Source organism: Pelobates fuscus, chromosome 4 (genome assembly GCF_036172605.1).
Source record: "Pelobates fuscus isolate aPelFus1 chromosome 4, aPelFus1.pri, whole genome shotgun sequence".
Taxonomy (NCBI): domain Eukaryota; kingdom Metazoa; phylum Chordata; class Amphibia; order Anura; family Pelobatidae; genus Pelobates; species Pelobates fuscus.
In genome coordinates this window covers 22,066,859-22,188,754 of record NC_086320.1, presented here as the reverse complement: position 1 = coordinate 22,188,754, position 121,896 = coordinate 22,066,859, and the positions used below count along the sequence as shown (strand labels likewise).

The 121,896-nt window shown below is 42.1% G+C and overlaps 1 protein-coding gene and 1 long non-coding RNA gene across 4 annotated transcripts; both read right to left on the bottom strand.

Annotated features, from left to right (window-relative positions):
- Positions 1–430: 430 nt before the first annotated feature.
- On the bottom strand, positions 431–1,950 carry LOC134608304 (uncharacterized). The gene is made up of 2 exons (XR_010090733.1): positions 1,701–1,950; positions 431–1,662 (listed from the first exon to the last, which is right to left on the bottom strand). It is a non-coding gene; the product is annotated as an uncharacterized LOC134608304 (long non-coding RNA).
- A 277-nt stretch (positions 1,951–2,227) lies between these two features.
- Positions 2,228–100,877, bottom strand: PTP4A3 (protein tyrosine phosphatase 4A3). Of its 3 annotated transcripts, none has more exons than XM_063451009.1 (6): positions 100,795–100,877; positions 20,223–20,932; positions 15,790–15,882; positions 5,900–6,030; positions 4,730–4,804; positions 2,228–3,940 (listed from the first exon to the last, which is right to left on the bottom strand). In XM_063451009.1, exons 2-6 carry the CDS (start codon positions 20,325–20,327, stop codon positions 3,823–3,825), a joined length of 522 nt encoding a protein of 173 aa, XP_063307079.1. In that variant the 5' UTR covers positions 20,328–20,932; positions 100,795–100,877; the 3' UTR covers positions 2,228–3,822. The 3 variants fall into 3 exon arrangements, with proteins under 3 accessions (XP_063307079.1, XP_063307078.1, XP_063307080.1); XM_063451008.1 differs by lacking the exon at positions 100,795–100,877 and adding an exon at positions 28,239–28,502; XM_063451010.1 differs by lacking the exon at positions 100,795–100,877 and adding an exon at positions 26,583–26,690.
- Between the last annotated feature and the right edge of the window lie 21,019 nt (positions 100,878–121,896).

Genomic DNA, 121,896 nt, shown 5'->3' with positions numbered 1-121,896 from the left:
TAAAATAAAATTCTCAACTCTCTCAATTTTTAGAAGACACAATTTAGCTTTTTTGGATGATAGATATACATTCTTTAACAGGAGATGAAGTGTCCTCCCTGAGACTGTGGCAACCAGGACGAGGTGACATTTGCTATTTAGCGGATCCTATTTAATGTACACCTCAATATTCCTCATTTTTTGTGTCACAAGTTGGCAACTAGTTGCCACGTTTGGAGAGTAGAAAATTAAAACAAAAAAAACGGTTCTTAATCCTTTACTGCAAGCATCCAAGTATTTTGCGTAGCAGTAAATCTTCTATTACACTCATACTATGTCTGTCGGACGTATAACCAACTAAATGCCAACCATAGAAATGTTAAACAGGGAAATATTTTAAATGAGCGGCAAAAAAAAATAAATTAAAAAAAATAAAGACTGCCACAAACAGTAGGTTTTCTGGAACTCAGGTGTCACAACTCAAATTTTATTCCACATAAATGTCATTTTATTAAAAGGGGAAATACAAATATGGCTCCCAAAAGGCACGCTCTGGAAACATTTCCCTCCAGAAAATTGAAAAATACCAGTTCACTGGGATAGTGTACACACGGTTACAATTTAAAAGTAATTAAAGGAGACATCGGTGTAACACAACATCAAAGAATTACATTGTAAAGATAAATGTCACATATACATTTTAGCAATATGCACAATGAAATGTTAGCCTCTTTAAGAACCTGTCACAAGTGACCTTTAAAAGGCTCACTTTCACTTTGATTCAACAGGCATGTTAGACAAATAGAATGGAGGAGACTTGATCGATTTATTAGTTTCTCAACAGTCCTGAAGACTTCAAAGAAAAAAAAAAAAAAGGTTCATGAAATCTGCTGCTATGGCAACAAGGAACGGACAATGCTGCCCTCTTGTGGTATCCAATGTCTACAGGTTAAATTTTACACTGAGAAAAAATATATCAGGAACACAACTGGACACCGTTAAGTGTCCTCCTGTGTTGGTTTAGGGTGTTTATAGTTACGGAGATGTTCCTGAAGTCATGTTCGGTTACAAAACGTGCGTTTTCTTAAACTAGGCATCACTGCAACTTTAAGAACACCTTTGTTTTGTAAAATCTCTCATCTTGAAGTGTGTTCCATAGGGCTTTAAAAATATTACACCGAATTAAGAGACATCTATGTTTTACTGTAAAGTTTGTGTAAAAAAATGGGCCACATTGTAAAACGACACACACCTAATATAAATGTTGAAGAAAACTCATTTTAACTTTACAAAATGTAAATTGAATTGCTCTACAAATGAAAGGACACAAGTATCAGTATTTTACATTTGTGAATAGCTATTTTAATGCATTAAAACTGTCCTATATTCATCTAGATTATATTTTGTTCATAGCTCTGCAGGCTGAGGGCAGGTAAGTGGCCCTCCGCAGAGAGAAAGAGGTAGATTGAATCTGTTCGGCAGGGCTATGCAATAAATACTTTCTCTAAATGTTATTGCAATTCTTGAACTACAACTCCCACAATGCTGTAGGTGAACATTGATTAAGTGATGAGGTGTGCTGTAGCAGTCCTGGTGTATAGACAGACATGGAATAAAGTTATTGCAAATTTATAACTAAAGAACAATCCTTAATCTATGGGGTGGATTAGGAAATAAACTCTCCTCTTCCCCCGCCCCCCCCCCCCCCCAAAAAAAAAAACCCCAGGTTTTTCTATGGATTTCTCATTGAGTTGAGATCGTCAGTCAATGAGTACCTTTTAGAGAATGATCAGGAAATTGCAGACAACTTTGTGGAAAGCCAGGCGGGTGTTAGTTATAGACACAATTTGAGCCCACGTGTGGTCAGTTGGATTCATCACCATTTTGGGAAAAATGTTTAGAAATTACTAATCTGCTGTACAAGACCAAAACACAATCTTATCCCTTTTTCTTAAGAAATTATATATATTTTTTAAAACAAGCAAAAACAAAAACACCCTTGTGGACTTTGCAAAAAATGTTGTACATGTGCCACTGTGAGTCTTAGAAAGGACATGCAAATGCATCTTACATGTCCTTTCATCCAGGAATATAAGGGGATAAATCTGAAGTAGTGAGAGGTTTGTACCTGCCTACTGAACCCATGCTTCTTCATTCAAATCAAGAGTCATTACAAGGCCTGCAGCTGAATTCAGGGTAGGAAAAAAAAAAAAAAAAAAAAAAGGAATGGAAATAAAAAAAAAAAAAATTAAATACCAATTTATAGTAATCCAGAGATCAATTTCTTTTACACGTACAGGGAAAACAGGAAGCATTTCAAGTGCAATTCAAGATTATTATTTTTTTTGTTTGTTTTTTTAACCTGTTTCTGATAGATCCCAGCTTTAACATTTTTCTGATACTGTAACATACTGTGTGTATTCATGAAGTACAATGCCGAAATCCAACAATAAATATTGAGTTGGGTTTATGCATGTTTAGGACACAAACCATTTAATACACATAGCAGGTTCTACCTGCAGCTCAGTCCAGCACTGAAACAGTTAAACCAGGAATACCAAAACAGCGGAATGAAAACTCCCATTGTGCTTAGCCATCCAAGGGCTAACACCTTGCAAACTGCTCTATTAAGAACTTTATGTTAGTGCGCATGTTTTTAGGCTTTAACAACTTCTTAATTCCCATTGACCATTTCAATGCTAGATTGAGGGAACTATGGGGCAACAGAAAAATAATAATCAAGTGCACCTGTTCAAATCCAGCAAAGCTACAGATGAGGTGCCGATATTATCCACAAAGGCACAAGATGATATGCAGTGTAATCATAAATGATTGAGCTAAAAAATCCAGAAAGACAAAATCCTCTGTCATTGGGTGGAGTGGGTTTGGGGGGTGAGAATATGAGAAATCTAGCCCACAAGTTAGCCATCACTATTTTATACTGGGTCATCTAAAAAGGTAAGGGGCACATCTAGGGACAGCTTCATTACACAGAGTACTATTTGGCCGACCTCTCACAGGACTTGGTATAAAAAAGAAGAAAAATAAATAAATAACAAAACCGCTTGGTGATAACTATAGCAAGTCAGATTGAACGAAACGGCAGTTTCCAAGGCAACGATAACCCCGCATCTTGTAGTCAAGGACACCCTTTTCATTGACCAATTAAGGACTGAATTTCTCAAACGAATCCCACAATTCACAGCTATCTATCACGTCTGGCCTTACCTGCACAGGGTCCAATACATCGAGCTGTACAGTGAGCAAGCGTAAAAACCACACCACACACAAGCTACAACGTCTCCAACGGTGATTCCAAAGTAAAACGCTAATTAAAATAATATTACTAGACTCATTACAGGACTGTTACAGATAACTTCCCTGAAAACCACACACATTTTTATTTATTTATTTTTATAGATAATCATTTTATTCACAAGGCCTGGCTCAACTGCAAACAGTAAAAAAAAAAAAAAAACTAACAAAAAAAAAAACAAAATGTAAAATTTCCCTCCCCCCCATGAGAGAAAAAAAAAAATACCGTAATAAATGTTTTAGGGTTAGATTTGATGATCCCACTGACCGAGATCAAAACTGTGCACAGTACAAATCACACGTGAATATATATAGTCTCTTTGCAAAACCTGGCTGATGTAACAAAAACATTCTCGAATAGACAATACAATCTTTTCATTTATATTTTTTGCAGTATTGGTGCAAAGGAGCCTTCATGTGAAAAACATCATTAAGTCATTGATTTTGAAACAGTCCACTGACGTCATTGTAAAACCCTGTTTTGAGGAGTGTCTCGTGTCCAAGTGCTTTGGCAAATCGTCACGACCGTTACATAATGCAGCATTTGTTCTTATGATTGTGGGGGTCCTTAAATCTTAGTCTCTGCTTTGGCCTGTATTTTTCCAAGTACGTCAGTTGCTTGCTGTTGATTGCACCTCTGCGTTTCCTGGAAAAGGAGCGAGAATTGAGTTAATACATTCTGAAGAACTGAGAAATGAAGTAACTTTTTTAAGGGGAACTAGAAAAAAATTCTAGTTGTGGCTAAAATTTGCATTTATGTCCTCAATTCTTAAGAACTTTTGGTTTAAGCAAATGAAAAAACAAAACAAAACAAAAAAAACAACACAAAACTCTTTCTTGAATGGAGAAACAATAACTTAGAATTTTCATATAATCTTGGACAATTTTATAAATACACCGTATTATCTGAAAGATTACAAATGCAAATGTCAAGCCGCTTTCCTGTAATCCGGTTTAAGCAACCTTTGGATGCTATATATCAATACGTAGTCTAGTTTCTCCTGAGTGCTGATCATTGGGATCCATCAATCCAGTGATCGCTAAACTTGGCATCCAAGAAATGACCTACGATCATACCAAGCATCATGGGAAATGCGGTTTGGAAATATAGGGTGTGCTAAGGTCGCCTATCGCTGCCCTAAAGATAGTGGTTAAAGAAGGAGTTATTAAAGTTAAATGTAGGTGAAAAAGGAGGCGTGTCATTGGAATTCGTGATAATAAAACGGTGGTTGCGGTGGGAATTATTAGGATTTTTTGTCCTATTGAGTTATCTAATGTTTTGTTCATGGGTACCAACCACAACCAGTATACTTCGTTTAAAATCCTTCTGACTACATGGCTTCACCTTTACAGAAGCTGCTTTCCTCCTCTACAGTGATTTAATTTATATAAAGGCCAAACAGAATGCGCAGCCTGCACGCAACCTGATACTTACTGTCTGATGAATTGAATGGCGTCCTCGTACTTCATTCCACTCTCAATGAGAGCAAGCGCTACCAGGACGGGAGCCCTACACAAACACAAAATGACCAATTAGCACAAAAAAAACCCCACACCTATTAAATTGCACAATTTAAAGTATGCACAGCGAGAGAGAAAGGGGCAGTAGTGGCACGGCAAGAGAGAAGGTGGCAGAAGGGGCGCAGCGAGAGAGCGAGCGAGGCGGATGGGGCGCAGCGAGAGAGAGAGCGAGGCAGATGGGGCGCAGCGAGCGAGCGAGGCAGATGGGGCACAGCGAGAGAGCGAGCGAGCGAGGCAGATGGGGCACAGCGAGAGAGCGAGCGAGCGAGGCAGATGGGGCACAGCGAGAGAGCGAGCGAGGCAGATGGGGCACAGCGAGAGAGCGAGCGAGGCAGATGGGGCACAGCGAGCGAGCGAGCGAGGCAGATGGGGCACAGCGAGCGAGCGAGCGAGGCAGATGGGGCACAGCGAGCGAGCGAGGCAGATGGGGCACAGCGAGCGAGCGAGCGAGGCAGATGGGGCACAGCGAGCGAGCGAGCGAGGCAGATGGGGCACAGCGAGCGAGCGAGGCAGATGGGGCACAGCGAGCGAGCGAGGCAGATGGGGCACAGCGAGCGAGCGAGGCAGATGGGGCACAGCGAGCGAGCGAGGCAGATGGGGCACAGCGAGCGAGCGAGGCAGATGGGGCACAGCGAGCGAGCGAGGCAGATGGGGCACAGCGAGCGAGCGAGGCAGATGGGGCACAGCGAGCGAGCGAGGCAGATGGGGCACAGCGAGCGAGCGAGGCAGATGGGGCACAGCGAGCGAGCGAGGCAGATGGGGCACAGCGAGCGAGCGAGGCAGATGGGGCACAGCGAGCGAGCGAGGCAGATGGGCACAGCGAGCGAGAGAGCGCGAGGCAGATGGGGCACAGCGAGAGAGAGAGCGTGAGGCAGATGGGGCACAGTGAGAGAGAGAGCGCGAGGCAGATGGGGCACAGTGAGAGAGAGAGCGCGAGGCAGATGGGGCACAGCGAGAGAGAGAGCGAGGCAGATGGGGCACAGCGAGAGAGAGGGAGGGGACAAGAAAACATATCACCTCTCAGTACAAACCATTACAGAGTTCTGTGAACGCATTCAGGACAGCAATACTAGCGCCCACATACCTCCCCAATCCAGCCACGCAGTGAACAGCTACACAGCAGCCAGGGTCTTCACAGAACTTCGCTTTCAGCAAATTTAGCCAGTCTTCCACAATTTTGTTGGGAGGTGGTGCTCCGTCGTCAAATGGCCAGTCCTTAAACAAGGATAAAACACGAACGAAAATTTTAAAACATTATTTCAATTACAAAGCAAAAAGCACATCTGACAATACGTGAAATACATATCACCAAGCTGCACAGATTACTGACTGTTCCTTTAAAAATAATATTACATTATTACAACAGCTGTTTTAAAGAACGTGATTTACAAACCTGCTCTATTTTTTTTTTTAACATAACAAAAACAAAAAACTAAACTATCTGTAACAAGTGAAATCGGATTCAATTTCAAACACTTGTACGCAGCATTACTCCTATGTGACAGGTAAAATAAGAGGGTTTGTTCCCTACTCAATGAGTAGTGTTGCGCTGATGATAATGTTGTGAATTATAGGAAAAATATTTTGTATATATTATATATTTTGGCAACAAAAAAAAAATGTCCAACTGTGTTGTCAATGTATCAGACGTCACTAGCTGCAAACCCTCCGCAATGTAAGTCAGCCTGTCTGATTTTGCAGACTTTTCAGCACTAGAAGAAGTCCAGAAGATGGACATGGGATGTAATATGCTGCTAGGTGGCTTGCCCTTCCATGATGGGGCTTATGTTCACTGTACATCCAAATATAATGGAGCAAGTCTAGATATAAGGGTGCAATAAGATAACTAATGGTTGTTAAAGAGCAGGAGGCTTCATGGATGCCAGCATGATCGTGCCAAGTCCTCTAATCGCCCATTGCTTTCCACACACACACACTTTTTTTTTTCTCTCTTCTCAATGCAAATATCTCCCTCTGAGTATCTTTCACCCATTTATTTGACCCTCACGACCAAATCTGTCAACTCTACTCTCCAAAGTCCTGGATAGGGGTCCCAAAGTCCTGGATAGGGGTCCCAAAGTCCTGGATAGGGGTCCCAAAGTCCTGGATAGGGGTCCCAAAGTCCTGGATAGGGGTCCCAAAGTCCTGGATAGGGGTCCCAAAGTCCTGGATAGATTGCTAACAAGGAACAAGCCGTCACAGTCTATTTGACTGAAATTTTCAGTATACAATTTCAAGCTGCTACGGCGATCTTCCATTAGAAGTGGCTGCTAATATAGATTAGATTAAAGAGATATTTAATAAGAAGTGTTACTATTAAGAGTGTCCCAAGAATCCCAAGCGGAGCTGATCAATGTCAGACAGCTGTGTCTGTATTACGGGCACCATCTTGGACATGTTCAGTCTCTTCTGTGCATGAATGGAGAATTACATTCTGTTTGTGCCGGCTTGACAGTTTTGCCAGATATGCAGGATTTCAAATACATTTTACTAACAAAACCGTAAAAAGCAGCAGGCGTCTGAACCCACTGCCATGGTCATCAGAAGGGACACATTGGGCTATAGGGAGTAGTGGCTGGACTTCTATCCCATAATGTTATTATACAGACTTGGTTACACTATTGCAGGACATTGGTAAGACTAACCAGAAAACGTTATCATGCCTGGGGCAAAATATTCAGAATATACTATTAAAAGTAACACTATAGGGTCAGGAACCCAAACATGTATTTCTGAGCCTATAGTGTTAAAACCACCATCTAGCACCCCTAACTATAGTAAAATATTACAGTTATTCCAGTCTGCTGCTGGCTCTGCCCCTGATCTGTCTCCTTGGCTGACATCAGAATTGTTGATCTGAGCCAATCATAATTGGATTGGCTGAGCTGGTCAATTCTGATGATCTCACCCGAGAAGGCGGGCCAGAGGAGGAGCCCAACACCACCCTGGCCAATCACACTGAGCAGCACTGCCCCAAGAAGCACCTCTAGTAGCCATCTGAGGAGTGGCCACTGGACTCATCAATAGGCTGTAATGTAAACACTGCTGTTTCTCTGGGGAAAAAACAAACAAAAATAAAACAGTGTTTACTGCAAAAAGCCTGAAAGAACTGACTCTACACACCAGAACAAATAACTTAAGCTGTATACTGTACAGTAAGCTGTAGTTGTTCTGGTGACTATAATGTCCCTTTAAATCTTAGGCTCAGTCTAAATTATAGAGCTCTATTAGAATAATTAATACAATGACAGATTTACATAATGTGTTTTTATATTATTTAGTTTTTTTTTACAATCTGCATGTGTTTATCTGCAAGAAAAGCCATTGAAACCCAATTTGATGGTTTTTCAATTAACATTTAATCCACAATCTCTGGAATCTTTGCAAAACATTTCATCACATTTAAAATTTCTTCTTCTTCCTCTTTTTTAATGCATGCGTACTACTTCCTTACAAATAAACTTATATCTCTAAGCCATTATAAAAAATACACCACTGGGACAATGCAGGTAAATTAAATTTGAGAAAAAAAAAAACAAACAAAAAAACATTATGTGGCTTGCTTTTTATGGATTGACAGGTGCAGAATTATCTCCCCCACACCACCGATAGAACTGGAAGGAGAAAAGTAAAATTTTACAGCACCAAAATTATTTGGCGCAGACATTGTACTACATAATGGGAACATCGAAACGCTCAAAAATGTGATTCTGCCTGTTCTATACATAAACAGTGAGTCTTTGTCAAACCTCCCCCAGAAATACTGACCGCTGTAAACCCGCTGCAGAATCAAAAACCATAAAATAAAATGTCCTCTAGCAGACTAAAATACCTAAAGCTAAATTAGAAACTAATTATACAGAGAGTTAATCAGAATGAAATCTGCCATATACATGTTGTTTTAAAAAACCTCATGAAATGATTAAGATTTTATTTTTAGAGCACCAGCTATCTGCAAGGATATATTAAAATCTAAGAAGAAAGAACTTCATACTCCTGGCAAATCAATGCATTGAGTAACATAAATTTACCCAATTTCCATACCGCCCAAGTGTCCCTATTTTGGGCCCAAGTCCCCATTTTAAAATCCCTCTGTCCCGCTTTTCTTTCCTAAAGCATCTTGTTTCTAGGAGATTTATATTGTTGGAGTGTCTGAGTGTATAACAGAGCTCCAGAGCAATAATACTCCCAGTAATGAGTCTGAGTGTATAGCTCCACAGCAATAATACTCCCAGTAATGAGTCTGAGTGTATAACTCCACAGCAATAATACTCCCAGTAATGAGTCTGAGTGTATAGCTCCACATCAATAATACTCCCAGTAATGAGTCTGAGTGTATAACTCCACAGCAATAATACTCCCAGTAATGTGACTAAATGTATAACAGAGCTCCACAGTAATAATACTCCCAGTAATGTGACTAAGTGTATAACATAGCTCCACAGTAATAATACTCCCAGTAATGTGTCTGACTGTATAACAGAGCTCCACAGCAATAATACTCCCAGTAATGTGTATAACAGAGCTCCACAGCAATAATACTCCCAGTAATGTGTCTGAGTGTATAACAGAGCTCCACAGCAATAATACTCCCAGTAATGTGTCTGAGTGTATAACAGAGCTCCACAGCAATAATACTCCCAGTAATGTGTCTGAGGGTATAACAGAGCCCCACAGCAATAATACTCCCAGTAATTTGTCTGAGGGTATAACAGAGCTCCACAGTAATAATACTCCCAGTAATGTGTCTGAGGGTATAACAGAGCTCCACAGTAATAATACTCCCAGTAATGTGTCTGACTGTATAACAGAGCTTCACAGCAATAATACTCCCAGTAATGTGTCTGAGTGTATAACAGAGCTCCACAGCAATAATACTCCCAGTAATGTGTATAACAGAGCTCCACAGTAATAATACTCCCAGTAATGTGTCTGAGTGTATAACAGAGCTCCACAGCAATAATACTCCCAGTAATGTGTCTGAGGGTATAACAGAGCTCCACAGTAATAATACTCCCAGTAATGTGTCTGAGGGTATAACAGAGCTCCACAGCAATAATACTCCCAGTAATGTGTCTGAGTGTATAACAGAGCTCCACAGCAATAATACTCCCAGTAATGCGTCTGAGTGTATAACAGAGCTCCACAGCAATAATACTCCCAGTAATGTGCCTGAGTGTATAACAGAGCTCCACAGTAATAATACTCCCAGTAATGTGTCTGAGTGTATAACAGAGCTCCACAGCAATAATACTCCCAGTAATGTGCCTGAGTGTATAACAGAGCTCCACAGTAATAATACTCCCAGTAATGTGTCTGAGTGTATAACAGAGCTCCACAGCAATAATACTCCCAGTAATGTGCCTGAGTGTATAACAGAGCTCCACAGTAATAATACTCCCAGTAATGTGTCTGAGTGTATAACAGAGCTCCACAGCAATAATACTCCCAGTAATGTGCCTGAGTGTATAACAGAGCTCCACAGTAATAATACTCCCAGTAATGTGTCTGAGTGTATAACAGAGCTCCACAGCAATAATACTCCCAGTAATGTGTCTGAGTGTATAACAGAGCTCCACAGCAATAATACTCCCAGTAATGTGTCTGAGCGTATAACAGAGCTCCACAGCAATAATACTCCCAGTAATGTGTCTGAGTGTATAACAGAGCTCCACAGCAATAATACTCCCAGTAATGTGTCTGAGTGTATAACAGAGCTCCACAGCAATAATACTCCCAGTAATGTGTCTGAGTGTATAACAGAGCTCCACAGCAATAATACTCCCAGTAATGTGTCTGAGTGTATAACAGAGCTCCACAGCAATAATACTCCCAGTAATGTGTCTGAGTGTATAACAGAGCTCCACAGAAATAATACTCCCAGTAATGTGTCTGAGTGTATAACAGAGCTCCACAGTAATAATACTCCCAGTAATGTGTCTGAGTGTATAACAGAGCTCCACAGCAATAATACTCCCAGTAATGTGTCTGAGTGTATAACAGAGCTCCACAGCAATAATACTCCCAGTAATGTGTCTGAGTGTATAACAGAGCTCCACAGCAATAATACTCCCAGTAATGTGTCTGAGTGTATAACAGAGCTCCACAGAAATAATACTCCCAGTAATGTGTCTGAGTGTATAACAGAGCTCCACAGTAATAATACTCCCAGTAATGTGTCTGAGTGTATAACAGAGCTCCACAGCAATAATACTCCCAGTAATGTGTCTGAGTGTATAACAGAGCTCCACAGAAATAATACTCCCAGTAATGTGTCTGAGTGTATAACAGAGCTCCACAGTAATAATACTCCCAGTAATGTGTCTGAGTGTATAACAGAGCTCCACAGTAATAATACTCCCAGTAATGTGTCTGAGTGTATAACAGAGCTCCACAGCAATACTACTCCCAGTAATGTGTCTGAGTGTATAACAGAGCTCCACAGCAATAATACTCCCAGTAATGTGTCTGTGTATAACAGAGCTCCACAGCAATAATACTCCCAGTAATGTGTCTGTGTATAACAGAGCTCCACAGCAATAATACTCCCAGTAATGTGTTTTTAAACTACAATAAATGTGTTTAAAAATCAGTCTTTGGAAATAAGAGACAGTGTTCTTGTTCTACATCACAGTTTAATGGCATAAATTGATATTTGTAAGTCACCTAAAATTTCTCAGTGGGTCACACCACATAAAATTTTATTTCCCCCCATTCGAAATGTTTGGAGGTTGCGTCCCCTCTATTAACAGAATTAAAAGATACTTTGGGTATACAGAAATTTACATGGAATAGTGAAACCGTTCTAGACTTCCAAGTAGGGAAAATGTATCTCATATTAATGCTTTAATTTACTGCCCATATAGATAGGGCATATACAGAGTAAGTAGACTGATCCCACGAGCTGGCAGAATCAGAGTTCCTGGAAAGCTGAATTAGACCATATAATGCACACTCACATTTACCATACCCTGTCAGTGCTTTCCCCTGTCATAAAAAGAGTTAAGCATATCCCACACAGACAGTGGCGTACTAAGGGGGGGGCGGGGGGGGCGGTCCGCCCCGGGTGCCATCAGGCAGGGGGGTGCCACCAGGGCTGGCCAGGCTTGCTATTCTGTGAGCTGTGTGGCTGCACCGAGTGCCATAGCAGCAGGGTGCCGGGCAGCCGACACAGCTCACACGCAGGGGCTGGAAGCAGGAGCTGGAGATCTGGCTGCACTGCGAGTTGGGGGCGGAGCTAAAACGGCCGTGGGGGCGGAGCCAAGCCGGATGCGGGGGCGGAGCTACATTCAGCCTCTTTCTGCTGCACACAGAGGGGAAGCAGGAAGGAGTCCCTGCTTCCCCAACTACAGCACAGGAGCCAGAGGGACTGAATCCACTCCTCCTCCAGCCAAAGCTTACAGTAAGTGAGAGAGTGTGTGCTGTGTGTAACTGTGATTGTGACTGTCTTTGACTGTGTGTGTGATTGCCTGTGTGTGTGTGACTGTCTGCCTGTGATTGTCTGTGTGACTGTGTGTGTGACTGTCTTTGACTGTGTGTGTGCTGTGTGTGACTGTCTGTGACTCTGTGTGTGACTGTCTGCCTGTGATTGTCTGTGTGACTGTGTGACTGTGTGTGTGACTGTCTTTGACTGTGTGTGTGGCTGTCTGTGACTGTGTGTGTGGCTGTCTGTGACTGTGTGAGTGACTGTCTGTGACTGTGTGAGTGACTGTCTGCCTGTGATTGTCTGTGTGACTGTGTGACTGTGTGTGTGACTGTCTTTGACTGTGTGTGTGCTGTGTGTGACTGTCTGTGACTGTGTGTGTGACTGTCTGCCTGTGATTGTCTGTGTGACTGTGTGTGTGACTGTCTTTGACTGTGTGTGTGGCTGTCTGTGACTGTGTGAGTGACTGTCTGTGACTGTGTGAGTGACTGTCTGTGACTGTGTGAGTGACTGTCTGCCTGTGATTGTCTGAGTGACTCTGCGTGTGTGTGTGTGTGAGACTGTCTGTGACTGTGTGTGTATCTGTGACTGTCTGCCTATGATTGTGTTTGTGTATATCCATGATTATGTGTGTGATTGTGTGTATCTCTGTGTATGTGTTTAGTAGATAGCTCCCTTATTTGGTGACTGTCTGTGACTGTGTGTGCGACTGTCTGCCTGTGTGTGTGTTTGTGTAAGAGACCGTCTGCCTGTGATGGTGTGTGTGTATGTGACTGTCTGTGACTGTGTGTGTATGTGTGATTGTCTGCCTGTGTGTGTGTGTGTGTGTGAGAGACCGTCTGCCTGTGATTGTGTGTGTGTGACTGTCTGTGACTGTGTCTGTATGTACGTGTGATTGTCTGCCTGTGTGTGTGTGTGTGACCGTCTGCCTGTGATGGTGTGTGTGTGTGACCGTCTGCCTGTGATGGTGTGTGTGTGACTGTCTGCCTGTGATGGTGTGTGTGTGTGACTGTCTGCCTGTGATGGTGTGTGACTGTCTGTGACTGTGTGTATGTGTGACTGTCTGCCTGGGATTGTGTGTGTGTATGTGTGACTACCTGTGATTGCGTGCGTGTGTGTGACTGTCTGCCTGTGACTGTGTGTTTGACTGTCTGCCTGTGACTGTGTGTTTGACTGTCTGCCTGTGACTGTGTGTGAGTGACTGTGTGTGGGACTGTGTGCATCTGACTGTGTGCATCTGACTGTGTCTAACGGTCTTCGCCCTGCAGTGAGACGGCAGCCGGGATATGGTGTCATCGCGGCTTTGGCGTCATTACAGGGCGATCCCAGCAGCAACCACTGACCACCAGGGACTGAGGATCCACTCCAGCCCTTCTAGAGCAAGGTAGGGAGGCTGGGTGGACCTCTTATTTATTAAATGTGTGTATGTATATAATGTTTGTGTGTGTATGTGATTGTGTGTCTGTGATTGTATGTGTGTGGGTCTGTGATTGTGTTTGTGTATATCTGTGATTGTGTGTATCTCTGTATATATGTTTAGTGGATAGCTCCCTTATTCGGTGTCCATAAATATTGCAATCTAATATATGGATAACAAATAAGGGATTTATCTACTAAACAACTGAAAATAAGAAAAGGGCGTTTTTAATTTTGATCCTTTAGCTGTTTAGTAGATAATTCCCTGAATTGGTGCCCGTATGCAAGATTTCCATATTTAAAGATACCAAATGAGGGTGCTGTTTAGCAGATAGTTCCCTTATTTGGTGTCCTTAAATATGGCAAGCTCACATAAGGATAGCAAATAGGGAAGTTATCTGCTAAACAATGATCGAAGTTAAGAGGTGTCAGCCAGCCCACAACAAGAAATCTGGGTGGCTAATGTGAATTATATGCAAATGTGTTGTCAGATGCCAGCATGCAGAGCACAGTGTTTCTGCGTGTGTGTATATATGTATCTGAATGTGTGTATGTCCGTGTATGTGTATATGTGCAGACATCTCAAAATCTCGCCAATACTACACACCAATACACTCATGCATTTCAACGTCAACACTACATACAAACCACACCATTATATATAACCACATCACTGCATTCAAATACCACACAACACACAAATGCATGCTTGCATTCAAACACCAACACTACATACAAACACACACACCCCTACATTCACTCACTCATACTCCATACAAAAACACGCATACATTCACACACAAACAATGCTCAGTGCTAAATACATTAAAAAAAAATTGGTTGTTTTTTACATTTAAAGTTGGGGGGGGGGTGCCAAAAATAGGACCCGCCCCGGGTGCCAAATGCTCTAGGTACGCCCCTGCACACAGAGTTAATGAAGGTCTAAAACAACCGTGTAATCGACATTTAGCCGAGGACCTTGAGAACCTGTACAGGAGTGTGCGTGTATTGTATGCGAGTGACAGGTGGGATTTAGATTATGTGACAGTATCCCTTTATGAAGTCAATCACACCAGTAGTTGCCCACCCACTCTCCGAGCTGCTGAGGCTTCTATTAGAGGGACAAATATAGCGCAGCTATCAAAACCTCCGTGCCAAGGTCTGGCATTTATAATGCAATGTAAACACTGCACGGGGGAAGCCAGAAGGACAACAAATTCTCATCTCAAAACCATGTCAGATGCAGAAACAATATCTTTCAGTGTTGCCCATTAAATTGGATAACACGATGACTTGTTCAAATCGCATTTATATAAAGAAACACAAACTGTTACAGAACAAACCTTTGCATTAATAAGCAACCCATGTTAGAGGAATTGTCACCAACTCGAAGAAAGGATTGGGCAGGCTTCCTCAAACTCCGGCCCTCCAGATGTTGCTGAACTACAACTCCCATGATTCAATGAATGAAATAGATAGGCTGAGAATCATGGGAGTTGTAGTTCAGCAACATCTGGAGGGCCGGAGTTTGGGGAAGCCTGCACTAAAGCATTATGTGCAGGTTTAAATACACATAATACACATACGGTAGTTCCTTTGACCGTACATCCAGGTACTAGTTCTGACATCTTGTCATAATGTACTACACTCGCGCCCCCCCCTTCCAAACATAGGCATCCTGTTAAGCAGAATGCCGTTGGGCGGGTTACTGCTACAATTACTGCCGAGAAAGTAGGCAGGCGCCAGGCAGTCTGCAAATAAAGCAACATGGCACACAACGGGCACCGTTTCAGTGCTCTCTGCAGGGTCTTATTGCCATGAACGTAGTATAACCACGTCTAATGATGTGCCAGCACTACACATTTTGGGAGCAGGTCCCTAAAATCTGGATAGTCAAGCCAAAATCGTAAATTTTGAGAGGCATGCATAATGACGCACGTGCATGCAAACATACAAATGCCGACTTCTAGCCAAGAATTTCTGCATGAGGATATTTATAATATAGGTAATGGCTTTGCCTCATTGGCCATTTGTGCTCTGTAATCGTTAGGGGGCTGTTTGGTGACCGTCCCTATTTAACCTGGTTACTAACCCTAATTTATCCTGCCACAGGCATAACCAGATTGTCAACTTACCATCACAGTAATGCCATCTTTTTCCAGAGGGGTCTTATCATACGTAATTTCGCACACTCTGACCACAGTTGTGGCGCCATACTTCTTCAGATCCTGTAATCAACGGCACACAAAGTGTGAATTCAAAAGAGTATAAAATAAATTACACCATAGGATGCACAAGTTATAACATAGGAAGTGTTTTCACAACAAGCCAACATTAAAAATTAAACATCAATCTTAAGCAATATACACTTATAGCGTATGACAGCTAATGGCCTTTCAGAGACTCACCACTGTAGTTTCTCACCATTGTTGGTGGACAACCAAGCGAGACTCATGTGATGGATGAGAACATGCCTCTTCTGGCACATCAGCAGGGCCAGCGCTTCCTATAGGTGAGATAGGCTGTCGCCTAGTGCACATTGGAAAATGGGTCGCCCGGTGACCGCCTACCACCTCTGCTGTAACCTCTGCGCTGCCTCTTGTCCCACATGCTGCAGCCACCTGAGCTCAGAGGCAGGGGGCACAGCAGAAGTCGGGGGGAGTGGGAGCTGCGCTGAGGTATTGGCCGGGGTGCCTCTGCCAGCAGAGCTCTTTGGGGCTTGAGGGCCTGCACGCTTGGGGCCACCCGATGGGCATCTGAACGTGGTCATGGTCGGGCGGCGCTGCCCTCAAGCAGGCAGCGCAACCGGGTCCCTGTTATATCATCGACATGGGATGAAGTGAGTCACGTCACTTCCTCCAAGATGCAGATAGAGCGCCGCGCGGGACACAGAAGGTGGAGGGACGAGACCCAGCCCAGCCAGCTCCACACTCATATCAGCCTCAGCCAGCAGGACCCTGGGAAACCTGCACATAAAAGGTATGTTAGTAGAAGGGTGGCTGAAAATTTAACACTTATGACATGTGTGTGTGTGTGTGTGTGCGCATGTGTATCTGTGTATGTATTTGCCAGTGTGTATCTGTTCATATCTGAGTTTGTGTATGTGTCAGTTCTGAGTAAGAATAGGTCAGTGTATGAGTGTGTATGTCTCTGTGTGTAGCTGTGCATGTCTGTATACATCATTGTGTATCTGCGCTCCTACTGCCCACCCCGTGCATAGAGACGTGTGAGAGGGCGGAGTCAGACATGCTGCATTCAAGAAAGAAGTCTGAATGGCCAGTGGGCAGCAGCAGTGCCTGCTGGGTTTCTGGGACAGCCAAGGAGAAGGAGCCAAATTAGGCTACTTCTTGTTCCTCCAGGGTGTTGGCTTTGGTGAGCAGCTGCAAGCAGCCTCCAAAGAGCCTGTTCTACACCAAAGCGAGGAGCCAGACTGCAGCCAAAGATCATTATCATCTTGCACTCATCTGGTGGTAGGTAGACAATCTAGTATAGTATTAGTACCACTAAGATCTAATTTACCTCACATTAAAGAGACACCATAGTCACCAGAACCACTACAGATTAATGTAGTTGTCCTGGTGAATATAGCCTGTCCCTGCAGGCTTTTCAGTGTAAACACTGCTGCCTGGGGACACCTCCAGTGACGGTCACTCAGACGGCCACTAGAGGTACTTCCTGGGTCAGTGCTGCACAATGTGGAGCACTGGCATTATGCGTCTCCAAGGAGCTAAACGTTCACCTTAGAGATGCACTGATTCAATTCATCGCTATCTGTAGATGCTGATTGGTGCAGTGTTTTACTGTGCATGCGCAAGAGCCTCCTAATGCTTTTCTATAGGAAAGCATTGGATTGTCTGAGATGATCAATATGGAGAGGGGGCCATACACCTAAATCGTACGGTTTAACTACTTACATTGGGGGGGGGGGGGGGAGGGGGGAAATGTCTCTTTAGTGAAATGTACAATTTGAGCTATGTTTTAACAGGTTTATTCAGAAAAGTGTGCATTTTTGTGAACTATTGTGAATTTCACAATATCCAAACGGGGGAAAACACCCCAATTCAACCAATTGCAAGTTTGGCTATTTGGCCCTAATGGGAGACCATATGCACCAGAACCACTGTAGCTTGTTTATTTAGCAATGGCAAGTTATTATCTACTATTCCAGATAGGTTTAATTGCAACCTAGAACACGTTTAAATAATGTAAATGTCGAAATAAAAGGGTGGGACATATGTGATGTCATGATGGGCAGATCATATGGGTGGGATATGTGATGTCACATCGTGGGCAGATCGTATGGGTGGGCTATGTGAGGTCACATCGTGGGCAGATCGTATGGGTGGGCTATGTGAGGTCACATCGTGGGCAGATCGTATGGGTGGGCTGTGAGGTCACATCGTGGGCAGATCGTATGGGTGGGCTATGTGATGTCACATCGTGGGCAGATCGTATGGGTGGGATATGTGATGTCACATCGTGGGCAGATCGTATGGGTGGGCTATGTGAGGTCACATCGTGGGCAGATCGTATGGGTGGGCTATGTGAGGTCACATCGTGGGCAGATCGTATGGGTGGGCTATGTGAGGTCACATCGTGGGCAGATCGTATGGGTGGGCTATGTGATGTCACATCGTGGGCAGATCGTATGGGTGGGCTATGTGAGGTCACATCGTGGGCAGATCGTATGGGTGGGATATGTGATGTCACATCGTGGGCAGATCGTATGGGTGGGATATGTGATGTCACATAGTGGGCAGAGCATATGAGGGCAAACCTAGGGCAGCAAAAATCCTTGCACCAGCCCTGCACATCAGCTGGCACAGCGATTCCAAGCCAGTCATATTGCTAGTAAACCAACTGAGAACAGCTTCACTTCCATATTATTTCACAAACATGGACTTTAGCTGATAAATCATGAGGAACAGGAGAGGACCCATTCCCATGCTGCCCTACCTAACTTTAAACAGATCATGTTTTATGATGAACTCACCGATTTAAAAACCAAAAATTGGCCAAGAAAGTAAACCGGAAAATCCCATAAAATATAAAATAAAACAGGCAAACTGATGATTTGATATCAAATTGCTTAGCAATCACTGCCACTACCCAGGATATCTGAAAGCTAGCCATTACCTAGTTTTAGAATTTAGTTTTTGGAAGAGGGACAAGTTTTGTTGATTAAGCTGCATGGATATAGGTACAATAACCACCTCTCATATTTTACTAGACGCACAGGGGAATCTATATTACAGGGCTGCATAAAAATTACAAACAAAAGAATGTGATGCATCTGTTTAGAAGCTTCTCTTTCAAGCAGGTGAATAGAATGAGTTACTTACCAAGATTTGGACATCGGCTATTGAAACAAATGATAAAGGTGTGTTTGTGCCAATGTATGTGAAACCAATTAAAATAATGTTTTGTGACAAAGATCTTGCATATCCACCATAACCATACTGTGTTACTGTAAATACCAAATCCAATTCCTCTATTTGAACCTGCTTCCCTAATCACAAAGACGTCATACAATCAGGCTTGTTAATTGGGGGCAAGGGGGACCCAAACAGGACACTGATCACCTAAATAACTTTTGTTGAATACATTTATTAGCATTTTGCAGAGGCAATGCAAATTCTTTTATAACTTTAACTACAGTTTATCTTTAAACCGATCAGTAATGTTGCCATGGCAAAATAGTTTATTACTCTAAACATGCTTTCCAAACGCAATTTATTTTTAGTTTTTTGCTCAGTTTAAAGTTCCCAAACATCCAATAAAGTAAAGATCAGTAGTTGGACGGCTTCCACTTTCTGCAAAAACTGCAAGGGGAGGGGTGGGGGGCTGAAAATAGCTTAGTTGTGTCCCTTGCAGTGGCAAGTCATTTTAGGAGTGATCTTGGCAGCAGTAAGAGAATCGTATGTGAATGTTTGGAGATGGGGCTAAAATGTATCTATCGCATAACAGGTAATATATTCTGACTTTGCAATACCGCTGATGGGCTTCCAAACTCTGGGACTTTACACTTAAGGCTTTTTTTTCCCCTTTTGACTTCAAAGAAAACTAAACGGGATTAGAATCAATGTGACTGCTTAAAATAAACTTATTTCCCCAAAGGATATTTGCCTTTTGGTCAACTGGATATTGCATGAACCCATCAAATATTGCTAGCGTTTTAATATGCCGCAGTGAAAAAAAGCCACACTAAACCAAACAGATTATATATTTTAAGCATACTTTTTCCATGCAGAAGCATATTAAATAATTCAACTACATTTAATTAACTACCCAAATACAAAATAAACAAATTTACTGTTTAGCAGATACACCCCCAATTAAAACTTGCAAGCATATAATTATGCAATTTCATTGGGGGTATATTTAAAAACAGCTTGCAAAACCTGCAGATCTCTTGTCTCCTGCCTTTGCAAGCCCTCCCCTTCTAGCCCCACCCAGACTTTCTGTGGCTGTCCAATCACAGACCTCCCAATGCAGTTCAATGAAAATGCTTTGCAACTCAGAAGCTCTGAGCCATGCTTGATGCTCAAGTCTAGCAGTCATTGCTTACCTCGATGAAAGTATTAAGGGTTGCGTTTGTTGGGTTATGGGTGATCAGGAAACGCATGTTTTTGTAACAGACCTCCACTGGAGCAGGACGATTTATACGAGCCATTGCGACACAGCAAAGATTCAGTTGAGAAAATAAAAAAACAAAAATTACAGACAAACACAAATATTGTGCAAAATGTCCCAAGGGCTGTACAGTATTATTCTCTTTCCGAACACCGTAAAAAAGCAGCAAAGAGATGGCAATCCACCATATGTTGGGGGAGCGAAAAACGTCAAGGCAGCATTCACTTTCCTTTGTGACGAAGTTCTGCAGCTGAAAAAGATTTTCTTCTTTTAAATGTCCTTAGATTTGTGTGTGGGGAAAAAAAATAATATATATATATATATAAATATATAGATATTTATACGTTAATCCTGATAGTTCAGATGCAAATCTGTATCGCTGATGCCTCAATCACGTTACCCCATCTGGATATACTGTGTGTGATCCACCAAGGACCGAGTAAGGACGGGACGCACTTAGGTGGGGGCACAGGAGTCTGTGTTTGGGGGTGACCCGTTTGCAGAAAGCTCTAATGGTTGTATCCACGTGCAAAAAGCACCGTGTGACGTGTGTGACCAGGCACGACGTTCATGCGTACATGCAGTGCTGTGCGTGGCAATATTCAAAGATTTTCTTCAACTGCTCCATATATGTGCAAATTTCAGCTGTGGAGCAAAGAGAAAAGACATTAATTCTACATCTATACAACGCCTTTACATATAAACAGTATTTGAAATGTCTTCGTTAAGTGTATAGAAACAAACACTTCACTTTTTAAGGAAAGCTGACATTTTTTTGTGACCATTGCCATTTCACTCACCACAGCAAACCATAGCACAAAATATCGCGGAGTGGAATATAAAACTGATGCAGAAACAACATTAAAAACTAAACAAAAACAGTTGGAGACGCACTGAATAATGAGCGATTGCATCAAACCTCTCTCTGCTGAAAGGATACTGCAATGACTGTTTATGCTGCTGAAATTAAGTTTTTACTTCTGCCTCTTCGTTAGTGTATAGTGCACTAATTAAAAAAAGGAACTGTCCATCACAAACGTATTACTGCACCTGTACAAATAACAGCACAAACACTGGCTATAGCGATTCACAGAGAGAGTATGGTACTTCGAGCTTCACAACCCACTCGAAGCACCATAACTACTACAGATGTTTTAGTTTTTTTTTTCTACAGCTTATTGCAGAGATCAATGAGCATCGAGTCATTTGGGGAACTCCCTTCGTGATTGCGAGTAACATTCCCAATAGTGATTTACAAGAAATTGAGCTCACAAATATCTGGAGTGCTAAGGTTAGTTGCAATGTTTGCAAAATGACACAAAAACATAGATAAGATAAGACTCTATGTAAAGGAAGAATTGTTCTAAAGAAACAAAATGAGTACAAACCTATACCGTGCAGCTCCACAACTCCAGATTAATAAACATAAAGAAGGGAACAGTCCCAGCTGCCACCCGCCCCCCATGTGTATGGTTTCCTATGATCTCTAAATTTAGCTGAGTATTGATCACACGCAGTGGCTGCTTGCGCTAATCAAATGACTGGCTGGTGACGGAACAAATGGCCATTTCAGAACAATTGGAGGATACTACCCAAGGTTAGGTCATAGAGGAAGGAAAATCCCAAATGTCAGTCTATTTATAGAGCGATGATACAATGACCTGCTACCAAAACATTACATCAGAGGGAGGACGCAGGTCTGGTCTGTAATATACAGCGGGCACTCCGCATACAGAATAAACTGTCTAATTCAGTTCAGACGGAAGGAGGACGAGCGATGACGTAAGCAGGTGTCATATACAGCGGGCACTCTGGGATACACAAACTGTCTAATCGCTGACTGCCCGGAGGATGCAGGTCTGGTCTAACATTACAGCGGGTGCTCTGGATACACAAAAAATGGTCTAATTACTGACTGCTCTGAGGACACAGGACTGGTCTGTAATATACAGCGGGCACTCTGGATACACAATCAACTGTCTAATTACTGACTGCTCGGAGGACACAGGTCTGGTCTGTAATATACAGCGGGCACTCTGGATACACAATAAACTGTTGAATTGCTGGCTGCCCTGTTGTACACATTAAGAGGCACTGAAAGTAAATTTGTATTGTAAGTCCCATAGTAACGATGTATGCATATTAAAAAAATATATAAAGTCATATAAAATGTATGTTAGACCTAAATTCAGCAAATTCGGATTTTGATTCATCACCATTTACTGAATAAACCTTCATTATTTAACATGCTCTGTTTTGGGGGTGTCCATAGGGTAGATCCACAGATGTTTTAAAACTACAACTCCCATGATGCTTTGCATGCAACGGAAGATGCTTTTTTAAATAACTGGGCATCTACCTTTTGGGCACCCCTGATGGATTTTGTCAGAAGGTGAATTGCATCACTTACCTACCAGCCTATTACCAACCTCAAATTTTTTAAAGGACAAGTGTCAAATTTTTACTTTTTAAAAGGTTTATTCAATTTAATGAAATAATGATATATTCTGTAAATGTATTTATATAGATTTTTTTTTTTGTCTGGCAGAGCAACCATCTGACCAACTGCTGCTCAACCGAACGTGCCGGCTGCTCTGTGTGAAAACAACAAACATGTTAGGTTGAGGAGCAGTTGGTTAGATACCAGTACACTGGACCACCAATGGACTTTTGGGATTATCCCTATTGAAAAGGACTAAAGGGTGGGAGATGTTGGGCTTTATTTTATGGCGTTGTTATTGTTTTAACCTCGCGGTCCCTGAGGAAATCCCATAATCGTGATGAAATGCATAGGACCATATTGTATTACTCCTATTTTTAACTATTTTATTAAAAGCTGTTCAAGTTACCTACTACTCGGAGTCCTGGTTGGTTCCAGACTAACAATGAAGACAACAGAGAAGGGGATTACAGTTCGGGGAAGGCCCCCTTGGAGTGCTTTCAATTTCATACGCTTGCGAGTGCAATCTATCGCAGTGGTTGTATTTATATCAATATTGTATTACACTATGTTCTGTTTATTTCTTTCCTGATGACCGTACAGTCTGACCCACCATAGATGCTCAAACTCATAAAAAAAAGAGTAAAGTTTTAAGTCTGAAAAATAATCAAATTACATAATTTAAAAAATAAATAAAAATAATTTTCATTAAATGTAATAAACTGTCAAAATATGAAAAGTTAACATTTTATGACAGCTGTCATTTAAGGGACATTTCGCTGCTTGAAATTCAATGTTGAAGTAAGATGTTTTAACATTTTATTTTTGCATACCCCATACAGTTACAGATATAGAGGTTTATACTGAACTCAAGGAGAATTAACCAGAATGGCCCAATATGAGTAACAATCTCCATTTATAAGGTTGTCATGCAGTAATACATACACGGCATGTCGTTAATGCGGTTAGAGCTGGCTAACGTGCCATCAGCTTTACATGGTAAACGCTGACTCCCCATGAGACCGGCTCGAAGCAGTAAACAGCCAGAGCATCTCACAGGGCACTGGGAAACCTCTGGGCTCAATGATATACAGAGAAACCTCAAGCCATTAGCAGACTCATCACCGATTTAATTTTAAAGATTAAACTCAATGTCAAGTTACTTTGTTTTAATGTTAAAACCGTGAATGTGAGTTTATTAGAAAATATAAAGTGAAATGTATAAATACATAAAATGTGTACTATTAAAAATAGTGCCATTAAGTGGTTCTGTACCTTTAATAAGTCACAAGATAAAGGGTCCAGAGGTTAATGGTGTATCCAGAACTCTGAAATGGCATTACTTCCCCCAAGTGCATGTTTCAGTATTAAAAAGGATCTTATTAGGGATAGGGCTCCTTTAATATTTGGGCTGCATTGTCCCAAAAATACACTCGTGGGCAGCAGCAGTTTTTATTTTGGGGGGTGGGAGGGGGATTTTGGTCCTTAAGTCATCCCCTCTCCTTATAATGAATGGCCCCAGGAGGAGTTAAAGAGGAGGAATCATTCTCCCAACATATCAATTTCTGGAGAAGGACTGAATTAATGGTGGCAGGTGCAAATAGAAGCTCCCGACAGGGGTTGTAACTCAAATTCCGGACGTGTACCAGTACCAATCTGAGGTTAGAACCTATATAGTGCACAGGGTCAGAGGCACCAGGCAATACACGTTTTATTTAGGTCACTGACCCCCAGTGTCTGAAACCATCTGCAACCTACCTGTTCAAATATTACAGATACTGTATATATTGGTATCAAATGTTTACTTTTACCACTTGGATAAAGCAAAAAAAAAAACCCAAAGGCCCTATATTTAATAATTTTACAAGATGTTTTAGGATTGACTTCCAAACGTACATTTCCCAAATGTTCCCATTTATTCCCAGGCAAGGTTGGTGATACACTGCCGATTCATGAAAGGGTCTGGGTTCATTCACAAAGCAATATTTTAACTTTATCCGTCTGGATGTGGAAAATAAACGCTTGGAAAGTGCATCTTAATTTTGTATAACCTGTGAGATAGCACAGTAGGTTAAAAGGACCTCTGAAGTCACCCAGCCGACTCCAACTCAATGCCATGGTCTAAGTGCAGTGGTGCTGTCATTTTGTATACCGTTTAGTAGAAACTGCAATGTTTGCATTGCAGGGTTAAATACACGTCTAGTGATGGTCTTCCTGACAGACACTAGAGGCGCTTCTTCCTCCAGAACTTGGAGATATGCGGCATTTGGCTGCGCATGCGTACCTCCTTTCCATTGCTTCTCTGTGAGTAGCTATGTATCGGAGGAGAACGCTGGTGATGTAAGCTTTGATGCGGACCTTGCCAGGGGAGGAGCTGGAGACTGCAACGGAGAATCTGGGCGCTCGAAATGAGTCGAGTAAACTTTATTTAGGGTAATTTTACAGAGCAAAAAGGGATCGACAGTGATCACAAAGTGTGTCTTTAAACTTGTAAACTCCATAGTATCCTGTGACCTGTACCAAGCTGTTTATCCTTCTAATCTCAACAAAAAGTACCAATCCAATGAGGCGTACTGATTGGATTGGTACTTTTTATGCCACAACAAGGTGCGAAACACACATTCGCAGTCAAGATTATAAATGGATTACAGATCTCTTTCCTACTCATGTATACTAAAAAATACTATACACACACACACACACACACACACACAACCTAAAAGCAGTACAGGTTGATCTTATTTTATGAAACTACTATCTGTGCGTGTGCGTTATACCAACAAGATAATACTGAGAAAACAAACATTACAAAAACAGACACAAAGTTAAACAGTAAAAACACTAAAGCAGAACTAGAAAAAGCAGCCAATTAAAAAAGGAACCAGATCGTTTATATATCTGGCTAATTTTATGGCTTTAAAAAAATAGAATAATTTAGGCTTCGATTTGTATTAATCCGCTAGCTGCACGTACAGTACGCAAGTTATCCATAATGCCAGCAATTATGGACACTGAATAATGAAATTTTAACATTCACACACCAAAATAGCTGAAGAATAAAAAATAAAATAAAAAATCCACCTATTTTTTTTCCAATATAATGAATTTGGGCTACAATTTTCAATCCCCTTGTTAATTCCTGCAAGTTCTTAGCTCCACGTATCCACTACCCTTCTACAAATAAAGAAAAATGAAAAACACAAAATGCAGAAATAATCCTTAAAGGGACAATAAAAATGTTGGCATTACAAACACTGATCCAAGTTTGTGTTCACGTTCTATGTTTTGCTAGAAGTCGAAACGTCAACACACTGTAGTTTACCGCACAAATTTTAAATAAATACTTTGCTTAAATGGCAATCTAAACAATACCCAACAGAAAATGAATCTTTGGATCTTATGAGTATCTGGAAATTATGGGGGTGGAGGGGAAGCATGTACTGGCTGTGCGTAACCCTGTACTAAGAGACAGTCACTGGTTATAAATCACAACTTAGCAAGTCTCATGCATCCAAAATAAATAAATACAAATCGAAGATAAAAAGCCATAAAAAAAACACACATTTTCTTAAAGCATTTGGTTATTCCCAGAGCTCAACCCTTAGCACTTTCTTTTTTACTAGACTGCAGATTAACACCATCAGGTATTCCACCAGCTTTAGAAGCACGCCAGACAGGACTTGGTTTAAGTTCATGGTTTCCATGGAGAACTGCAGATAAGGCTTTGGAGGAATCCCCTTTTCCTTCCTATTAAACTCGTTCAGGCACACCCAAATATTACATCGAGTTCAGGTTCACGAAGAAAGGGACAAAACAAAAAAAAAAATGTAATCATAATAAAGTAATTGTACAAACCTGTCCTTCGGAAATCAGAGCCTGTGAACTATGCAAACAAACCGTAACTCCAAACACAACATTGTGAAAGAGCGTATCGAAGTATCTACGAAGATGCCTCTGGATGAACTTGTACCAAACGTCTCAACCCTCAATGAACCTACATTTCACCAGTGCAAACCGAGAAAGGAAATAGACAGAAAAAAAAAAAAAGCCGACAGACACTAATCGTCTGCTCATCCCGATTATAAAAAATAAAAAAAAATCCCAAAAAACACTGCTTAATTGAAAATTCTTCTAGTCTTTTTCAAATGCCCCTTCAACATTTCCTTACCGCTCCCCAATATTGTCTTGAAGTCAACAGCATGCATCTGCAAGAACCTTTTTATTACTCCCTTTAAAAACAAGTGACACCCCTTGTCATCGCGCACGTGGCCAAAGGCAAGTCGCCCCAATATCGATATTTAATAATCTGCTTATTTGTTCACAGTAGCTCTATAGAGCCCTTCTTTCTGGAATGACAAACCTAGCCAGCATACTATAGAGTACAGATAGTACCGTCAAATCAACAAGATTTATAAGATTGATGATATACTGGCTGTTTCAATGTTTTCCTTTGTATGTAATGTTTGTAACAGATACATCCACAATGGCCCCTCTTTCAGCAAACAAACATCAGGATTAAAAAAAATAAATTAAACGGTTTCTCAAAACGTAGCAAAGTTGATTGCTGTGCGTTAGAACTTATACAGCATCAGATTCCACCATGGTAAATCCAACACTTTGCAAGCACTGCAGGATTTAGAGATAAAGAGATAAAGCAGTAGCAATGAGGTGTAGGGTTCTATCTCCGGAACAATAAGATTCTTTGTAAAACCTGATCAAATTCAAACTTTAACCCCTTAAGGAACAAACTTCTGGAATAAAAGGGAATCATGACATGTCACACATGTCATGTGTCCTTAAGGGGTTAAATCTTCACAATAAAGGATGTTTAACCTCAACGAATAAAGAGGATATCAGGTGGCCTTGCAAATATCCTACCGGCTAGTTCCAGTGACTCAATGCAAACACTGCATGTATACACCATTATATACCCAGGGGATCCATGTTGTATACTTGGATTTCAATAGTTTGAGATAACTTCCAAATGTAAACATATTGGCAGAAAACCAAAAAAACACCCACTCTGCACACTGTACCACAGAACCTCAGAATGTCGGCTCAAAAATTATTATGTAAGGCAACAGCCACAGCAGATACACACGCCAGCTTACGCATAAATGGACCCTTAGCAATCGATGGAGACATTGAAAGTACACCAATAATAAAGGCAAAACATTCTAAGATTGCAAAGAATTCTACACACACTCTAAAAGGCTTCAAAATTGTAAAAGTATATTGCATAATATTCTATTTTAATTTTTCCTAGATATTAGGGGCCTATGTCGTGAGTTAAAATTCAACAACTGATGTTTGTATTTATAACACACACAATGAAACACAAATATACAAAATCACAAAACACACAAAGAGACTACAATGTCACACGCCATATGTACACAATACAATTCTGCTACTAAGATAAAGCTAAACTCCAAGAATGAAGTGAAAAGTGAGCTGTGACAGCATAGAAGGCCACGGCTGGAAGGAGAGGCTGCCTTTTCAGACACTTACCTTAAAATGCCTGGAAGGAGAGGAGATGACCGGCTGCTGGCACTGTTTGGGAGAGCAGACCGAAGGCAGAGTGTTACTAAAGTGAATTATACCCACTGCCTGGAACCAGTCACAGCTGCTTCTCATAGCCACACGATAGGGACAATGCTGAGCAGCTAATGTCACAAAGAAATGCTATGCCAATACTCTTACAGTAACTAAGTCCAACACAAATAAGCTGCTCTTCCTCCTCCTCCTTTCCCAGGCTGCCCGAGAGCCAGGTTTCTCACTAGGCTGTGCTACACACAGTATTGGTTTCTGGAGCCTCCGCCTCGTCACACAGAGCACTCATGCAGCACATTAAGGAGGAATGTGCTCTGCTCATTGTGTTCTGACATTCGAAATCAAACTGCGGAGCAAACCGGGTCTTAGATAGAAGAGAAGCAGATAACATAGTAACAAAACACACACACACAAAAAACCACACAAAACATCACAATAAACAAATGTCCCGATTTCTGTGATAGTGTATTACATTGTAGCTACATACAGACAAATAAGCTCCAACATGTTCTGTAGCTCTGTACAATAGACAAGTAATTGGGGCACAGTGTGCGTTTATCACCAACCTACATACAGTAGGTATACAGTGTATGTATATTTTATTTATACAGCGCTAACAGGTGTACTCAGCACTTTACAGGTTACATTACAGTAGAGGGAGGTATAGTTAGTGCAGTAGGTATACAGTGTATGTATATTTTATTTATATAGCGCTAACAGGTGTACTCAGCGCTTTACAGTTTACATTACAGTAGAGGGAGGTACAGTAAGTGCAGTAGGTATACAGTGTATGTATATTTTATTTATATAGCGCTAACAGGTGTACTCAGCACTTTACATGTTGCATTACAGTAGAGGGGGTACAGTAAGTGCAGTAGGTATACAGTGTATGTATATTTTATTTATACAGCGCTAACAGGTGTACTCCGCACTTTACAGGTTACATTACAGTAGAGGGAGGTATAGTTAGTGCAGTAGGTATACAGTGTATGTATATTTTATTTATACAGCGCTAACAGGTGTACTCAGCACTTTACAGGTTACATTACAGTAGAGGGAGGTATAGTTAGTGCAGTAGGTATACAGTGTATGTATATTTTATTTATATAGCGCTAACAGGTGTACTCAGCGCTTTACAGTTTACATTACAGTAGAGGGAGGTACAGTAAGTGCAGTAGGTATACAGTGTATGTATATTTTTATTTATATAGCGCTAACAGGTGTACTCAGCACTTTACAGGTTACATAGCAGTAAACTGAGGTACAGAGTTAGATATAAGCCTGGTCCAGCAACCATAACAGTTACTGTTCATAATTCTTTAACACCATTCTGATGAGACATTACAACAGTGGCCAGACCGCTTGACCATGTCTGAACGCTTAAAGGAACATTATAGCATTATTAATTCATATTTGTACTTCTAACGCTATAGTGACAGAGTCACCGTTTAGGTGGTCTTCTTGATGTAGCTGAACCTCTTTGGCTGAGATCATGGAGATCAGTGATATCAGCGAATCCAATGCTTTCCATTAGGCATTGGGAGGCTAGGGTGCATTGCTGCACCATTCAGCTGGTCTCTCTGAGAGAATCTGATTAAAATAGAGAGCTTTACTCTGCTATTGTTACGGTTCTCACCGTGCCATACAGACGGCCCGACATGGTCGTCCCACAAGTGCCAAACAGGGAGTCTGAACCGGGTCCTTTGCTGTCCTGGGCCTGCTATCTGCCTATGAGCAACTGCAGTTCCGATTCTTTCCAGCTGTTCTAACCCTATTGTTCCTGGCTATGTCTGCAGCACTGGGGGCTGGAGTAATTCTATGGTCATTGCTGTGCTTCACCTGAGACTGATCATTCATCTGCCGGGTATAATAACTGCCCCTCTTGGAGAACATTATCAAGTCTTTAATCCTGGTGTAGGTGTTCAGTTCCTGTTTTCTATTCATCTGAACTTGTATTCCATATTGACCATGGTTTCTCACTTTGGCTACACTTCTGTCATCCTGACCTCTGCCTTCCTTTGACTTTGGCTATCCCTCGACTATCCTGCTGTTTGTGACCTGGTCGGTGCTGCTTTGGAACACCTTTCCTGCACAGCCCCCGTGCACGAATTCACAGTCCAGGTGGCTTCTTACCCGGTCACCTTGGAAAGTGTCTATCTGCAAGGGTGAGCAAACATATCTGCGCTCCAGACTCCCACCTCAGGTAAGACCCTGACAGCTATTTTATGGAAGCACCCCAGGTGGCTGTCATACTGAGAACTACTAGAGGCAGGTTAACCTAGCAAAGAAATTTTTTTTTTTGCAGAACATGCAAAGTTTTCATCTGCAGGGTTAAAACGGATGGGCACGAGGCACCCAGACCATCATTGAGATAATGTGGTTTGGGTGCCTATAGTGTTCCTTTAAATATTTGTAAATGGACATAGCGCAGTGGGCATTTGTGTACTTAATACAGCTGACATAAATCTATACTTGCAGAACATGCCAGATCAACTAGAATTGTACATGTTGCTCTATAATATTTCATAAGTAGTTTGTAGAAGTTGAACTGCATTGCTGACACCACAAGGGAAGGTATCAGCCACCACCACCATGTCAACAGCCCGGGTTTCCATGCCACCAGTAACCATGTTTTGCTTAGTTAAGTTTAGTTTCTACCAGTGTCAACGCTTGCAGCATAAGCCAGTTTAGTTGGTGTCATGTTCTAGAACTTAAAAGGAATCTCAAATGTCCATGCGTACGACGAACTATTTCAGCGTTGCAGTCACATGACAAGAGCACGTGTTGTACGAGCATGCTTGTTCTCAATTATTCAGCTGACCGCACTGTAAGAAAAACAAAATCTTAGCCATTTCCTGACCTCAAAAGCCAATCCTGGAGATTTGCAGCAAATGATGGACATTTAGGAGAACACCTATTTCGTCTTAAAATTATTTTGTTATTTTATTTTCTGGTTAAAACGAGGTCTCTACCCTGGAAGAGTCCTTTAAATGTGACGTCCGTTAGAGATCCCTCATGAAATGATGGAATAGGATTTGCAAACTTCGTCACAGGCAGACTATAATTTGATTAATTCATTCATTATTTGGAATAAGCAAAGCATGTTATCCTGACAGATCACTTGTCATCAATCATGTCATTTTTAACCTGCAGTACATGCATACAATACACGTCTGTCTATGGCTAGATGCATATTTTAATCTCTATATAGATTCCTTTAATGAAGACTAAAAGCATTATACATCAAAGAAGACAGATTATCTTTGGATAGTCTGTATAATATTTGAGCCAGAGTTCTTCGCGCAGCTCCTGAGCTAAATCTTCCCTGCTGGTTCAATAGTCATCCTAAGATCAAATCCAACATGTCTCAAAATAAATTAATATAATTTCGATCACCTGTTTTATTCGCTCGATTCCTGGGAGCAAACAAAGTGTACTGCTCATCAGTACTCAACGTGCTTGCACAAATAAATGCTATATTGCACAAGGTGTGTAACCCGAAGACAAAAATAACAAAACACGGGAAAATAAAGTATTTTTAGGCCACATACAAAAACAGACACAATCTTTTATAGTAATCCTGAAGTAATAACCTCAGTTTATATAAAATACATAGATTGCATGGACACACATATACATACAGTTTCAAGTCATGTAAAACTACATAAAATCTAAGCACTACCACAATAACCCCAATATTGGTGGACCCTACTTTTAATATGTGAGACAAGCATGGAGCCACTTTGTTAAATTAGATTAGGACCCACCAATATTGATCAATTATATTAGGACCCACCGATATTAATCAATTATATTAGGATCTGCCAATATTCATCAATTATATTAGAATCCACCGATACTGATCGATTAGGATCCACCAATATTGTCGCACCTTGGTGTACTGGTTTACCCAAATCCTTATATCTTTGACTAGATTAGACTAGATGGGCCGAATGGTTCGTATTTGCCGTCACATTCCATGTTTCTATGATACAGTTTCCAGGGATTTGCAAAGGTTTGATTTTTTGTATGAGCACGGAGACTATTTTTATTTTTTTATTTTTTTTAAATACACCGACATGAGACTGTTGCAAATGTTCCTGTTGTGATTTTTTTTTTTAGCAACTGAATCTATGTTAATAACTATGGACACATTACTTTTAACTGACACATGGCACCGTGCCCAGAACATTGTTTGAACTGAAGGCTTAGTTGATAGCATCCTGTAAATAATTTAAGGTAGCGCTGACAGGTTGTGTACTATGGAAATCAAAATGTATAGATCAAAGGAAGACATGGGAATTTAAATACATGTGCCAAGTACCATAACCACCTCCATGCATAAGCTGCGATGGAAGGAGCTTCCTGTACCTGCTGTCCCTCAGTTGCTGTATCACAGCTGCAGTAATTTGCAAAAATCTCCGCAGGTACACGACCATCTCTCCATTCTGTGACATTACCAAAAATAGCTTGGCTTCTCGCTGCCAGTACACGACTCTGCTCGCTATTTATATATCGACGTGACTTGTAAGAGGTTCTGCACAACAAGTATTTTGTTTATGAATTAAAGCCATTTTTCCATGTCCAATTGTGGCTGTAGCTCCTCCGTTCAGATCCCATAAAACCTTGTTAAACATAGATATATACATGCGATCACTGAAAGTAAAAAAAAAAAAAAAAAAAAAAAAAAAGGACCATTTAAATAAAAAAACAAAAACAAACCACAAACACACAGACACTTCCTATCCTCTGCAACAACAAAAAACCATGTTGGTTTGCAGTAAAGAAGGGAAATTGAAGAGTGTGTATAACAATAGTAGTGGGGATAAGAGTTCAATTTATACATTGTCTTAGATTTCCTTAGTTTCCCAGTACACACATGAATTAAATATTATACTGGCATGAGTTTCGATATATACTTAAATTGATGTACACCCACAAAATTCAAGGGCGACAAGATATCTATAGAATGACTGAGTTGCTAGTCTGTATTGTGGCACCTGACAGACAGATACACACACACACACACACACACACACTCTGACACTGTAGCCGACATATTCATGTCAATGGCATTAGCAGATCAGATAAAATAAGAACGTCCAACTTTCGCCTGACAGCGATTTGGCAGCACAATGTGTATTTAAAACTATATACTTCATTAAGAGCCAATGTATTTGCATGACTGGTACAATTTAAAATGAATGAATGCTGCCAATGTTTAGGGCATTATACGACAATGCAAAATAACGCATTTGCATAGTGGTTTTTCCCATTTCATGCGATTCTGCTAGGAGCCCAGCAGTTTATGTATTACATTCATACAATAAATTCGGTGTAGGAGGAAATTAATTAACTAGTTCTGGTTTGAATAAAATTCTCTCCATTCCAGAAAAAAAAAAAATCGTTCCTGGTACCCAGGACAAGTTTATGATAGAGCTGGTTTATCCAACCATCTCAGTACCCATTTGCATATTTGCCTATTTTCCAGTGGCTACAAGGGGTTGTGTACAGGACGTAATCTGTGATAGCTGACACTATACAATATTTTCTTGGTAAATAACAGGCGTTCAAGCAGTAAGCAGAGAATTGTGTTGAATTAAAAACAGCAACATTTAAACCAAGAACTAGTAAAATTCTAAATCTCTTCAAAAGTCAGTTTACCATATGTGACAGATCCATCTGCATAGACTTATTTTGCTGGTTCGTCTGTTTGCCTTAATTTCGCTGGATTTCCAGTCCGTATGCCCCTGTTCGTGTGTTTCTCCAAATACCGATTGAAACTACTGAACGGAAGGCCAGCCAGGAGAGGAGTGTTGGTTAACCTATTGGCCCCAATTAGAACGTTGCGGTTAACCGCAGACACCTCTCCATTCCATTTGTACGGGTGGTCGTCGTTTATATGCTGACCACGAGGCGGCGCCCATTTTGGGACACGAGGAGAATCAGCGGTGTTCGGTGCAAATCTTATGGAACTAAAAACGGACACTTTATCTACCGAACACCGCTGGAAGTTGCCGCCAGCCTTCTATTTCGTCGAGGCGTACGAACACCGGTCAGTTCGGGAGTTCTTACATTCGTATGGACTTTACCCAGATTGCCATCCCATGGAGTCATTCGTATACCGAAAGACTTGTGAAAGACTTTGACTCCATGGCGATTGAACTAGGTACATCGGATCTGAGCGCTCTTCGGTAGAAATATGTACTTAGATCCAGGCTATCTGGGGATACGTTACACAAACCATATGCATTCGGTTTTTCTTCAGTTATGTATTTTATTGTATTTTTCCTTTTGTATTTTAAAATGGTGATTGTCTCTATCCTGGGAGACAATTAGGTTTCTTCCTAATTATCTCCGGGATAGAGAAAAAGGATTTATGGGTAAGATGGGAAGGGCTTATATTGAAGCCACTGCGATTGCCTACTGTCCAATATGTTTTACAGTCTTCCACAAGGTCCCCTAAGGGAGTGTCCACCTTGTGGAGACCCGCATAAATACCGGGCAGGTAGCCCCCATTAACCCCTTAAGGACCAAACTTCTGGAATAAAAGGGAATCATGACGTCAGACATGTCATGTGTCCTTAAGGGGTTAAACACATTCCTGGTTGACCTTCAAGACTGAGCTTGGTCTCGTTTGTGGAGGGATTTATTATTGGGACAGTAATTTCGTTATTTCTAGCTGTGGACGGAGTTCGACTGAATTGCTGATCGGGAGTTGCCGCGTTCGTATGCTCCGTTCGGGAGTTTGACGATCGGCTGGATTAAAACTGCATTTCTGGAGAAGGGGATTATTCACTAAACGGCGGCTTTATCTACCTGGCGGTGAGTGTCGTAACACCGTAACTATTAGTTTAGAGATTTTAGCCAGAGCTTTGCAATTCTGCTTTCTATTCATTGTTCAGTAAATAAACACCTTGTATCCCTGGGTTTCCCTGAGTGCGTCAATACACGTATTTGTTCAGAGAAATGTACATTGTATGTAGATGTTCTTACTCCCTAATTAGCCCAGTATCTGTCGGAATGCATTGGTTTTTGGTACAGGGAGCAGTTTCTGCGAAAGGGCTGAGCAAAAACTGTAAAATAAATAAATAAATAAAAGAAGACAGCCACTAGAGGTAGGTTTAATCCTGAAATGTTAACATTACCATTTCTACAAAACTGCATAGTTTTACATTGCAGGGTGGAAACTACAGGGCCTCCTCACCCAGACCACTTTGTTGCGATAAAGTGTTCTGGGTGCATTTAGTGGTCCTTTTTGGAGGGTCCTGTTCAAATTAGATTTTTGCTAATATAGACTTGGTATATAAATGCTTCTTCCGCACTGCACATTGTGTCCCAAGGTTATCCTTTGTGTTTAATAAAGGATGTCTTACCAGACACTATTAAATTCCGTAATTTTGTCCCTCATGTGGACCTGGTGCTGTGGAAGTATTTAAGTGGGAGAAGAACCCACACAACAGGACTCTTATGGAACAAGATTTGTCTATACCTCGCCTATGCTTCTTTACACTGGTCTACTACATTATAGGTTTTAGAATCCAAAATAGAGTTATAGACCCAGATATCCTGACCTATTACATGGTTTTTTCCCCCAAGGAAATGCTGGATTCTCAGTCCCCATGGCATGAGTAGTGCCAAATTCCACCCCGCCTCCATAATTTCAAAAATATTGTATTCTCAGGCAAGTGAAAAAAGCACTTTATATGAGTAGGATAAAGCTGGGTACGATTTGAGAAGATGGGAGCAAGCAAGCCACCAGTCCTGTGACACATACATCCTATTGTGCTGTTCTTGTTCCCTCTGGGAATTCCAGACACCTTATGTATGCTGCAGCCGAGTACCTGGAATCTGCAATGATCAAACCTGTCCAGACAGGGCTCTGCGCATCAGAAGCCAATTGTTGTGAAACAGGGGAGTCTCCCAGACACCGTTCTGATTATAAAAATCACATGAGGGGTGTATAAAATTTACAGCTGATAACCAAAGCTATCCAAAGGAAGATAAATTCCCAACAATATTATTTTGTAGTTCTGTGCTCTCTATAATGAAGTTGTATGTGTGGTGTGTGTTAACTAGTTGGAATGAGAAGTAGAATTACACACAACTCAAATAATAAATAAAAAAAATCTTGAGTTTCCTCTTAAGTAAATGGGGGTGAAGGTGCAGCTAAAACACAAGAGCAAGATGTGTCTCAATTTTTGAATGTAACCTATGGTAGAACCATTAGGAATAAATATATATATATATATAAAAAAACAATTTGGAAAAGCAATAAAGAGTACTGAAAATGCAGATCATTTTTTTGGGGTACATTACAGAAAAGATGGAAAAAAATGTCCCCAATGTATAAAGGTGGAGTAATCATTTAATACATAAGAATCGCACAATGTTTAAACATAATCCTCTTAGTTACACAGCTAATGGCACTAAACATTCTGCATGTCAGGAGAATCGGCAAACCATTCAAAATGTGACAATGACACCGATCTCTAAAACTACACTCAGGTTACCAGGAAGCTTACATTTTATTGTTCCCATAAAAAAAGTGTACATTAAAATAACAAAAACCTTACTTGTCATGGTCCTACAGATATTGGGGACAAGAGACGCACACAACCCTACATTCAGATGCATGAGATACTCTAACCGCTGTGATCCCCATTCCGTGTTGTCTATTTCGAGGACACATGGAAACCTCTCTTCCTGGGTACAGTGCAACAAGTTAGTGTTAGTTTTGAACATCCTCATATTTATTTAGAGAACTTGGTGGATAAACTAAGTTGCCAAAACTAACCGGCAATTTGCAGTTTGCGCACCTCAATACACTTCGACGTTCCCAAACAATCAGATAAAATGACAGGTCCTCTAGGAAACAAAACATCTGTTCTACAGTTTCTGATCAGGAAAAGCAATGAGCTGCCAATTTGTACGCCTGAATAATTAATACTTTCTCTTACTGTGATGTACACACAGCGTGAAAAATGCTGGCTAATGCAACCATTAAATCCACAGGATCTGTTTTAGTGTCTCATCGATACACAGTCAAGGTTATTTACGAATGTGAGAATGTTCAGTGAATTCAAATTGAATTCCAAATTTAAGGTAAAAAAAGCCAAACTGGAGAAATTCTCTAAGCCAGCTGGGCTTTTATTTTGGCCATCGTGGCCTTAAATTTGATATTCAGTTTGAATTCTCTCTTAAGTATATAGCCATGAATGATTGCATCTGTGAGCTGTGCCCCGTGAAACGTGGTAGAGACCATCTTGAAAATGAATAACAGAAGGAGTTGGTTTACAAGGGTACGGCATTATCATTAAGGTTACAGTTCGAACAGGTCTTTAATAGGACATCTTTACTAAGGAAGTACATAGCTACTGACTGGCTCTCAGATTACACACCACATCTATAGGGCGGTATTCTCAACTGTTGACAAGGTTCCGATTTTGGTTATAGTAATTCAGGTTGGAGGCTGAACCTCCTTGAATCTTGGTAACAAAGTTTAAAGGAACACTATAGTCACCTAAATTACTTTAGCTAAATAAAGCAGTTTTAGTGTATATATCATTCCCCTGCAATTTCACTGCTCAATTCACTGTAATTTAGGAGTTAAATCACTTTGTTTCTGTTTATGCAGCCCTAGCCACACCTCCCCTGGCTATGATTGACAGAGCCTGAATAAAAAAAACAAAAACTGGTTTCACTTTCAAACAGATGTAATTTACCTTAAATAATTGTATCTCAATCTCTAAATTGAACTTTAAATCACATACAAAAGGCTCTTGCAGGGTCTAGCAAGCTATTAACATAGCAGGGGATAAGAAAATCTTAATTAAACAGAACTTGCAATAAAGAAAGCCTAAATAGGGCTCTCTATACAGGAAGTGTTTATGGAAGGCTGTGCAAGTCACATGCAGGGAGGTGTGACTAGGGTTAATAAACAAAGGGATTTAACTCCTAAATGGCAGAGGATTGAGCAGTGAGGCTGCAGGGGCATGTTCTATACACCAAAACTGCTTCATTAAGCTAAAGTTGTTCGGGTGACTATAGTGTCCCTTTAAATAGAGCCAAATTCGCTTGAATTGTGCTCTTCGAACATGGAATAATGCAGTCACACAAGAGACTCTGCTGTGATCAAAGTCAATGTGAAATTGTGGTCTTACTGTGTTATAGGAGAGAGCTATAGCCATTAGGTTCCTCCCTTTGGATCACTGAACTTTACAAACAGAATTATTTAACAGTGTTTCAATCAGAAAATCAACTCCCCACTCTTGTGTTACCTGATATTGGATGCAAAATTATTTTGACTCACGACATTAACCCCATCCTTCACCCCCCAAATAAATTAATGGAATGAAAGCCTATTAACAGGTTAATGGTCTCATCCACTAAAGGATGGAGTCAGGTATTATGCGGTGATTATTTCAGAAACTCTGTGTAGTTTGCTAAATAATGCAAGAACATATCATTAGGTGATGATCTGCACAAAAACAAATCTCAATTGATTGCGGTTTGCAATAAATAAAATGGCTGAATCTATTGTGACTAAATCTGACATTCGCCAACTGCCCCATGCCATGAACTTGGGACCATGTACAGCACACCGGGAGGTGTGTCTTAGCAGTATTATGGAGGCGAGGCAACAAAGGCAGCAAATTTTGGGATGACGCCAGTGCGATAACCCAGAAATCCTGCACAAGAAAGTAAAGTAAATACCTCCCTAACATTTACTGGGGTAAACCATCAGCAACTTACACAGCACAGTCAATCTTTAAAGGATACATGTAATTAAGTTACAGTCCCCCCCCAATTTTGTTAAAAAAAGTTTTTACAAATTAACCATGCACAATTTCAAGATTTTTTTTTCCTAATTTTATTTTTTTTAAGAGAACAAAAAAAATGTAAAAAATAAAATTAGTTCACAAATTCAGACACTTTCTCAGAAAAAGAAGGCTCACTCTTGCACCTCTTTTTTTTGTACATCAACAGCACAAAATGAAGGAAAATATTGACCAAAAAAAACACCTTTGTAGTGAAATAACCAGTTCCACTGTTTATGTATACCTTTCATTGAATGTAGTTTAAAGCGTCTTCCAGGTATATCCTGGTTCTTTCACCATGAGATTCAACACTTCATAGTTTATTATTTATTTTTCTCTTTTATCTAGGGCTCCATTTGATATTTGACATGGAGAGAGAAGGGCTGTATGTAGTACGTTCTATAACGTAATCCAACATATTTCACACTCATTGCCCTCGATAGGATGAATGACTGGTTGGCTCCCCTTGAATCAGGGCCTGTGGGCTTCGAGTTATGAACACAACAACCTGTCTCCTGCAAGTCCATTAAGCCAGTGAGACATCTCACCAGATGTATACATGTAATTCATTAGGAGAGGGGTTTACAAAGAGCTCAGCCCATCACAAAAATAGAATTCACATAAAAAAAAAATCTGCTTCATTTTCCTATTTTAAAACATTATCTCTCAGATCGAGCAATTTGATATCAAGCCAGAACACCCTGGCACACATGATGCTTAGGTTCGGGTATGTTCTACACGTATTAATCAAGGAACAGCATACATCCCAGAACAGGCAGTGATGGATGGTACCTGTCATTCGGAGAAGAGTTCGTGGAAATGACAGATGTTGCAAATCACGGATACAACCTTTGGCTCATTAAGCTCGTTCAGCAACCGACTAGTTGCAAGAGCAAAATTTCCAGCCTCGTTTGGAAGGGAAATTCACTAAAAAGACATATAATGTGCTCTTTAAGCTCTCAGCTCCATTCTATCTGTAAATATCTATACTCTATATTATCAAATGGAAAGTTATTCTGATGAGAAAAGATTGCTATAGCAATCAGAGATACATCTTGATCTATAGGCAACCTTTGGCACCCCAGTGGTTGTGCTCTTACATCTATAATGATACTTACATCTTGATACTTTGCCATCATTATAGATGTAAGAGCATTGTGGGAGATGTCGTCCAAAAGATCTGGAGTGCCGAAGGTTGCCCACCCCTGATCTAGAAGTTGTAGCACAAATTAGCTTTTCAATTCCGCAAACATACTTGCTTCAACAGACACATGAAAACCATGCACCAAAAGAACCCGAGTGCCCAAACTGTGACTCAAAAGAAACGTGTCACTCTGCAATTAAGTATGAAAATGGAGGTCAGGCTGTGCGTATTGTGTGTATTTGGTGGGCGTTTATTTTAATTTAGTGCCATAAAAAAAATAAAAATAAACACTTAGAAAAATGCTTTGCTCTCTCTAGCCATTGGTGCTCTGTGCCTTTGATTCCCAATCACTGGTTTAGAGGTAATGTTTAAAGAAGATAAAAAATATATATCTATATGTAAGCAATTTACCTAAACTATTGTCTCCGTTAAATTGAAGTAATTAAGGCTGTATCAAGTATATTTGAGATTTCACAGGTATGTTACTAAGCACGTAAGTGACAAGACCAGCTCTTTACTGTAACTACACTCTGGCAAGAAACCATGATTGGTTTGAAGCTTAGAACCAACTGAAAACCTGAAGAATGAGGGCCAAGCTGGGTACTTATGACAGGACCACGTGTACATCAACACATTGGCCAAAAAGCCACAAAACTAATTTTCCTTTTCAAAATGAATAGTTTTTATTGATTTTGTGCAAATACAAAAGAAAACATGGGAACAGAAGGAAAAGAGAAGTAGGTTAAGCGGGGTACAACAATACCATAATGATAGACTTGACATCGCAGAAGAGATTAAATCCTCTCACATTGACCGCAATGTGAACTCATCTGAGTACATGCAATCATTGTGTTTGGGAATCTGTCTGCCGGAATCCTGTATGGAGACAAAACCCATGGTATATGCTCAGTCAGTCATGGGATCATATGTGGGGAAGGGCAATAGCCCGGTAGGAAGCGTAGTACTATGCATCTTCTGTGTAAACAGTAGGAGTGTGAATCTACTGTTCTAGCGTCATTGTGATGGTATCTTGCATCCAGTATGGACAAGCATCACTGATGGACATAATGGATGTCCTAAGGAGAAAAAAGGGACTAAGGATTTGGACTAAAAATTACAACAAAATATAATTGGGTTTGGAGAGTATGTTAAGCCAAATGATACCTTTGCCAAGCAGAGTTGCCGGCTATGTATGTACGAGGTTGACATTGCAAGCATGCCAGTAGAGGTCCGGAAAAGTACATGGACACTGAAGCCGAGTAAACCTGACGGGTCATGTAGTAAGAGCCAGATACTAGCATGAGGCAGTAGTGCCGCAACCAGCGACTACCTGACCATATTCCCTCTCCTTTGCCCTCCTGGCATCATTAAACATTTGTGTTTTCCTGCTGGAAGGGAGCGCCATTTGCTCATATATGTGAAATTGTTGTAACTTCTCAAGTAACTTTGATAGGGAAGGGCAGTTTGGAGATTTCCATTGGGTTGCAATAAGGTTACGTTGCACCAGTAGGACAAGAGCAGTCAATAGTTTCTGACCATAGGACAGAGAGAGGGAGCAGCAGTAGCAGGCAAGTGGACGCTTTTAATGTGAAGTTGGGTATGTCTAGGTTATCTAGGACAGAGCACACTACATTCCAAAGCAGTCGGATGCCGCCACATGACCACCATATATGTATAAGTGTGTCGCTGTCGGAGGCCATCTCCAGCACACAGGGGATGAGCTGGGGAGCATATGTTGAAGCCAGTGGGGGAGGGGGGTCATGTACCAATGATATAGTTTCCTATGCGCCTCTATATGAGAGAACCATTTTGTCCACTGGGATAAGTCATTGAGGGTGTGAAGCCAGGCTATGTCTGTTAGTCACACCACAGTCTAATTCCTGTTGTGTCTTGTTGGGGCTTGGGCGGTAAGAGTTCCTGCCAGGATCTATAACAGAGAGTAAGTGCCTTCGGTTTAGTAGGAGAGGACCAACACCTCTCTACGAGTAACTGTGGGGGAACATAACTGGGATTTGGTAAAGGGTGCAATAGCGTGGCATGGGTACTCAAAATGCTCTTTAATCGTACGAAAAGAAAGCATGATAAGGTACCTGCCATTGCTTTTGCAAAACTGGGAATGGTTTAATCGTGTTATCCTCTATAAGCTGGGAGATCTGTGTGACCCTTGCCTCAATATTTGAGAAGTATATCTGGTGATATGGCCTTAAGGGCTGATATAGGGGATTTGATGTGGAACTTAGCTTTAAAGCCTATGGCCAAGAGAAATTCATCCCAGACTGCCACGGTTGTCAGTGGTCGGGAACAAGTCAGGCCTTTTTTTCCTGAGATGTTTCAGCGTCCACATTTTCTTTTCTTTTTAAACCTTTGATTCTGTAATGTAATTCAAATCAGCTCTTAAGTGATAAAACAAGACCTGCATTTCAAGATACATGCAATTTTAGCTCTTACAAAGAGGAGCCACGTTCTTCATTGAAGTAGAATTAGTTTTTATATGGAAGATAGAGCGGTCCCCATCACTGATTTTAATGTAAAAGCAAACAACAACAAAAAATCTCATTGTGGCAGCAGGGAGACAACGGAAAACCAGAGGCAGCAGGTTACCAAACTCAGGGCTCATTTCTAATTTTGTTGGTAAATAGCTGTCCATAAGCCGTCACTATTAATTAACAGTTGGCAGCTTGTAGCAGCTACTAATTACCAACAGGTTTTCATCCAGATTATGTTTGCTGTAATGGCTCACACAGAGATTAACGGTTGAGGTTAACCACTGCCTAGAGACAGGTACTAGGTAGTGGCAGCGAGTAACTCCATGTAGCTCTCCAATAGTGAATTTGGCAGTCTGTAAATAGCTGCTGTTCACTAACCATAGTGAGAAGCACTTTATATAAAATCCACTTTCCTCTACTGAAAGTGGTATACAAAATCTGTATTTTTAGTGGCTACATACAATCTAAAGGTGGAAAATGGATAGAAGAGCATTATCATGCTGCACCATGTAGCAGTGTTATAGAAACAGTCATTAAAGGCGCTTCCTCCTCCGGAATGGAGTAAAACTCCTGCAATCAAATATTTCTCATAGCATACTTGATTGAAGGAGCACGGCTTTTGGCCACACATCAGCAAGCATGCCAAGGAAGATGGACGAAGAGTGGGTGGTTGCAGCAAACAAGACAAGTAAAATAGATGATTTTCAATTTAACATAAGGAAAGGAAAGAGTGAAGGGTGGTGGACAGATGTCAGAACAAAGGAAGGGAACGTATAGTGCCGAAAAAAATAAATATTTTTTTCTATTCTATAGGTTGCCTTTAAAAGATGCTAAGGAGAGGCTACAAAAGTACGTAAAAGGCCTTGGCTCATTGTCTCCAGTCTAGTTTGGACTTGCAAGTAAAAGTCATATACAGGTATGACAGGCTGAGTCCTACGGAGCCTCCAATCCTATATAACTCCAGTATGAGTTTGTTATCATCCAATTCCCTGCCAACGTCACTGTCCCGATCTGGTCTCGCACAATTGTCCAGTGGGCAGCAACAGGGATCCTTTGGCCACGGTTGGCCCACAGGCTTCACATTAGGTTGAAGACTGCATTTAAATTGGAGACTCTACTGGATGGTCAATTTCTGACGGAGGAATGCTTTAAACTTCTCCATATCTTCTTCACTAGTAGTAGATGGAAGCTTTCCGGATCTGACTTAAAGATAATGTATATGAAACAGGTGTAATTACGGAAATTCAAACAATCGTACATTCCAACAACAATAAAACCAAATTAGAATAAGTAACTGGATTGATCAAAACACAAAAAATATAAAAAGGAGAAGTTGAGAAAAATCTTTGCAAATTATAATACCCTTCTACCCTTAGTTTTGAGCTTAGTTACACTTTGAAACAAAGCTCAAAACTGTACAAATATTGTTTTGTTTATGGGAGACATGCAAGATTACAACAGTGAAAGAAAAACAAGCTGTATACCTGGGGAGTTTGTCATAGCACATGATCTCAGAATGCCAGTGACAGGGGCATTCATTAGTGGGTGAAGATTCCAGCACTTGACATACCGTACCCACGGGGAAACCCTCACATCAGTATTCCCTCACCGCAAATCTATACTCTCAGCAGTAAACAGCCTGTGCTAATCTCCGACGTCACCGCCAAAGCCCCAGACTCACGCAATGCACAGAAAGGCAAACGGAATTTGTAACAAGTTGGTTAACCTGCCTCGGATAAATATCTTTTCATGGTAAAACAACAAACAAAAAAAACAAATAGGAAATTTTTGTGTGTGTGTGTTTGTGTGTGTGTGTGAAAAGTGCATAAGATGGCTTCACCTGAATGATTACACAATAAAAACTATAAAATGTTGCCGCTATTACATTGTGCATAACATCTTAACAATGGACTTTAGCCAAATTTTGACCAACAGTGAAGTTGCCAACAAAGTGACTGATTTCCAAGAGTTTCATTAACAGAAAAGGGAGACTAAACTCTGAGCCAGTCCGATTCCGCAAATCAACTCTCAAGGATTGCTACAGGACAATGAAGTTGTAAGCTATAAAAGTATTACTTCTAACGCTCCAACTAAAGGCCAGGCACTACTTGTTTTAAGGTCAGACATTTTAGGAACACACACGAGTTGAGCTCCTATAGCATTAAAAAGCAGAATAGCAGCGTGAAGATCGGAATAACGAAATATAGAACTTAGCGCTTCAACAAGGTCATTCAAGGGCAGAAAGGTGGAAGATTAAATGAAAGCAGAAACTGCTCCAGGTTACATATATCTGATGAGATAATGTCTCCAGGTCAACGAATAATGCCAAAAGCTTTGGGCGCTCTTGAAACATACATATTTTTTTAAATTTTGTATCTCCATAAACACACCGTGCTTTTTCATGCCTTGTCCAGTAATTTCTAACTTTCAGTCACACAAATAGTGAACCAATGAGGCACAAACCCAACAAGCTAGAAGGAACTGTCTATCTAGCGAGGGATGCAGATAAATAGCCAGTTCAAGGATAATTACAGCCTTTTTTTGAGCCAAGAACACAGAGAGCTGATTTTGTTTGCTTTTCTGGACTGATTTAAGGCATCATATACCTCATATAGCAAACTACCAATTTATTAGACCTTATTGGAAAACCCACATGGCACAAACTGCATGTTGGCCCAAGGAAGGAGAGCAAGGAAGTTCTGCCTAGACTGTGCGTTTTGTAACTGTATGTTGACCTTATGGAAATTGTTAGTTATGCCAGAGATGTTTAACTCTGCATTTAAGTGCAACTAGACTTTACCAACAAACTGTGGCCAAAATATTACCCTGAAATTTTCAGTAAGAGATCGCCACATACAAGTGCAACGAATCCAAGGACTTTGGCGCCCACAAAAATACCTAGTGCTATAGATAGTATGTGGACTCATGGTCTGAGTGCATGGCTCGCACTAAATTATTTACAACGCGACACCTGGTCACACCAACATCATTCCTCATTGGCGTTCAATGTTTAATTAAATGCAACATTTATAACCAACAATTACTAATTTTATGTGCGGAAAATAATCCCTCCTAAAAAATAAAAACCAAACAGAAAAAAACAAAAAAACACCTTTATCCTTTTTATTTAGGGGTGTCATCATAGATAACTGGGAACCCCTGCACTACAGCAATTAAACAGTATGGTTTTTAAGTTTGTTGAAAACTCTTCTTTATGTAGTTTATTGTTGGGGTGCAGTTCAAAGTGCTGGGACAGTACACAAAACACTCCCTTTACACGGGTTATATTCCTGGTTTAGAACGAAGCCCATCCTCCCTCCCAAGACCGTTTCAGAACGACCCTAGAGTGGCGTTTTTCTCTTAGTAATCTTGTCTTCTATGCCACGCTGATGGCTCATAAAAGTCAAAAGATTTTGCTTAATCTAAGAACAATTTTTAATTGCCACATCGGTCTGATAACCCAGACTGCTCTACTAAGGAACAGCCAGCGACGCAGTCATCTAAGGACAAAAATAAAAGGCAAATTATGATGAGGTTTCCTTACTGCCTGCGCAATCAGGATCAGAACGAGTTTACCAGGATCAAACAGATCATCAGATTTTTTTGAACTTCATGCCAAAGGGCTAGTCAGGACCTCTCATTTAGGAGCTAAGTGAGCTAATGCCACAGAGTTTGATTAGCTGGAAGGATCCACGCCTAGAAGATTTATATTATTATTATTAATAACTGGAATGTGACCTTCTCTTGGAAGTCACTTCCAGGAAGACACGGGAGGGGTTTGGAATGCTGTGAATGACCCCCCCCTCCCCAGTTTGGCTTATATCCCCAACCACTTTTCAGAGACCCCAAGCCAATTATCTGCACCCGCCATCTGAGCTGAACCGAATAGGAAAAGGGTTAAGAAAACAATAAAAGATTAGACAATCCCATAACTTCACTGTGGGAATACACTATAATATGTATAGTTTATTTTTATATAATTTAAAGCTATAACCTATTGTGTGCCAGAGTTATAGAAGAGTATCCTGTTCTACATCCATGCAACCACATATGCAAAACACATACACACAAATATACAGAAACACCCATTCATCTATCTCCAGAGAGACACGGTGACACAGAGATATATAGTAAAATCAGACTGTATTAGCTGCACATGGTCAGATTTCCAGAAGGCCCCCAAGTGCCTGTCTTGCCATGACTGAACATCACAGATCTGCATTTTTAAAGTTGCAAAACTCACTTCAAGTAAAAGTTAAAAACTCACGGTTTGCATCACAAGGTTTCTTCCATAACACATTCATAAATAAATAAAAAAAAAAAATGAACTGTGAGATATGAAATGTATTTTGGTGAATAGTCAACACCTGGAACGTACCCTAGTCTTTACAGATTGTACTGTTTAGCAATTCTCTCTCTCTTAGGTTAACATGAAAACTCATTTAATCGGATCTTGCAAATTTATAAAAACTATAGTGAGCCGAGTTAACTTGGAATTACACCTTCACTGTAAGTCCTAAGACAAAGTAATCACTAGAATACATAACAGTGAAATGTGTATTCTGAAAAAAATAAATAAAACAAAATAAAAGCCACCTCTCCCAGCGCTTTTTCAGTGTTTCTTTCTCTGACTCTGCCTCTCCCCCCACCCCAACCATTCTCTGTTGGCGTCCCCCAAGGTTCAGTCCTTGGTCCCCTACTGTTCTCTATCTATACTGCCTCCCTTGGTAAACTCATCAGCTCCTGTGGCTTCCAATATCATTTCTATGCAGAGGACACACAAATCTACCTGTCCTCTCCTGATCTCTCTCTGCCGATATTGACTGATGTGTCCGACTGCCTCTCTGCGATTTCCAACTGGATGGCTGCTCACTTCCTCAAACTCAACCTGTCCAAAACAGAACTTCTGGTCTTTCCTCCCTCAAGTGTTGCTACTCCCGTGTCTCCCTCCCTCCAAGTCAACTGCGCTACTATCACCTCTACCTCGCAGGCTCACTGCCTAGGTGTTCTCTTTGACTGACCGCTCCTTCACGCCTCATGTCCAATCAATCGCCAAATCCTGTCGCTTCCATCTCAAAAACATAGCGCGCATCCGCCCCTATTTAACGCCAGACGTGGCTAAGGTGCTGGTCCATGCTGTTGTTCTCTCTCGCCTTGACTACTGCAACACCCTCGTCAGTGGTCTTACGTGTTCCAAGATTGCACTGCTGCAATCTATAATGAATGCGGCGACGAGGCTCATTTTCCGGTCCACACGCAGCTTCCATGCCTCCACGCTCTGTCAATCCCTACATTGGCTTCCAGTTAGATATAGGGCACAATTTAACATTCTGGTGCTTGCTTACAAGTCTCTACATAATGCTGCTCCAACCTACCAATTCTCCCTAATACACAAGTATGTCCCGTCAAGGCCCCCTACGCTCTGCCAAAGACCTACGTATATCCACTATACGTACTCCCACCTCTAATGCTCATCTTCAAGATTTCTCCAGGGCTGAACCTCTTCTGTGGAACTCCCTTCCTATCTCCGTAAGACTTTCACCCAGTCTCCAGTCATTCAAAAAGTAATTGAAAACTCATTTTTCAAGAAAGCATATCAATTAAACTGTTAGCAGGGTTTTATCCCCCACCCCCAATGACTCCTTTCCTGCAACTGTCAAACTTACCTTCTAAGCCCTTAGTGAATACTTTTCGACCAACCTTCTTCGTACCCCTACTTTTACCCTTTGTGTCACTATACCCCCACTCCCTCTAGAATGCAAGCTCATTGAGCAGGGCCCTCCTCACCCTGTACATCCAGTTGTCTGGTTAAAAGTACATATCTGTTAGTCTACCCATTGTACAGCGCTATGGAATCGGATGATGCTATATAAATAAAATAATAATAATAATAATAATGCTGACTGTGTTGGAATGTCAGTGAATTTAATTGAAATTACAAAACAATTCAAAATATTCCATAAGACTTAAGTAGAGACCAATTTGCTCTATGATGAAGGCATAGGCTGACCATTTTAAAAGAGGCAGAGCTCAACTTTTGTCTTCTGTCAGCATCCGTCACCTATGGAGGAGCTGCGGTCTCGCAGGACCCTCCATAGACTTCCATGTTGTGTACCCTTGAACATGCGCAAAAGTACAACTGACAAACAACTCCTGGCAAACAAAGCAACAGGAACCGAAGAAGAAATCAGGTTAGAAGACAGTGGTAGCCGCGAGGGAAAAGTAAACCTATCTTCCAGTGCACCTCGTGGTCACCAAAATATGCAAAACGTCTTCGGAACCAGACAAATCCACTTTAATATTAGGGCAGGAATCTGATCAGATCACGTCACCTGCCATGTAATTACAGTTTCAAAACAAATGTGAAAACCTAGAGAAGGCACTCACTAAAAAAATTAAATATATTTACAATATTCAGAGGATTACTGCACTACAAATATAAAATGTTTCATATTACAAAGGATTAACAGAAAATACCTTTAGTCACATACGTCAATGAAAATCATATAATGATATAGTTACCAAGTGGGCTGCAGTCTGCTGACATGCCTTATTTTTTTTGTCAAGTTGTGCAAACTTGCAGATTTAAGGTTTAAGTAGGTACCCTGCTGAGGCAGCAAATGGGGGTCTTGTACAGAATTCGTCAAAAATGTAGTGTCACTGCAGGTTTCAATGTACCTGCATTGGTGAGTCGTACTTCTCAGTCTAGAGATAACCGACCAGATCTGGGTTTTACTCCTCCCCTGGGCCACATGGGTGTACAATCTACAGTAACTCATTGTTCAGTAATTTGCCTTTTAGACCAGATCCTGGACGAGAACTCCAAGCAAACGGTCTGGATCATTACGTGTCCAGTACGCTGTGTTTCTGGCTATCAGAATGTTTGGTTCTTGTCCAGAAGCAGCAAGATAGCGACCTCCCAGTAAAATATACAGCAGTCTGCTTGGGAATACTATGTGAACATCTGTTTGGGAAAACTTTTCAGATACAGTGACCAGTCCCATCCAACCTCTGCCTTTAAAATGACCTTTAACCTTGAGACAAAGATTTCAAAGATTTTTCAACCACTTGTTTAATAAAATATTTAAATAGAAACAAACGGTTATTAACGGAGATGTGTAGAAACAGAATATATTAAAAGAAACAATAGTACAGTACTAGGTTTTACACATTTATCCTAAAGCGGCTCGGTCACCATCTGTTTTTTTATATTTTGAAAAGACGCCTCAATGGTGCTTGGGGTACAGTGGTCAGGGGGTGCAGCTATGGTCGAGATATTCTTACCTGATGCGGTACTCTGTGGGTGCAACCATCTTATTTCTTCAACATCAACATCAGTGCTGTACTTATAACACCAAGGAACAAGGAGGATCCCGAGAGACCTTTCATAGATATTGTCTTGCAATGAGCGAGATAATGCCTTGTTCCCGCAGCCACCATTGCAGCTGCAATTCTTGCCAAAAAAAGCTGTACTGGTTATGGAGTGTCTGAGCAGTCACCACCTTGCCCTTCATGTAGGATTTAATTGACTCAACAGAAGCAGATTTTACTCTCTTTAACTCTCTCTCCTTCTTCTGGTATTCTTATTTTAAAAATACAAGTATAAAATAAATAAAAAAAAATAATAAATAGAGCCTTATTTCCCACTCTACATTGCAACAAGCATTTAAGAAAAGCCCTCTTGATCAAGTTTAAAGCATTTCCCAGCAGTGCTAAAAAAAACAAAAAAAAAAAAAGTATAGAAAATCATATATCAGATGTAGAAATTTATAAAATGGATACATGGTAAAATAAAGACATTAAACACAGAAATACTCTCTTTCGGTTCTAGATGTGGTCAGTCATTTCTCATCATTTGTCATGCAGAGTTTTTAGGATTAGAAGAATTGTACGCTACTCACGGGCTCTGTAGTGTATGTGGCTGTATCCTTGCCGCTCGAAAATGAACTGTATCAGCCCAACTCCAGTGGAAGCTTTTGCCTTTTTTTTGGTGTGTGTGTGTGTGTGTGTGTGTGTGTGTGTGTTTTGTTTACTGGTTGATGTTTTAATGGGATTTCCCTCCTATCAGCAGCTGGGAAATTTCAAAGGTTTCACAAACGTCAAAGGTTTTCCTGAGTTGGATACAGAGTAGAAAAATATGTAATTCTTGCCGGGCAAGACAAATAAATAAGCACGGCTGTGAGAAATCTAAACACAAAACATTACACTCAGAGAGAGTACAGCGTTCTGCTCCAAGACAGGATTCTCATCATCCACCGCTGCGTCCCTAAGGACGACCAAACCCCCCCCCCCCTCCAAAAAAAACCCAAAAACCCGCAGAAATATCCTGGTCTAATCAGAACCAGAACGGTCACCATGAAACACAGAATCATAGGTAACATCTCAGCTACACAAACAGCTTGGCTGTTTCAGTCTACATCTGATAATTCAATTCCAACTTGCCCCTTGGGTTGGACAGCAAAAAAAAAAAAAAGTCAACTGGTCCATCCAGTGAGTCCATTCCCCATTACCAGCAATATTGTTTCAATCTACCGGAGACGTTTCAGCACACACTAACCCTGAAGGACTTATCTGCGGTTTGGCATCATTATAAAAATAAATATTCATCAATAAAAGGGTTAATTAGAGTCTGAGCAAGTTTCTTTAATTTATTTTTCACTGTTTATGTAAATACGGGATCCGTCACAATTTCCTAAGTGACCATCAAATGTTTTGCGTCTGGAACACAGATGTTACTTGCTCTTTGATTGGAAGCGGCACTATCAACAAGATGATAATTCGCCAGTCTTTAAGCACGCACTACGAAGATATCAGCAATCGTCGACTATCCGCTGGACACACATCTGCAGCAATATTTCCAGCTAGCTGCAATAATTACTTTTCCAGTGATTTAGAAAGCACCAACATGTTCTGCAGCGCTGTACAATTTTAACAAGACAAACATTACATTCTAACAAAATATGTATGACGTACGGGAACAGTATTCGAAGAGGGCCCTGCCTAAAAGTTATAAGCACCGCAGCGACTTGCACCAAAATCTTTGCACTAGGCTGTTATGGTACTAGGAGTAGAGCTTTAAGCGGGACCATATCAAGAGAAATTCTGACAAATCTTTTGCTAAAATCTTCTTTCAAGAAAGACGCCAAGTGTTTGGAAGCAAGTGACGGAATTGAGGCATTTCCTGCTGCTCCTTAGAGTGATGTCTGTGTTTAATTAGTAATTCTCAATGCCAGCTCTAAAGGCAAGAGAATACGTCCACAGGGAATACGTTTGTAAAGCGAGTGGACAGCTGGGCTCTGTGCACAAATATCAACAATTAGACAATTGGCGTACACACTCAAGCGTCGTAATAATATAAAAAAAAAAATGTAAAGCCATTGCAGGGATGGCCTTCCTTGGAACAAACAGTAATAATCTGTAACCTTGTATCTTGGTCAAGCTTCGCAAAGTATCCAATAGATATACACACTGTGTACACACAGATTACTTAGTTGAAACGTTTGATAAAAAGGCTAACTGCTCTGATTCAATCCCTGTAGGATCCTAGTCAGCCAGAACCTCTGTAGGAATCAAGATTGCATCTTAACACTTTTAACCGTATAATAAAAAAGGTAGATAAGATACACTCTCTGCCTTTACTGCTCCTGTTCAAGTAAACACACACACACATACACACACACACACACACACACTGGTAGTTCGCGTAGAAGACGAGAGTCCAGGTCCCGAGATTCTTTCAATTCACATGCCTCGATTACAATCTAGCAATGAAAAGCAAGGTAGAGGTTGGGAACTAAGTTACCGATGGTCAACCGTGGCACAGCCGCTGTGCAGCATAAAAAAAAAAATGGCAACAGAAAGTTTTGTTTGCCTATCCCTATGTTATTGATTTTATTTTGCATGATCCGCTACTGCACCATGGGAAATGTAGTTTAGGATCATCCATTCTGCCAGGGTTAGCGATCACTGCGTTTAAGAGATAATTGGGATAGATATATATATATATATATATCAATCAGTCATACAAAATCCAGCGCACTTACTCCTTCACTAAACCGCGATTTTAAGTCTCACAGAATGTAATAGTTTTATTTAAAAACACCTCACCTAGGAAACAATTATGGGGTTTAGCTACAGTATATGATCATGTATTGCATAAGCCTTTCACAGCATCAATGTACCCCATTTTTGGCAGGTCCTACTCTAACAGCCTAATGCTGGTTCTTGACTCCTAGACTCAATGCTTCCTGACTCCTAGACTCAATGAGGAGACTGGGTGCGGGCAGGGAGAGCAGAGCCAGAAAAGGACAAAGATTTGGAGCTATAAGGCCCCAGATTCTGGGCTTAAGTCCGCTTGGCGAAGCCCCTGCAAGATATCAGGCCCAGAGGAGGCGGGCAGAAAGCTAGCCGGATAGGAGGCATGTGTGGGTGTGGTGGGTGTAGGTGTCACTTAGGTTAGAGGTAGGGTGGGGTCATATAAATAACAGTCATTTTGTCCCCTTACCTCAGCCATCTTCGAAATAACGGCGTGGTATAAACTTCTCCTTGCTGCCAGTTGCCACTGCTTTTCTCACGGCCAAGGGCATGGATATGGATTCCATACTCGCTGCCCTCCAAGATGGTGGCCGGCACCTGCAGTCCCAGCTGGTACTGCTGCAGGGTGCTGCTGTTGTGGCCGCTTTCTCTAATAGTGGCCACGGTACCCAGTGTCGTCGTGCGCGGGCCCCTACCCGGTGTAGCCCCTCACGGGAGGGGAGGGTGAGGGAGAGGAGTAGGAGCCCTGTTGCCAGCCCGCGCGCGCCAGGTCCCCCTCGACCAGCTTCCAGCACCTCCTCCCCGAGTGGGTCTCGAGGAGGCCGCACGTCGGGGTAGTGCTGGCCACGCTGCTCCAGAACTCCCAGCCCCTCCGATCTCGCGGGCTATGAGGAGAGCGGCCGCGAGACCTCAGCACAGCAGCTCGTCGCGGGCGGTGCAACGGGCACCAACTACCCGATCTGCCCTTGCTGGATCTCCGGCGGTACGGGGGCAGGTAACACCCTCTTCTGGACGGGTGAGTAGGCCGCAGGTCGGCAGGGCTGTCTCCAGAAGGCTTGTGGTTGGCCATCATGACCGCCCGGCCTCGCATCAAGGGGGCCTCTCGTCCTTTCTTGGGGGGGGGGGGGCGGTGCGGGGTCCTCACCCACAGCGTTGGCCAGTCAGAGTAGAACGGGCTGTTGGCAGTATAACGACGGCCAATGTAAATTTGGTTCGGGTTGTCGTTTCAAACATGAATGCTCCGGGTGCGGCGGGTCACACCCAGCTTCCAGATGCTTTAAACGGGGCAGTACTGGCGACAAAGGGGATGCAATGGGCGCTAAGGGCGAAGACGCCAGTGGACGTTGACTCGATGCAACCGTGGCTAAAGCATTCTAGGAATAGAAAGGCGGCTGCCTTGCTACTGGAAGGTTTTAGGCATGGGTTTCGGATTCCCCACCGGGCTCGGCTGGCTTCCGGGACATGCCGGAACCCGTGTTCGGTCGACGACCACCTGGGGGTGGTCAGGGAAAAAATGGCTAAGGAAGTGGCATTGGGCCGTATGGCGGGCCCTTTCCGGGACCCGCCTCTCCCTGATCTCAGGGTCTCACAGTTAGGCGTCGTACCCAAGAGAGAGCCGGGGAAATTTTGGCTAATTCATCATCATCATCATCATCATCTATCGCACCCCCAAGGGGATTCCGTAAATGATGATATTGCGCCGGAACTGTGCCGGGTTTCATACACTTCATTCGATGCGGCGGTGTGCATGGTCAGGGCCGCGGGCCCCGGGGCACTCATGGCTAAAACCGACAGAGTCGGCTTTTCGCCGACTATCGGTTCACCCGGAGTGTCATCATCTCCTAGGTTGTTCTTTTGAGGGGCATTATTACATGGATATGTGCCTCCCGATGGGTTGTGCAATATCCTGTTTTTATTTTGAATGTTTTAGCCCCTTCCTGGAATGGGTAGTGAGAGCTGAGTCTGGTTACGACTCCCTACTTCACTACTTTTCTGTGTGTTGGTCCCGCACATTCCCCGATATGCGCACACATTTTGCAATCAGTGGCGGACGTGCTTTCTTGGGATCGAGATCAATTCGGTTATCGGGGAATATTGGCTCCCGGCGGTCAAATTAGTTGATCCAAGGGGGGTGGTGCAGGAGGCGGGCTACCTGCAGAAGATTACATTACAACGACTTCAATCCCTCTTGGGCAAGTTGAACTTTGCCTGTCGGATCATGCCTATGGGCAGAGTGTTCAACTGGCGCCTGGCGGCCGCCATGGCAGGGATCTCAAAATCGTTTTATTTCATCCGCTTAACCAAGGCGCTCAGGGAGGATTTGGCAGTTTGGGTGATTTTCCAAGATGGGTACAATGGTAGGTCCTACTGGCAGCAGCCAGAGGTTTTGAATGCGGTGCTGCGGGTTTCATCTGGATTTGGGGCTATCCTGGGGACACAATGGTGCGCGGAACCTTGGCCTAAGGCTTGGGTTGACTTGGGTTGAGTATGAGCTCAAGGACCGGCGAGTCGTGTTCCACTGTGATAACTTGGGGGTGGTGCAGGCCCTTAATAATTTAACGGTCTCCTCCCCTCCGGTGGTCAGGCTCTTGCGACGACGGTTTTACGGTGCTTGTCTCTGAACGTGACATGCCGCACTGTGCACATTCCAGGTGTTGTGAATACCACGGCTGACGCTCTCTCGTTTTCAATGACAGGTGTTTCGGCCGCTCCGGGAGCAGATATGGAAGGCCTCTCCTGTCCCAGAGAACTATGGTCCCTTGGCCTGAGCGAATAAGGGAATGGATAAGGTCTTCGGTGTCAGAGGCGACATGGGTCCGGTATGGTAAGGCATGGGGGGATTGGGTCGCGCTGGAACAGGATCACAGAGGGTACGCCTCCTCTGCCGAAAGGGTCCAGGGTCTGTTACGTTTGCTCTGGTTCTGGGAGGCTAGCAGATGTTCCCCGGCTACTGTGTCGGGGAAGCTATCAGGCCTTCGTTTTTGGTTCAACCTAACTCAAGTACCGGATGTTACAAAAGATTGCGATGCGCGGTTGGCGTAGGGGCCCACGAGTGCGGGATTCTCGGAGGCCGGTTTCAGGTGCGCTGCTGCTGGGGATCGTATCGGTCCTACCCCAGGTCTGTTTTTCCGCTCCGGAAGCTCCATTGTTTTTGGTAGCGTTTACTTTCGCCTTTTTTGGGGCCTTGCGGATCGGTGAACTCGTGAGCCCTAGCAGGGGGATCCCAGGGGGTTTGTTGTTCCACGATGTGTTCAGGAGTGGTGCAGTGCATTTTTTTTTGTTGCAACAGTCCAAGACTGACGTTTTTGGCAAGGGAGTATGGGTTACCCTCCACGCCATCCCTGATTTGGCAGTTTGCCCCGTCTTAGCATGCCAGTCCTACTGTTCTAGACGTCCGGGTGTCGCGGGCCCGCTGTTAATTCATGAGGATGGTGCCTACCTATCTAGTTTTCAAATCCTCAGGGTACTTCGGTTGGCGCTTGACCGGCTGGGAATCCAGAACGAGGACTTTGGGGGTCATTCCTTCCGGATTGGGGCATCAACGGAAGCCTCTCGGCTAGATTTCTCTGATCAAGCTATTCAGAGGATTGGCAGGTGGGAATCTGGGAGGTTTCGGTCTTATGTACAGCCTACGCGTCTAATCGGTACCCCCCTTGTGTTTTCTCCACAGGGCCCGGCCGACGGATCTAGCTGATCGGGCATTCATATATCTACTGGGCCCACCTGCAGGCAGGGGTACGCCCGGGTGGGACACGTCTTGGAATACCTTGGGAGCTGGCGGAGGTCCGATGGTTCGGGTTCCAGGGCATGAGATGGGGCCAGCTCTTGACGGAAGTTGTGCAGTTGGCTACTTTCTTAGGGGCCCGGGATGTATTGGTGGTATATCTGGGGGAAATTTCGCACTGCCTGCGTGGGGTCTGGGAGAACTGATTAAACGGGACTTGGCGCGCTTGCGAGTCCTGTTCCCGCAGCTTTGCTTAGTTTGGTCGGGGATAGTGTCCAGGAACTATTGGAGGCGCGCACGCGATCAGGGGGCTATTGAGCGCTGCAGGGTAAAAATGAATAAGAGGGTATCCAAATTTGTGCTCTGAGTTGGAGGCGTTACAGTGCGACACCAGATATTCGAACGAGAGGCTGCAATTTATTTTCGCCCGGACGGGGTCCATCTGACCGACATGGGGTTGGACTTATTTAACTTAGCGCTGCAGGATGCGCTGGAGCAGGCCAAGGCATTGGTTGGGAGTTGCGCCCGCTGATTTAGGTTTAAATACAGCAGGTGCTAGTGGCGGATATGGTCCTTGCCGAACTAGTTGGGAAAAGGAGTACACTGGAAGAATGAATGCTGGGTCTGGTCCCTCCCCTAACCTCGGGAAATGTTTTGGTATTTGGGCGTGCCCTCCGTGCCAGGAAAGGCGGCCAGGGGTTGGCATGGGGAATTGGAACTCTGGAGGGGGGTACTCCAGAGTTATTATGGTCCGGTTGGCAAGGACGAGTTTGAGTTATATCATGCTCATATTAAAAAGGATAGTTAGAATTGGTTCATATTTATGCTTGTTATCTATAAATAAAGCTGTGGCCTGTGTTAAGACACCTTTTGTCTTAATAAGTAAATCACCGTTTAGTCCACCTTCCCCTCTCACCGTATCAAGTCCTTGTTCGTATACTGTATAATCCACGAACCATAACCAGGGGCAGCAGTAATTTCTCGAATAACGATATCCACAAAACGGCATAAGTTTCCCAATAATAGTCCTTAAGCGTAAATAAGAATCCCCCCAATAACAAGACTGAAGCTCCGTGTTGAGGGTCAAAACAAGATCTGAGGACTGGAACATCCAGCCTGCTTTTTATTAGGAAAAGGCACACACAGGGCACTCCCAGGGGGAGGATGAAAATAACCAATTATACACAGGGTAACACCCCCACCTCTCCTCCCCTCAGATAACCACATAACACAATTATACTGTACAATATTTTACCCCAGTTCTGGATGTACCCCAAAACCAGGGGGTACACCTTTAAGTCCAGCACCGCTTGAAAGGTCTTGGTTAGGGGAACACTCTGTCCAAATCCCAGCCCATTCGGTTAAGGGGTTCGGGAGTTATGGATGATTGAAGTTTTGACCGACTGCACGGATCTTCTAGCCGAAAAGAGTTCCACAAGTTTTGGCCCTGCAGTCGGTCTCCGTTCGCCGGTTAGAATCATACGAAATCCTCATCATCCACAACTATCTCCGAGTTCGCTGGATTCCCCATAGCTGATTACAGGTAACTACCGAATGGCTCGTCGTTCGGTAGTTCCAACACTAATTTCTGGGTGTATGGAGGTCTCAGCGGTGTTCGCCTGTTTGGGTATCCGTTTTTAGTTCCACGCGTTCACAGGCAAACACCGCTGTTCGCACGCAAGATGGCCGCGAACACGTGCAAAAGTCCCGAAATGGCGGCCACCCATATGTTAGACATGGAGTTCGTGCGAAATGAGGTGAACGGCTGGAAAACAGGCTGGAACGGTAAAACATGCTTCCTAACACAACGAATCAGTCATTTAGACGGATGGCACAAAATAGCCGAATCCACCAAAGCACTAGACAGACGGATGGTTCTGTCACAGCCTGTTTATACCACTTTTATGTTTCTTGGTCTTAATTGGCGGAAAGGGGGAGCGGGTTGGTGGATATAATGGGTCGCACCACACAATAACCACTACCTGCACACAAGTTATAGTAGTTATAGTTACAGAACATTAGAGTATCTGAGATAAAGCTACAATGAAAATCTACAAAATTTCCTTTCCCTCTGGCTTGCAAGACTTCAGAAAGAGTACATTAATACAAAGGCTCTCCACAGAGACTCATTGTTAGAATGTGTAGAAGGCAGCTTTTAATCACCAGACCAGCCTGCATTAATTGCTCTGGCCAAGGACTAGTCATTCGAGCAGATGATAATCCTTCAGTACACTTAAATATTACAGACCCAGTTCCTTTTAGTAAATGCTTACACATGACCAAAGGGCAATGCCCTCGTTTTCACTGATTGGCACAATTCAGAACAGCAGAGCTTTTGGTTGGAATCGTAGAAATCTTAAAAAACAGGAAATATATTTTAATACCGATATAGGGTAGCCAGGTTTAAAACACAGCCTATAAATACCTTCAGGATTTGCGAAAAACATTGTTCAGGATATGCAACTGGTTAATATTGTGACATGTGCTTGGTCAAGGGCTACAGACTATCCAGGCTGGAGGGGACCATCCCCAGATTTTTAATCTACTATAATAGAGAGATATCCAAAATTCAGAAATAAAATTAGATACTCTCCTTTTAGTCACAGTAAGAGCCCCAAAACAGGAAGCAAATTAAAACGGTGCCTGCTAATCATGTATCTGTATTGCTAGTGTCAGACCCTGCCGTTAACATTCATAAAAACCATGAATGAAGGTATTTTGCACATGATAGCTGATGAATGACTAATTCCAAAAAGATAGGTGTATAGCCTACAGCAGACCTAGCCACATTTAGTTACATAAAAAAATAAAAATAAAATGAACTAAGCAATTTCTTTTAAAGAGGTACATGGATAGCGGCATCATTTTCTCTGTGCCTCTGTTCTCATTTACTAGAAGAAGCTCCTAAGTAAAGTGAGAATTCAAAGGAAATTTCAAATGTAAAGCCAACGCAGCCAAAGTGAAAGCATAATGGACTTTGAGAATGTTTCCAGTTCTGAGATTCTGACCTTAAATTTGAAATTCACTTTCAATTCCCCTGCAATTCTCACTTTGGTGAACAACCCTGTTAAGTCTCGGATGTGATTTAAAGTTTTGGAGATTTCCAAGCAAGCTTTGAAACGTGATAGACATTATTCAAAAATCTTACAACATTGAAATGGCAGAGGCTAAACGGAAACTTAAGTGGTTAAGACTGCATGCGCCCCCTTGTCCCAATTCATAAAATTACCAATTTGCTAGAGAAATCTGCACATTGTTGAATAGATTTGGGATCATCCCCTTAGCAGACAAGCTGATAGGTAGGCTTCCTGGGTGACTCCACTGAGTGATGGGCTTCCATAGGACATTATGGAACTATGAGAAGTATTTTATTATTTATCATTAATTTGGCACGTTCTTGGCTGCTGTCACACATTTGCCAATTTTCACCAGGCAGGATGGAGAGACTGTCCTCAATGATATTCTCCAAAAGATGTGATGACGCTGGCAAGAGGGAAATGTCGTTGAAGGCTTCACTGGATAAAAAAATGTGAGAAAACTACAGTACTTTGTGTTTTGGGGGAGGGGGGATGGGGACAGACACTGACAGGGTTAAATGATACTCCAAACAGAGTGTTCATTTAAATATATAAAAGGTTTATTATGGTTATGTATGTGAAATTCATTTTTGGACTTTTTTGATCTGTTGCAGAAGTTTCAACACACCCAAAAGGTCTCTCATTTACATCATTCAAGGTCGGGTTTATGTACAGGTCATGGGATAAAAGCAAGCGTTCGTGGGGCTAAGAAAAGCTGCACTCCCCTTTACCCGAAAGTTAAGAGGTTGCTTAGCCAACGCGCAACATGTCCAGGCAAACAAGATAAACTAAAACATACAGATCAGCAAAAACATATTTACTGTGTTGTGGCACAAATTAGGGATAGGGAAAATTAAATAAAAAATATATATATATAATATATATGTATTTGCTTACAAGAAAATAATTACAGGAAAAAACATCTAAATAGGAGCAAAAAAAAAAAAAAAAAAAATAACCTTTAATGTTCAAATATAACTTGGCAGTGTCCTATATATTTTTACATTATAATGTATATTATTTAAAAATTAGGGCTTGGACATAGATGCGCAGGACTGAGTTTTTGTTTCATGGTATGACTTTAGCCCCTATGCAGAAAATGATTTTAAAATGTGATCTTCCTGTTACAGAAATAACAGGCACATTAAAGGAATACTATAATGCTAGGAATAAGGAATACAGCTTTGTAGAACGTCCTTCTGATAGTTGAAGGGGGAAACGTTGACAAAACTTAACTGCAGAGCTCAGCCTTTTGTCAATCCTACTTTGTCTTGTGGTATCTTTCGATCACTCAGGATTAGTATCACAGCAAGATTATATCTTTATAAAATACTGAAAACTGATAGAGCCACTTTAGAACAGCTAAGGAAATCTGCAGAAATGCACAACGAAGTCTCCCCTTGTCTCGCTAAATATAGTAAAATCTTACTTTAATTCAAGTCTGCAGCTGCTGGCTCTGCCCCTGATCTGCCTGCTTCGCTGACATCATCAGAAGTGATTCTGTGAGCCAATCACAATGCTTCCCCATAGGATTGGCAGGGACTGTCAAGGAGGCAGATAAGGGGCAGAGCCAGCACAATCCAAACACAGCCTTGACCAATCAGCATCTCCTCATAGAGATGAGTTGAATCAATGCATCTCTATAAGGAAAGTTCAGAGTCTCCATGCAGAGGGTGGAGATACTGAATGGCAGTCACACTGTGCAGCAATGCCCCAGGAAGCATCACTAGTAGCTATCTGAGGAGGTATCCCTAGGCTGTAACGTAAACACTGCATTTTCACTGAAAAAAAACTAAACAGTGTTTACTGCAAAAAGCCTGAATGTAAGGATTCTACGCACCAGAACAAATACAATAAGCTGTAGCTGTTCTGGTGACTATAATGCCCCACTAAAAAAAAAAAAAAAAAAATTGGGTGAAATTCAGCTCTTAAGTGATATTCACAGAGTTCAGTTAATTCGTCTTTTCATGGAAAACAAACACAAGTCCGGTAGCCTTGCATAAATAAAAGCATGTTTCAGGAAGATTAGATATTATCCGCTGTCATATATCCACTATTCATCTTTAACACTACAATGTCAAGACCTGAGAATTTCTCCGGGTGCCAGAAATACCACTTCATCTCAGCGAAAGGTGTGAGTATTTTCAAACTGTGCAGCTCAGCAAAGTAACAAGTGGTAATCTCGACACTCAGCATCGGTTTGGTCTAAAGGAAGAAATGTCTCTGGTTTCAAACGCTGGCCTCTGTTTTTAACTTACAAAGTAGCCAGAGTATTCCTAACAGAAAGCACAATAAAAAGGCAATACAAAAATATTCTCTTTCAAAAAAACAGACCATCAGAGGATTCATTAAACTTAGTGTTAATGGTCAGGAATGGAATGTGAAGATCACATTTTAAACTAAAATAAATTAAACCGATACATTGAACATCAAATACAGCATAGGCCTCAACCCCCTTAGCCAGATCATCATAGGGAGTAAATACAGATACATGAGCTACCATCAGTCACCTATGCTACATAGAGGACATCAAGCTGGTGGATCAGTGAGTCAAAGTCCCACTCACTCATGGCCTAACAGGGATATACAGCAAGGACGGTAGAATGTCACAGACTAGATAAATGTGGGCAGATGAGAGCAAAAAGAGGGAAGGGGATCAGGACAAAGAAATTCAGATACCAGAAGGCCAAATAGGAGATATAGAGAACAGATACAAGTACCTGGGGTACCGCAAACACATGGCGGCAAGGAGGATAGCAACATTCAAATAGCTCCAGAGAGTTAGACAGGGACTAAAGTGCCAGCTCAATGGCAAGAATAATCCATTAAAAAAACATATGCCCTACCAGTCATCAGGTACCTAGCTTGAAAAGTCACCTGACCAAGAGAAAAGAGAGTCACCATGAATGTCAAAACCCAGAAAACTACTCATTATGAATGGAGGAGTCCGCCCAAATCCCAGCACCAGAGACTGGACACCAGCTGGAAGGAAGGAGGTCAGGGCCACAGACCTGAATGAAACACCAACCATGCACAAGTACATCATGAAGATGGCTCCTAAAGATAAACTTCTAAGGGAATGTCTAAGACAACAACAAATATAGGTTACATAAAAGGACAAGCTTCCATGACAAGACAAACCTCTCCATTGGGTGTACCACCAGCACATAGTGGATGTGGCTCACATGACAAGTTCCTACCAATGGTTGGAAAATGCAGACCTGAAAGACAGTATTGAGGCGCTAATCCTAGCAGCACAGGAACAGGCACTGAGCACCAGATCAATAGAAGTGGGGGTCTATCACACCAGGCAAGAGAGACCTCAGACAATCAAGCTTTCAATAACTGGTTGAAAGATGTTAGCAGGGGCAGCATACACTGAGAGGCCCAACCAGGTTGCTGGGATTGAATACTGAAATATCTGCACAAAATGTGAGCTGGGAGATGTCGCAAAGGGTAATTAAGACTGACAGGGTTTAGAAACCGTGGAACTTTCAGTACCAGGCAGACAAGCAAGTAGTGGCAAGGAACAGAAAGCTGCATAGGTGGTGTATGTGGCACTACCCAGTGAACACAAAATCAGGAAGAAGGAACATGAGAAGGTGGACTAAATAGGAGCTAGAAGGATGTGGAAAGTGAAGGCAGCATTAGTCCCAATTGTGATAGGAGCACTCTGGGCTGTGGCTACCAAGTTGGGGAAGAGGCTTCAATAAATTCCAGGTGGGACATTGAGTTCACTGTCCAGAAGAGTCCAGTTCTAGAAATAGCCAAGACACTCGCAGAACCCACATACTCCAAGGTATTTGGTAGATTACCCGAGAATGAGGAATACACAAAAAAATAGAAAACAAATAAGACACATGCCACCTAGAGGGATGAGAATGTTTTTCTTCTATTTTTATTTAAATTAAAAGGAATAAGAAAAAGGTGCTACAGGAGAGCTGTGCAACCTTTTGCTACATTAAGTATTTTTTTGTTTTTTTTAAACTAAAGATTATCTCAAAACTCTAGCTTTAGCATCTAAATCTTTCATTGGAGACAGACAGGTTACCCTACACTGTTTATGCGGACTGAAAAAGAAGAAAAATTTAAAAATCTACATACAGTTGATAAAAAAAAAGGTTCTAAAACGAGTCACACTATATACAAACAAAGCAACTTTGTAAGTATTGCGTGTTAGTATTAGGTGTTCGTAACAATCCCAGAATGCCATGCACCAAACGTGCCTATCAGCACACACAACATTGCTTTTTGCGCGTATTCCCATTGGAACCTTCAGCAATAGCCAGTTCTTTTACAGGAGAGGCGTTATAACGAAATTAAAGGCTACAGGCAAGCTGATAGACATACATAACTTAAGACATGTCACCGTGGAGGTGCCAATATATTACTTGTATTTGTTGACAATATTAAAGTTATGGAACTGGAAATAGAATGGATTATATGCCAGTTTTAAAAGTGGCATCACATTGATAAATATTTTCCACTGCTTTCCGAAACTTCTACTCTACAACATACAACTAAAGTCCTCATCTTATGAAATTACTAGGATTTTGATCCGGCAAGAGAACCTATTAAAAATGCTACTTTGTAACAAAAATTTAAAACACTCAAAAAAAAAAAAAAATTATATTTACTTACAGCATTAATTTTTTTTTTTCACATGGTTGCTTTATTTTTATATAATTTAAAGGGACACTATAGTCACCAGAACAACTACAGCTTAATGTAGTTGTTCTGGTGAGCATAATCGCTTTTCAGAAAAAAAGGCAGTGTTTACCACTGGAGGGGATTCCTGGCTCAGGGCTGCACAGTAAGTAGCCCTGCCGTTCAGCGTCCCCACGCCCCCTTGCCAATTTTAGCCAACCCCATGCTTTCCCCATAGGAAAGCATTGGATTGGCATAAAAAAATAGCAATTTTGAAGATGTCGCCAAGGTGGCGGGGACAGCGCTGGCAGGCCCGTGGAGAGCTGAAAATAAGGTGAGTTTTAACCCATTCTGAGGGGGAGAAGGGGGGAGGGTCCTGACCCCGTTTTCACTAACAGGGTCAGGAATACATGTTTGTGTTCCTGACCCTATAGTGATCCTTTAAGAATTTATACAGTATTTGCTACTGGGAATAATTTAAGGTTGGTCTCCTTGCAGCTTTGTGATTGGCTGTCCAATTGTATTTTTATTTTATTTTTTTTTTAAGATGGTGTAACTAGTTTAAAAAAACAAAACAAAAAAAAAACAAGATTTAAGTAAGTATGATTAATGATAATAGGAGAATAAAAAAACAAGGTGGGGTTCATTTAGTTGCAAACTCCAAGCATCATCGCCACTACATTACATTGTAGTGGTTATAGTGCAAGTAGCACCTTGGCTCCCACCAATGTAAGTAGTCAAGTCATTTTTGAACAGTTTGATTTCTTACCTGGGGATGGCTGGGCATTGCACCCCTCCTCTGGAACGTCAGAAAGAGCTTCCAGAAGTGGAGCTCTATGCTATTCGAATTGGGAGTTTTAGTGGAAAGCAGGTGGGTAATTATCAAATTCATGCACATTTTGGAGTTACACTAGAAGATATTTGGGGAAAACATGCACTCCAGTTGGAAGGGGGCAGGACCCCTCTATCCCACGCCAGACAGTGCACTTGGTACCCAAAACAAGTCAAGGATCCTCAAGGGCAAAACTAGGACATTGTCCCATGATGCTTTGAAACCGAAAAAAGCCAAGTTTCCCACTGACTCTAAAGCAATGAACATTCCACAGGCCACATATTGTTCTGATAATGTTAATGGCGTCTCATCATTTGAGAACTATTTATTAATCTAGACATTTCATGTCATTAATTTGATTTAAAAGTTTTCAGTTTTTCTATACATCGTTTGTTCCCGAAGGCTGTTCAAGAGTATATAGAGAGAGTCTAAGAGATCACATAAAATATAGGTTTATATTTACAAGTCCTAAAGCGTTTTTCAAATTCCCATATGTCAACAGTTTCAAAAATAAAAAATAGAAAATATATGAACATATTTCCCCTCCCCTAAATTAGAAGCAATATTACCAAATTGCAAGAACTGATCATTTTTCACATCCATTTTAAATGTTGCTGAAGTGCTTTAGGGGGTATTTTTTCTTTCTGTATTCCTAACGCTTTAGTGTCCCTGTCACTAGTTTTAGAGCCACCCGTCCTAGAAATTTAAATAAAAATTAAATAATTTTACACATTCCATTTTCCAGCGATGAGGCTCTTGGCCCAGCTTACCTCTCCATCCCCCGCTACATCACGGAGGAGACATGGCCTCGTCCACGATGGTCCAATCCAATGATCCTCATAGAGTGGACCTGGTGCGTATTTGCGGTGAGTGGCGTGCACATATCCAAGTACGAATCAGAGTTCTTTGGGGGCTTACACGTCACGTGACCAAGTTCCACAGAAGTGCTTCTACGAGCTGTAAGGAAGACCGCCACTAAAGGTATTTTTAACCTTTTAAGGCAAACACTGCAGTTTCTAAAAAGCCGCAGTGTTTTACATTGCAAGGTAAAAAAAGACCGGGTCAATGCACCCAGACGGTTCATTTTAACATTGCACTCTCCCAGCTATCAGATAGCCAGGACCAAGGTCTCTCTACCTTACCCCCTTTAGAGGATGTGAGTCTTTTTATAGAGAAGCATCGGTTACGAGAAGCACCTCTGCTGCATCACATGCTCCCTGCTTCCCGATGCAAAACATGAAACATTGGACTGTCTGGGAGACCATCACTACTGAGGATCTTCTTGGGGTGGATGGTGCTGGCATGCTCCATTAAAAAGAGTCTTGCAAAATACCAGCTGCAATGTATGCATGGCAAAGGCAAACAAAGATAGAACACCGGCTTCAGAGTTTAGTTAAACAGTTCTTTTATAGGAACAATCCAGGCACATAAACAGTAGGTGCAACTCATTTGTTAGGTTATACTAGTTTTGCAATTTTTTAATGAAATGTTGTATTACTGCTTAAGCACATCCCACCTGTCTCTTTTGGATTTTCTACAGCAGAAATCTGATAACTGCCCGAGAAATACCGTTGTTGTGTTCATACAGCATTGCTTATTGAATAGGACATACCAGCTTAATTACAGCTTTTTCTGAACCATGCCGTGAAGCTACATAGCCTGGGAATTTACAACAAATGTACAGAAACTTCAAATGTATTCTTTTAGCCAATGCCAGACAGGATTGTCCCTATATGATTTCAACACAATTGATGGATTCTTCTCTCTCATTGCTGATAAAATGTCACTTAATGAAAAAGAATATAAAGGGAATGTTTATTAACTAAATGTAAGAATTCAAGTTGAGAAAGAAATTTACCATTGGCCGAGAGTCTATCATTTACTCAGAGAACCATTATCGGTAATGTAATTTGAAATCTAAACTTAAACAAGCTCCGTCATCGTGTTTCAGAACTGAAACAAAGGACCTCATGTTAAAGCTACTTTGCATATCAACTTAACATTTTATCATTTTTTGGGAATCCCCAAGATTTCCCATAAGAAGTCAGACACAGCTGCTGAATATTTAATTTAAAAAAAAAACAAAAAAAAAAACGACATTCTTGGAGGTGAAAAGTGTCAATTGTTGAAATCTTGAGACTGGAAAATGTATTTCTAGAACATGACTAAAAGCTGTATTTAGTGGTATATATCGTGTGCAGTCTCTGATTATAAGGACTCTTTGCCCCGGTGGTATATAGAGTGTGCAGTCTGAATATTATAACTCCCTGCCCTGGTGGTATAAATAAGAGTGTATAGTCTTTGGTTTTTAGAACTCCACAAGTCCAATAAGTGCAAAATAAACAAAGGAAAAACAAAACCCACAGTTTCCATTTTTGTGGTTTATAGTTTAAATCTTCACCCCGTGACTGTAGGGGTCCGTAAGAAGGGCAGTATAACAAGTGGACACTTAAAGCAGTTCTGTCACCAGAAAATGTATTTGAGCATTTCATAAAATATAATCTTTATTAAAACGCTTGTAAAGACTGAATTGGTCAAAAGATGCAAGACAAAATAGGGACTTTAGGAATGAGGGGAGATGGTAGTAAGGCTCAGTCTCACTCATCATGAGATAATATCTTGTCTTGTGGGGTCCTCCATTGACATCAGTGTTGTACTCTCACACGTGCATAAGAGTATAGCACCATGCCGGGCTCCTGACCGATAATGTGCCAACTGAAGAACTGAAGTAGATGGCAGCACCTAAAGGGCACAACGTCAAGCAAGTATAAATACAATTAAAAAAAATATCAACTTAAAAGAGCTGCACCACCAGGTTACCGCACCCCTAGCTGTGATGTCACCATCGGGGGTCTTTGCTGAATATGCAGACACCCCAGAAGGGGACAGGGCCGCTTTAATAGTGAAAGGTTTCATTTTGTGTACCCAGAAGCCACCTTCCTAGCCAGACAAAGACAGCAATAATTTTACTGCCAGTCTCCAATTAGTGGAATCTGGTGCTGTCTGCCATGCCACTGGAATAGGGACATGAGAACACGCTAATATTTAATCAAACAGACTTCTAAATCAATAAAACCTGTAATGTTTTTGAACAGACATAATTACAGTGCTATTAATTACAAAGTGAACATTATTTAGCATTAGCAGCAATAAATCATACTATTCCTGGATTTACCATCCAGAGTATAAAGCATTGGTCGGCACTTTACATCTTACTGCCATCACTAGTTCAAAATATGAACTGTCCGTCACAGTAAAAGGTTAGAACTGGCATATAGCAAGGCCGAGGTATGCCCAACATACCAATCGTTCACTTTTCCCAGTATATCATCAGCAGGAACAAACACACACCCGTTCGTACTGGTTGTCCATATTGCACAGAAGCCATGTGTGCAGTCTGTCTAGGACTCGTCACGTAGAAGGTGGACCTATGTAAAAGATTATATTAGGGAAAAAAAGCAAATGTGTATCCATTTTTTTTATTTAAATAAATAGATCTGGATCAAAGGCTTCTCTTGCTTAATTGAGGACGCCATAGAAACAAACAATGTATTGACAGTTACTTTGTTTACTGATGCTACAGGGTATGTTTAAAAAAAATAAAAAATAAAAATAATAATAATAAATTGGGATCCATCACTTCTTCAAATTTTACCACGGAAATAAACAGTGAAAATCACCTATAATTTCTATAAACTTTTGCTATGTGATGCCTTTTTGTTTTTGAAAGGATTTTAACCCCTTAAGGACAGAGCTTCGGAAGCTTGTCTTTCACTTAATGACAACGGCATTTTTTGCTGTTTGCGTTCAACTGCAATTTGCATTTGACTAATTTATTGCACCGACGCATATTATATACCGTTTTTTAAAGGACAGAAAGGGCTTTAATTTGATGTTACACACATTATATATATATATATATATATATATATATATATATATATATATATACACACACACATACATATACACACACACACACACACACACACACTATAAAAAAAATACAGAAAAATTCAAAAAAATGAAAAATTTTGTGTGTTTTATTACAGTTTTTGCAATAATAATAATGTGTGCACAATTAGTGCAGGTTAAGGAAAGTAATTAAAAATAAATTCATTTAGTTGTTCTGATTTACAGAATATATAATGTGTCTGGGATTTTAAGTTTTTTTTGGTAGTTACAGGTCACAAAGCACAAGGAGTAAAATAAACTTTTAATGTGGTGCGATTTTAGAATTTGTTGTTTGTCTTGTAAGCTTAATAGCCATAAAAGAAAACAAAATTGCCACACAAAAGTATATATTTATATAAAGTAGACAAAATTACACCCCCATTGTATGTCTTTGGCACTATTTTGTGAAGCTACAGTGCCATATAGGAGACCTGTCCTTTTCAGTATTCACAGTCGAATTTTGAGAAACGGATTTAATGAGCCTATGCTTCCATTTGGGGTATTATAGCAGTTTGACTGTTCAAAAAAAAACAAAAAAACAAAACAAAAACAAAAAAAACACAAAGGCCTACCATTTGTAAAAGTAGACACTCCAGGGTATCTCATAAGGTGCATATTGTGCCGTAACATGCCCCCATTTATTTACCAATATATGCCAAAGTATGTGGTAAAAAAAAATAATTTTGTGCATTTTTTTTTTTTTTTTTTTTTACGTACGGATTGCATTTTTGCAGGGCATTTTGTATATTTCATATGTGCCACTAAGTTCAAACCCCCCAAATTATGCTCAGCTAAGTCTTCTGAGTAAAAAGGACATCCCCAATGAATGTCTTTGGCACTATTTTGTGAAGCTACAGTGCCATATAGGAGACCAAGCCATATCAGTTTTTACAGAACTTTGAATTTTGACGCTGGGCCTATGTGCAATTTCCAAGCATCTTCGCAGGTTTTAAATTCAAACTACCCCACAAAGGCCTACCATTTCTTAAAGTAGACACCCCAGGGTATTTCAAAAGGCATATTTTGAACCTTAGCGTGGGATCATTTTTCCGATAGCTTGTACCAAGTGTACTGCCTTTTTGACACACAAAGTGAGTTTGCACAGTACATTTTGCAAACCTTATGTGTACTACCACTGTATAATACTTCATATGTTGCTCAGCTATGTCAGCTGAATACAAAAATACCCCCGTATGTACCTTTGCAAGGTATATGTGGACATCGGAGGGGCACATTTGGGACATAGCCATTCCAGTTTTTTTCAAACTTTAAATTTTTACGCTGTGCCCATGTCCCATTTTAGAGTATTTTACCAGGCTATATAATTCAACCTACCTCATAAAGGCATACCATTTCTTAAAGAAGACATCCCAGGGTATTTCAAAAGGCATATTTTGAACCTTAGCGTGGGATCATTTTTCCGCTAGCTTGTACCAGGTGTAGTGGTAATAAGCATTTTTTCTGCCTTTTTGACACACAAAGTGAGTTTGCACAGTATATTTTGCAAACCTTATGTGTGCTACGACTGTATAATACTTCATATGTTGCTCAGCTATGTGGTCTGAGTACAGCAATACCCCCGTATGTACCTTTGCCAGGTATATGTGGATGTTGAAGGGGCACATTTGAGACGCAGCCATTCAGTTTTTTTCTAACTTTGAAGTTTTACGCTGTGTCCATGTTCCAATTTGGAGTAGTTTAGATGGTTGGTTATTGAAACTTCCCCACAAACACATACTATTTATTAAAGAATACACCCTGGGGTAATTCAAAAGGCATATTTTGAACCTTGGGATCATTTTCTCTCTAGTTTGTTCTAGGTGTAGTGGTAATGAGCGTTTGTAAATGTATTTTTTAACTTTTTTTACTTTTTAAAACTATTTTTTAAACTTTTGTTTTGCTTTTTAATTTTTTTTAAAGTTTCCTAAACTTTCGTAAAACTTTTTTTTACAGATTTAAAATTTTTCTAAGCTTTTTTTTTTACAGTTAACCCCTAACTAGCAGTAAGCAGCACTAACCGTAAATTCCCCATTTTCCCATAACTCCCACCCACCCCAGCTAGAAAAAAAAATATTTAATTATACAATATTTAAATTAGTTAATTAAATAAATTGAACCCCTGAGGATTAAATAAATAAAAGTTAATCGTCAGGGGTTAAAAAAAAATGAGATCACAGTATAATACTGTGATCTGTGTTTTGATCACTGTAGGCAGTGATCGACTGGCAGGGAAGGGGTTAATTTTTATTTGGACTGGGTAAAGGGTTTTTTTTTTTACTTAAACGTTATTAAAACTTTTTTTAACTTAATTTTTAACTTTTTAAAGCTTATTTTAAAACTTTAACGTTAACCCCTAGTTAGCCTAACACCAAATCCCCCAATTCCCCACTAACTTCCACCCTCCCCAGCTAGCTAAATATAGAATTTTAAAATACTTAAATTAATAAAATAAATTTAACCCATGAGGGTTAAAAAAAAAAAAATCAATCATCAGATTATAGTAAAATGCAATCCCTGCCAATTGATCACTGTAGTCAGCGATCAATTGGCAGGGAAGGGGTTAATTTTTTATTAAAATGGTAAAGGGGGGTGGGATTTTATTTTTTTTACACAGGGAAGCAGATCAGCACTGATCCGTCTCCCTGCGGCAACCTGGGGTTAGTTTTACCGCGTGACGGACAAGGTCCGTCACTCGTCGTTAAGGGTTTCCCATGAGTGACGGACCTCGTCCGTCACTCGTCATTAAGGGGTTAAAGGAGCACTATAGTGCCAGGAAAACAAACTCGTTTTCATCGCACTATAGGGTCATTATGTCCCCTCCTACCCTCAGGGCCCCCTTCAGTCACTTACCTTTATCCAGCGCCATGCTCCCTCGGCACTGGTGACCTCTCCGACGTCAGCTCCCGAATGGAGCCGAATGCGCATGTGCAGCCAGTGCCGTGCGCGCATTTACACCGCCCATAGGAAAGCATTATTCAATGCTTTCCTATGGATGTCCAGTGTCTTCTCACTGATTTTCACAGTAAGAATCGCAGAAGCGGCTCTAGCGCCTGTCAGTAAGACAGCCACTAAAGGCTGGATTAACCCTCAGTGAAACATAACAGTTTCTCTAAAACAGCTATGTTTTCAGCTGCAGGGTTAAAACTAGAGGGACCTGGCACCAGGGCCGGTGCTAGGATTTTTAGTTACACAGGCGAAGATGCATTTTGGCGCCACCAACCCTCATTAAAAAAAATGCATCTTCACCTGTGTGTCTTTCCTCCCAAGCCACAGGCATCATTTTTCAGTCACACAGTCAAAGTCATACAGGTACACTGTCATACAAAGACAGAAATAATCATACAGAGACATACAGAGACATACAGTCAGAGACATACAAGCAGAGATATACATGCATACAGAGACATGCAGGCATATAAAGACATACATGCATACAGAGGCATACCGTCATACAGACACATACATACAGACAGGCATACAGAAACATACATACAAAGACATTCAGGCACATACATACAGACATAAAGAAACATACATACAGAGACATACAGGCATGCAGACACATACATACATACAGAGGCATACCGTCATACAGACACATACAGAGGCATACCGTCATACAGACACATACATACATACAGAAACATGCATACAAAGACATACAGGCATACAGAGACACACACATACGTACATACAGAGACATAAAGGCATACAGTTACATACATGCATACAGAGACATATATATACAGACATTCAGAGACAAACATACATCCAGTTACATACATGCATACAGAAACATACGTACAAGACATACAGACACATACATACATACAGAGGCATACCGTCATACAGATACATACATACAGACACATACTCGAACACACACACTGACAGACACACACACACACACACACTGACAGACACACACACACACACACTGACAGACACACACACACACACACTGACAGACACACACAAACTCAGACACATACTCGAACACACACACACTGACATACACACTCACACACACACACAGTAATTAATTATCTAAATTAAATTTAAATTTCCCACCCAGCCTCCCTACCTGGAGTGCTGGCGTGGGTCTTTCATTGGTGGTCCAGTGGGGCTGCTGGGAGGCGTGCGGCTGAAGTTGATTAGGAGGCGGCGAGGAAGCTCTCTGATCTCTCTGACCGGCTTCCTCGCAGGCTGTTTTCTGATGCCGCGGGAGCCGGAATATGACGTCATATTCCGGCTCCCGCGGCATCAGCAAAAGGCGCGCGAGGGAGCCGGTCAGGGGGATCAGAGAGCTCCCTCGCCGCCTCCTAATCAACTTCAGCCGCACGCCTCCCAGCAGCTCCGGGGATCCAGGAGGTGACCAGGCAGGAGGGAGCACTTCCCTCCTGCCGGTCACTGGAATTTTGCGCCCCCAGAGCCGGTGCGCCCTAAGGCGGCCGCCTGTGCCGCCTTATGGACGCGCCGGCCCTGCCTGGCACCTAGACCACTTTGTTGTGCTGAAGTGGTCTGGGTGCCTATAGTGGTCCTTTAAAGACTCAGCAACTGACCCAATCTAGTTTGATCGAGGCACAGCCAGGGCACACATTGAAGGAAGAGAAACACTCATTGCTTCCTCTATAGTGACTACCAGGTGACTAGCAATAATTGATAAATGGGGGAACAAACATACAGGTAACCCAGGATACGGTTAAACACAGCATGGTGGGACTCAAATTTTCCTCTCCCCACACACATAGTTGTTAAATATAGGGGGTAAACAGAATATTAAAATCCTAGGAAAATGACAGTTAAAAAAAAAAAACACATAGAAAGCACTCTGGTAAAATAGAAGTAATATTATAATCACCGAGATCGGTAAAGTTCTCTGCGAAATGTTAAGCAAAAAGTAATTTTTTAAAAATTTTTTGTAAATAATCACCAATGCCAAAAACATTACCCAACAAATGAACAAATGTATCCACAAAGGAAGAAAAGGGGTACCTAAACATTTTTTTTTTAAATTATGAAAGTACATAAAAAAATAATAAAAAAAAAAGAATAAAAAACAAAAGTTTAACCATCTCCCCGATATTCTGTTCAATGTATTTTTTGGCTTTTATCCTTCAGAGACTAGCCAGTGTTAAATATAGAGCTGTAAAGCAGGAAGATCTTGTAAGCAAAGTTTTGGCTTTCTTTCCAAATCAACAGTTTTATTACCAGTCACCAATAAAATGACATACTGCCTCCTGCACTGAGAACCCAGATGGTGCGTTCTACAGCGAACTGGATTCGCGTCAGCACAGCTATAGATACCAAGCATCTTGCTGGATGGGCAGATTTATTTTAGTTTCAAAATAAATTGTAGAAAACTCTTGGCTCTCACTTTGCTTTGGAGACTCTGAGTTTATGGAAACCTAGAAAGTTTTAAGATCTTTTTAAATACACAACTCAGTTCATCAACAGGCCAATTCTGAAAGTGCCTGACCTTGGGTCCAAAACACAGGACTGCCGAGGCATCTTTAGAAGTTCCTGTGTGAAACCATAAAAATGTTCAGCTGCCAAAAAAACTGGTAGAGAAAATAAAAATAAAAAATGGATTATGTAAAAGAAAGTTCCCAGGGTTAAAGTAACTTTTAAACATTAAAATATCTAGAAAGAAAAACAAAATAAAACAGAAATATGCAAAAGACCAAAACTTCAAAAAACAAAACCACAACAATGAACTTATGCAGCAAATTCTTTATACAAGATATATTATTATACATCATACGTTAGTGACCCTACAATAAAGGGACGCTGAAGGCACCCAGACCACTTCAGCTCATTGAGGTGGTCTGAGGTGCATTGTCCCATGTCTCTTAACCCTACCATGGTAATTAGTAGGACCTTTGATCCATTATTGAACGCTGGACGTCCTCACGCTCTGCATGAGAACCTCCAGTGTCCGATTTTTCCCCATTGGAAAGCATTGAATGCGCATTAGGTCCCCCCACGCTGGCTGACATCGGTAGGGGGGAGGAGCGTGGGCGGTGCCTGACCCAGCACCGAGGGAAATCATCGCTGGTTTCAGGTAAGTAACTGAAAGGGTTTTAACCCCTTCAGCACCACGGGACAGGGGGTGGGAGGGAGGGGGGCACTGCAGGAGCCTATTGTGCCAGGAAAACGGGTTTGTGGGATAATGTTACCCACTATTAAGCCATTGCAATTTATGAATTCCAACTTTTCCTTGTGTATTATGAGATAACAGTTTAATTTTGAACAAGAGGCTTATTATGCGTCAACTTTCTTTACTCTAACAGCAGAAAAGAAAAAGTTAAAAATGGTGGGGGGAGAGGGGGAGGAAGAAAATTTAAAAAGGAGTTGTACACGAACAACTCCTTAGGTTTCTGTAGAAAGTAGTTTTCAGTTTTACATTTTGCAACACAAAGTTTTGTTTCTTAATGGAAACATGAATAAAATATATTTGTCAATGCCTTGTTGGTTTGCATTAATTTTATTTTATTTTTTAGGGAAATCTGGCATCACAAAAGTTAGCTTAAAAAGTATTTTTTATTTTATTTTTTTCCATTACTAGAATTGTATACTTTTGTGAGAGCGGTTTGTAAATGGTAACAAAGTTGTAAATGAAAACTAAAAGCAATACATTGATGTATTTAGTTCTATTGGACCACCAACATGCATGTGTTCTGTATATTTCACACTTTAGAAGGATCAGATTGCCTTTGGCTGCTGGTGGTTGCTTGTTACAGTTGGCAAAACATTTGTGAATCATCCTGACCGAATATCTATTGGTTAATATTACAAAGATACGAACATGACGAAACAAAACACAGACCAGAATCTTTATGGAATAAGTTGGAATACTTAAAAACCTTTGAACGTAATGAAGGGAAGCAATTACAGGAAAGTAGTACTAGCCGTAAAAAGGGAAGTGATCTAATGGGGTCAGCCTTAGGGGAAATGTGACCATTTGCTACTTGGCAGATGGAAAGTAGACTTGTGTAATGCCATACATTTTTTTTTTATCAAAATCAATTGAATACTGTAAATAAAAATGTGACTTCATAGTTTCAGACAGTTTGAAAAGCCAAGAGATATACATTAAAGATCTCTGGCATTTGAATATTACAGCGTCAACAAGCCTTGTAAAATGGAACGCTGGAACAATTAATCCACTACTGGAGAAGAGGAAAGGATGAGTGGGTGCACACTGGCCCTCCATACAGGTAAAGGCTTGTTAGGTGTCCCTATTACCCTATAAAATACCAGCCTGTTGCTTGGTTGTTTGACAGCTTGCCGTGTCTCATGGTGCTACCTGAGACTGTCCCTGATGTCCTATTCCTATCCCATCCCCACGGTTGTCTCTCTTGGTTTACGGACTTCATTTTATTCCTAACTTAGCTACTTCACTGCCAGACCTGACCTATGAACCTCCTGACTATGCCTTTGTCTCACCCCTTGTTGTATACACCACTATATAAAGCCCTTGTTTCACAGAGGACCTATCATGAACCTGCTTCCATCTCCAAGCCTCTCCTGAAAGTTCTGTTTGTAAGGGTGTAATGTGTCCTGCATCCGAGTTCCATCACTCCAAGTAGACCCGGATGGCTCTCTATGCAAATACAAACCTACAATGAAATCCATACCTACACACAAACACACATATTTGGATTCACACACACTCTTTCCATGCAAACACATATTTGGATTCACACATATATAATCCCACTGACTGGCCATCAAAAAAAACCAAAACACACACACACACACACACACGCGCGCCAAGGGAAAGGGAATATTGAGATCATACAAGTTCATGATCGGGCGTATTATGCCTGGCTAATGGAATTCTTGAAATGCTGAATCCTCATGTGTGAGATTAGAAAACTAGCAGACATGTTCATGATGGATTGGAAAATGGATAAGCTTATATTTTTAATTTATTTTACAGACATTTATTGATTAATCATGGATGACAACACAACACAAGACTTATTCAAATTGACAGTTCAAATTTATTTTAATACTACATACATAAATATGGGACAAGGAACACAATGTTCCACACTCAGCATCTTGTCATCTTGTTCAAACTGAAAGATAATCCATAATAAATGCAAACGTGCAGGAACAGGTCCTAAATGGGAGACCAGCAGAAACAATATCTCCATCATTAGGACATTATGGGGCACCAACATATGGACTGTCAGAAAATTTTCAGTAACCGGATTGGGATATTACATAGTTACATAGTTACATAGCTGAAAAGAGACTTGCGTCCATCAAGTTCAGCCTTCCTCACATATGCTTTTGCTGTTGATCCAAAAGAAGGCAAAAACCTAGTCTGAAGCGCTTCCAATTTTGCAACAAACTAGGAAAAAATTCCTTCTTGACCCCAAAATAGCAGTCAGATGTCTCCTTGGATCAAGCAGCTATTACCCCACTAATTAGAAATTGTATCCCTGTATGTTATGTTTTTGCAAGTATTTATCCAATTGGAGTTTAAACATCTGTATGGACTCTGACAAAACCACCTCTTCCGGCAATGAATTCCATATCCTTATTGCTCTTACTGTAAAAAAAACCTTTTCTTTGCCTTAGATGAAATCTCCTTTCTTCAAGCCTAAATGTGTGACCTCGTGTCCTATGTATAGCCCTGTTTATGAATAGATTTCCAGATAATGGTTTGTACTGGCCCCGAATATATTTGTATAATGTTAGCATATCCCCTCTAAGGCGCCGTTTTTCCAAACATGAAGAAAGGTTAAAAAATTTAAATCTCTTCAAACTAAAATGCTCCATTCCTTTTATCAATTTTGTAGCTCGTCTCTGCACTTTTTCTAGTGCCATGATATCCTTCTTTAGAACAGGTGCCCAAAATTGCACAGCATATTCAAGGTGTGGTCTTACCAGCAATTTATAAAGAGGCAAAATTATATTTTCATCTTGAGAATTTATGCCCCTATTTATACATGACAAAATCTTACTGGCCTTAGCAACAGCAGATTGACATTGCATATTGCTACCTAATTTGTTGTCTATAACAATTCCCAAATCCTTCTCGTGTGTGGCATATTAATGACGAGGAGAAAACAGTTTGTGAATAGAGCAGAGTCAAATTTAACTTTGCTGCAAATGAGGTTTGAGAGGTTGTAGCTTTACGAATTGTACAGGGAATTTCAGTTATTGGGGTGAAGGTAAAGTTGGGATCACCAGCAGCTAATATTTTGAGATATTAAGCAGCAAAAGTCAGAGTTATGTCCAAAAGAAATTCTGACTAGAGTGAGTACCAAGGTTGAGAAAAGAGACAGATTGCCATTAGTTTCCAGAATTACCCTTCCTCTTTGTAAGGAGACATAATTATTCACCTGGGGTTCGCTCCCCACTTCCTATGAGAGCCAGATGAGCTTCTGTGAAGTACTCAGAGCTAAGCTGGAAAGTGCATGGCTAGCTCATTGGCTGTGAGCGTTAGGTCATCGCTCTCAGCCAATGAGCTTAGCCCTGCACAGCTTAGATAGCAAGCTTCCGGCTTTCCATCCGAAGCAGTGGAGGCGAGGAGCGACGCACAGTGACCACAACTAAGAAGTCAAACTATTCTAAAGACTGTGTGCCTCCTTATAATAAGAGGGCACCAGGATGTTCTTGGCACCATAACCATTAAAGTTGTAGTGGTTTTGGTGCTTTAAGTATTCCTTTAGGATTGTGGTCATCATAGGTCTTCTTCTGACACAACCCACAAGACACTTAAAGCTAATCTACTTAACGTAATTTCCATCCTGTCTCGAAGGCAAACTCCCAAACTAACGTACAACTTCCCAGTTTGAGCTCTTTTCAAAGTGTGATCAACTTGAAGAATCTGCATGGCTTCCAGAAAATCTAAAAGAAAGAATAAGTTTGATTCGCATTAAATGACATGCCCATCTGGCAATCAAACAGTTAAGGTAATCCTAAAAATCCCAGAAGAGGTTGGAGAGCCTCCATATCAAACTGAGCACCATTTGTATCTCACCATAGAAAATGTAACACTAAATTGTAAAGACTATGGTATGACTCAAGCTATTCATCTTCGTGTGAGAACCTGAATGGGGGACAGACATCAAAGCATTCCAGACATCTGGGACAGTCTTTGTCCCACCTAGGAGGGTGGTGGAGGGATTTGTGTTTTTTTTTTTTTTAAAAACACATTTGATTAACCTAGCACACAAACAGGTCCCTTGGAGTGTATGCTTGAGGGTGAGAGCCACTGAAATGTAGTGAATTGAAAACCAAACAGCAGAATTTAATCTGAATTAGCCAAACTGTAACTATGGTGGATTTTTAGTCTATAGTCGATCCTGTACTAATCACCGGAATGCCAATTCATCAAAGAATGAAAGTCCTGTAGGTCTAGCACAGTTATGCCCCTGCCATGCTGGACAAGTCATGAAAATAAAATATCTAAGTTACAAACATAGAGAATTAGAGATAATTGTTTGAGGACTGGTTAAAAAGAATCTTCCATGCACCATAACATCTTAATTGGAGTGAAGTGGTTTTCAATTGGAATTAAGTTGTTATGGTGCCAGGAGGCCCCCAGCACCAACTTACCTTTGAGTTAAACCATTCAATGATTTAACCACTAAAGTCCAGCATACCGGATAGCTCTGCCCCCTGTCCTTCCGCTGCTCAAAATCATGAAAGGGGAATCCTCAGCCAGGGATGCCGCAGTCTGACAGAGAGAGTCAGCTGATGTCTAAGTCAACCAGTAGCTGTCCTTTACAAAATAGTGTGAGAAAAAGAAGTATGTTTCTCTACTCTTCTCTACTACTGAGCAGAGAAGGAGCTTAACCTTTTTACTTGAGATTAAACAGAAAGATTTTATTGCAGATAGGGTTTGTTTAGTTGTGGTAACAACTTTGCATAACTGCAAAGGAAATGGTGCAGAAAGCACCCGGAGTCTACCAAGCTCAGAGACAAAAAAAAAAAAAAAAATTGCTGCAACTCTAAGTAAGCCCTCAGAGCTGACAATCAGGTGGAATGAGCTCTCAGTGTCATCCAAAAACACACAATTTGGGCTGAGCTCTCCAGCCCTGAGTGAGAAGAGCCGTGAACTGCGCATGCACAGCTGGGGATCTGCCAACTAGTGAGCATGGCCTAGTTAACTAAACCGGCAAATGTGTTCTGCACCAACGTTTGGCCAGGACCCTTCTGACTAATATCTATTATGTAATAAATTAGGTCAGTTTGACAAGAACCATTCCCTCTTATGCCTCCAACATGTGCTAGCAGCTTCTGTTTGCTGTCCATAGCCTGTTTGCAATTTTAATCTCTAACCCGCTGATACATGGGGAATAAAAAAATTATACACCACATAAAAAAAAAGGAACAATTTTTTATACAGGTGTTTAGTAGATTTAACTCCTCTGTACACATGTATCTTTGACTTCTATTTTGTAAATGGAATATTTTTTTTTTTAATTTGTATCACAAAGGATGATGATATAGTTATAATAGTTTCATTAAAGTGAATGTGACTTGAATGCGGCTTAGCAGAGCACCGGATTTTACACCGGGCATTGCTTTATGGAAATATTGTTATTTTGGTGGGTGCATGTCGGTATTGATATACGCAATTGTATGACGTGACTCATGCTTGAAATAAGACTACTTCTAGGAACGAAATACTGCAGTAATTTACTCAGGAGACAAAAGTTCATACAAGGTTTAGATTATTGTAGGCGTTTTTTCTGCTAATGAAGATCCACCATTCGTTTTGCCCATCACTACTTTGTTAGTGCTAGGCATTGCTCAATCAAATGCTTCTCAAATAGAAGGAGTGATGAGAGGTCGCCAGTCCAAAGTATTTCACAGAAATCGCTGGTTTTATTCAGATTGAAGAGATACATAAAACAAAAACCATACTTCAAGTCTAGTAGAATATTGCTTGCTATATGAAGCAATTGTAGGATAAATGTTCTATCAAGTTTAGCCAACCATTGGATGATAGATTATTATGTATTTATATAGTGCCAACATATTGTACAATACATGAAATACAGACAAATTATGAACATGTACAAATAGCAAAGGAACAGGAGACCATTCCCATAAATGGATTTAATGTTTTATTCCCCATGTATCAGCGATTAAAGATTAAAATTGCAATCAGGCTACGGACAAACAGAAGCGGCTAGCACTTGTTGGAGGCATAAGAGGGAATGGTTCTTGTCAAACTGCTCAATGGGGACTGCACCCAATATGACCTTGCTCCATAAACCCTGTAATAATCTCACAATACAATAAGCTGTAGTTATGGTTTTTAGAGGGTTCCTAGAAGAATGAACATAATTTTATGGAAATTAAACATTTCCATAAAACATTAAATACACAGAATCCATGGTCAATTCTCCTTGATAACTGGAAAATGAACAGATTGTAACTGGCAAGGTACATTTTTCCCCAAATGATGTATATGCCATTATTCAAGTGACTTATTCAGGAGGGACCTTTACTGTATTATAAACCTGATCCAACTAAAGAAACTTGAAGTTCCTCACCCTGGATCGAAGAACACTAGCATACAGCATAACCATTACATGAGCGGCGGGTGGGAGCCCCAAGTGATCGTGTTTTAGAGACACAATAAACACATTTTGAAGACAGTTACGTGCATCATTCTTCTGCTTAAAGATCTCATTGACTGCAATGTCTGGAGGAAACCAAAGTCCTCCAACATTACGTAGAAATCCGTATTCAAACCATTTGGCTAGGTCGTTAGAGACAACCAGTCACTATGGATAATCTGTGCAGATAAAGAAATAGACTTGTTTTTCAAACTCTTTATATACACGAGCGTTCATTCCTATAAATGGAGAGGTTTCTACAGAGCAACATGCAAGGTCAGGTATGTTCCCAACTGAGGAAATTCATTCGGTGTAGACAAACTGTCACTAAAGCTTCTAATTCTATTTAAACTCATGTCCAGCAGTGACCGGGCAGTCCAGGTAAAGAGCAGAGAGACTTTGTGTGCTTTCCATACCAAGACTATAAAAAAAATATTTGGCAGATACCCAGGAGAGAGCAAGACTTCGAATGACACAGACAGCTGGATACGTACTGATTACCCATCGTCACTCAAGAACCGTTCTATCGGCACATACAAGTCATTCTTAAAAGGAATCCTCAGAGCAACAAAGTCGCAGCCAAGGTTATAGAGTGAGCAAATCCATTAAAAATACAAGAAGGACTTGATTTTTTTTTTAATTTTGTTCTTATGGGAAAAAACAAAAACACACACACAAAACAATCATACTGCGAGAATATGCTAAATAAGCTTAGTAAACATAAATAAAAAAACGTTTAAAAAAAAATAAGCATGGGAGATGCTTACAATTTCAGCAATTTTATTCATGTCACCATCAGGATACATCTAAGAAGCACAGTGACTTGAGGAGTCTATTTTTACGCAAAGATCCATCCTAGGTTACATGTCCACTACATGGTGGAAATGCGATAAGGGGAAGCTCTGCTTTTTGTCATTGTCCCCCACATATACACTAGATTTTATGTGTTTTATTTTCAATGCAGGAAAATTAGGAAGCAATATACTAGAACCAGTGATTCGCAAAGACTCAAGTAGAAAGCACCACTCTACACCAATGAAACGCATTCATCGATTCACTTACTGGGTTAGCGGTTTCGCTAGGAGAAGGTTCTATGAAGAAATTACGATTTCTAAGAAGTAGAACTTCACAAATAAGGGTGTAGACCAACTTGGTGTATGGTGACTTTTGAGCTATATTTGGGTTAGCACCCATTTGTGCTTCTAGGTAGCCCCCTACCTCGTAGTGAAGGTTGGAATACTAAGCTACTATAGAAAAACAGAGAACACCGTCCTAAGGAGAGCATTGAAAAGGAATAAGCATATTAAAACAACCAGTGCAATATAGCTAGTGTTCACCATATACTCTACTCTGGCTGAGATATTTTATTCTAACTTATTTGTACAAATGCTACAGTCATTTCTGAACATTAAACAGGGTTTCTCTTCTTCCTAGGTTAAAAAGGCAAAAAAAAAAAAAGCCATATTTAATTCCAGGTTCAAGAATTCAAAGCTGTAGGCATTAAACATGCAGATACAAACATGTGAAATGTTGACCATAGGGATCTCTCGCTATGTATAGCATGCCTTACAGGAATTTAAGAAGTTTGCAATTCGAGAGAAATAAACTCCACCATTTAAAAGGGACACTCTACTACCAAAATAAAAATCTGTTTAGTAGATAGATCTCTTGCCTGCAGCCTTTCCAAACCCTTTCAGTGGCTGTCCAATCACAGACTTCCCAATGTAGCTCAATGAGAAATCTTTGCAAGGCAGGTGCTCTGGGAAATTGCTGCCTCTTAAGCTAACCAAACCAGGAAGTAACAGAACTGGCTGTCTGATTGACAGCTAGGGAGGTGTAAAAAGATTTATAAAAAGTACCCATTTTTATTGAAATAGTCAATGCACAGGCTTATGGGACATGTACTATTCTCATTTATCTTTCTCAGATATCTGCTGCAATTTTTTTTTTTTTTTTTTTTTTTTAAAGGATGCAGTACACACTACAGAGACACACACACACACACACACACACACACACACAAACACACAATGCAGCAGGATTGGCTGCGATTTCCCAGCCACATTACAGTCCTTGCAGCTTGAACTCTTACACCAAATAATCATTATAGAGGAGCATACTTTGGGCTTAAATGTAACAAATTTTCCCATTTTAATTTTTGTACAATCCTGAAAATATAAAAATGGGGGCAGCGCTTTTAGGAATAAAAAAAAAAAAAAAAAAAAAAAAAGGAAAATGTTTCTCAGATTTTTCATTGCATTCACGTAGGAGATGCCATTCCAACATTGTCTGGGGATTCATTAAAACGCTGGACACATACAGTTATTAAATTGGGCATGGGAATGAACGTTTAAAATTGCTGAGAAATTGGAGCAGAGCTGAGACGCACAGTTAAATGGAATAGAATCAATATACTCTGAATGAACATGGGTTTGCAGAGATTATAGTAACGGGTGTCAAACCAAAATCGCTCCACAGGTTAAATGTGTGCCAAGTAGTCAGAGCTACTGCTTCATGGTTTTTAGATTATGAAACTCCAGGTAGCCATATTGACTAATAAAAGGTCTACAAACCAGATGCTTATTTGTAAAGGTGGATAGGAGTTATAAGAGTGAAAGGTATACACTGAAAACTAGTCTATTCCCATAATGCAGAGTGCATGGTAATGTTCCACGTCATTGACACGTAGGTCGAATCACTTGAGGATGCATGTGTTGTAATCCATTCTAGAACACCTTTGTTTTTTTAACTTAAACCTGCTGCACATCTAAGCCCAAACCAAGTTTAAAACTACACATTATCCATTTTTAATAGTTCAATGTTCTGACAGATCTATGACTGCTTCTATGTGGTATGACACAATGTAATGCTAAGACACCAATGTGAATATGATACTATGTAATGCAACGATACTAACTTTGCTTCGTTTTAATATTTTTGGATAACATTTTCAAATATTATATCCACACAAGCCAATATTAAAATCTAGGGGATTATTATTTTAACAGATTGTGATTGTTTGAAAAGTATATATATATATATATATATATATATATATATATATAAAAAAAATAGAGAATGTAGGATGCACACTCAGGACTTTGTGAAAAAAAATCTGTAATTTTATTTAATCCAGGTACAAACCAAAAACCGAAGTTTCGACCTCTGCAGGTCTTTATATATATTTTAAAATGGTTGCATAAACCTTTACTTTTTTATATTAAAATATATATCATATATAAAAAGAATTTGCAAAAAAAAAAAAAAAAAAAAAAAAAAACATTTTAAAATTAAATCAAAAATATTAAAATCATTTGAAAAGCTTATGTAAAATATAAACATCAAGGCCATATTAAGATATTGATGTAATGTCAATATACTAAAGTAGCACATGTATGTAATGCTAGGATACCAGTGTAGCATTATGATATTAAAAGGGACATTATAGGCGCCCAGACCACTTTAACCGTGCAAATCAAAACATTGTTTAAATGCCTCTAGTGTCAGTCAGTCACTCATACAGCCACTAAAGGCGCAGATGATCCCACAGGCATTTTCCCTCCCATGTCCCCTAGCCTCCCAATGCTTTCCCATGGTAAAGCATTGGATAGGCTGAGATCTTGATGAGATGGCAGTTCAGAGGCCGGGCTGCAAGGGAGAAAGGTGTGCTTTTTTTCCATCCCTACGGGGTGGGCTGGAGGAACGGTCACCAGGGTACTATGGTGTAGGGAACATCTGCATTGAGTAATGTCATGCTTTAACTGCGCTAATGAAAATTAAGAACAACACGACCCTATTTAAATCAGCACTGTGTGCGGTGTGTAATATTTCCCCATGTTCAGCTCTACCCTGTTAATGGAGATTGATTGATTGGATGAATCAGATTTACTTACCTGTGAATTACTATGTTATAGGTGTGTAGGGGGCGGAGGAGGGGGAGTCACAGATGCATAGGGAAAATGGATACTGAGAGCCAACTAGATGTCATGGAGACAGTAGTCAAAGAACCAAATGGAATGCAAATTAAATGCAAAGAGCAAACTAACCCTATGAGTGCATGACTTGCTCGCCTGCCAAGACCAGTCAACTAAACAATAGCTATGAGGTTTTATTAGATTATTATGATTTGTTTCATTATATCTTATCTGTTTCTCCCCCCTCCCCCCCGGCATGTCTGGACCTTTCCCTTTTCTAGACTAGTACAGGACCTCTCGTAGCAAAACAACAAAACAAAAAAAAAAAAAAACAATTAATGATGCTATAACTCCCACGTAAAATGTGTGTCCATATCAGTGCTTTGAAATATAGTGTTCTCTACTTAGTTTACATCGTGGCCAGGAATCAGCGACAATCTCAGGGATATGCTCAGGTGGATTTGCTTTCCAAATATTTCCAATAGGTGACAACATTTTCTGTGATTTAATAAGTCACCAATGAGGGACACCAAACATGATAAAACCAGTGATTTCACAAAAGACATAAACATGTATTATCAATCCAAGTCAAAGATAGCGCCAACAAGAAGATAAAACGATTTGCAACCATAAAAATACCAAAGCAACTCCTGGTTTCCGATGAGCTCGCACGACAAAGCTTGTTCAGACTGATAAATTAATGTAGGGTTTTTATAACGTGCACTTATACTAATTAACAGATGCAGGACGAGAGCAAAACAACACATTTAAAAGATATAATTATGCAATCTTGTTCTTTTAATTATACCAAACAGCGTTCGACAGACGCCGCTCTCTAAAATGCACAGTCCACAATCAGGCCCAAAAAAAGAATATGGGGACATTTTTATTTTTATTTTTTTGTTATTTATTTTTTTATATATTTTTTTTAAAAACCCACCATACAAAACAAACCTTAAAAAAAAAAAAAAAAAAAAAAAAAAACACACTTTAGAATCTAAACTGATCATCCACAACATTAAAACCACCTGCCTAATATCATGCAAATCCCCCTTGTGTGGCCAAAACAGCTCTGATGAGTAGACGCTTGGACTCCAAAAGACCTCTGAAAGTGTCCAGCAGTATCTGGCACCAAGACATTAGCAGTAGATGATTTTAGTCCTGCAAGTTGTGAGGTCTGGCCTACATTGATTTGTTGTATCAGCACATCCCAGAGATTCTCAATCTGACAGATCTAACAAATTTGGAGGCCAAGGCAACACTGTGAATTCATTGTCATGTTTGGGAGGTCTAGTATAAGTGCGGTCTAGGATTACGGAGTTTAGACTTAGAGGTAGGTTAAATGTAGTATTGGGGTACATGAGGTGTTCAGTTTTTAAAAAGGACCTAAACATAGGATTAGGACAGCCTCACACACACAAAACTGACAGCGCTGAGTTTTACACCCTCTATTCATAAATCGCAAGCAAATTCCATAGTGCTGTACAATGGGTATCTCTAACTGCTCCTGCAGCTTTGCTATTAAAAGGGACAGTCCAGACACCAAAACAACTTCATCCAAATGGAGACGCTAAAATGTTCTCATAGAGATGCATCTCTAGGAGGAGGTGCTCATAGGCCAAAACGATGTTTGGCACCGCCCCCCTGGCTGATTTCAGCCAATTCAATGCTTACCCTAAAAAAAAAAAAAAAAAAAAAAATAAACACATTCTCTAAGTCAGCTAAGCGTCCAAAACATCTTTGGCCTTAAATTTGAAATCACACTTTTGTGTCTAATCGTGGAAGAGTTTGAAAGTAAATAAAACAAATTAAAAATAAAGTCTAATTGAGATTTGACATTTGAATTGCCTTATTTGCTTACAAAAACCAAGATAAAAAAAAAATAATGGTGCATTCCAACAGTGCTTGCAGTTTTTAAACCAACAATTAAAAGCCCTTCCAGTCATGATGTAAAGAGCAGACAGGTCACTAGAGAGACAAGCAGGTTACTGACTCTGATAGGGCTTCAGGAAAAAATACCTAAAATATATCTTGATCTACAGACAATGGATGGTTAGACAGGTTTACTCTGATTGACAGGTACCATTTAACGTAAATAGGCTTGCCAAACCTTATGAACGCAAATATATACTCTTATTTCCCATTGTCCTGGATGTGATAAGCTCCGGCATGAATTCTACAGAAAACGCATGACATCAGTACTGATAAACTGCGACACCTTTTCTGTACTGAGAGAATTGGAAATAGAATGTGACGGCAGAGAAGAACCATTTAGACATCTAGTCTGCCCAATATTTCTAAATACTTTTAATTAGTCGCTGGCCTTATCTTAAATCTAGGAAAGCCTTATGCCTATCCCACACATGCTTAAACTCCCTCACTGTGTTAACCTCTACCACTTCAGCTGGAAGGCTATTCCATGCATCCACTACCCTCTCAGTAAAGTAATACTTCCTGATACTATTTTTAAGCCTTTGCCCCTCTAATTTAAGACTATGTCCTCTTGTTGTGGTAGTTCTGCTTCTTTTAAATATAGTCTTCTCCTTTACGGTGTTACATAGTTACGGAGGCTGAAAAGAGACTTGCGTCCATCAAGTTCAGCCTTCCTCACATGTTTTTGCTGTTGATCCCCTTTATGTATTTAAAGGGACACTCCAGGCAGCCCTTTTTACTCACCTCGTTCCAGTGACGAAATAGGCAGGCCCGAGCAGGGAGCAATCAGACACCCTATGAAGTCCTGAGCGCACTACGCATGTGCGTGGCCGCGAGCTGACAGCTCAGCTCGCGGTCTTTGCCCACCCACTCTCTTCTACTGAGAGGCAGGAGAGAGAAGGCGCGCACACAGTGCCTTCTCTCTTCTGCACACGTCAGACGTATTTTAATACGTCTGACGTGTACATGGCCTTTTTAGGGCCATACATGATAGGAAGTCCCTCTAGTGGCAGTTTGAGTGACGGCCACTGGAGGTATTCCTATCAATCAATGTAAACACTAGTTTCTCTGAAAATACAGTGTTGACATTAGATTGCCTGCAGGGAGCTATAGATATCACCTGAACAACTACATATCCCCCAGTCTCGTCTTTCCTCCAAGCTATACACGTAAAGATCCTTTAACCTCCCCTGGTAAGTTTTACCCTGCAATCCATGAAACAGTTTAGTAGCCCTTCTCTGAAATCCCAGAGAACAGAGACAGGACTTGTAGCAATCTAAAATGGAAATTGGCAATATAACAATTTGGAAAACGTGATTTCAGCTTGGTACGTTACAAACATTTAATGTCAGCGTTTCATAAAAATAGAAGGACAAAGAGGGGTTACTAGCCTGTTTAACGCATGTACACATTCAACTACTTTAAACATTGCCAGCTGATCAATGTTACGCAAACTATACATGCAACTGTAACAAGCATCCAAGATGGTTGTTAGTCTGAAAGCTTAGCTGAATGTGACAATTTCGTCAGAAATGTATTAGTGCCTTCACACAGCACTTCCAATACTGCCCCTTCCTTATGTTTTTTATGTATTATTAAAATAAACTGTTTCAAATCATCCTTTCTCGGAGGGCGGGGCCTGACAGCCGACCAAGGCAGCCGCGGCTCCTCGATAGAATTAAAATTCTGAGCAATTTCAGGAGTACTTGGCCCAAATTAACGGCAGCAAAACATACTTTTAAGCTTCCATACGCTACGGTTACGGACTGGCTGAGTCTGGGTGTCTTAGCCCCTGGCAGCCGCTACTGGAAACCTCGGCGGCCTAGTACAGCATATGGGCTGGAGGGGACGGCCTCTCCTCCGACCCACACAGACCAGCCTGTTAGCGAGCCCTGTTCCCCTCCACCCCCCCCCCACCCCCCTTTTTGGACCGGCAGGGGATATCTCGGTCCCCACTGAGGGGCTCACCTGTCCTGGGCCTCGACTGCAGCGAACAACAGTGTCAGGCTCTAAACTCAGCGAGACCGCACACAAGAGGCCTGCACCACAAGATGGCCGCCGTAATGGTATCCGAGACCCATGCCCCTCACGAAGAGCGGATCGAGAGGGCCGTTATGCAGTTCTGGGAGCAATTTTGGGCCAAAGTGCAGCGGAGAGCAGAGAGGATGGCAGCGACAGACAATCCCCAGCAAAGGCGCGAGCCTGCTGGTACAGCTCCTAAGCGGGTGCCTGCCATGGTCCACACTGCTGCAGCACCGTCAGAGAGGAGGAGAAAGAAACGTGGAGAGCATCGATTGAGGAGACGTGGCCTAAAGACAAGCCAGCACTCACCTGAACATCAGTCCTTTAGAAGAAGAATCCCTAGACCTCGCTCACAATTCCGAGAGGCAACTGCTGTGAACGCAAATCGGAAACCCTTCAGTGGGGTGAATGTGGGCAGAGCAATGTGGAGTGTGAGCTGAACTGTCTCAGAGCCCGGGGCCAGTGGGGCATCGCTTTGGGGGCCTGGCACACCAAAAACCCTCCGAATAGGCAATGCTGTTTGGTGGGAATAGGCCGAGCATCCTACCAGCATTAAGGCACCATGCGGTCTTTGGACTCACTTGGACTACATGCATTAAGCTTATATTTTCTGTGCCTTGTGTTTGTTTTATGAGCAGCCTTCAGTGGAATTATTCTCCTAATATATTATTTCCGTGTTTCATAGCATGTCCCTAATTTTAAGCAATAAGCCTCTACTACACACATGCTTTACCAATGCAGTGGTCTTGCAATTTGTTCCTGTGTACTTTAGAGATGTTGGCTTAGCCAGAATTGCAAAGCTTACTTACTTTAGATTCTGTAAGCATTGATTAATTTCTAGACATAAAAGGTTAAAGTAGAGAAACCCTCTAGCCAATGAAGTTTAGCATGCCTTCATGTTATGTGATCTTTCTATTATAAAAACAAAAAGTGCATTACTATCATATGACATTCTATTCTGCATCCTCGATGTTTAGTAACGTGTATACTCCTGAAACAATGTCATTACCTGCCTGAACGCCTTACAATCTACTTGTTTGTCATTTGTTTATTGTCAACACGCATGTCACACCAACTTGTTGTAAGCCTCATACTCACATACCCACTCATGTCGATGTAGCTCACACCTACCACATCTTAAGTTTTGCTATATCTCCTAGACATGTTAGACTACCATGTGACCTAGCTACAAACAAAAAAAAAAAAAGTGTGCAGTGACCCATTATGCCTTATACCATGTATGTATTTGGCCAATCTTGTACCTGCTGTTGGGGCATTGCAAGAGCTTGTGTTAACTATTTGCACCACAAAAATAAAGAATTTAAAAAAAAATAAAAAAATCATCCTTTCTGCTGGGGCACATTGCATCAGAGTTCAAATAACCCTTGCCTCTGCTCTTTAGAAGTTCAGAGGTACTGCCAAAATTTTGCATTCTGATTAGCTACTGGCGTCAAATGTTCTCTAAAGAATTAGTGTCAGCGGGTTTGAAAACTGTGAAGCAATTCCAAGATGGCCGCCAGAGATAAAATACGTCTTAATTTATTAAAGCTTGCTTAGATTATGATTTATATAGCGCCAAAGTATCCAGCAGCACTTGACAAACATTTAAATGGGAAAACTTAATGACAAGTTAGACAATTATTACACAAAACAATAGGATGGACTTGATGGACGCAAGTCTCTTTTCAGCTATCTAACTATGTAACTATGTAACTAGGTTAAGGAGAACCCTGCTCGAATGCGCTTACAATCTAGAGATGAAAATAATAAATTTAAACAGAACAGTAGTCTTAAATATGTAGAAAGAAAAAGACATTGAGAAGCTAGAGAAATTAACTGAATTAATAAAAGAAGGAATTTAGATTTTTAAGCACCGCTTTCAGACTTTTTTATTGTTATATATAAAGTATTGCTGAGCATCATGGGATTTGTTATTCCAACACTGCTAGAGAGCAACCAGTTTTTGTCTTTTTCAATCAAAGATCGACAGGTTATTTGACTAATCTAAAGTTGCAGCCTTAGACAGGAAGCAAGATGGATTCCCAGATACAGCCATTGCATTATCAATATCTAAACAGACAGGACAGATACCATTCTCAAAGTAAATTTTAGGAAAAACCCTCATATGAAAATCGTTAATACCCGTTCGCTTTTTCCCCGAACATACGATCCAGTGTAACCCTGCTGGCAATGTCAAGTCGTGCAGAAACCACCTACATGAATCGCAATTCATGAGTATTCCCATGGACCGGCTACAGGGACTCAAGCATCGTTCAGCACATTACATTCACACCAAAGAATTCTCTGTGTAAGACAGCAGTACAGAGAGTGGGGGAAAAGTGCTTTGATATAAAAATAACATTACTAAGAGGTCTTAAATCTTTTATGCCCTTAGACCAATGCCGTTTCAGTAAGGCCCCCATTGCTCACAATGGTGTCAGCCGCTAGATTTCGGGAAACGCAGACACACTAAAGCAAATCAGCAGAGAGATCCATCAACGTATGACTAACACACATGTACGAACGTAAAATTACTCAAAGAGAAAACGTGCTTCGACTGAAACTAGGAAACGGGTAGCTGAGCTGAGAAAACCATGCATTCGGTGTCAAACCTGGTGCTTATCAATTCAACACAAAAAAGGCACATGCCTTTTAAAATGCAACCTATACAGGGTAGATACTTCTAATGTTTTAATGCGGGAGGGGTAACACAAACAGACTATTGGATTTAGTAATACAGGTCTGTATTCCTAACGCTAGTGTTACTTTCAATATAGAACATTTTACTCTATAGGTTTGCTAGAAAGACTGGTTGTTGATGGTAGCAGTGCGTCTGACAACGGTGTGATAACATAAAAAAACGGATCAGGTTTTTTCCTATTAGTTTGTAGCATCGTTCAGGTTCCTTAATTTTGGGAATCCACACAGGCTCTCCTGCACAGGTAGTTTTGGTAGGTGCTAGCAGAATTTCTGTGCGGTCCCGAGGTAACTGGGCTCCCTATGTATGGTGATATAGCAAGTACTCTTAAGCCAGGGCTTGACAAATTATATTTGAATCTAGGAGCCAGCTATGAAAAAAAAAAAAAAGTTAGGAGCCAGGTTTTCTTTTTTTTTTTTTAAACGTAAAAAGCTTTTTTTCCAATGTCAAAAATACAATTCTTAAAGGGACACTCCAGGCACCCAGACCACTTCTGCCCATTGGAGTGGTCTGGGTGCAAACTCCCACTACCCTTAACCCTGCAAGTGTAATTATTGCAGTTTTTTATAAACCTTGCAGGGTTAAGTCCTCCCCTAGTGGCTGTCTACTAGACAGCCACTAGAGGGCACTTCCTGCTCTATAGCACAGGTTTTCTGTGCTAGAGCGTCGCTGGACGTCCTCACGCTGTGTGAGGACCTCCAGCGTCGCTCAATTCCCCATAGGAAGCATTGAAATTCATTTTCAATGCTTTCCTATGGGGTGTGCCAATGCGCATGCGCGGCATTGCCGCGCATGCGCATTAGGTCTCCTCGGCCGGTGGGCGGGATCAGTCTCGCCCACCGGCCGACGGAGGAAGAAGGTGGAGCGGCGGGGGAGGAGCAGGCAGCGACGTGGGACATGTCGCTGCCTCAGGTAAGTCACTGAAGGGGTTTTCACCCCTTCAGCAACTGGGGATTGTGGGGTGGGAGGGAGAGGGAACCTCCAGTGCCAGGTAAACGGATTGTTTTCCTGGCACTGGAGATTCCCTTTAAAGAGACTTAAACGTCTGATTTGTCAAGCCCGGTCTTAAAAGGATCACTATAGTGTCAGGAAAACCAAAACTGTTTTCCTGACACTATAGTGCCCTGAGGGTGCCCCCACCCTCAGGGTCCCCCTCCCGTGGTGCTGAAGGGGGTTAAAACCCCTTCAGCAGCTTACCTTAATCCAGCGCATAAGGCATAATGTGCTTACAGTGTCGCAGATGCGCCTCTAGTGGCTGTCCGGAAGACAGCCACTAGAGGCTGGCTTAACCCCAAATTTAAAACATAGCAGTTTCTCTGAAACTATGTTTGCATCTGAAGGGTTAAAACCTGAGGGACCTGGCACCCAGACCACTTCATTGAGCTGAAGTTTTCTGGGTGACTATAGTGTCCCTTTAAGCTTCCCTTATTTACAGTAGGTCCTTCACTACCATTAGGTAGCCCTTATAATACCAGCAGCCTAATTTTGTGTACATTTATTTACCTAGCAGGTCCCCCATCACCAACTAATTATTCTTTCTTTACAGCACTTTTAATTCTCTTTAGCACCACTAAGAGCCATTTCGAGTCACTAACCCTCTTATAATAATCATTACCAGCTGTCAATTGGGGCTAGTAGTATCTTTAATGTTATATCAATTCTTGCCTTCTGCATAATAAAGTTGTTCTGCACTCCTTCTGTAATATTTAGGATCGTAACCCCTAGCTTGCGCGGTTTCCGTTTTCCCTGTGGTGCATCATTTTGGTAATTTTTGATTCCATGCTTTTAAAAATGCCATGCTTTTGTCTCTGGCGCCATCCTGTAGCCTGGTAAACATTCTGTTTGATCTTGTATTTCATATTGGGATACCCCGACTTGGAGAGTTTAGTTTGGTGACCCGTTTTTTTTGTAGCCGCTAACCAGTCCTGTCTCTTTGGCAGATAGCGGTTACCTTCTTATTCTGTCAATATGGTTATTGCCTTGGGACACTACAAAAATGGGTTGTGATCAATTAATAACCAACCCCTAAGAATGGTCACAGGAAGGACTGAGAATTTGAGATACCACGTTTTCCACTTGAGGAAGAGCCTCGATCTGCACGGACAACTCGTATGTAGATCATATTACGTGTAGAAACAAAGTACATCAACAAAACAGTGTTTGCTGTGTGATAAGCGGACACATACCACCCAACATTTCTAATGGACAAAGACGGACACTAATGCCTCGTTTCCACTGAGCGGATCGGTTCGGTTCAGTTCGGTACGGTTCGCTATTTTGGGTGTTTCCATTATGAAAGTAGTCCATACAAGCGAACCGTACCGCACCATTCAGGGTCCTGCTTCAGATGTAGGCCATAGAAAATGGAACGGTTCGGTTAGGGCGGAACTACTATACAATCCATTGATTGGTGGACAGGAAGAGCATTTTTTCTAAACCCTGCATGGCCCTGAAGGTCTGACTTGCAGTGGAAACGCTCACCAGAATGGGCTGGTCCATTCTAAACCTTCCAAACTGTACCAACCCGAAGCGATCCGCTCAGTGGAAACGAGGCATAAGTGACTTGCTAATAATTTGTGCAACTAAAATGCAATTTATACCAAGAACAATGTCTCTTATTTCCACAGACTGATTTCCAAACACATTTATTGTAGTTTAAAGACACATTACTGGGAGTATTATTGCTGTGGAGCTCTGTTATACACTCAGACACATTACTGGGAGTATTATTGCTGTGGAGCTATGTTATACATTCAGACACATTACTGGGAGTATTATTGCTGTGGAGCTCTGTTATACACTCAGACACATTACTGGGAGTATTATTACTGTGGAGCTCTGTTATACACTCAGACACATTACTGGGAGTATTATTGCTGTGGAGCTCTGTTATACATTCAGACACATTACTGGGAGTATTATTGCTGTGGGGCTCTGTTATACATTCAGACACATTACTGGGAGTATTATTGCTGTGGGGCTCAGTTATACACTCAGACACACCAACAATATGGAGCTCCCAGAAAAGAAGGGTCAGTGGGATTGGGTCCAAAATAGGGACTGTCATTCCCAAATAGAGATACTTGAGAGATAAGCAGACATACACATATAGATTATATTCCACATTTAAAGAATATAGTGTAAATATTTTAAATACACATGCAAACCAAGCCATCAGAACAGGAAAGATTGGTGGAGTCTCTTCCGGAAATGGAAGATGCCTGTCCTGTTGCTGCTTTGGAGTAGAGTATTTTTTTGAGAATTTATCCAAATCCGCTACTGTCAATTACATTGTTATTTAGTTATTTGTTCACTAGAATTCAGTGTTTACTAATAAACAACCTAGGAAAAAAAATATTCTGTGAGTGTTGCAGAAAATTGGTTTATTCTCTAAACCGTTCATTTCTGCAAAGACACTGCAAGTATGGATTTTAACCCTTCTGCTGCCAGTGTTGTAACACCACCTCTGGCAGCATCATAGGGTGTCGTTAATCAGCTGAGGACTAGACTTCTTGGCTGACTAATGGAAGCCTATGCAGATCCTTACCTGGCGGGACTGACTTCTGGCTTTTACAGCAGCTGTAAGTCTTCACTGGAGGACCCTGGGCGTCTAGAGGGGACTCGGGATACAGGGCAAACTTTCGCAAAACAGTTTGCCTCGTTGCCATGGTACTCCTGGTATCATACCCACTGCTGCGAGCTTTACTAGTTATTATGATGCTTGGAGTCCATGCCAAGATCTAGGAGTGCAGACGTCAGTTTATACTATGTTGTCTTGGTACCATTGATAAAACAGGCCATCAGAAGTTATAGTGAATCCAGGTTGTCTATGTATTAAGGTTATGTGAAGATGCTGACATGGGAGAAAACTGAAAACGGGCATTGCTGGGGGCTGCAGGGAATCTCCCAGGAATCCACCCTCTAGTTAATATTGTACATCCCTGGTCTCCAATGGCCATTAATTCTATTCCCCAACCCATTTCTTGGATCTATGATCCCATTCTCCAACCAGTTACCCCTGACCTCATGGATGGACTCTTACTTACTGCTGATAGAGAGGTCAAGGCTAGAGTAGGCTTGGTCTACCCTAAGAAAGTCCTTCACAAGATAGCTTCTGTGTGCTGGAATTTAACTTGGTAGCAGACCAATTGCGTCCAATCAGATGGATACTCTGCTCACATTAAGAATAAGGGGAAAAAATGCAATGAGTAGGATGTCTGTCCCCCACCTCTACAACATGGTAATCCATTTACATATACCTTTTATATTTTTTGCCTCCCTTTGAGCCATAATGGGTAAGACTATACGTTCTTCTGTATACACATGACATGTGCAATATCCACACAGGAGACCAGATTGATGGTATTGGGGCATAGGGATTCTTGCAAACTAGTAACACAATATCCCTGCTTCTATGTTTGCTTTTTGCTATTTTAGAAATAAGAGGTGCACCAAGGAGGAAACTGAAAATGCAAGAAAAAAAATTATAAAATATATATATATATATATATATATATATATATATATATATACACATATACTAAATAAAACTATTATAATATTTTACCACATATTCTTCTCCCTGCTAGGGTGGATACATGCTTGACGCTAGCATACAGTAGCACATTGTAAGAGGAGAAGACGCTTGCACAGAGTACATTTCAGGACCAGAGCCTATACTAAACACAGAATTCGATCACTTCCTAGAAAACCCTTTGCAGGAACTTTGTCACATCTAATAAGGGAAAGAGTTTGATAGAGCACGCAGCATATGCATGGCAAACACACTGGTACCATTCAAATAAAGCAAGGCACATTCCGATCACTCAGAGCTGCGCATAGCAAGCATATTGCCAGTCTTATGTTACAAAACAATTACAAAGAAAATCATAAGATGCAAAAGGAAAGCTATCACATGGGCCACCCCATGAGCCAGTCACAAGCAATCTTAACCACGTGAATGCCAGAGGAACATGCATTTTACACCAAGGGGGTTCTCACAAGTGACTGTCAAGGGGTTCACGTGTAAAATGATTAAAGAGTAATACAGTTATAACATCAGCTGACAATTTATACTAAATGATCACACGATTATATAAAGCAGAGAAAGTAATTGCAATGTTATAAGGGACCCCACTACAAACCTGCATATGAAAGCAGGACTATTGGACCTATACTTTTATATTTACTTTTTTTTTTTTTTTAAATAAACGATTTGACTTGGAGTCTCATCTTCTATATTGGTGTAACGACTGCCTCTAAAGAGAAGAAGTTCTATATCAGCCCTCCCCCCCCCCCCCCCCCCAGGATTCCGTGGGGAGGCACCCCAATGCAATATATATCAGTCTGAATTTGTCTTGGGAGTGCAATTCCACTAGTGCACCTTTTTAGGTTTCAAACTGTATTACTGTTGTGTTTATGTTTGTGGATCTTAAACTAATACATATTTGATATGACAAGGATATTTTCTGGGATATCCTTAGAGGAAGTTGAGCCTATTATTGTACAGTGTTATGGAATTTGCTGGCGCTATAAAAATAATAACATTTATTCTTATTATAGGATAAGCTGAATTTTTTTTTAATTCCACTTGTCCCTGATTGGTGAGGGTGTAGTTTATATTTATACCATATTAGGAGAGACCAGCACACAAAAACCACCAAGATTTGCTACAAATAGAGCACACGATATATGCATAACTGTTGGGATCTGTGTATTGATTATGTCTATTTTCTAGCAAACATCAATGATATCACTTTTTTGGACAGGTCATGATAAATATCCACATTTACTGGAGCAGTAGACTTTAACCCTCAATGCCACCAACAATTCGGAACACAAAATAAAGCTCTCGATGTATACCTTAGCTGGCACTTAGAATAAGCTACCCATCTATTACGTGTGTACAAAACAGGTCAATTTTGATTGTCATACTAGAATAAATGTAAGAATTGTCTCCATTTTTTTTTTTTTAACTGGATTAATCTAATAAATAAAAGAGCCACAATGGGATTTGTTGACAAAGTCAGGAATTGTGGTGAATTAACAAAATTTCAAAGACTTTAGACAAACCAAGGATAACTGGAAAAAATAGAATAAAATAAAAATTTATTTTGATAATCTTTAACTTGTTATTTTGGCTAAATTCTCAGTATTAATCATTTTACATTAAATTTGTATTTACTGGATAAAAAACAAAAAAAAAAAAGAAACCATCATTACATCATTTGACAATTCTTAGTTTATTAACGGCCTTATAAAATTGTATAGTAAATTAAGAATGTTGCATTTAATATTCTTTTTGTTATAAAACTCACACAATGGATAAAGTCTAATGTGAAACCGAACAAATTACAATGTTTACCAAAATATCTATTCTTTATCTCTAACAAAAGGAAGTCGCTGCTCTTTGCACACTTTGATCTACAATGGTTTCTGGATGTGACCCTCAAAGGCTACATTTTCTGTGTGTTCAACCCCCACCTAACAAAGCAAAACAGAGACAACAAAGTGTGAATTGTCATTGAGCAAGTTATTTCTAACAAAACCACCATGTCCTTCCCATTGGTCTGCCTTCTCCTGTGTACTACAAACCCCATAATTATCTGACAAACACTGACAGGCAGAGTGTTATGGGGCATGTAGTCCAAAAGTAGAGAACCAAAGATTGAGCTAAGTAAACGCTAGGCCCTTAGTCAACAATAAAAAAAAAAAAAAAACAGCAACAACAACAACAACGTTCGTGGCTAAACTGCAATTCACACATATACCATAGCAACGTACAACTGCTGTGAATAGAAAAATCTGGGAATCAAATGGACCAATACCAAGATGAAGAAGAAAAACAAAAAACAAAAACAAAAAAAACCTAAACAAACAAAAACCATACATGACTTTTTTTTTTGGCTTTTATTATTTTATGGCAATTACACAAAACACCTAAAATGTTACATTTACAGGATACACACTTGATTCACAGTACTGGGGATGACATTCATGTTATTTACTTGGAGTTTTTAAAATTTTGGTAGATTATAAAGATACCAAAATTGTAGCAAAGTAAAAAATGCTAATGTTTGGCCAAATTAGTCAAAATGAACTGAAGTTTTTGCAACTTTAATGATTAACATCCTGGTGAAACATGGCAGATCTGATCATGTGGAATTGATACTAAATAGAAATATGTGTCTGGTTCAATATAATAGGGCATTGAAGACCCCAGTTGACAGACAGAAACAATACAAAAAGACCTTGCTCATAAGCTTACACTCTAGTCTAAAGGGATGAAGATTTATTTATTAAGAAACTCTGCAGAGCTGTACATTGAAAAAAATAAGACATTAGAAAGAAGGCAGAAGAGGGTATACAGGTACAGTTTATACAAGTTTACAGTCTGAAGGGAAACGAGATATTATCTGGCTGAGAGTTACAGTTGTTGTAGTCCAACAGTAACCTGAATAGGTTGCCACATTTATTTGTTTTATTATATAACATGTGAATTCTGACCAGTGTAGCAACATATGACTCATATCACAGTCACAAAAAAAAAACACTTAATACATTCAACAGCACAAATTCATAATCAAAATGAATCAACCTGGTTGAGTCACCATTAGATGATGCACAATTTAGGTCATGCTCCAGAAATACAGTCTTGTATAAAAGGCACCGTGACATATTAACCCTTGGACTGCCAGCCGGGTTTGTGTAAGGCTGCTTTTGCAATATGTTGCACGTTCTGAATGTACATGAAGCAGCAAGATGGATAATAAACATGATGGCATCTCAATCCATACACAAAGGAAATATACACAACATGTACCCTGACAGTATACAAACACATCACAACCTGCCAACATTAAAATTATTGCAATCCTTTAAGGGTTATTCCATGACACATCTGATTGAAGAATATAGGATACATATATGATACACAGAAATGAAAACACACACACTTAACCATTTCCTGACTGTGTGTTGATCTCCTTAGTCACAGAGGAACCTCTTCAATGCAATAAATGATTGCACATGCTCCTCCTTGCACTTAAAGGGTTAAAGGCTCCCGTTAGCCAGGTCATTGTAACCCTTTCCCCAATTGGAATGTTATAATCTTATTTGATCATTCTTAGAATAGAAGGGGAGGAATGAGCATGGTACAGCTTCCAGTACAGACTTGGGGGGGTGGTATGGAAACAAAAGATTTCTCTATCCACCTTATCTGAAAGGGGGGGAGGGGGGACTCAGAGAAAACCCCCAGCACATTCCTAGAATTGCTGCTGGCAGTGAGAGGGTTACAGGGAAGGACCCCCCACATTGCATGGCTGGTTTGAGGAAGGCTTTGTATAGCACAGAGCAAGTGAGGTGAATGCTTTATGGTGAAGGGATGTCTCCCCCCTTACAATCAGGGTGGGCTGCTGTGGCTTTATTAACCCCACCAGTGCTGGGGGCGGTGGGTGCTGCTCATCACCAGCTGTCAAGAGGTTAAGCCACACTGTGCTGGCCGGGAGGAGGGGATCATCGTGTGATGGGAAGAAACCAACCCTATCATACTATTACTATCCACCATAACCACTGTCTGTCTGTAGCGCCCCTCACTGGCAGAGCCTGGCATAGCACCCATAACCGGGACTTACCGTGCTAGGATCGCCCTGATCCACCGGTGCCTCCAGCAGCTCACACTGAACCGAGTATCAAAGCTCCCTCCTCCAGATACCCCTCCCCCGACAGTGTACCTCCCCTAATACCCCTCCCCCGACAGTGTACCTCCCCTAATACCCTCCCCCGACAGTGTACTTCCCTAATACCCCTCCCCCGACAGTGTACCTCCTCCAGATACCGCTCCACTCCACACTTCTTCCAATACGCCTCTTTCCTCTGACACTCTGCATCCTATACACTACTCCACCCACCTCTCCCCAGACACCCTGCATCCTATACACTACTCCACTCAACCTCTCCCCAGACACCATGCATCCTATATATTACTCCACTCAACGTCTCCCCAGACACCCTGCATCCTATACACTACTCCACTCAACCTCTCCCCAGACACCCTTCATCCTATACACTACTCCACTCAACCTCTCCTCAGACACCATGCATCCTATACACTACTCCACTCAACCTCTCCCCAGACACCCTGCATCCTATACACTACTCCACTCAACCTCTCCCCAGACACCCTGCATCCTATACACTACTCCACTCAACCTCTCCCCAGACATCCTGCATCCTATACACTACTCCACCCAACCTCTCCCCAGACACCCTGCATCCTATACACTACTCCACCCAACCTCTCACAGACACCTGCATCCTATACACCAGTGCTCCCCAACCTTTTTATCGCCGCGGACCGGCAAACGTTTGATAATTTTTCCGTGGCCCGCTTGTTTTGATTTAATAAGACAAAAAAAAACCAGTCACATATATTAAAAAACACGCAGACACATACATAGTCATAAAATCACAAACACAGTCACATAAAGACATAGACTCAAAATTGTGTGTATGTGTGTGTGAGCGGTGCAGTGTGTATGTGAGGGTGGCAGTGTGTGTGAGAGTTGCAGTGTGTGTGTGTTTGGGGCGGTGTGTGTAGTGTGTGTATGGGTCAGTGTTTGCGGGGAAGTGTGTGTATGTGGGCAGTGTTTGTGGGGCAGTGTTTGTGGGGCAGTGTGTGTAGTGTGTGTATGGGGCAATGTGTGTAGTGTATGTATGGGGCAGTGTTTGTGGGGCAGTGTGTGTAGTGTGTGTATGGGGCAATGTGTGTAGTGTGTGTATGGGGCAGTGTTTGTGGGGCAGTGTGTGTAGTGTGTGTATGGGGCAGTGTTTGTGGGGCAGTGTATGTAGTGTGTGTATGGGGCAATGTGTGTAGTGTGTGTATGGGGCAGTGTTTGTGGGGCAGTGTGTGTAGTGTGTGTATGGGGCAGTGTTTGTGGGGCAGTGTGTGTAGTGTATGTATGGGGCAGTGTTTGTGGGGCAGTGTATGTAGTGTGTGTATGGGGCAATGTGTGTAGTGTGTGTATGGGGCAGTGTTTGCGGGGCAGTGTGTGTAGTGTGTGTATGGGGCAATGTGTGTAGTGTGTGTATGGGGCAGTGTTTGTGGGGCAGTGTGTGTAGTGTGTGTATGGGGCAATGTGTGTAGTGTGTGTATGGGGCAGTGTTTGTGGGGCAGTGTGTGTAGTGTGTGTATGGGGCAGTGTTTGTGGGGCAGTGTGTGTAGTGTGTGTATGGGGCAGTGTTTGTGGGGCAGTGTGTGTAGTGTGTGTATGGGGGGTAAGAAGGGTAGGGAGGATTTTTGATTTTATTTATTTAATTGAACTTAAAATATTCATGTCCCCCCTCCCTCCTCTCCCCCCTCTTACCTTTACTGGGAGGAGGGGGGACATTTCTTAGTCCCTGGTGGTCCGGTGGGGATTCCCTGGTGGTCCGGTGGTGGTGAGGTGAACTCTAGCCCAGTTACAGGGTTAGAGTTCACTCTCGCGAGATTTGGAGCGTTGCCGTGGTTACCGCGGCAACGCTCCAAATTTCGCGAGAGGAGGACCCGGAGGAGCTGCAGGTAAGAGCTCCCGGGTCCTCTCTCATTCCCTCCGCTGCCGGCTGTCAGCACAGTGCCTGCAGACCGGGGAGGGAGATCTCGGATCTCCCCTCCGGTCCGCAGGCACATTGCAGGGCTGGCACTTGAGCAATGCCAGCCCTGCATTAGCCGGCAGGCTCGAACACCCCTGGGCGGCCCGGTACCGTTTGATCCACGGACCGGTACCGGTCCGCGGCCCGGGGGTTGGGGATCACTGCTATACACTACTCCACCCAACCTCTCCACAGACACCCTGCATCCTATACACTACTCCACCCAACCTCTCCCCAGACACCCTGCATCCTATGCACTACTTAACTCAACCTCTCCCCAGACACCCTGCATCCTATGCACTACTCCACCCAACCTCTCCCCAGACACTCTGCATCCTATACACTACTCCACTCAACCTCTCCCCAGACACTCTGCATCCTATACACTACTCCCCTCAACCTCTCCCCAGACACCCTGCATCCTATACACTACTCCACTCAACCTCTCCCCAGACACCCTTCATCCTATACACTACTGCACTCAACCTCTCCCCAGACACCCTGCATCCTATACAGTACTCCACCCAACCTCTCCCCAGGCACCATGCATCCTATACACTACTCCACTCAGTCTCTCCCCAGACACCCTGCATCCTATCACTACTCCACCCAACCTCTCCACAGACACCCTGCATCCTATACACTACTCTACCCAACCTCTCCCCATACACCCTGTATCCTATACACTACTCCGCCCAACCTCTCCCCAGAAACCCTGCATCCTATACACTACTCCACCCAACCTCTCCCCAGACACCCTGCATCCTATACACTACTCCACCCAACCTCTCCCCAGACACCCTGCATCCTATACACTACTCCACTTAACCTCTCCCCAGACACCCTGCATCCTATACAATACTTCACCCAGACACCCTGCATCCTATACACTACTCCACCCAACCTCTCCCCAGCCACCCTGCATCCTATACACTACTCCACTCAACCTCTCCTCAGACACCCTGCATCCTATACACTACTTCACTCAATCTCTCCCCAGACACCCTGCATCCTATACACTACTCCACCCAACCTCTCCCCAGACACCCTGCATCCTATACACTACTCCACCCAACCTTTCCCCAGACATCCTGCATCCTATACACTACTCCACTCAACCTCTCCTCAGACACCATGCATCCTATACACTACTCCACTCAACCTCTCCCCAGACACCCTGCATCCTATACACTACTCCACTCAACCTCTCCCCAGACACCCTGCATCCTATACACTACTCCACTCAACCTCTCCCCAGACATCCTGCATCCTATACACTACTCCACCCAACCTCTCCCCAGACACCCTGCATCCTATACACTACTCCACCCAACCTCTCACAGACACCTGCATCCTATACACTACTCCACCCAACCTCTCCACAGACACCCTGCATCCTATACACTACTCCACCCAACCTCTCCCCAGACACCCTGCATCCTATGCACTACTTAACTCAACCTCTCCCCAGACACCCTGCATCCTATGCACTACTCCACCCAACCTCTCCCCAGACACTCTGCATCCTATACACTACTGCACTCAACTTCTCCCCAGACACCCTGCATCCTATACACTACTCCACTCAACCTCTCCCCAGACACTCTGCATCCTATACACTACTCCCCTCAACCTCTCCCCAGACACCCTGCATCCTATACACTACTCCACTCAACCTCTCCCCAGACACCCTGCATCCTATACACTACTGCACTCAACCTCTCCCCAGACACCCTGCATCCTATACACTTCTCCACTCAACCTCTCCCCAGACACCCTGCATCCTATACACTACTCCACCCAACCTCTCCCCAGGCACCGTGCATCCTATACACTACTCCACTCATTCTCTCCCCAGACACCCTGCATCCTATCACTACTCCACCCAACCTCTCCACAGACACCCTGCATCCTATACACTACTCCACCCAACCTTTTCCCAGACACCCTGCATCCTATACACTACTCCACTCAACCTCTCCCCATACACCCTGCATCCTATACACTACTCCACCCAACCTCTCCCCAGACACCCTGCATCCTATACACTACTCCACTCAACCTCTCCCCAGACACCCTGCATCCCATACACTACTCCACTCAACCTCTCCCCAGACAACCTGCATCCCATACACTACTCCACTCAACCTCTCCCCAGACACCCTGCATCCTATACACTACTCCACTCAACCTCTCCCCAGACACCTTGCATCTTATACACTACTGCACTCAACCTCTCCCCAGACACCCTGCATCCTATACACTATTCCACTCAACCTCTTTCCAGACACCCTGCATCCTATACACTACTCCACTCAACCTCTCCCCAGACACCCTGCATCCTATACATTACTCCACCCAACTTCTCCACAGACATCCTGCATCCTATACACTACTCCACTTAACCTCTCCCGAGACACCCTGCATCCTATACACTACTCTACCCAACCTCTCCCCATACACCCTGTATCCTATACACTACTCCGCCCAACCTCTCCCCAGAAACACTGCATCCTATACACTACTCCACCCAACCTCTCCCCAGACACCCTGCATCCTATACACTACTCCACCCAACCTCTCCCCAGACACCCTGCATCCTATACACTACTCCACTTAACCTCTCCCCAGACACCCTGCATCCTATACACTACTTCACCCAGACACCCTGCATCCTATACACTACTCCACCCAACCTCTCCCCAGCCACCCTGCATCCTATACACTACTCCACTCAACCTCTCCTCAGACACCCTGCATCCTATACACTACTTCACTCAATCTCTCCCCAGACACCCTGCATCCTATACACTACTCCACCCAACTTCTCCACAGACATCCTGCATCCTATACACTACTCCACTTAACCTCTCCCGAGACACCCTGCATCCTATACACTGCTCTACCCAACCTCTCCCCATACACCCTGTATCCTATACACTACTCCGCCCAACCTCTCCCCAGAAACCCTGCATCCTATACACTACTCCACCCAACCTCTCCCCAGTCACCCTGCATCCTATACACTACTCCACCCAACCTCTCCCCAGACACCCTGCATCCTATACACTACTCCACTTAACCTCTCCCCAGACACCCTGCATCCTATACACTACTTCACCCAGACACCCTGCATCCTATACACTACTCCACCCAACCTCTCCCCAGCCACCCTGCATCCTATACATTACTCCACCCAACTTCTCCACAGACATCCTGCATCCTATACACTACTCCACTTAACCTCTCCCGAGACACCCTGCATCCTATACACTACTCTACCCAACCTCTCCCCATACACCCTGTATCCTATACACTACTCCGCCCAACCTCTCCCCAGAAACACTGCATCCTATACACTACTCCACCCAACCTCTCCCCAGACACCCTGCATCCTATACACTACTCCACCCAACCTCTCCCCAGACACCCTGCATCCTATACACTACTCCACTTAACCTCTCCCCAGACACCCTGCATCCTATACACTACTTCACCCAGACACCCTGCATCCTATACACTACTCCACCCAACCTCTCCCCAGCCACCCTGCATCCTATACACTACTCCACTCAACCTCTCCTCAGACACCCTGCATCCTATACACTACTTCACTCAATCTCTCCCCAGACACCCTGCATCCTATACACTACTCCACCCAACTTCTCCACAGACATCCTGCATCCTATACACTACTCCACTTAACCTCTCCCGAGACACCCTGCATCCTATACACTGCTCTACCCAACCTCTCCCCATACACCCTGTATCCTATACACTACTCCGCCCAACCTCTCCCCAGAAACCCTGCATCCTATACACTACTCCACCCAACCTCTCCCCAGTCACCCTGCATCCTATACACTACTCCACCCAACCTCTCCCCAGACACCCTGCATCCTATACACTACTCCACTTAACCTCTCCCCAGACACCCTGCATCCTATACACTACTTCACCCAGACACCCTGCATCCTATACACTACTCCACCCAACCTCTCCCCAGCCACCCTGCATCCTATACACTACTCCACTCAACCTCTCCCCAGACACCCTGCATCCTATACACTACTCCACCCAACCTCTCCCCAGACACCCTGCATCCTATACACTACTCCACTCAACCTCTCCCCAGACATCCTGCATCCTATACACTACTCCACCCAACCTCTCCCCAGACACCATGCATCCGATACACTACTACACCCAACCTCTCCCCAGACACCCTGCATCCTATACACTACTCCACTTAACCTCTCCCCAGACACCCTGCATCCTATACACTACTTCACCCAGACACCCTGCATCCTATACACTACTCCACCCAACCTCTCCCCAGCCACCCTGCATCCTATACACTACTCCACTCAACCTCTCCTCAGACACCCTGCGTCCTATACACTACTTCACTCAATCTCTCCCCAGACACCCTGCATCCTATACACTACTCCACCCAACCTCTCCCAGACACCCTGCATCCTATACACTACTCCACTCAACCTCTCCCCAGACATCCTGCATCCTATACACTACTCCACTCAACCTCTCCCCAGACACCCTGCATCCTATACACTATTCCACTCAACCTCTCCCCAGTCACCCTGCATCCTATACATTACTCCACTCAACCTCTCCCCAGACACCATTCATCCTATACACTACTCCACTCAACCTCTCCCCGTACACCCTGCATCCTATACACTTCTCCACTCAACCTTTCCCCAGATACCCTGCATCCTATACACTACTCCACTCAACCTCTTCCCAGACACCCTGCATCCTATACACTACTCCACTCAACCTCTCCCCAGACACCCTGCATCCTATACACTATTCCACTCAACCTCTCCCCAGTCACCCTGCATCCTATACACTACTCCACCCAACCTTTCCCCAGACACCCTGCATCCTATACACTACTCCACCCAACCTCTTCCCAGAAACCCTGCATCCTATACACTACTCCACTCAACCTTTCTCCCCAGACATCCTGCATCCTATACACTACTCCCCTCCACCTCTCCCGAGACACCCTGCATCCTATACACTACTCCACTTAACCTCTCCCCAGACACCCTGCTTCCTATACAGTACTCCACCCAACGTCTCCCCAGACACCATGCATCCTATACACTACTCCACTCAACCTCTCCTGGGACACCCTGCATCCTATATACTACTCCACTCAACCTTTCCCCAGATACCCTGCATCCTATACACTACTCCACTCAACCTCTCCCCAGACACCCTGCATCCTATACACTTCTCCACTCAACCTCTCCCCAGACACCCTGCATCCTATACACTACTCCACCCAACCTCTCCCCAGACACCCTGCATCCTATACACTACTCCACCCAACCTCTCCCCAGACACCCTGCATCCTATACACTACTCCACTCAACCTCTCCCCAGACACCCTGCATCCTATACACTACTGCACTCAATCTCTCCTTAGACACCCTGCATCCTATACACTACTCCACTCAACCTCTTTCCAGACACCCTGCATCCTATATATTACTCCACTTAACCTCTCCCGAGACACCCTGCATCCTATACACTACTCTACCCAACCTCTCCCCATACACCCTGTATCCTATACACTACTCCACCCAACCTCTCCCCATACACCCTGTATCCTATACACTACTCCACCCAACCTCTCCCCAGACACCCTGCATCCTATACACTACTCCACCCAACCTCTCCCCAGACACCCTGCATCCTATTCACTACTCCACCCAACCTCTCCCCAGACACCCTGCATCCTATACACTACTCCACTTAACCTCTCCCCAGACACCCTGCATCCTATACACTACTTCACCCAGACACCCTGCATCCTATAAACTACTCCACCCAACCTCTCCCCAGCCACCCTGCAACCTATACACTACTCCACTCAACCTCTCCTCAGACACCCTGAATCGTGTACAATACTTAACTCAATCTCTCTCCAGACACCCTGCATCCTATACACTACTCCACCCAACCTCTCCCCAGACACCCTGCATCCTATACACTACTCCACTCAACCTCTCCCCAGACACCCTGCATCCTATACACTACTGCACTACATCTCTCCTTAGACACCCTGCATCCTATACACTACTCCACTCAACCTCTTTCCAGACACCCTGCATCCTATATATTACTCCACTTAACCTCTCCCGAGACACCCTGCATCCTATACACTACTCTACCCAACCTCTCCCCATACACCCTGTATCCTATACACTACTCCACCCAACCTCTCCCCATACACCCTGTATCCTATACACTACTCCACCCAACCTCTCCCCAGACACCCTGCATCCTATACACTACTCCACGCAACCTCTCCCCAGACACCCTGCATCCTATACACTACTCCACCCAACCTCTCCCCAGACACCCTGCATCCTATACACTACTCCACTTAACCTCTCCCCAGACACCCTGCATCCTATACACTACTTCACCCAGACACCCTGCATCCTATAAACTACTCCACCCAACCTCTCCTCAGCCACCCTGCATCCTATACACTACTCCACTCAACCTCTCCTCAGACACCCTGCATCGTATACACTACTTCACTCAATCTCTCTCCAGACACCCTGCATCCTATACACTACTCCACCCAACCTCTCCCCAGACACCCTGCATCCTATACACTACTCCACCCAACCTCTCCCCAGACACCCTGCATCCTATACACTACTCCACTCAACCTCTCCCCAGACATCCTGCATCCTATACACTACTCCACTCAACCTCTCCCCAGACACCCTGCATCCTATACACTATTCCACTCAACCTCTCCCCAGTCACCCTGCATCCTATACATTACTCCACTCAACCTCTCCCCAGACACCATTCATCCTATACACTACTCCACTCAACCTCTCCCCGAACACCCTGCATCCTATACACTACTCCACTCAACCTTTCCCCAGACACCCTGCATCCTATACACTACTCCACTCAACCTTTTCCCAGACACCCTGCATCCTATACACTACTCCACTCAACCTCTCCCCAGACACCCTGCATCCTATACACTATTCCACTCAACCTCTCCCCAGTCACTCTGCATCCTATACACTACTCCACCCAACCTTTCCCCAGACACCCTGCATCCTATACACTACTCCACCCAACCTCTTCCCAGACACCCTGCATCCTATACACTACTCCACCCAACCTTTCCCCAGACACCCTCTATCCTATACACTACTCCACTCAACCTCTCCCCAGACACCCTGCATCCTATACACTACTGCACTCAATCTCTCCTTAGACACCCTGCATCCTATACACTACTCCACTCAACCTCTTTCCAGACACCCTGCATCCTATATATTACTCCACTTAACCTCTCCCGAGACACCCTGCATCCTATACACTACTCTACCCAACCTCTCCCCATACACCCTGTATCCTATACACTACTCCACCCAACCTCTCCCCATACACCCTGTATCCTATACACTACTCCACCCAACCTCTCCCCAGACACCCTGCATCCTATACACTACTCCACGCAACCTCTCCCCAGACACCCTGCATCCTATACACTACTCCACCCAACCTCTCCCCAGACACCCTGCATCCTATACACTACTCCACTTAACCTCTCCCCAGACACCCTGCATCCTATACACTACTTCACCCAGACACCCTGCATCCTATACACTACTCCACCCAACCTCTCCCCAGCCACCCTGCATCCTATACACTACTCCACTCAACCTCTCCTCAGACACCCTGCATCGTATACACTACTTCACTCAATCTCTCTCCAGACACCCTGCATCCTATACACTACTCCACCCAACCTCTCCCCAGACACCCTGCATCCTATACACTACTCCACCCAACCTCTCCCCAGACACCCTGCATCCTATACACTACTCTACCCAACCTCTCCCCATACACCCTGTATCCTATACACTACTCCACCCAACCTCTCCCCATACACCCTGTATCCTATACACTACTCCACCCAACCTCTCCCCAGACACCCTGCATCCTATACACTACTCCACGCAACCTCTCCCCAGACACCCTGCATCCTATACACTACTTCACCCAGTCACTCTGCATCCTATACACTACTCCACCCAACCTTTCCCCAGACACCCTCTAGCCTATACACTACTCCACCCAACCTCTTCCCAGACACCCTGCATCCCATACACTACTCCACTCAACCTTTCTCCCCAGTCATCCTGCATCCTATACACTACTCCCCTCCACCTCTCCCGAGACACCCTGCATCCTATACACAACTCCACTCAACCTCTCCCCAGACACCCTGCATCCTATACACTTCTCCACTCAACCTCTCCCCAGACACCCTGCATCCTATACACTACTCCACCCAACCTCTCCCCAGACACCCTGCATCCTATACACTACTCCACTCAACCTCTCCCCAGACACCCTGCATCCTATACACTTCTCCACTCAACCTCTCCCCAGTCACCCTGCATCCTATACACTTTTCCACCCAACCTCTCCCCAGAAACCCTGCATCCTATACACTACTCCACTTAACCTCTCCCCAGACAGCCTGCATCCTATACACTACTTCACCCAGACACCCTGCATCCTATACACTACTCCACCCAACCTCTCCCCAGACACCCTGCATCCTTATACACTACTTCACTCAACCTCTCCCCATACACCCTGCATCCTATACACTACTCCACTCAATCTCTCCCCAGACACTCTGCATCCTATACACTACTCCCCTCAACCTCTCCCCAGACACCCTGCATCCTATACACTACTCCCCTCAACCTCTCCCCAGACACCCTGCATCCTATCCACTACTCCACTCAACCTCTCCCCAGATACACTACTCCACCCATCCTCTCCCCAGACACCCTGAATCCTATACAATACTCCACTCAACCTCTCCACAGACACCCTGCATCCTATACACTACTCCACTCAACCTCTCCCCAGATACACTACTCCACCCAACCTATCCCCAGACACCCTGAATCCTATACACTACTCCACTCAACCTCTCCCCAGATACACTACTCCACCCAACCTATCCCCAGACACCCTGAATCCTATACACTACTCCACCCAACCTCTCCACAGACACCCTGCATCCTATACACTACTCCACCCAACCTCTCCCCAGACACCCTGCATCCTATACACTACTCCACTTAACCTCTCCCCAGACACACTGCATCCTATACACTACTTCACCCAGACACCCTGCATCCTATGCACTACTCCACCCAACCTCTCCCCAGACACCCTGCATCCTATACACTACTCCACTCAACATCTCCCCAGACACCCTGCATCCTATACACTACTTCACTCAATCTCTCCCCAGACACTCTGCATCCTATACACTACTCCACTCAACCTCTCCCCAGACACCCTGCATCCTATACACTACTCCACTCAACCTCTCCCCAGACACTCTGCATCCTATACACTACTCCACTCAACCTCTCCCCAGTCACCCTGCATCCTATACACTACTCCACTCAACCTCTCCCCAGACACCCTGCTTCCTATACAGTACTCCACCCAACCTTTCCCCAGACATCATGCATCCTATACACTACTCCGCTCAACCTCTCCCCGGACACCCTGCATCCTATACACTACTCCGCTCAACCTCTCCCCTGACACCCTGCATCTTATACACTACTCCACTCAACCTCTCCCCAGTCACCCTACATCCTATACACTACTCCACACAACCTTTCCCCAGACACCCTGCATCCTGTACAATACTCCACCCAACCTCTTCCCAGACACCCTGCATCCTATACACTACTCCACTCAACCTTTCTCCCCAGACATCCTGCATCCTATACACTACTCCACTTAACCTCTCCCCAGACACCCTGCATCCTATACACTACTTCACCCAGACACCCTGCATCCTATGCACTACTCCACCCAACCTCTCCCCAGACACCCTGCATCCTATACACTACTCCACTCAACATCTCCCCAGACACCCTGCATCCTATACACTACTTCACTCAATCTCTCCCCAGACACTCTGCATCCTATACACTACTCCACTCAACCTCTCCCCAGACACCCTGCATCCTATACACTACTCCACTCAACCTCTCCCCAGACACTCTGCATCCTATACACTACTCCACTCAACCTCTCCCCAGTCACCCTGCATCCTATACACTACTCCACTCAACCTCTCCCCAGACACCCTGCTTCCTATACAGTACTCCACCCAACCTTTCCCCAGACATCATGCATCCTATACACTACTCCGCTCAACCTCTCCCCGGACACCCTGCATCCTATACACTACTCCGCTCAACCTCTCCCCTGACACCCTGCATCTTATACACTACTCCACTCAACCTCTCCCCAGTCACCCTACATCCTATACACTACTCCATCAAACCTTTCCCCAGACACCCTGCATCCTGTACAATACTCCACCCAACCTCTTCCCAGACACCCTGCATCCTATACACTACTCCACTCAACCTTTCTCCCCAGACATCCTGCATCCTATACACTACTCCACTCAACTTCTCCCGAGACATCCTGCATCCTATACACTACTCCACTCAACCTCTCCCCAGATACCCTGCATCCTATACACTACTCCACCCAACCTCTCCCCAGACACCCTGCATCCTATACACTACTCCACCCAACCTCTCCCCAGACACCCTGCATCCTATACACTACTCCACTCAACCTCTCCACAGACACCCTGCATCCTATACACTACTCCACCCAACCTCTCCACAGACACCCTGCATCCTATACACTACTCCACCCAACCTCTCCACAGACACCCTGCATCCTATACACTACCCCACCCAACCTCTCCCCAGACACCCTGCATCCTATACACTACTCCACCCAACCTCTCCCCAGACACCCTTCATCCTATACACTACTCCACTTAACCTCTCCCCAGACACCCTGCATCCTATACACTACTTCACCCAACCTCTCCCCAGACACCCTGCATCCTATACACTACTCCACCCAACCTGGAGGATAGCTGGAGGAACTTTTTGCTGGTCAACTTCGGGAGTTCCATGCGGAAGAAATACTGAATGCACACTCTGGCTTGTTGGTAGCGTTTGTCCGCTGAGCGACCAAGTTGTCCAAATACCGCTCAGGTCCATGCAGTGTAGGGGAAACACCACCGTTTTAAAGTTCTGATCGGCCTAACAAGAAAGAGAATGCACACCAAAAAAAGCCACAATAGTCACTTAACCTGGTTTAATGAGCCAATATCAGATACAGGCAAAAACAAACAATTATAATTAAAGTGACAAAATTAGGCACAAAAAGTAAATCAAAAAAATATCAATGATAATTACCAAAAGTTTTCACAAGCCTAACAGGGCAGAAACAGGACACAAAAAGTAACCCCCCAACGTTTCGGCACCTCCCTGTGTTCTGATCGGCCACACACATGGTCCTATGCCCAAAACTGTTCTAGGGCGTTTGGTGCTTTTGCTGGTCAACTTCTGGAGTTCCATGCAAAATAAATACCGAATGCACACTCTGGCTTCTTGGTAGCGTTTGTTCATTGGGTTCATACGAACAAACCTATCAAACGGCGCTCTCCTGACATGTGTGGGGAAGAAGCAGACGTTCATCAATGTTCAGGAGTTTTAGTGTCCTATACTAGGACCTTGGAGGTTTACTAGTTAAAACTTATTTTTATCCATCTTGAATCGTTCTTACATCTGCAAAATTTCCTCATTTTATTATTATTATTATTATGTATAAGGAGCCAAATAATTCTGCAACTCTATACAATTGGTGGACAAACTGACAAGTATTTGCCACCACACAAGTTGGACAGAATGTGTTGAGGGATCTGCTCAAACAAGCTTACATTTTATGCATAGATAAGTGCCCCAAAAAACACACAAGTAAAATGCAACTGTTACATCACTGTATGACAATTTTTGTTCCCTCACCTCTATAAAAGCACAACTTAAACATTTATAGGTATAAAACACAGCAAATCAGTGTCCAGGTTACGTTGTTATGCTCCGATGATCATGCATGCTTGGACATTTCTTCTAAAAGGTTGCATTTTTACATGCACCATGTGACGGACCGCCTGGTACCCCAACCGAGTACCTCTACCAATCGCTGCTTCCTAGTAATCCTTTAGTACCATAAGCACTGCACCGGACACCATAACCACCGTAAACCCCACAAACCGCCGCAGCTTGGTTGGGGTCTTGCTGTCTTCCACCCACCCTGGATCCAAGACCAGCTTCCAGCTTCCAGTGGGTAGACCTCTCCTAGTCCAGAGAGCAAAGCAGGCTGCTCTTACAAGAGCAATCGTTGTGATCCAAGGGAGTATAGTGATTATAGCAATCCCCAGAGTGAATATAGCTCTCCAATCCCCCAAACATGAGCCTAGACATTATTGAAGGGTAAAACAAATCTGTTTAATGGCAGCCACAACTGCCCTTCTTTGCAGGTCCCCATGCAAGGGGCACTCCCCCCTGGACCTGAGAGTAGACTACAGTAAAAACATACACACAATTACATTGGCGCTCAGGTCCAGGACACTCCCATACAAAATAGGTCAATCCCTCCCCTGTGCCTGGGAGATAATTGAGTCAGCACTGTAATAAACTCAATCATCTCCAGGCACAGAAAACATACATTTTTACAAAAACCCCAAAATACCTTTAACCCCTTAAGGACACATGACATGTGTGACATGTCATGATTCCCTTTTATTCCAGAATTTTGGTCCTTAAGGGGTTAAACACACAAAATCCCCACAAGTTACACACCCTGATATCCCCGATCTGGGTGACCAACATATCAAAAAATCACCCAGATTGGTTCAGGGGTTCAGGAATTTCCTGGAAGTCATAATCTGACCGATCTCACGCATGGTCCCATGCCCAAAACAGTTTCAGAGAATCAGGGTTAGCGGTCGGTCTAGTTCGGTAGTTTAAAACCGAACAAACTACCGAACAGAGTCAATAGTGTTACCCTGGAGCTTGTTCCCCCTGTTCGTGGGAACGTTTCCACCGAACAGTGTCTTCCTAAGTGCTATAAAATCGAGAACAGGCGATCATGGAAGTCCAGTGGTGTTCCGGAGTTTCAGTGTCCTAAAATAGTTCCATGAACTCAACGACCAAACACTGCTGCCTGTTTTCATGCGAACAAGATGGCCACCACCTCGCGGTCATCCATAGAATATGCGGCCACCCAGACGAACACTTAGTACACTGCAGTGTAAATTGCTCAAAGTAGCAATTAGGCTTAACAAGTTTCATGGTGGTCTCCGATTTGTGCGGCTGTTCCATTCCCGAACCAAATATAAATTCCCACGAACCAAGTCTGTTCACGAGGTTCAGTTTGTCACATGCCAATACTGCACTCATGCAATTAAAATTAATTAAGAGCCATGCAAGATACATTTTTAAAAATATATATTTTTTTTATTTATTTTTTTTAAAGATAATAGCACGACCCAAAACGTCTCATGTGACAATCCTTCTAAAAAGTTTTTTGCCAGTTTGGAATTAGATTTGAAATCTTTTGAAATACGTATCAAAATAGTATCATAGTAAAAAAGACATATTACTCATACCTAATATTTTTCTGCCCAAAATGATGTATATTTTCCCGGGTGGTTAGTGAAAATTATGTCCGCAATGTCAATGGCTACACACATGTGTATCTCGTTAGCTAAAAGGTACTGATGACTTCACACGCAAGCTATTTCACATCTTATCCAAAATGTAGATTTCTTTTTGTTATAAAATATAAGGACCACACCCTTTATTTCTCAAAAATACAATAGACTTATTGGTCTGATATATTAATAAAAGTTTCCAGGCAAATTTCTACAGATGCGATATAAATTAGATATAATTGTCAGATATAACCAAAAGGGAAAAAAATAAAACAATACAGTTATAGCTATATTTTTTTTCATGTTTTTTTTGCCAAAGAGCAGCTATATTATTAAAATGCTGGTGTTTGGTAATTAGACATGGGGTTAATCACAAAACAAAGATTTTTTTTTTTTTTTTTGCGGATTGAAAAAAATTCAATTAGAGCAAGCACATTTTAACTGGATTTCAAATTCTCGTATGAAATTTCAACCGACTGAGCACATCTCTCTTGGTACCATCTGGTGTCTGCTTCAAAATGAATACATTCCACATGTGAATCCTGGATAAAATATAAGCATTGCACATTTACCAAACACCCGGTCTACACCAGATCTTGAATGGAACTAGACAAGTCAACAAAATATATTTACCTACAGGCTATTTGATTTAAATCCGTACTCCTTGGCTGCGGGCAGAACTAGCAGCCGGTAGGCACAAATTTTCAAAAAACCCTCAGCATTGCTAAAATTAACTATGTGACGGCTGACCAGATACTTCTATCCAAAATAAGAGCCTATGGGGATGATTTTACTATACCCCTACTCACCCCTGACACACTGAAGGTAACGGCATATTTCGATTAAATTTAATAAGTGAGCTGATACCTGGTATTTCCTACTGTTATAATATACCGGTACATATATTTAGGCATGTCCTCCCCATCCATTATATTTATGCCCCTTCCTGCTGCCCATTAATGTGGACTAGGGAAGAACAACTGGCGTGTCCCCCCGACTGTTTCACATGTCCACACACAAAGTCATCGGGGGAGTGCAGAGTATAAGCAGTTACTCTTCTATCATATTCTTTGTTTACAATGGGTGAAATGGCTAAAAACAAAAAAACAAAAAGTGGCAGATGGCAGTGAATGTTAATGAGAACATAATATTAATTCTGTGTGGAGATGAGATGAATTCACAAAATGTGGACATCAAGGAAGACATTGGAGATGATATATGCAATGTTTTTTTTATTAAGGCACGGCATTGCAATGCGCACTGTATAATGTATACATATTATAATGTGATGAACATATTTTTGTAGACAAAACAAGCTGTTATTGCCTCTTTTAGAAAACATAACATAAAACTAAAATCCCCAAACGCCTATACCATAAAGTACTCGTACAGTACCCATGCACTCATCCATACAATGAATATGTGGCCTTCCTTCCAATGATTTATGTAAAATATTTTCACAACGTTTTTTTTCCAAAGTCCCTTGCATGCACTTAACAATGGAGTTGATATAGGCTTGCCAGATTTTTATTTTTATTTTTTGATTTTTTTTTATCGACCTTCTGTGATATTGACTTTATCCAATCTGTGTGGAAAGAGTTTGATTTTCAACAGGGGCACATTTGGGACCTCTCATTCAATCCGTTTATGTAAAATCGATTTCCAGCACGCACCATGTGGATAAATTCAGTGTGTGCTTTTAAAGAGTGAGGCAGAATTCTTGAAATATCTCATAAGTCCCATTTCAGTAAATAACTTGATAATGTCATCAAGTACACAGACAGTTAGCCAGCCATGTACTATTGGCTTTATTGGCTAACAGCACTGTTTGGTTTAATAAATTTGCATAGACAGCTAGATATTTCATATAATTTACAAAATAAAATTTGTTCAGTTTTTTTAAAAAGATAACAGCACCACCCAGAGCTAACGTTCCTATTGGGCCAAAAGCCCTCATATTGTTATGTTTCCTATGGATTTGGAGTGGAACTCAACTGCAGAAATATAGTTAGGAGAACCCTTAGGGTTTTTAGAATAGTAATTAGAATTTAGATGGAACAATTCCTCATTAAAGAGTTTTACGAGAAGGAGGGTTGCAGAGAACAGTTCTTGTAATTTGAAGGAATACAATACGAAGATAATTTTATGATAACAGTTTACGAATCTTTGCTGAACACAGTATGAAGATAGTTTGAAGATAACAGTTCATGTAACCTTAATGAATACAATATGAAGGTAGATTGACGAAAAGAGTTCATGTAGCTAAAGGAATACAATATAAAGATAGATTGATGAGAAGAGTCATGTAACCTTAAGGAACATGACATGTAGATAGTTTGATGAGAAGAGTTCCTGTAGCTTTAAGGAATACAATATGTAGATGGTTTGAAGAGAAGATCTCCTGTAGCTTTAAGGAATACAATATGTAGAGTGTTCGATGAAAAGAGTTCCTGTAGCTTTAAGGAATACAATATGTAGAGTGTTTGATGAGAGAGTTCCTGTAGCTTTAAGGAATACAATATGTAGATGGTTTGAAGAGAAGATCTCCTGTAGCTTTAGGGAATACAATATGCAGATAGTTTGATGAGAGAGTTCCTGTAGCTTTAGGGAATACAATATGTATAGAGTTTGATGAGAGAGTTCCTGTAGCTTTAGGGAATACAATATGTAGAAGGTTTGATGAGAAGAGTTCCTGTAGCTTTAAGGAATACAATATGTAAAGTGTTTGATGAGAAGAGTTCCCGTAGCTTTAAGGAATACAATATGTATAGAGTTTGATGAGAGAGTTCCTGTAGCTTTAGGGAATACAATATGTAGAAGGTTTGATGAGAAGAGTTCCTGTAGCTTTAAGGAATACAATATGTAAAGTGTTTGATGAGAAGAGTTCCCGTAGCTTTAAGGAATACAATATGTATAGAGTTTGATGAGAGAGTTCCTGTAGCTTTAGGGAATACAATATGTAGAAGGTTTGATGAGAAGAGTTCCTGTAGCTTTAAGGAATACAATATGTAAAGTGTTTGATGAGAAGAGTTCCCGTAGCTTTAAGGAATACAATATGTATAGAGTTTGATGAGAGAGTTCCTGTAGCTTTAGGGAATACAATATGTAGATAGTTTGATGAAAAGAGTTCATGTAGCTTTAAGGAATACAATATGTAGATAGCTTGTCCACTAATTGAACTAAGGAGGCATGGAAAATAATTAAGCAGTAAGTATTGAAGTGCCAGTAGGAGGATTAATCCAAATCTATAACTTGCCGTTACTTGGAAGGGTTCACAAAGCAGTAAGTATTCCAAAGGTAATCCGAGGTCAATAGAAGGAGGATGGAGATCCACGGTATGAACAGTCAAGGTTCGGTACACGTTCAGGAGTTAAGCGAGAGATCGTATGTAGCCGTCAGAAGTTCAGGAAGCTTCAAAATAACCAAGCACTTTGAATCTGGCGCAGTTCCTCTAAGTAGCGTGAGGAAGCCGCATCAGAGAAGGGGGCGTGTCATTGGTCTGTGAACCCGGAAGTGTCGGATTATCGGAGAATCCGATAGTTAAGTTCTGACACATATTTACCTTAAAACTGTTCTACAGACTTGACATGTTTTTAAATCTGTATCAAAATAATAGTGAGCAGTGGCGTACTAAGGGGGGGGCGGAGGGGGCGGTCCGCCGCGGGTGCCATCAGGTAGGGGGGTGCCACCAGGGCTGGCCAGGCTTGCTATTCAGTGAGCTGTGTGGCTGCACCGGGTGCAGGAAACCTGCATGGAGAGTTGGGGGCGGAGCTAGACCGGCCGTGGGGGCGGAGCTAATTGCAGCCTCTTGCTGCTCACACAGAGGGGAAGCAGGAAGGAGTCCCTGCTTCCCCAACTACAGCACAGGAGGGACTGAATCCACTCATCCTCCAGCCAAGCTGACTGTAAGTGAGAGAGTGAGTGCTGTGTGTAACTGTGATTGTGACTGTGTGTGTGCTGTGTGTAACTGTGACTGTCTTTGACTGTGTGTGTGAGTGTGTAACTGTGATTGTGACTGTCTGTGACTGTGTGTGTGAGTGTGTAACTGTGATTGTGACTGTGTGTGTGAGTGTGTAACTGTGATTGTGACTGTCTTTGACTGTGTGTGTGATTGTCTGCCTGTGTGTGTGTGATTGTCTGCCTGTGATTCTGTGTGTGTGTGTGACTGTCTGCCTGTGATTGTGTGTGTGACTGTCTGTGAATCTGTGTGTGTATGTGTGACTGTCTGCCTGTGTGATTGCCTGCGTGTTTGACTGTCTGCCTGTAACTGTGTGTGCATCTGACTGTGTTTGACGGTCTTCGCCCTGCAGTGAGCCGGCAGCCAGGATATGATGTCATCGCGGCCTCGGCATCATTACAGGGCGTGCGATGGACCTGTGCAGAAAGAGCACAGAGATCCCAGCAGCAACCACTGACCACCAGGGACTGAGGATCCACTCCAGCCCTTCTAGAGCAAGGTAGGGAGGCTGGGTGGATATCTTAATTATTAAATGTGTGTATGTATGTAGTGTTTGTGTGTGTATGTGATTGTGTGTCTGTGATTGTATGTGTGTGGGTCAGTGATTGTGTTTGTGTATATCTGTGATTGTGTGTATCTTTGCGCATGTGTTTAGTAAATAGCTCCCTTATTTCCTGTCCTTAAATATTGCAATCTAATATAAGGATAACAAATAGGGGATTTATCTACTAAACAACTGGAAATAAGAAAAGGGCGTTTTTTTTATTCCTTTAGCTGTTTAGTAGATAATTCCCTGAATTGGTGCCCGTATGTGAGATTTCCATATTTAAAGATACCAAATGAGGGTGCTGTTTAGATTAAGAGGTGTCAGCCAGCCCACAACAAGAAATCTGGGTGGCTAATGTGAATTATATGCAAATGTGTAGTCAGATGCCAGCATGCAGAACACATCATGCTGGCATCAGACAGCCAATGGCAGCATATTACCCCATCCCCTAGTGAGTTTTACTGCTCCCCCTCCCCCTCCTGTTTTGACTGTGGTATCTTATGTGCCCCCCCCCGCATATATATTGTTCCTAGAGTCGCCATGATGTCTGCATGTGTGTTTGTGTGTGACTGTGTTTGTGTGTATATGTATCGGCATGTGTGTCAATGTGTATCTGTGTGTGACTGTGTTTGTGTGTATATGTATCTGCATGTGTGTATGTCCGTGTATGTGTATATGTGCAGGCATGTAAAAATCTCGCCAACACTACACACAAATACACGCATGCATTTGAACGTCAACACTACATACAAACCCCACCATTATATATAACCATACCACTGCATTCAAATACCACACAACACACAAATGCATGCTAGCATTCAAACGCCAACACTACATACAAACACACCGCTACATTCACTCACATATACTCCATACAAAAACATGCATACATTCAAACACACAATCACTGCTTAGTGCTAAATACATAAAAAACTATTTTGGTTGTTTTT

Coding starts and splice junctions, on each gene's coding strand:
- PTP4A3 (XM_063451009.1), bottom strand. CDS start 20,327: ATGGCTCGTATAAATCGTCCTGCTCCAGTGGAGGTCTGTTACAAAAAC. Junction 6,031..15,789: donor AAGATGGCATTACTGTGATG/GTAAGTTGACAA, acceptor TCCTTGTTTAAG/GACTGGCCATTTGACGACGG. Junction 4,805..5,899: donor TGCGTGGCTGGATTGGGGAG/GTATGTGGGCGC, acceptor GTGTTTGTGTAG/GGCTCCCGTCCTGGTAGCGC.